Raw genomic sequence first — 144,179 nt, forward strand, 5'->3', positions numbered from 1 at the left:
AAAGGGACAAAAACTGTCATCAAATCGATGTGCCCTCCCGATCCCAGACCCCGCCAAAAAACGGCATACATTTATATAAACATATAGAAAACAAGAGTATGAATAGTACATCATAGAGACGATGAATAATTATAGTACAGAACACATATTGGTAGAAAAACAAATTCGCCAAAAAGAGGGAAACTATGAGTGTTAAAGACATTTACACCACATGTCGGGCTGAATTGGAAGTTATAGAGTTTTTGTCCGTAAAAGCCTAGTAATGAAATTGTTCAATTCGTTCAGGATGGATGTTCAAGCCAGCCAGGCGTTTTGCACCATTACATTCTTTCTCTCAATGAAATATTTGAAATTGTTGCGATTGATCCAGTGGACAATTCCCTTACATAACATTCTTCAGTTGAGTAATCTTTCTTGTCACAATGTTCCATAAGAAAACTGCTGAGCTGTGAAGACTTCATACTGAATTCAGTTTGACCATAGAGAGGTTAGACGATAGTAAGACACCGAACGGTTGAGGCTTGCTAGAGATTTTGGCTGAAGAAGGGGAATTTCGCTGCCCAGGAACGGTAAGATTTGACCCACAAACGTTCGCCACCTATTATCATCAGAGACATGCAACTCATCGGCTGATTTCCTCTTTTTCTTTTCAAAACAGCGCCATAAAACTGAAAAACACTGTTCAAAAGTTCATGGTTGATCGGCCATTTTCTCGTTTTTGCAATCAGAAAGTTCCATGTCTGCATTACTCTGCTCTATAGAAACCGTGGGTTCAAAATGTGTGTACATTTTCGCTGAGCTTGATATTGTTTTTGCCAACACATTGACGACATAAGAACTTGAGTCGTATAACTAACTACAGAGTTGTTTCTTTATTTTCCACTGGTGTTTTTGTGCGGATAGTCTTACAAATATACAGACGCACGTGTGCTTCAATTGTGAAGTAAACTTAACGTTTTCCTGCCTTAATCTCGGACTCCGTTTGTACACGTCATATCCAGTCGGTGATTAGGGCTACGTTACCTGTATTCCAATCAATTTCTTAACCACTCATTTTGCTCGATGCTGAAACTATACAGTAGACATTTCCGTGTCCTGTCACCACTTTTTCATTCGTTGATATCTAAAATGTTATATGGGAGTCTTTTCGCGAAAGGGCAATCGAACCAGTTATTGCAGGACCGGTCGTAAACCTCACTGTTCATCTAAAATTTGCGGTGTTTTTTGTTTGTTTTGTTTGTGTTTTGTTTTCATCTGACATTTTATGTCGTGTCTGTGCGGACTTGTATTTTTCATTTACACCCTGGAACGAAGGCAGATGATAATTATCTTATGTCAAATTCTTCGTCAGATAGTGTAATATTTATGACATTATGGTTAACTTCTTGAAAGTTGCCAAAATTGAACAATTATAAAAAATGACTTGGGCGCTCATAAGACATTCTTTATTAAAATTCTACAATGTTTTATTTGTCCATATCGCGTTACAGTCCGTGCACCCGTTTACAATGATGGGTTTGCTCCATAGCTTGATCTGCATCTCCCTCATGCTCACTCTACCATCCGTCAATGATGCTAACCTCCGATACCTTCGCACTGTGGCCTTCTCGGTAGCGAGAACGTCCCCCGTGCAAGTAACATCCGAGCAGATCATCGGCGGTTACGACACCGTCACCAGACCGGACGATAACCACTTCGACCCGGCTCTGGGCGTCTTCACGTCCCCGCTAAAAGGAGTCTACGCCATCGATTTTAGTTTTCACCAGGATAGAGTCTTCACAAAAAGTACAACTACCAAGACGTTTATCAAACTGACCATGGAGACGGCATCTGGCGGCAAGACAACATTTTTGGCACCAGAGGGACGCGCCGCTACGGTGAGCTCCCCTATATCGGTTCAAGGGGCCTCCGTTCTGCTGGAATTGGACAAGGGTGACAAGATCTACCTCCAGGCATCTCAGCCCGTTGGAGCAAATACACAACAACCAATTGCTTTCAGTGGATACTTGATCACTCGCATTTTGGATTAATAATTAGGCTAATGTGGTCACTTGAACGTGATGTACTAAAGACGAACCGTAGGCCTATATATCTGATGGGTCACATTTAAGCTAGGCTCAAGTATCAATTCATTCCGAGCTGGGAAAATGTTAAAAGTTTGTTAATTTTATCTGGATGCACTTGGCCTCTTAACAAAAGTATTCGTAGTCACGGTCAGATACTTAGACCATGAAGGTATCTCCATGCTGAGACAAAAACTAACTATTCATCAATTAGGCCTTTTTTAGCTACAGGGCAATCTCTGTGGTCTAGTTGGTATAACACTGCCCTAGAATTGTGTGAGGTCGTGGGTTCGAATCCCACCCGAGTAATATATGCCTGTGCACTTGGCCTCTTTTCAAAAGTATCGGTAGTCGTATACTCAGACAAATCTATTTATTATTTATTTTAGCTACCGGGAAATCACTGGTGTCTAGTTGGTATGGAACTGCTCTAGAAACGAAATGTCGTGGTTCGAATCACAGCCGAGTATTATGCCTGGCGTTTCCCCCCACAGAACTCAGGAGAGTAAACAATGCTAACACTCGGTGAACACTGTTATCCCCAATGCAAGTTCAACATAATATATTAATTATTTTAATCTTCGAGATTTTTGTTCCCACCCTTTTCATATAATCACAAACGGAGAACTTGCATATTGCATGTAGTCCACGCCAAGCCCATCCCAATCACCGACAAATCAAACTGGTATAATGGATGCAGTTGAACCACACAGAATAAGTGTTTGTCTAAAGATAAACATACATTAATGTGAACCCTGAACCAGCCATTTACGACAATTTTCTCTTTTAATGTTTAAAAAACAATAACTTAAAGGCAGAGTACACTATTGGAAATTGTCAAAGACTAGCCTTCACAGTTGGTGTTTCTCAACATATGCATAAAATAACGAACCTGTGAAAACTAGAGCTCAATCTGTCGTCGGACTTGCGAGATAAGAATGAAAGAAAAACACCCTTGTCATACGAAGTTGTGTGTGTTTAAACTTCAAAACTTGAGGTCTTGAAATCAATTTCGTGGAAAAATACTTCTTTCTCGAAAACTATGGCACTTCAGAGGGAGCCATTTCTCACAATGTTTTATACCATCAACCTCTCCCCATTACTCGTCACCAAGAAAGGTTTTATGCGAATAATTATTTTGAGTAATAACCATAGTGTCCACTGCCTTTAAATACAATCGGTGAGAAAACAGCAACGTTTGTTGGAACACGAAGTGATTACCATTCTTTATATTCTTTATCCAAAATGCTACCTTTTTTGAGAAAAAAAAATATATAAAACAAAAAGTAAGAACGATTTTTGCCTGTTCTACTTATCCCTACAAATTGTTCACTTTGTTTTATAAACATTACAACTATATGTGGTTACTAAGCTGAGAGTGACAATAAATCTTTATAACTTGGCTTATACATTGAACATTATTTGAGTTGGCTATGAGTCTACTTTTATTGTTTTCTTCCACAAATTTCCTTATAATATTGTAATCAATGATAACTAATTCAACACCTTGAAATGAAATGAATATCAGTCATTCAGACGAAAAAGTGTGGATTTATTAGTGGGCACTTTAAGAAGTCCCAAGTCACAAGTCCCATTACACGAACACGCAGGATTTAAGGTGACCCAAATTGTCCAGTGGTTCATGATTTCAGGACTTGCATTTCCAAGGTTGTGGGTTCGAATTCCATAAACTAAACCGCTGATATCTTTACTGATTTTATGCAACTCGTAATCTGAGAGAGATTGGCTGTTTTTACAGCTTGTTTGTATCCCTTTGTGGGAGTTTGCCAAGTTCCTTGACGGGAAGATGATTTTAGACATTATATTAAGGGGGAAAACAACACCACCCTGGACAAATTTTGACCCGTGTTAATACGAGCAACTAAAACTTTACCTGTAATGGCCAGAAATAGACGGTCATCTCGTTACGCACGCAGGTACGCATAGTGTTGAAAGGGTACCAGTCTGGTTGCTAGTGTAAACTACGCATGTTCAGAACAATCCATTATCGTTGATAAACATTTCGTGTTGTCTTAAAGTTCCGGGAACTTTCGATAAGAATGAGGACAAAATAACGGAGAGGTGAGTTTGATTGTATTTTAAATAAAACAATAAGCCTAGCGGTGTTCTTAATTTGTGTGCTGCAAGATAAGTAACATTAACAACGATGTCATGATCATGATGAGCCAAAAACTTCCAGGCGGTAGTCCACAGAACCGTTATATTCCGTAGGCCACTACAATCCCTACATGATTTACACTGCATCCAAATCGTGATAAACATGGAGTGCGATCTAGAAGTAGAAAGGTTGTTAAATAGTAGGTATAGTGGACCGACCATGGAGGAATAATTTATTCCTCCATGAGTGGACCAATGCAATTTCTTGTTAATATTGTTTGTGATGGCCTTTTTAACGATCATTGATGGTGATGGATTACATCAATCAACTTCAAAATAGGCTACAATACAAGGAAAAGGATGCGGTGAAAAAGTAATTTAAGAAAAGTGGGAACATTTTAGAAAGCAGGTCCACACTAGGGTTAGGGCTGTCTCTGAGTGTGGGGAATCCGAGTGTGGCCCTGTATTCTATAGTTACTCTAAAGTCTATTGAATTATAAAAAAATAAAATGGCAATGAAATGAGCAATCATTTCTATTTAGTATTTCTATGTTTTTTATCAAAGCCCAGGAAAAGTTTCCTGCTGGCGACCACTACTCATTTGTTATGAAACAAAACAAGCTATTCCTTTTGGTAAAACTAAATTATTTAAAATAAAATTGTTATATTGATCACTTTACATATAAATAGATACTTGTAAAAAGATTTCATGCTCTAAACCTTAACCCCCCCCCTGGTTAAACAAATGGTTTTTATTAAAAACAACTCTTTTATTGACAGAGGAGAACCATATTATATAGAGTTTTGATAATCTTGGGTAGCTGCCGTTGTCGCAATCACGATGTCTTCCATGGAGCTGTACCAAGTTGGAGGTACCGAAAAGATTCGTAACTTGGAGGATGAGCTCGCAAGGGAACTGACGGATCTACAGAATGATATTGAGGAGAATGAGATGATTGGTGGTCTACATAAAGTAGCCAGGTAAGTGGTCATATTTCAGTGTAGGCATGGGCGACTAGTTCGACTAGTGTCATATTCACTTTGATTACTTCTTAGTCAATTTTTTTTCAGTTACTCTATTAATCGTGCCGCCACGACTACTACAAAATAGTCGCGAAGACTACAAAAATAGTAGTAGAACAAACTAGTCGAACAAACTCTACCTGGCAAGAAGATACACACATGGTGTTACCGCAAACCAAATATATTGATACCTCACCATGCAATGCCTCATATCCTATATATGTACTACAAAAATAGTTGCAACCTGTTTGGTAACAACTATTCCGGATGACATAGTTTACCCATGAAGCACAATCAGACATCAGTGACACAATCCTTCAATCCTTTCAGCTGAGTTTTAATATATTGCACTTGCGGCCAACATTATGCAGAAATGCATCTTAAGAATTAAAAATTAGTTGCGACTAGTGTCTTAGTCACAACTAGTTGAGTGATGTACCCGTCTGTGCCTTTAAGGTAAATAATCCTAAACGATTGTTTTGTTTTTGTTTGTTTGCAGCTCTGGATCGTTACCTAAAAACATTGATCACTTTCGCAAGCAAAGAGAACTTGTCATCAAACGAGCTCTAGAGGTTTGTTAATATAAAGTATTTGAGAAGTTGGAAAGTAGGATATACCATCTGCATCATGGCTGAGTGGTTTAGAGCGTCGAGCTCAAGTTCTGCTGGTTATCAAAGTGTGGGTTCAAAACACAGTCAATGCAACTTTGTCCTTGAGCAAAGATGCTTACTGTAATTGCTTCTCTTCACCCAGGGGTATAAATGGGTAACTGTGAGGGTGGAAGTTGATATTGTGTATGAAAAAGCCTTTGTAGTGCCACAGTAGCTCAGGCTGTATACTCTCAGGGATCTGAGATTAGATTACAGGAATGTTAATGGCCAAGTGACCAGCCGTCGATTTCACCAAACTCTTTTTATTAGGATTAGGACTGAGGATGAGTTAAAATAACACGTTGCATTGGATCGGAAGAGTTGGTCTATAAAAAGCATTTGTAACCGTTTTTTTAATAAAATGCATATGGTTGGAAAGATGTTTTAAAAGTAGAGTACAATGATCCAAGTTTGCCTTGAAAATGTGTGGTTTTCCTTTTACTGTGCGAAGTAACACGGTCGGCCATTTATGGGAGTCAAAAATTTGACTTCCATAAATGGCCGACCGTGTTAGTCAACGAGTTAAAAGGAAAACTGTGCAATTTCCAGGCATGTTTGTGTGGACCATTGTATGCTACTTTTACATCATCTTTCTACCCATATGCATTTTATAAAAAAAATGTTTACAAACACTTTTCAAAGACTAACTCGAACAATCCAAGGCAACATGTTCCTTTTAGATCCATAGGCTTATGACGCATTGAACCCATCCTAAGTTTGGACTAGTTCCTTGTTCTAGCTCGAGAGACTGATAGGATTAATCCTATTGTTCTATGAAATCAGCTGCACTGCGCTATTGTAAAGTTAACGTTATTGTAAACCACGCTTCAGAAGTAGTTATTATTGTTGTTGTTATTGTTTAGGTATGTGAACCTCTACCCCTGGTCATCCAGGCTGATGTTATGAAAGAAGAGATGGAGATAAGTCTTCAAAGAGAATACACCGATGAAAGCCTTCCCCTCATTCTGCATCAGGTGGGTCTCAACATTCTCATCTTAAAAGAACATTACAGACTTGGGTTTTGCTAATAAAACAGTTGCTGGCAGTGGTAGCACTTTATGTGTTCCACCATGAACATCAAATGACAAACCTTTAGAAGTTCTAGATCAATCAGCCATCTGGGTCACGAAAAAATAGTGAAAAACTGATTACACATTTTACATGACCTCGATTTTACAAAAAATGAACAAAGTGCTCACTGAACGATAAACTCCAAACAAGAAATTGGTTTTATTTATTTCTCAAAAAAATATGACATTTCATACATTTAATTTAAGGGATGTTTTTTACTCTCATCATCATTTGACCACCTGGGCGTAATTACATAAAGCTCCTTTAACAGCTTCAAAGTAGAAAATACTACTTGCCAAAGGTCTTTGCTCTGCAAAAGTATAGTCGGCTACCAGTCACAACAATACAAACTGAATCTAATTTGGGCTGGTAACCTGTTTCTACTAAGCAACACTTTTCTGTGCTTAGTAAGTGAGTTTCTGTGCATACAGGCTTGAAATTTGGCTTGCGCTAATCCTGAGCCTCACTGATAATTGTCATGATATTCTCCTTGCAGCATTTCACTGATCGTATACAGCAGTTGGTTCAGTGCAAACACATGCATATGTTGAGATGGAAAAGGTTCTGTGAACACACCAGTGCTTTGGAAGCCCTCTACTCACCCTACCAGAAAAGACTTGCGTAAGTTAAAATGCTACACTGGTTCTTTATAAAAATGATTAATTAATTAATTAATTCTGGTCTCAGATGAGGTTGGCTGTAGCACCATGTGTAAATCTCTTTGAGCAGGTGTTGGTTCAGAAAAGAGTTGTCAACGTCGGTTCTTTTAGAACCGACATTACTCAAAAGAGATTTACACATGGTGCTACCGTCTCTTTTAAAAAGTGTTGGTTCTGAAAATAACCGTTGGAGTTGTAAACCACCACTTTGTTTCAGAGCAAATACTACTCAATGAGATATACACATGGTACATGTACTACCATAAACCCCACCCAACTGATACTCCCACCATGCAATGTTTCAAATCTGGCTTAATTCTGGCTTCTCGGAAAAGCAAACTTAATCCTAGCCACGAACCCCATTTAGTGTAGACATGGAAGGAAGTTTCAGTTTTAGATGTTGGAGGAAAATTCCCAGATAATTATTCCATGAAAAAAACACGCAGTCAGGTTCCTAGAGGTGGAAGGCAAGAAAAGGTGTGCATTAGAGAGGCCATCGAGATCCACAAGCATGACACCGTACCCCAAGACATCGGCTTCCACATCAGCGACATCTGGCTCCCCCTCTTCCCGACCAATGAATCTTCTATATCCACGGTCACCCCCAAGGCCCCCCCAACCATTATAGACTGCTTTGGGTCATCTATACCCTCAGTCACCTAAGCCCCACACCCTTACTATCCCCAGTGCTTGTTCCTACTGACACAGTTCAGTGAGCACACACCCCCACACACCACCCAAGGCTCCACAACAGGTTTCACCACGCATCATCGAGTTCAACTTCCCGCCTTCGTACATTACCAAGCTAATCCGCTGCTCAGTAATTAAGCAGAATGCAGCATCAGAGTCCAGCATTTTCCAGAAGACGATCAGAGTATACTGATCGAAACGTCGAGTTAAACCAACGGTTCTTTTCAGAACCACCCCAACTCATTTAGAGATCATTACATGTTGTTACTGCAAACTCTAATCTGTTCACACTTGCTGTCCCTTTCATATTTTGAGAGTTCCCTCTTTTCCATCTTGACCGCAGCCTTTGAATGGTTTTCTCTTAGATTACAGTGCACCTTAACAAATACTGTGTTATTATTGTTATTAATAATAATAATAATTTCATGATGTTCGAGGGCGTATAACAGTAATAATTTTATAAGAAAATTATACAGGGACAGTTAAGAAAGGTACATCAGTAAAAATACAAGCAAATCAGAAATCAAAGCTTTACAGACCTGTAGTTATTATTATTTTTATTATATTTACAATCTTAGAGAGATAATGGCGGAGTACTCTGACACTGTAGCGAGGGCTCGTCGTCTGTCTGTAGCCCATGAGGCCTACCTGATGGGCAAGACACCGGCACACAACCTGATAACTGAAGACGACCTCATGACCTACACTCGCTGGCTCACCTGTCATTTTCACTCAGTCAAGAAGATACACGCTTATCTCAAGGTAAGAATTTTGTTTATAAGAAAATAATAGAGTGGCGATGAGTTCTTAAATGACCGATTAAGAATGAGTCACTACTCTTTGATTCCCATTCATAAATGCCCTTTTGTTAAAAAGCAAAACAGTTTCAAAATTCTTGACAATCTGTCAAGATCTGTTCTTTCGTGGGTTTTCAAAGCTTGCAAATTATTAAAAACATTTGTAAAAATGTTTTGTGCACGTTGGGTTGTGTTTGTACGCGCGGGTACAAATAGATAACGTGCAGGTAATTAAAATTGGCAAACATGAGCTTGCATTCTCAACATGCGAGGCCAGCTGGTCTTAAACAGCTCCAGCTGTGTCATTGTCAATCCCACGTGACGCACTCTCCACAGATAGGAATGGCGAAACTGTCTGGGGTATTTATGAATATTCTTTATCCCTGCTACAAATTTCCGAATTTCCAGCTATTATGCTATAATATATAGGAACCAAACTGCCTTTAGCTACTGGGCAATCTTGGTGGTTTAGTTGATAAGACACTGCTCTAGAATTGCAAGGGTCGTGGGTTCTAATCCCACCTGAGTAATATGCCTGGGAAGTTTTTTAAAAGCGAGCGTGCAGAGCAGTCACTTTTGGTTAACCAATCAATCAATCGTTAAATATATAATGTGCTAATCCAACAGTTGTTGCTCATAGCGCCGTACAGTAGGCTTTTGAAAAAAGATGAGATTTAAGTAAAGTTTTGAAATTTGCTAATGAAGAAGATTGCCTGATGTTCTGAGGAAGATGATTCCACATTCTTGGTGCTGCAATAGAAAAGGCACGATCCCCCCAACTGTGTTTAGTTCTTTGAATGGGAAAGAGTGAAGTGTCGGAACAGGAACGCAGATTTCTGACAGGTTCTTTGATTGACAAACAGCATTGATTTTTCAGTGGTTCCCTTCCAGGAGTTAATGACGAGAGGTATCGATACGGAATCACTGCCCATGGTGGCAACGCTGTAAACATACATGTACCCAAAACTAAAGTGTAATGTCACCTTTTTGTTTAAATTGAATCTGACTGCTTTCTCTAGGTCTTAGAGTGGATTCCAGTTTCTCACAAGCACCAGTCCTTACCAGACCCCAAACAGCAGCAAACCCAAGACGCTCAGGAAGATGCTGATGACACGATGATGACAATGACAGCGCGGTCACAGCTCGACACCGCTCGCTCCTCCGTGTCCGACCAGGGCAAGGTCATCCAGAGCAAGGGTCGCTGGTCCATCTTCGACGGCCGGATGTCGCTGACGGACTCAACAGCTGGTAGGGTGTCCATGATCGACCATTTCCGACAGCAGTCGCCGCTGTTCGAGCAGTCTGAATCGGACATGGCTAGCGATTGTTCTTCCTCCATCATGTCATCTTCAGTTAACCTTGCAGGCACTAACACTGTTCCTCACACTGCACAGGGTATAGCAGCTGCTTCTGCTGGAGGTACATTATTAACACTCGGCTAGTTGCACAAATTTTATTCATCTACTGATATTTTTTTTTTACTTGGTTGAACAAAGATATTCAATTCAGTTCAATATGACGTTTATTCCATACTCTTTCTGCAAAATAGTTCAATGATAAATTTGGTAACAAAATCAAAAGCGCATATAAGAAAAACGCAACAATTGTTGACGTGGACGTGACTTGATCCTGCGACCTCCAGACTAACGTGTCAATGCTCCACACACTAAAGCTATCTATCTAGCTTTAATGTTGGTCTCTCCCTATTTTGTCAATATCTTTGTCCCAGGTTGTATTTTAAACTTGGGTGATCCCTGGTTGTATGGTAGTACAGGTTGAATGGCTTCTGACTGGCACCCCCCGAACAAAGTTATTGACAAAATAGGGAGATCAGCAACATTAGGGCTAAAGATAGCTCATTTGGTGGAGTGCCAGTACGTTAAGCCAGTGGTCGCATCATGTGCAAGTCCCACTTCAGTCAGTTTCGTTGCTTGGTGTTTTTCTAAACCAAAACAGGTGACTGTTTCACCAAGTTACACGTATAGAAATCATAGAATATGCACAGAAATAAACTTGTGAAGAGAGACGTAAAATTTATTTCAATGTCTGCTGTTTCCGTTGCCAAATAAGTCATGGTAGCAAAACGTGAACAATAGTATCACCGATAAAAAATGTGACTTTTGGTATGTTTTTATTACACCAAAATCATGATGAAAGTACCATGTGAAGTATTTCCATACAGTGAGTTTCAAGCTGTTACAATTAACAGTGGAATCAAGTTGGTTATTTGGATACTTTGTTGTTCAAGATTTGTTCAATTGCAAGAACTGGTTTATCTTTTTGATCACTGCTAATGAAATTTTGTGCAACTGGCTTCAACATACTCATTTTCACATTAAAAATATTAACAGCCATTTCTCAGGTTTTAATGACATGTAGGTATGATCCCTACATGGGATCCCTACATGGCCATACATGCCATTCAGCGCAGGATACGGATGTATGTCCTTTCACTGGTGTCCTGAACAAAGGTATTGGAGAGTTTTTGTTTTCGACGACGGATGGTTCTGTGTTGGTATTGATGACATTTTGGCGTCATCTGCACATGCATCTGCTTGGAGGACAGTCGTCCCTCAATTTCTACGACAGTACTCGGGAGGAATCTGCGCTGTGCTGAATACGACAACATTTGGCTGAAAACTACTAAAATCGTTGCAAAACCATCCGTCGTCAAAAACAAAAACTCTCTGCTGACTTGATAGGGAGACCACCATGGAAGGGCTTGATTGCTTAGTTGAGTTGGTAGAGCACTAGTACATAAACTTAGAGGTTGCAGGTTCAAATAATTACTACTATTTTATGCTCATAACTTAACTCTTAGCCATTCCATCGTAAGGCTCACTTTTCCTAATAGAGGGAAAGTATTGGATGATAGTAAAAAATTGCAATTTAATATTCACGTAACTATTAAACACTTAAACTTAGATACTACCAACTCATGTATTATGTCTGTTTTAACATGTGGCATAGTGGCAATTAGTTTTGGCATTACCATAGAAATTCATCTTGCAGACCAAGAAGCTTAATCCTTCGTGATTTCCAATCTGTGTATGCCCTCAAAGTTATGCGGGACAAAAACATTAATACCAGGTGACAAAAGTTCTGGCAAAGTGTAACCTGGGATGAATTTCACAAAGCATGGTGAGTCACCTGCCAACATGAAGATTGTTACACATTTTAAGATCAATCCTAGCTCTTTGTGAAGAGATACTATTTTATTTTAACCAGTGTTCTCTGGGTTAAGATTCTACTAGCAATCCACTTCATCTCTTCATGTAATCATTGTATAGATGACCCTTTGCATAACGCGGAACGCACCTCCTTAAGCAACTTTCTGTCTGCCATGGCAGGGGTCAAAGTAACACTTGTGGGGGTCTAACCACACGTATTTTGCATGACTGTGTAAACAACGAGTGACCTTTGGTAAAACTTTCTGATCAATTGGAAGCGCTGGTCATAGTGCCTCCAATTGATCAGAAAGTTTCACCAAAGGTCACTCGTTGTTTACACAGTCTTGCAAAATACATTTGTCAGCACCGCCACAAGGGTTACTTTGGCTCCTGTCATGACGGACGGAAAGTTGCTTTAGGAAGTGCGTTCGGCATTGTGCAAAGGGTCTAGTGGTGTAAGCTGGGTACTAATTTTCCTCATTGGTGTATATGGGTCGTGACTGCGAATCATTAATGCATACCATGTGGGTTTTCAGTTTCTTATTCATCACAAAACTTCCAAACATTGCTAATATTTTTAATTTTTTTAATCCAATTCTGTCAGTAAAGATGTCAAAAAAAAAAAATGAAATTGGGAAAGTGGGATACTTTGTTACAAACTACATTTGGAAATTTCATACCTGGACATGACCTTTACTTTGACCTCTTTATGTGAATGGAAGTAGGTCACACCTTGTGATACAAGTCGCATGTTGAATTTATGGTCTCTAAAGGGATAACTTTGATACATATTCTGAATGCTGAATAATTACAGTCTTTAAGGTCTTGGTCTCGGACTCATAGGCTTGAAGTTTAAAATCTGGATGTTAAACCAGGGCAAACTTTTATAAAGCTGCAAGCACAACAAAATTGTTTAGCCGGAAAAAGTTACCATCCAAAATACCATGTATTTTGTATTATTTGAGACTGGTACCCTACTAAAACAAATTTCACAGACAGATTTGTTAAGCCTTTTCTGAAAAGTGACATTCTTTGACTGTAATGAACTCGGGAGGTCAAATCGAGTCTTTTAACACAGCTCCTAACAATCAGAGTGTTTTTTATTCCAGGAGGTGGTCCAGCATCAAATGGAGAAACTCTAGGTGTACCCTGCCATATCACAGACTTTGAACAAATCACACCACTGCTGTCATTTCTGATGGGTTGCTATGGCATTCATACTGTAAGCATTAACAAATAGTTCTCCGTAGATGCCGTATTTATAATAATAATAATAATAAGCGATACAAAGCGCTAACGAAATGCAACAGCAACCAAACAAAAGATAAACTACATGGTTTACAGACAAAACAATGCAATTAACAATGATTCAATCTAGAGTAACTTACATGTAGGAAAGAGGTGGATTTTTAATTGGGATTTGAAGAAACTCTGGGAATTGGCTAAACAAACAGATTGAGGAAAACGGTTCCAGTATTTTGGCCCAGTTGCAGCAAAAGCTTTAGATCCTATTTATGGTCAACTTGGGTTATAGACTTTGGAAGTGTAGTGGCCGAGCGGTTAAGAGCACTGAATTCAAACTCTGGTGTTTTTGATCAGCAGAATGTGGGTGTCAATCCCCCAGCCGTGACACTTGTGTCCTTAAGCAAGGCACTTGTCATAAAGAGAAGGGGTTTGCCCTGGTCTGGCTGTGGCTGTGAACGCGCCGTAGGTTGAAGGATTGATGTCTGCAAAAATGAAGGAAAAATTGTTTGTTAAAATATGGGAGGTTGAACATTTATCAAAAACTAGCAAAAGCTTTTTATAATCGCATGTTTTATAATGTGTTCGTTGTTTTTCAACAGAACTTGGATAAAATAAATGGTCCATCAGATGAGATGGAATTATTGTCTCATGTCAACAGACGATTTAAGACAGTGTTCTCCAAGCAAGAGGAACAGAAGACATGGCCGACATATGACAAGCTAGAGGTAAGACCTTTTTCAAAATAATTCTATATTTTGATCAAAACTATCTTTGATGTCATGTTTGTATAGTTTTTATCATAGAATTTGTCTATGATTTTTGGGGTTGAACAAAGAGTTGATTAGAGTGGGATTCGAACCAACGACCTCCGGATTAACGTGCCGGCGCTCAACCAACTGAGCTATCTAGCTCTATGTTGGCGGTGTCCCTATTTTGTCAATATCTTTCTTATCGTGGGTGCCAGTCAGAAGCCATACAACCGTTAACTGCCGTGTGGCCAGGGATCACACCCAAATTACAATACAAGCTGGGAAGCGGCAGCCAAGGGATCACCTTAAGGGGATGCAACTTTTTGTTTCAGATATCAATATAAACCACAAGGGAAACAAAATATTGACAAAATAGGGACACTGCCAATATAGGGCTAGATAGCTTAGTTCATAGAGCGCCGGCACGTTAATCCGGAGGTCGTTGGTTCGAATCCCACTCTAGACAATTCTTTGTTCAACCCCAAAAATCATTTCAAAATTTACCCAGTCAGTTTCCCTTGTGGTTTATATTAATTTGTTTTTACTAAGTGATTTATTCTTTTAAAGACTCTTTAGGACCTCATGCTTTCAGACAGAGTGATGCTTGTTGTCTGTTTTAAACTGTCAGTAGATGATTAATTCTCTGCCTTTTTTCCAATATTAATTTTTGGCATGTAATTTTTGTATTAAATTGTTGCTGTTTTAATTTCTACGGTTCATGTATGTTTTTCTGCTACTTTTAATAACTGTATTTTAATGTGCAAACCGAGAAAGTAATTTTCATGCTGGGCGTTATGAGTAAAGAATTTAATTGAATTTAATTGAATTTTCATCTTGTGTTTAGATGGGTAACGAGTCCTGGGGAGCTGATACATCAAACCATGCCCTGATCAAGGAATCCAATTGGCTGCCGTACATCAAAATCAAGTAAGTTAAGGAGACTGGTCGAGAAAGTGTAGATTCCTGGAGTAGCAACGAGTCTACACTTTACAGTCTATTCTCTGTTTTAAACTAGTTCCCCCAACAATGTTAAACAAAGTTTGGTCGCTTTTATAACTATTTTACAAAAATAGTTGGCATATTTTATAGTGCTTTCTTGCAACATTATCGAGTGCAATGTTTTGATTTTTAGTTTACAATTAAGTTTTTTTACTAAAGAAATTTATTGAACTGGAAAATATTTTTGGAACTTGAAATAATATTTCAAATAACCTGCACATCATGTTATCTTTTAATTTAGAAAGACAGTCATTATCAATTTGAACTAATCACTTCAGTTTGTAACAAATCTACAGTTAAGTGTAGTAAAGAGCACTGAACATTAAAGTAACATGTTGCCTTGGATCGGTCGAGTTGGTCTTTGAAAAGCGTTTGTAACCGTTTGTTGTAAAATGCATATGATTAGAAAGATGATTTAAAAGTAGAATACAATGATCCACACAAATGTGCCTATAAATTGCATGGTTTTCCTTTTACTTTGCGAACTAACACAGTCGGCCATTTTTGTGGGAGTCAACAATTTTACTCCCATAAATGGCCGACCGCGTTAGTCGACAAGGTAAAAGGAAAACCACGCAATTTCGAGTGATACTTGTGTGGATCATTATATTCTACTTTTTAAATATCTTTCTGTCCATATGCATTTAAAAACAAACAGTTACAAACGCTTTTCAAAGACCAACTCGACCGATCCAAGGCAACGTGTTCCTTTAAGTGTAGATTGTTGATTTCCATACAAGAAGCCAGTGATATTATTAGTATTATGACATATTCAATGGGTTTTTTGTTTGCAGAGCTAAGAAAGATCCATTGCAAGAGAAGACAATGACGAGTCTGTATCACGCTAACAATGTAGATGAGCTTCTTAGAGCCCAGAGTAGGTTCTTCTCAGTCAGTGACATCAATGTAAGTCAGCTTCCTTCTAGTAGTCACCTCACCTAGACCCAATTTCATTGCTCTGCTAACGGCCAAATTCTGCACTTGCGATCACCATTCTCCGCTTGCAGGGCAAGTGCTGAATTTCTGCCCTAGATGTAATGTGGAGCACGTATGCGCATCAGCCAATTTTCCCGCTAACCTGTGAAATACCCTTGACGTACTGTAAGTGCGGAATTCCCTGCTTCCGCAAGTGCTGATTCTTCACCTAGACCCAATTTCATTGCTCTGCTTACCACCGAATTCTGCACTTAGAATTAGAACTAGAATTATTTATTCAGCCAATGTTAAAAAGTTAAAAACTTAAAACATCGGAAGTTATAGTGTACCTCGAGCTCTCTAGATTTAACAATCTCAAAATACGTTTAAAAACATTGCGAAGAAAATACAAAAAAATAAAAATATATGCAAATATAACATAGTGTACAAAAAGCAGAAAACAAACTATATATGAAATGCTTACTACCTTTAAAATGCTTAAGACGCAATTAGAAGAGAGGAATGTGAAATAATCAGCTGCTGGGTGAAATTCGTCCTGCATTTTGGACCATTACAGTCACCATTCTCCCCTGGCAGGGCAAGCGTTGAATTTCTGCCCTAGCTGTGTAGCAAAGAAAGTCTAGTAATGTGGAGTACGCATGCGCACCAGCCAATTTCACCACTAATCCGTGAAATATGCTTGACATAAGCGCGGAAATCCCTGCTTCTGCAAGTGCTGATTCTTTGCTAAAAGTAAGCAGAGTCATGAAATCTTCTTCATGCTGAGTGGCCTATAAGCAGAGGTGCCGACTTTCCCCAACTCTGCATGAACAAGTTTTAAAATATCCCTGATTATGGAAATTTTGTCTTATTATTTTGAATGGAATTCTAAATTTATCTCTGATTGTTGTCCAAAATTTCCTTTTTTTATGTCTACAAAGTGAGCTAGAGATATTCATGCATGATTTTTGGTTTTATTTTGAGCAGAAGGTTCAGGATGCGATGAAGGAGCATGCCATTGCTGTGCGTGACCCGCCCCCAGTTCAGTCAGTGTCAGTGACTTCACACAGGACCACACTGGACACCAAGAATATCTGGCGTCAGATATACTCCAGTCCAGATCTGTTCAATACGTGAGTTTCTTACCACGGGCTTTTTTCAAAACCCTGGCATGTACTCCAGCTCTGGGCGTTGTTTATGCTTATTTATGAATGCTTTGCTTTGTTTGTTTTCACAGTCCTTGTTTATATATTTTTCGTAAGGATTTCATATTATAAATGCTATGATGATGCCTCTTTTGGAATAGCGCTATATAAGCACTTACTATTATTATTACTCTGTTTGATTTTGGAAACACTGTGCAAAGTTTACACTGCTTCAAAATTGACATTGGAGCCCAAAACCAGAGCCAACCCAAGGTATATAAAACGGCCCCAAATGCTCATTCTAATTGGACATGCAGTTCCTGCCTGTTCCAAGATCAAGACGGGTCTCACCGAGAGACTTTTATGTAAATTGAGACCTTTACACAAGCTTGATGTGGAACATTCCTCTTCTTAAAAAAAATAATTATAAGGCTAGCTTTTCAGCTGAACAATTGCAGATACATTTTCCAGTCATGTTTTGATTTCTTTCCTCTAAGCAGTTCAAGCTCAGAAGACGACATTGCTGTCACTGACTTTGAGGAGAAAGATACCGACAATGTAACCCTGGGTACTGGCTCGAGGGCGAGCAGCGCCCTCGCTTCCTCAAGACGTCGTAAGAAAGATGATGAAGAGGAGTATACATACACCAACGCGATGCAGATGCTGGGTCTTGAAGATGATGACAGCAGTCAACAAGACCCTACGATGATCCAAGGAGGTTATCTTTCTTACCTTCATCTGAGACATCTTAGAATCAGAGACTTGCAGAGAACAGTGAGTACTTTGAAATTAGTTTTAAAGTTGTCAGTGATGAAATCTGTCATACACGTAGATGTATATTCCACAAAAGTTTTGTTCCCATCAAACTTTTTTCTTCTGCTGCCACGCAGAAATTTACTGTGACTGGTGTTAGTGTAATTCTACAGTGTGTTCCGACTTGACTTAAATTCCATGACATTTGCATAGCATTTTACAGCGTGGTCACTGTAGGCTTACAGCGCAGAGCTGTTCCCATTGGACTTTTTAACAGCCCTGTAAAGTTACCATGGCTACGGTAAAGCTACCTTTCTTTTAAATAACCTACATTACCATATCATTTATATCATGTCCGGCTCATGACAAGATCAACTTCTGAAACCAAGACGCTCCAGAGTCATTTAGAACAACCTAATCAGTTAATTTTTAGACTTTCAGCACGGCCAGTGGCTCCTAACTGTTTCATACATTGAAATTTCCATGTACTTATTTCAATAATTTTGTACTTATTTCAATAATTTTGTACTTATTTCAATAATTTTGTACTTATTTCAATAATTTTGTACTTATTTCAATAATTTTGTACTTATTTCAATAATTTTCTGGAGTGCCTATCTGACACGGGTGTTAGAATCAAAGACTTGAAGAGTACAGTTGTCAATCTAGCCAGGAGCATTAATCATAATTTTGCTTTAAAGGGGAGGTACACGTTTGGGAATTGTCAAAGACCAGTCTTCTCACTTGGTGTATCCCCTCATAAGCATAAAATAACAAGCCCGTGAAAATTTGGGCTCAATCGGTCATCGAAGTTGCGAGAAAATGATGAAAGAAAAAACACCCTTGTTGGACAATCTGTGTGCTTTCAGATAGGAATAAAAGACTTCTAGCTAGAAGTCTTTTATTATTTTAGTGAGAAATTACCTCTTTCTCAAAAACTACGTTACTACGTTTCCCACAATGTTTAACACTATCAACAGCTCTCCAATGCTCGTTACCAAGTCAGTTTTTAAGTTAATATTTGTTATGAGTAATTACCAAACGTGTACCTTCCCTTTAAATGCAAGTAATCTATAGTAGAGTTTAATCATTATGATCATTATCCATGTAAATTGTATTTTATTCTTTGAGTGAGACTTCTTCTTACTTCCCATCAGTGTCTGAGTGTCTTGAACTACTTCCGATCTGTGGAACGATCTCTGACAATCAATGACGGTGGACTGTCTCTAGAAGGAAAACAGCAGAAGCGTGTCAGGTAATGACCTCTCATTCCAATAGAGTAGACCCTATGCAATGTACAGCGTGAGTCAAAATGAAGTTGACAGAGATTTATAATTTCAAAACAAAACAATAACTGACACTCAAAACCCCAGTGAAGCACATATTTAAAACAATCATTCTTTCGTGGTTATCTTAAAAAAAAAATGAAACAAATTGACAGTTTCTTAGAGAAGTTTAGCTTGTTTTACAGAAAGCTTTCATGTTTGTAGCTGTCATGGAATGTTAATGCTAGACTGAATCTAAACATCTTAGTAAAAGTAGCAAAGGGCATAAAATGCTTACTTTTGTTTTGTCAAGTAACATATCTACTTAGAAACCATAGCTTTTGAACTTTGGTTGTCTTTACAGCAGAGTTCTTGCATCAGGTGTATGTGTCATCATTGACAGACGTGGCACACTAGAAGTATTCAATATTATTTTATTATTGTTACTCACCGTACTCATCATGTTTTTGTTTTTACATTGAAAGCAGTAAGCAGAATCATAAGCAGGGACTTAACGATGGTGGGCTTGGAGGAGGAGGCGGTCTTGGTAGCCATGGTTACCTTCACTATACACCAGCTGAATTCAAGTAAGTTTTTCTACTTAGATCATTTGGCTCAAATGCCTCCAGCAGGGCCAGTGCTGCTCAAGCAGGAAATATTGCTTAAAGACTTTCTGCTAAGCAGAAATGAGCAGGATACCAGTCACAAATTGTACATGTGTCATGGTGGTTTGGCTGGTAACCTTATTCTGTTAAGCAAAATTTTGTTCCGCTTGGTAACTTGTTCTGCTTAAAGACACTGGACACTATTGGTAATTGTCAAAGACTAGTCTTCACAGTTGGTGTATCGATCAACATATGCATAAAATAACAAACCTATGAAAATTTGAGCTCAATCGGTCATCGAACTTGCGAGATAATGAAAGAAAAAACACCCTTGTCACACGAAGTTGTGTGCCTTTAGATGGTTGATTTCGAGACCTCAAGTTCTAAACCTGAGGTCTCAAAATCCAATTCGTGGAAAATTACTTCTTTCTCGAAAACTATGGCACTTCAGAGGGAGCCATTTTTCACAGTGTTTTATACCACCAACCTCTCCCCATTTCTCGTCACCAAGAAAGGTTTTATGCCAATAAATTTTTTGAGTAATTACCAATAGTGTCCAGTCACCTTAAAAGGTGACTTATATTTTGTAAGGAAATTCTTAGTTTTTTTTTATTTACAAATACCTGCCTTTAAAATAAAATAACTTTTTTGTTTTCAGAATCAGTGAGTCTGATTTTATGGAGTTCTCTGAAGTTGAGAATCATGATGATTTCTACTCTGTTGATGAAGGGAGAGTTCACGTTCAGGATCAGCGTGGGTACTACGTCATCTATCAAGCAGCATTAGATGATTTCAAGTAAGTACTACCCTCGCCCCTCTTGAACCCACCCAATTGTGATTTTAAAAAAGGGACACAAAAAATGAATGGTTTGATATATCAAAATCCCCTTTAAATTATGTCTTTGGTCTCGCTCCCCCCCACCCCCCCAAAAGGAAATGTTTAGTTGCCAATGTACATTTTGATAAAATAGAATTAGCTTTAGCAAACAACTTACCAACCAAAAGGATCGATCTATGGTATAAAGTTGTGTTGTCACAACCTCATTCCCAGGGATGATCGATCTTACCGCGCCATTTTTTCCCCAGCATGCCTTGCCTGATCATAACCCCTGGAATTGGCAAATTTAAATGTGCTATATGCTAGCACATTAAAATGAGCCATAAATGAGTGTACATATTCATTTTTCAATCTTTTCTACGTGCGCACGCATGTCTTTCGTTTTAAAGAATGTTTTTGTTTTTGTTTTTTAAAAACATGTTCACGTCATAAAAAACGCGGGCGTGATCAACATTTTAAAAAACTACGCGCGCCTGACTTGACATCTTATGCATAACCAATTTCCTGAGCCAATCAGCGTTGTTTCCCAGTACATGCCTCCCAGGGGTTAGTGACGAGAGGTATCAATACGGCGCGCTGCCCATGGTAGCGAGGCTGTCCCAGGGGTTAGTGACGAGAGGTATCGATACGGCGCGCTGCCCATGGTAGCGAGGCTGTCCCAGGGGTTAGTGACGAGAGGTATCGATACGGCGCGCTGCCCATGGTAGCGAGGCTGTCCCAGGGGTTAGTGACGAGAGGTATCGATACGGCGCGCTGCCCATGGTAGCGAGGCTGTCCCTGGGGTTAGTGACGAGAGGTATCGATACGGCGCGCTGCCCATGGTAGCGAGGCTGGTGTTGTCATAATTAGCCTTGGAGAAAGACTTGAAACGTCAGGCCATTAACTATTTTTTGGCAATGTACATTATGATACATTCCTTCTTTGTATTCTATCCATTGGGTTTTAAATAGTATCGTTATTAAGTTAGCTTTTTTGAGAGTCCTTCACAACCAGAATAAATAAAATGAAAAATGAAAGTTGAATGTTTCATATGACCAAGTGATTACAATGTCAACAAAGGAAGGGACAAGTTGAGGTCAGATATTTCAGGTCATCACTAATTGGTGTTAATTCATTTCTTTCAGGAAATTGGAAAAGGACCTGTTATTGGTGGCCACCACTTACATTGAGAAAGACAGAGAAAATAGAAGCCGTAAAACAGGATTAGGGAAAAGTAGCTCACAAGGGCGTAAGAGACAGGTACTTCAGTTAATTATAGCATTAGAAACAGGTGCAACGGCCTAGAAGCCATTTTGGTGTTTGTTATTGTGCATTATTGACTATGTTGGAAATTATATAAATTTAGGGTACAATTGTGACCTGTATTTTTTGGGTTGCCATTGTTAAAACGAATAAACATCTAAAGGCAGTGGACACTATTGGTAATTACTCAAAATAATTATTAGCATAAAATCCTACTTTGTTACGAGTAATGGGTAGAGGTTGATAGTATAAAACATTGTGAGAAACGGCTCCCTCTGAAGTAACATAGTTTTCGAGAAAGAAGTAATTTTCCACGAATTGGATTTTGAGACCTCAGAATTAGATTTTGAGGTCTCAAAATCAACCATCTAAAAGCACACAACTTCGTGTGACAAGGGTGTTTTTTTTATTCATTATTATCTCGCAACTTCGACAACCAATTGAGCTCAAATTTTCACAGGTTTGTTATTTTATGCATATGTTGAGATACACCAAGTGAGAAGACTGGTGTCCAGAGTCTTTCATGTGTCCATGTGATCAATTTATCACAAAATAAATGGTACATGAAAGGATTAAGCCAGGGCCCAATTTCATAAAGCCTGTAAGTGCAAAAATTTGCTTAGCATGAAGTTTCTTCCTTGATAAAAACAGGATTACCAACCAAGTTGCCACATGACTTTCAGGATAAGCAAACAACAGCTGAATACCAGTATCAAGCAATATGCAACAAATGGAAATTGCATGCTGAGCAAATTTTTGTGCTTACAGGCTTTATGAAATTGGGCCCTGATCATTTCGTTTAATTTTTTTCAGAGCCAGGCAGCAGGAGATGTTGACTTACCTAGTTATGGTCATCAGCAGGTGGATCGATTTGCGGTCCTGTTAGACTTATGGGCCAATGAGACGGCATTCCTAGAGAGTAAACGACAGGTTTGTAGTAAATTTCCTGTTTTTTGCCGTTTGCTGTTTTTCTTTGAATATTGTTCTAAAAGAAGTTGGTTATACAAATAGTTTGTGTAGTTTTGTATATCAATGAGATTTGACTAAAATTCCTCCCCCATGAAAAAAAGGGAAAGAAAAAAGGTTTATAGTAATTCATTCATTTTTGCAGCATACAACACGAAATGTTTGGTCATAGATTGGTTGTTGCCTGGAACAAGCTGCTGTGTCATATCAGGGAAGTGGCGTCTACTGCCACCTTCAAGCGCCATCTGAAAACTTGCCTATTTTCAAGCTTATGATCTGTTTGTTTTAATTTATTTTCCTCTACATTTTTTTGGTTAAATTCTGCTGTTGAACGTGAGGTGCTGTGTTCCTTGTAGAGTGCTAAAAGGACCCATATTTAATGAAAATGATGTGTTTGATATCATCATGTTGTCCGCAGCCGGGATCCCTGGAGGTGTCTCCAATCTTCCTTGTTCTCTATGCAGGCAGCCAACTCTGTTGTGGTCTCTGCCCCAGCATCTCTCCTCAGGACACTGATATAGCTCAACCTCTGTCTTTCAGATATATACCTTAATCATGCTGTCACCATCTTGGTCATGTTCCCTGTTTCCATTAACAGTAATGAATACTAACATTTATTGTGTATGGCACCAGACTATTATTTCGTCCAGCCTCAGTTTGGTTACAATGAGTTGGAATGAGGTAAAATCAAGAAGACCACACCGTGATAAAGGTCTATAATATAAACTAACTGATGACATTATCTTTTATTATCTTTCAGTTGTTTGATGTCTACTTAGAGGCCTATCAACACGTTTTTGACATGCATGAGAAACGCTCCCTGGCTCAGGTCATTACTAACGTAGCTTATCAACGACCCCGGTTTGACCTGAAGGCAGATTACTTTGTGCGTACGTATCGCGCGGAGTGTCGCTGCCTACGTCTTCACTGCAGCTTGGTCAAGTCGGTGCTAGACCAACAGGTAAAGGAATAAATCTTTAAAATTCTGAGGTTTTGTAGGGCTAGGAGTTAATTTTTTGTCTGTCACCCCTTGAAAAAAAATCAACTGCCTACATTAGGGCTAAACAGCTCAGTTAGATCCAGAAGTTGTCAGATTCAAGTCCCGCTCTAGCATTGTATTTCATTTATTAGCAAGGGCAAATCGAGTCCAAACTGTTATGGGGTGGCTCAAATCTGTCCAAGATGGAGCTTGCTGGCCCCCGTTAAACAGCGGATACATGATAATTTCAATATTTTAACTTTTACCCTCTTTTGGCCAAACGGACATCGTAGATACGGATTTATAACCATTTAACGCTTAAAAGTTGCATTTGGTAATAAATAATTCAAGTCAAAAATGCACCTCTTTTTCAGCCGAGAGTCAAAAAACGGCTTATCTATTTTAATGACCCCTTAACGTCAGTGGCGATTTTCCCCTAATTGGGTTTGAACACAGTTCTCCAGCTTTGGCAAACTGAGGGCGCTATTTTCCACATCAAATAGCCGCCAATGACATCACGATTCCTTTGTCGCTCGGGTTTGTTTGACCTTGCGTTTTTCAGAATTTTGGCTTGGAGTGTTTCGGGGAAAAAACATTTTTACCATGTTTTCACGTGAGCTACGAGACTCGTTATATGTTTTTTTCTGTTTCCCGTGGACTGCATCTATTACAAAAATGTAACAACTATAACTTTCTGAGCATTCTGTTGACGCTGTTTAACATATCTACTAGAACATTGATCCTATGTTGCAGACCTTTTAGCCAGCAATGACTCTCACCCCTGATTATGTTTCCACACCTGTTGTTTTCTTTTTTTATAGATCAGTGATCAGAGAGAGTATATCCAGAAGGTCTGTCGAGATGGCAGTGACCATCAAGTTGGGAAGCCGTTTAAGATTATCCCTAAACAGCCAGTCTCCATCAACCTCAGCAGGTAATGCATCTTATAACATTGTGACCGCTGCTTTTTCTTTCTAATCAGAAATTGCACATAAAGTGTATTGAACACATTTTTACAACATTTTAACTTGGGTTTATAGACCTGAGTTTGTCCCCATTTTGAGAAGGAATCTATCTCTAGCCCCCTGGCACAACAAGCAGTGCACTCACATGCACGTATATTTTGTCCGCTTTTTTGGAAGTCAACATTTTGCACAAACATGCACAAAAGATTTGACTCCCAAATTGATGGAAATTGTAGATGCATTGTTGTTCGGAGGAGTGTTTCGTGTTGTGTACAGGGTCTATACAACTCGATAGAGAAAATCAATAAAAAGAAACGCTACAGGTACGCAGATGTCAGATGTCACGCACACATTTGTACCTGCAAAGAACAGCTATCGTCCAACGATCTTGCTCCGTTTGGTCTCCTTTTGAGAGTGTGAGGTCTAGTGGAAAATGAGTACATCACAAACTGACTTTGACACTGGAGCCCCTATGTAAAGCATTTTTTTTAAATGAGGCTCTGGTGGGTAAGAATGAAAGTTGATCAACGCTGACCAATTCAACTCTATATGTTGTTGTGTTGTAATTTGTAGGTCAGCTTTGCAGTATGTCTATCTGCTGGAGTTTCATCCCAGTCTAGCCCTGGCTAGTAGAATACCACAGGCTCTAACACATGTATTCAATGTAAGTAATGATAATGATAATAAAATTACAATTTATATAGCGTCCATCCATGAAATGTGCTCATGTAGCCACTTTCACGAAATGCTGAATTATTCCTATCTCGTATTAAGACGAGCAAAGTCCTGACTTAGGATGACTTCAATGCACCCTACGTCTATAGATACGGAACTTAACTCATCCTAAGTCTTAAGATTAATTTAAAGTTAGGAGTTTGGTGAAATCAATGGCTGGGTGCTTAGCAATTAAAAAAAAACAAAAAAAAACAATCCATACAGTTTTAAAATCTTAGAGAAAATACAGTAAAGAGTATATTGTAGTAGAGTTCCTTCTCTTTATGTAGCAGTGAGAGTATAAAACATGATTTAACCTTTAATTATTGTGTTTTAGTGTGTTTTCATATATACTTCATACAGTTTCGCTATTCCTATCGGTGGAGAGCGCGTCACATGGGTGTGTATAAACCTTTGTTTATGACCAGTAAAAAGTGTTAATTCATGGGCATGACACGCGATCTTGCGCCTGTTCTTATAAGGCAGTTTCTTCATTCCTATTGGTCAAGAGCAACGGCTGAAACAGTTGTGCCAGATCATGTGATGCACGCGAGGCGCACAGCATTCCCTTATAAGCTGTTGTTTACCCGAGGGCGGAGGAGGGCTCCACCATTTCATAGCTGGAGGGGTGTTGTTTCGAAAGAAATCATTTAACAATTATAATTTTTGCATTTGTTTTACTTTTTGACAAAAAAGTGATGATGTTTTTTACCAAAAAGGTTTTTATGAATGGGAATCAAAGTGTGTTGAATCGGTTTTCAACTAGTGGTTTAAACCCGCCGAGACGTGGTTCTTTATAATTTACCTCGACTTCGTCAAGGTTAAGGTCAGGTGTTCCTATGGTGCAATAAAGTTCTTTTTTTTATGATTTCAGGAATTAGTGCAGGTCCATCAGCCCCGCAATGTTACAGAGACTATTTTGATAGAGAAGAAGATCTTGGAGATAGCTCAGAGGCAATGGGATCATCTTCAACCGATTGGTAGCACTTTCTCCAATCAGATACAGAGAGATGTAAGTATATCTAAATTGCTTCAAAACGACAATTAAATCTATATTTGGTTTGCGGTAACACTATGTGTGTAGCTACTTGCCAGGTAGAGTTTGTTCTTGGAGAACTGTCTCCTGACGATGACTAGAGCAAGCTAGTCGCAACGTTGAGACCAATTAAATGTTTCCTCCGCAGTAGCGCAGATAATTTTTATCCCATAAGCTAAAGTAGTAGCCCCAGCCTATTTTCTATACCATCCGCCCGGGATAATAGTTAAAAAGCAGGAGTTCTTTTCATAACTGAGAAGTCTCCAGAACACCCGAACAATCTACTCCGCGGTACTAGAATAAAGAAAGACAGTCCTCCAAAGAACTTATATTCATTATATTCTACTTTTAAAATATCTTTCTAATCATATGCATTTTATAACAAATGGTTACAAACGCTTTTCAAAGACCAACCCGACTGATCCAAGGCAAGGTGTTCCTTGTAAGGCGTACACAGTGTACGCCTACTGTTTGTATAGGATTAAAACATGTCTGTTTCCTTTAAGAGTACAATACCCAGAGTCTGAATAATACACACATTGCTAGTAATCATTATTCTGTTACTTCAGTTGTTTGCAGATGTTTTTGCGGAGGATCCTTCCTTCATATGTGACATCGGTCAATCACAGATGACCTCTCTGGATGCTGCGGCTGGACGGAGAACACCTAAGGAGCGGAAAGCCGACTTACTCAAGATATGGTCAAGACTTCTTGAGGTAACTTTGAATGACGCTGCCATTCCGAGCGTGGACATATTGCTAATGCAAAGCTTTAAAGCCATTGGACCCTTTCGGTACAGAAAAAAAAAAAAAGTTCACAGATTTACAAATAATTTACAGGGTTTACAGAAGGTAATGGTGAAAGACTTCTCTTGAAATATTAGTCCATGAAATGCTTTACTTTTTGAGAAAACGGTAAAACAATATAAATTCTCGTTAACGAGAATTACGGATTTGTTATAAACACATGTCATGACACGGCGAAACGCGCGAAAACAGGAGTAAGTTTTCCCGTTATTTTCTCCCGACTCCGATGTCCGATTGAGCCTAGATTTCCACAGGTTTGTTATTTGATATAGAAGTTGTGATACACGAAGTGTGGGCCTTGGACAATACTGTTTACCGAAAGGGTCCAATGGCTTTAAAAACCCAGGATATGTTAATAACTATCATGTATAGAGTGCATTTCACAATCTCAATGCAATTTCAATGTCGCAATGCGCTTTACATTCGTGCCCTGATCATTTGGCCAATAACATTGCATAAATCTTTCTCAGCTCCCTGGGGAGTATACAGCTGCCTGGAGCTCCAAATACCTTTTGAGGTACCCATTTATACCCCTGGGCGAGTTGCTCAAGAACACAAGTATCACAAATCCTACTTAAAGGCAGTGGACACCTCAAAAAAATTATCAGCATAAAACCTCACTTGGTAACGAGTAATAGTGACGTAGTTTTCAAGAAAGAAGTAATTTTCCATGAATTTGACTTTGAGACCTTAGATTTAAAATTTGAGGTCTCGAAGTCAACATCTGAAATCACACAAGTTATCTCGCAACTCCGACGACCAATCAAGCTCAAATTTTCACAGGTTTGTTATTGTATGCATATGTTGAGATACACCAAGTGAGAAGACTGGTCTTTGATAATAAACAATAGTGTCCAGTGTCTTTAACTACACTGTCTTTTGATTTGATTATTTTGACCTGCAGACCGTAACTCTAAGACATCGGCTCGTTGAAACCGCTGGTGAAACAGAACTTCTCTCAAAGGTATGCTTATATGTGATAAATTAGCAATGTTAACTACACCATTTTACACAGATGTTGATGTTGTTCTGAATGTTGAATCCTAAATAATTAGATGGTATTGGACAAATAATTGAGCATCAAGGAGCAAGATTGAGTGATGACTTTTTATATAACTTGCAATTTAAATTACGCATGTATGGTCTGTTTTTCCTGCGAGGGTGTGGCGGGGACGGGGGCAGGGTGTGACAGGAATGCTTCCCCATTACAGTCTGAGGACAAGACGGCCACCGACGAAAGTCTATGCCGGTTCATGATGACAATGTAGTGAAAGCCACTAGCTTTAATTCAATGGTTATTTGTATTAATTCCTTCTTACAGCTGTACAGAGAGCAAGCGGGTGAGATGGGATTTGATGCGTGTCATCTATTCCTGAGATGCGTTCAATTTGAGTTTGCATCTCACAAGGAGAACGCTGACCAACCACCTCCTCTATTTATCACTGCGCTTCATGAGGATGACACCAATGTTGACCGGTAATAATAATAATAGTAATAAATAAGGGAATCAATGTGTGGTGAAGAAGTTTTCAACTAGTGGTTTAATCCCAATGAGGCCTGGTTCTGATAATTTTACCGAGACAAAGTCGAGGTAAACTATCCAGAACCAGATAAAGGCCCTCTGCCGCCCTTGGGTAAGGGAATACTTATAAGGGAATGCTGTGCGCGTCGAGTGATGTGGCACAACTGTCTAGGCCATTGCTCTCGACCAATAGGAATGAAGAAACTGTCTTATAATAACAGTCACAAGCTCGCGTGTCACGCCCTTGTTTCAACAATTTTTACCGGTCATTAACAAAGGTTTACACACACCCACGTGACGCCCTCTCCACCAATAGGAATAGCGAAACTGTCCGTGGTATTTATAAATAGAGATTTGTATTGCGCGATTCAACTGCGCACTACATCAAGAAGTGTTACAAACAAAAGATAAAAAGTACTGACAAATACTACTTAAGAAATTTACTCACAGGCACTATTCATTAAAAGCAAGATTTAAAAGAATAGTCTTTAATTTTCGCTTAAAAATATCAGTGGATTGAGAGTGTTGAATGGCAGATGGCAGTTCATTCCAGGTAGTCAATTTTACTGACAGAAATGTTTCTCCTATTCAAATTTGGGGGGATAAAAAATCTTTTTACACTTCAAAATGTGTTTCTATACAATAAAATTTACATGTGAAAGTTTCATGTCAAAAGGTGATAGTGTGTTTGAGATATCGGCAACAATCCTGAGCGAATATGTTGACACACAAAGAGTAATTCCTATTAGGAATACACACATTTTGTTTGCTAAGCAGGGATCCTTAAAGGAGTGATATTGTTTTGCTTATCTTGGTTCTAAGTTTAATGCTTTTAAAGAAAAGTTGTAGAAATCTTCGTGGTTTTGTATTTTAGATATGTGCCTTCAAGTTTATTTCTGTCTATTCATGAACTGGATGAGAAGCATGTTGGACAGTTCAGCTTCCGGAGTAAAGATGGTTTCCTTAAGGTAAGAGTGACTTGCTGACGTACCTAGCGGGTTTGTTGAGACGCTTACCGTGATCTTCAATTGATACTTGATTTGAAAGCACCCCCAAAAAAGTCATAACCAGTTCAAAGCTGAAGTTACAAAGTGATATAAAATATCAGTAGTTTAAGGTCAGAAAACAGTTTTAGCATTCCTCTTAAGTGTTCGTGACATTTAACCTTTGCAAGTCTCACAATTTCCAATTCCACCTTCCTTCAAATCCACTTTCTTTTTTTGTAGATTTTTCCTTTACCCATTTATGCGAATATTTTTATTTAGATTCCAGTAGCTGTACATTTAATTTGGTCCTCACATTTCTTTTGTGTAGTCCTTTGATTAGGTTTACCCATAGAGCAAACAACCTAGGTCTTCTTTTAAAGAATGGTTTGTTTTAAAAATTGTTTCATTCTTGCTTGTCAACTCAAGAGAAAACAATCAAGAATAGGTATGTTTTAGAACATTTATAAATCTGCTCAGCGCCCGAACGAAGAAAAATTGACCATATCGGTTTAACGTGCCAGCGCTCTACCATCACATTTACCATCATGTTAATTTCTTTGTTCAACCCAAAACCATTTACAATTTACCAAGTCAGTTTCACCTTGTTGATTGTTGTCACTCTAAGTGAATTGTTTGCAGTGTCATACCAGCTCTAGAATTGCAAAGGTTGTGGGTTTGAATCCCACCCGAGTAATATGCCTGGATTTTTGTTCACAGAACTCGGGGGAAAGTACTGAGTATACAGTGCTAACACACTCATTGGTGCATGGGTAAAACCTAAATGAATATTCTACAGTAAGAGAAATATTTGCATAATTAGTTATTGTTGTGTGTGTTTCTAGATGATGAAAGGAACTGCTCTAGATAACCTACAGGTAATTCTAATGGCCCAGGTCATCCATAAGAATGCCTTGCTTGCTGCTGTACAACAGAGTAGTGTGTGCTCCTTCTTTAAGGAAGATGGTCAAGACGACGGCCCAAAAGCAAGGTATGTAGAGAAGATGCTGGCTCAATAACAATTATAAAAATATAAAGTTCCTACGCTCAAATTTGACTCTATGTCCGGCTTGGGTGCCGCGCACTGCTTTTCACAGTGAAAAGGCTGCAAGTATGAACTGGCCTTTATCAGGCTTGCCCATTTTTGGAGCAGCATGAACAGTGAGTGCACGAGGTGGTGGTTCGAACATCAGAGGGCGCTTGGAGCTGGAGCCCAAGTCGAGGTTAACTGCTGACAGCTATGCCAGAAAAGACTGGATTGAACACTTTCTCTTAAAAGTGTACTTTTTTTTTACTTTACATAAGTAAAACTGTGGGCTGTGTTCATCATCTTCTGTACACAGGTATTTTCAGGCTTACAGGTCACTTATAAAAAAATTATTATCAAAACTGAGACAAAACTTTCCTTTTGTACTGGGCTAGCAATGACGGTTCTCCAAAAACTTACACTTGCAAGACTTTGTGAGCTTTACTAAAATTGATAGTAAGCTTTTTTTTTTAGGTATGGTGGATATTATAGGAGTGCACTGTTGGTTTTGGTGTATCAGACTAATTTACCCCAAACCAAATAGTGTCATAGTATTGTGCACATCCATCATACATGTATCTTAAAATGTCTTTATACTTTGTCTTATTTATTTTCAGTTTAAACTGTTCTGCCATCTTGTCGCTTCTATTACGAATTCGTTGTGTCGTGTATTAGGTTCATCTGTCCTTTTTGTCTCTCTGTCTGTCTGTCTGTCTGTCTGGTTGTCTCGTTTTCTTGTCTGTCTGGCTGTTTTTTTACAAGCTTATTCTCACCAAATTGGCCCCATACTCTATTTATTTATTCATGTTTACTCTTAAAGAAATGTTTTGCTTTACTCCGTAAAACATGTAACTGTTGTTATTCTTTTATGAGAGTATGAAAACAAATGTATTCTTGAATTGGAAAAATTGAATTGAATACCTTCTTTTATCTGGGATAGCATTGCCAGTTCTTCAAAGCACTATTGCAGGACTTTGTGAACTTTATACCATAATATCACTATCTTCCTTTATCAGCGGGAGGAAGTCCCCAACGACGGACTCTCGCAGCGAGAGGAGTTCTGTACTTACTACCCAGAGTGCTAATCCAATGGCAACCACTGCCTCCGTTATCTTTGCTGCTAAGCTCAAGTCATCCATGGAGAGCCACAAGAGATCACCAGAATCGTTTGTTTCTCTGCAGCTAGAAAAGGTACCTCATCATATGGTTTAAATCATTGGTACTAATTGGCAGCAAATTGCGCCACAGCATAACATGGTGCTATGTTAAAGTTGTAAGTCTCATAATTCAATGGGCCATATTATTGACTGTGTGAGGGCGCTCAAGTATATGTTCATCACTTCCGAGGTATACGCGATTTGTCGTGCACAGTTTCAATAGGCGTTCTGTCACTTTTGTTGCGCCGTAGTTTTTATTTGCTTTAAGAGTCTTATTGTCCATGATGGATTAGATGTCTATGTTAATATGCTCCAAGATTTAATAACTGTTTGGAGTATGAATGAATATACCCCCAGAAGTGATTGAGAGCGCCCACACCCGGCCAAAAATATGGCCCATTGTAGTCCCACATGCCTTGCAGGAAAATACTGTATGTTAAAGGTCCTTGAGCGTCATTGAGTGATGAATGTGCACGCTATATAAGAAGCCTCTATTAGTATTACCTCGCCATTTGTGTTTAAAAGGTTGGGTTACTTTTTTGTACAGGACAAAACACAAACGTCTAGCACTAAACTTACATAACTTAAAGATTATGATAGTAAAAAGCTTCTCTTAAAATATTAATTGCTGGGTGCAGAAATTTTAGAAATTAGTAAAACGATTTCATTAAAATAATTTGTGTCATGTATTTTAGCATGTACAACAGATACATGTATAGGCCACTCTCCTGAATACATTTCTCTGTGATTTTCACGAATTCATTTATAATTATAACAAATTCTTATATAGCGCATTTCACAATAAACCGTATCAATGCGCTTTACATTAGTCTCCTGGTCATTGGGCCAATAACATCCCTTTAATCTTTCTCAGTTCCCATTAGGGAGTATACAGCCCCAAGCTGCCGTGGCGCTCTGAAAGCTTTTCATTCATAATACCAACCTCGACCCTCGCAGGTACCCATTTATACCCCTGGGTGAATAGAAGCAATTATAGTAAAGTATCTTGCTCAAGGACACAAGTGTAACGACCGGGATTCCAACCCACACTCCGGTGACTTAGCACCAGAACTTGAATTCGATGCTCTTAACCACTCGGCCTTGACACTCTTTCATGGCAATAAGAGGGAGGAAGCACAAATTGTCCACAAAGCAGCTCTATTGGATTAGGCCCTGGTCATAGTTTGTCTAATGCGGTATTAATTTGTTTTCCCATTGTAGACGCCATCACGGGATGTGATGCTGAATGCTTACTTGACTAAGAAAGCTGGTCTAGGTACAATCATGAAGAATCCAGAAGAGGTCGAGAAACTCAAACGGTAAATAGCTCATTGTTAATGTTAGTGGTCTCTGGGAACCCATTGACGGAATTAGGAATAAGGGCAGGAGAAGAACTTCATTTGTAGACCAGCTGAATATGAGGACACAACACAACAGGAAAACATCTGAGCTTAGGACGCTGATGCTGGACCAGGATGCGTGGAAGACGACCATCAGAGTTTCCCGAGAAGGCATCGGCTGAAGACATCCTCTCGCTCAACTGGTTTTCATCAAATAAAGATCCATGTTGTGTTGCCATAAGTTATCAACCATTCTGGCGATGACTATAGTAGCAAGCTAGTCAAAACGTTGAGACCAAAAAAGAACTCACTCCATGTTTGTGAAGTTAATAAATACTTAGAGCTAAAGTAGTAGTCCTTGCTTATTTTCTATCTCCCATCCCCAGGTAGTAGAAAAAAAGCAGGAAATTTTTTTCAAACACTGAGAAGTCTCCCAAATTCTGCGGTAGTAGAGCATAAAGGCAAGACATTTATCTGAAGAAAATCTACCTGGCAGTTTTCAGTTTGGACATAACAACCGCTTGTTGCGTGATCGACCGTTTGTTGTGTGATCGACCGATCGCTGGGCGCGCGACCAATAGATCTTTCAATAGAGCAGCGCGAATCGCGCAGATTGACCGATCGCGTCCAACATATACATTTATATAGAACAAAGAATCAAATGGTTCTAAAGACCAGAGGTACGTGTATACTTTGTAAATTACTTACTAGTGTAAATTATATGGACTTTTGTATTGGACTTTGTAGCTTTAACACTCATATCCAAATTTGTATGGACTGTGTCCAGTCTGCGACTTTTTATGTAATTTGTATTGTTTGTAATTTGCTGTAACTGTTATGGAATTTTTGTGCCATCTCCATCTGAGGATGTCGAAGGCGCAAAAGAAATGCAAAAAATTATTATTATTATTATTATTATTAATATTATTGTTATTATTATTACTATTGTGTATTGTAAATCCATAGAAATCTTATCGCTGATTTCTGTCGTCGTTTTATGCGTCGGATGACCCAGTACTCTTTGCGAGGTCAGATCATCGCTTACTTGAACAATATGATGTCACTACTAGAGAACTTCCCTACTATACGCAACGGTAACTTTGTCATTGGCTTAGCCAACGAGAAGAAAACACCGATGGATGACAAGAAAGGATTAGAAACCAATCCAAGGTAAAAGAAATAAACAAAATTAGATCTGGCAATGACTTTTTTGTTGTTGATGTTATTTTAATGCTTTTTTGTGTTCATTTTTTTATGCAAAAGTTTTTTCTCGAACAAAACAAAAAACACAAGTTTGTGCAAGAAGGGTTTTTTCCTTCTTTAGTTATTCTCTCCCAACTTCGATGACTAATAAGTCCAAATTTTCACAGAGTTGTTATTTTATATGGTTATACCTCGTTAACTAACTGTGAAGTTTGATTGGTCGAGAACCAATCACGTGCTGTGCAACAAATATGCCTGTACCATGGCTGCTGCACAGCGCGGCGGGTAACATGAGTGATGTTAACCAGTGTACATCAACTCGATCGTTCCCCGGTTGGTCGATTTCCAGCGTTAAGTACGAAACGGCAGCGGGTTCGAGGGAACAGTGAAGAATAGTTTCTTATTTGAACAACTGTTCGTCTGCTACTAAACTATGCATACTTCGTTGTTATAATGTTTAAAGATAACAACATAACTTTGAGAAGAGGAATAATCATGTTACCAAGGTATAACAATACAATTGTTGCACGCTGTGATTTGGTGTCCATGGGTTTTGTACACCCTCGGGGGAAAATGGCACCCTCGGCTTTGCCTCGGGTGCCATCTTCCCCCTCGGGTGTACAAAACGCCATGGACCTTGTCATAGCGTGCAACAATTGTATAATGCTGGAAAACACCAAGTGTTACTGGTCTTTGACAATTACCAAAGGTGTCCAGTGCCTTCATGTCACATAATTAACAAGTCCTCTTCTAATCGCTATTCAATAAGTTGGTACAGTACTATAGCCAAATCAAACCTGCTGAGTTTGGTGTTTCCAATCTGAAAATTTCTTTAGGATTCCAGAAGATTCAGATCAGAGCGCGTATCCTGCCTGATTCTGCTTAGTTGACAATTGTTTGAAAGCAATATTTTCTGCTCAAGTAGCTCTAAGAAATTGGGCCCAGAGTAGTCACAGCGTGCATTGAGCCTCGGTGACAGGTTAACCATAAACCAACTTCTTATTTATGATCCTCAGAGAACTTAAGAAACGTCCAAGACGTCTTCTATCGCCGGACGGTACTACGTTCCTCAACCTGTGGTTCCTGCCCCATCACACCGAGGTACTCCACATGTTCAAGACCCTGGACGAAGACACCTGTGTGAGGGCGCTTACCCAGTGCTTGCGAATCATCGGATCACTTCATGATATGCTGCAGTATCTCTGTGCACACTCCAAGCTGGGCTGCTCGCATGCAAGGTCTGTTCAAAGTTTCTTTTTTTTATGAAGGATTTTCTGTCGGCTTTATCTCAAAAGTTACATCTCAAAAAGTTACTATTCTTAATTTCCGATAGACTGTGCCAGAGCTGTGCATTGAGAGCAAATGCGATATGTGGAAGTGTCGTGGCCGAGCGGTTAAGAGCACCAAATTCAAGCTCTGGTGTTTTTGATCAGAAGAGGGTGGGTTCGAATCCCCAGCTGTGACACTTGTGTCCTTAAGCAAGACACTTAGCCATTGCTTCGTCAGTTGGATGGGACATAAAGCTGTGGTCCCATGTGTTGTGTAATGCATGTAAGAGAACCCAACGCACTTTTCGAAAAGAGAAGGGTATCGCGTCTGTGTTCCTGGCTGTGGCTGCTGTATGCGCCGTAGAGCCTTGTAAACCCTTATAAGGTGCTAAATAATTGGGTCTCAAAATTCATCACTGCAATAACCTATCTTTCTGAAAGTTTGTATATACTCAGTGCCTTGAGTACCTTGTTTGATACGTGCGCTATATAAGACTTCGATATTATTATTATCATGTGATTGTCAGCCAATTTTTCCCCTTCTAAAAATGCATGTATACACATAGGATAACAGACTAGAATGCGCATTGGGCTGTGCTTCAGAGCAAAAATGGCTTCCAGCAAAGACTCGACCAAATGAAACTGGTTTTACCTTATCGCAACTCTCTCAATAGACAGGTCGGTATTATGCAAGTCTCAAAAATGAGAAAACAACTTATTGGATTTTGTTGTTTTCTTTGACTAGACTCGGGACTCGCAAAATGGAATATGTGACGGCAGACTGGGGAGGCACTGAAGGGATCACTGCTGAGCTTAGAGAGATTCAGAAGCAGATTAACCACTTGGATAATCCCACTAATCCTCAACAGGTAGGAGGAACAAACCTTAAAAACACTACCCTGCAAGGGCCCAATTTCATAGAGCTGCTTACACAGACAACAATGCTTAACATATTTCTGCTAAGCAGAAATGAGCAGGATACCAGACACACTACAAGTGACATATTATTTTGGCTGATAACCTTATTCTGGTAAGCATAATTTTGTTGTGCTTAGCTTACTTTTGAAATGTAATCAGCTGTATGAAATTGGACACTACTCTTTCATTCTCGGTACTGCAAAGGGTCAAAATTGCACTGACACTCACTGGCTGTACACACGTGCCCTGCTGATTGCTTTTAATGTTGAGTACCGATATGTATTGTTTATGTTATGCATAATTTAGTGCCATATGTAAGTTTAAACACTCGCCCAATCAGAATGGATAAACTGTCTCTGGTATTTATGAAACTAAATCAGGGTGTCATTTAATATATTATTGAAAATAAAAATGGGCATTTTATCATGCGCTGGTACCCATCTTAAGACGCTCATGGCGCAGTGACACATCAGAAGAAGGGAAAGTTGGGCAGTCCTCATTAGGTGAGTCTTGAGTGAAGTTTTGAACAGAGAAAAAAAATAAAAATGATCTGGCATATTGTTCAATAAAGAAGGGGCAGCAGAAGTAAATGATCTTTCACTCCACAAGGTTCATGGCCTGGGGTTTCTTTAAAAGATGTTGGTTATTACGGGCACAGACTGGCGAATGGAAAGATAAGGTTGGAGTCCTTCTGAAAGATAAGAGCCTTTCAAAAAATTATTCTTGTTTTGTTTGAATCTTCCTAAATCAGGTTGCTGACTTCCTGTGTCTGAGACGAGACGTCTTATTCTTAGAGTATGATTCAACCATGAGACACTCACTGAGAGAGACTTTCCTCTCCATGGGGAACCTAGCTGCCTATCAAAGCAGCTCAGATAGTATTATATTCTCCCTGACTGGGTTGAGTAACGTCCAGACCCCAAGCCTCTTCAATGCTTACCTGCCGGTACCGGAGCCTTTGCAGCCCAGAGATTGGAAGGCTAGTGAGATCTTCCCATGGAGGGCACATCTTGGGAGGTGAGTCCTAAGGGTCCAGCAGCCGAGTTCACGAAACACTCGGATTAATCCTAACTCGTGTTAGGACGAGTAACCCGTCCTAACTTAGGATGCGTCCTACGTATTTGGATACGGAACTGAACTCATCCTAAGTCCTAAGATTAATCCTAAGTTAGGAAGAGTTTGGTGAAATTGACGGCTGGGGGTGTCGTAGCCGAGCGGATAAGAGGACTGAACTCAAGCTCTGGTGATTCTGTTCAGCAGAGTGTGGGTTCGAATCCTGGTTGTGACACTTGTGTCCCTGAGCAAGACACCTTTAGTTGCTTCTCTCCACTCGGGGGTAAATGGGTACCTGTAAGGGCAGAGATTGTTTTGGCGAATGATTTAGCCTAGTACGCTACATATTGTCTGTGTGGATTGTATTGTCACTGAATGGTACTAGTAGATATGCCGGTAAATATACATTTGTTGACTACAGTGATGCACTTTTCATCTCTTATTTCAAGTCAAACTGATCCAGTATTCTTGTGTTTTTTTTATATCACACAGACGAGGGCCGTTTCCACATCGATTCTTGCGCTGGCAGCAGATTGAAGACAACATGCAGCTCAGCATGTCTGCACTGAGAGATGTAGACAGGTAAAGGACCAGAATTAAATTATCCTTACACCCAATCCAGTCCCCAGGAACCCTCAGACAAGTAGAAACTCTCTCCAACTTCAAAACCAAACTGTAAACTCACTTGTTCAGTCAAATATTTTACCAAAGTAATTTACCTGTGATTTTTCACAGAACTCAGGTAAGTACTGAGTAAACAGTGCTACACACTTTGGTGTCAAACCAAAATGAACAGTCAAATATAGCTAGAAGTACCATCATTAGGAGCTTCTGTCTGACAGATTTGGCACTTTAGACATGTTACAAATGTCCAATACTATTATTATTAATATTATTATAAAAGAGCTGATTAAGCGCAAGAAGTAGTTAGGCAAAACAAAAAATATGTTTACCAGAATAAGGTTAACAGCCAAAATGTCATTCACATAGTTGGCTGCAGGTTACGCCGCTGCACCTTGTAAAACCGTTTAAGGGTTAGATAAACGGGTCTCATATGTTAAAAAAATAGTAAACATTTATGTGTCTCAAAAACCCACCGTAAGTGCTTCGAGACGCCTATACAGCTGTAGATAAAGTGCTATATTAGAACTGATGCTGAAATAAAGGAATCAAACTGCCTCTAGCTATCGCGCAATCTCTTTATCCCCGCTACAAATTTCCATCTATTACAGGGATGTGATTTCTTCTTTTTTAAGAGGAATTCCAAGTGGGTTTTTTCCAGATCAAATTCTCAAAGAAATGGAGATATAACCGTACAATAATGCCCAGATTGCGGGGTAGGGCTTTTAAAACTAAAGATTAATGTTAATATTTGGCGTCATCGTGCTCGCAAGTTTTCAAGCTCAAATGTTTTCGCACTTAACACTTAGAGTTCAGTTTTTTTTTTCTCAGCAGCCAATCACATTCCTGCTATGAAAACTGGACTTGTTTTTCTCTCTTTAGACATGTTGCTCACGGTGAGATCTTAGGAGTCTCTTTACTCATGGAAGACGTCTTACAGAGCGGTCAGCAAGACATTAGTATGGTACCAGACGATAGCGATGACGAAGGGGAGAATCCTAAGGTGACTGGTCAAGTCAAGAGCCCCATGAGGTCACGACCTCGCAGTGCTGCTAGCGTCAAGTCAGTCTCGTCACGACCAGGCAGTGGTGTCGGAGGGAAGGAATCGGGGAAAGATGGTAGGTCTTCAGGTCCATTGTGATCTTGTAATAAACAGGGTCGAATTTCATAGAGCTGCAAAAAAGCCACAGTGAAACTTCCGACAGGCAAAACTTTAATGGAACTCACAAAAAGAAAACATAAAACCCCCACATTTTGTAGGAATATACCTTATGCATTGACGTCATCCAGCCGCCATCTTTGAGGTCAAACGGTGACGAAACAATAGAAAGGCACATAGATTGGCCAATGAACAACCTCCTTTTGACCTCAAGGCGAGGGCGCCGTACTGAAATGACGTCATGTGCATAAGGGCTATTGCAGGTGTGGACTAGGTCTAGGCCGATGCCAAAACTTGTTCCGCTAGTTTACAGGCCTAACAGTCCAACACAAAGTCTAGCCATACTGTGATTTACTAATTTCATAAATAATTGGACCCTGAAATCTTGTTTTGCATCAAACTGTTTTGCACATGCCAACGATGAGACAGGCAATGAAGAGATGTAAAGTTGCTTAAGCAGAAAATACTGCTTAAAAAATCATTGCCTAGCAATAATGAGCAGGATACCAGTCACAAATTGACATGGTATTTTGGGCTGCTAACCTGACTCTGGTTAACGTAGTTTTGTTTTGCTTACACGCAGCTTTTTTTGGTGCTTAAAGGCAATGGACACTATTGGTAATTACTCAAAATACTTATCATTAAAACACCTTTCTTGATTACGAGTAATGGGGAGAGTATAAAACATTGTGAGAAACAGCTCCCTCTGAAGTAACGTAGTTTTCGAGAAAGAAGTAATTTTTCACAAGTTTGATTTCGAGACCTCAAGTTTAGAATTTGAGGTCTTGAAATCAAACATCAGAAAGCACACAACTTCGTGTGACAAGGGTGTTTTTTCTTTCATTATTATCTCGCAACTTCGATGACCGATTGAGCTCAAATTTTCACAGGTTTGTTATTTTATGCATATGTTGAGATTGACCAAGTGAGAACACTGGTCTTTGACAAATAACTTCTTTCTCAAAAACTATGGCACTTCAGAGGGAGCCGTTTCTCACGATGTTTTATACCATCAACCTCTCCCCATTACTCGTCACCAAGAAAGGTTTTATGCTAACAATTATTTTGAGTAATTACCAATAGTGTCCACTGCCTTTAAACCCCAAATAATTGTGAAATTTCTCAATATTTTCAGCCATGGTGAAGAAGTCGCTGTCAAGGACGACAGAGTCAGTCAAAGCGTACTCATTGCTGAAAGATTTCCTGTTGCTATGGAAACGCCTTGAAGTTTTCAAAGCAGAATGGGGTCAACGCAAGCTTGGTGTAGAAGAAATAGCAACACCCACTCTCTACAAGAAGTTCTGGTAAGTCAAGTGTAGTTTTTGTCGCCATTTAATTTGTAAAAACTTTTGTTCTTTTTCTTATTAAGACATACTAGAATGTCCTTACCAATGTAAATTATGATGTGTATGTAATAATAATAGCAATAATAATAATCGGTTTTTATTTTCAGTGAATATTTGATAACCCGTAGGGCCATGTCACACGAGGCAATTTACGGGCAACCAGTTCCAGGCAATCTCCAAGAAGATAAGGCATTCCAATTTAAATGTTAAAATGTTTCTTTGTGGATCGTAAGACAATGTTTTAAAATTGACTCGTGTGCTACCAAAGTGGTCCTGTAGTATGCACTGCAGTTGGTTGCTTCCAAGTTGCCTGCAAAAGTTGCCTCGTGTGACAAGACCCTTACACCCCCAGTCGAAGTGTTTTGAAGTTTATACTTTTTTTGCCTTTTTTTTTTAGCAAACTTTACAAGACGGATATCCTGTACCCAGTCATCAAGATTATTGCCAAGAGATATGGAGAGGTAAGTTATTCTGGATTTAGGAAAATTATAAATAACCAGTGTCTGTTAAAGGAACACGTTGCCTTGGATCGGTCTAATTGGTCTTCAAAAAGCGCTTGTAACCGTTTTTTTTTTTAAATGCATATGGTTGGAAAGATGTTTAAAAAGTAGAATACAATGATCCACACAAAGCTGCCTTGAAATTGCGTGGTTTTCCTTTTACTGCGCGAACTGACACAGTCGGCCATTTATGGGAGTAAAAAATTTGACTCCCATAAATGGCCGACCGTGTTAGTCGACGAGTAAATAGGAAAACCGTGCAATTTCGAGGCATATTTGTGTGGATCATTGTATTCTACTTTTACAACATATGCATTTTATAACAAATGGTTACAAACGTTTTCAAAGACCAACTCGACCGATCCAAGGCAATGTGTTCCTTTAAAGGGACATTACAGAATTGTTTTTTGCTGACAAAACAGTTGCTGGCAGTGTAAGCACTTTATGTTAATCACCATATACATAACATGACAAACTACCTGTAAAAAGTTTAAGATCGATTGGCCATCTGGGTCACTTTGTCTGAAAAAAGACGATTACATATTTTGCATGACATCCATTCAAAACAAAAATGAATAAAACGCTCACTAAGTAATAAGCGAAGTTGGTTTTATTTATTTCTCATCAAATATGACATTTCAGACTGAAACATTTCAAGGGGATGTTTTCTACTATCATCATCATAAGACAATAAGTTTTATGTAAATCTGTTATCTTAAAAAAAAAAAAATCTTGCCAATTCTGTAATGTTCTTTTAACTCTTTGATTGTGTCATGACCAGGTTGATCGCTATGAAGGTATGGTATCGGACTCTGAGCCCATCATAGCCCCCAAGGGTGCCTCTGAGATGGAGATCAGAGCGAAGCAATTGGTCAAACTCCTAGACAGCCTAGAGAATTACATGATCTATGAGCTGAGACGCAAAGTAGCCAGGGAACACTCCTTGGTGCTAGCGGAGAGATCGAGGGAAGAAGGGAATCTTCCTACGGACCTATGGAAGAAACCGGTGAGTTTTATAGATCAACAGTTTCTATCCAAGTATGATTTATTTATTGAATAAATAAATGTCAGGGGTGAGAGTCATTCCTGACAAAAAAGGTTGAAACTAGGATACAAATTGTAGGGTATGTTGAAATGATGGCATGTCTACCTTTTTATAGCCTCAGCGGCCGATTTCACGAAACGCTAGGATTAATCCAATCTCGAGTTAGGACGAGTAACTCGTCCTAACTTAGGATGGGTTCAATTCGTCCTACGTACTTGGATACGGAACTGAACCCGTCCTAAGTCCTAAGATGATTCCTAAGTTATGAAGAGTTTGGTGAAATCGACGGCTATATGTGGACAAAATAACGTCTGAATGTCTTCACCAGGCAAACATAAAAAGTCTGAATTCAGACAAAAGCCTGAATAGATCGATTGCAGTACGTGTCAACGACCGCCATCTTTGATGTATTGACAAGGGAAAAGTGCAGGCATGTACAAGCTGCACATGCACTGTTCCCTTGTTAATTCATCAAGAATGGCTGTCGGAGGCGTATTGCAATCCATCTATAGTAATTTTCTTTGGGGACTGCTACTTTTCTGCAGTAGCTTTGTTATGTAGGCGCACCTAATCTCTATTGTTATTGTGTAGCCTACATGTGGTTTTAGTGCATATTTTAATTTTGTATTTTAAACATTTTTGACTCTGCACCAAAGCCAATCTTCCTCTTACAAACATTGGTTTAGCATCTATGATTGTGAATTGTCCAAATCAAGAAACTATGATTCAGTAACTAGTCAATAATTTCTTATTTTAGGTGTTGTGAAATCAGCGGTTGGATTGGTAGGATTCGAACCCACAACCTTACTCTCAACAAAAACAAAATTTTTTGTATTGGTTTAAAAAGATTATTTTTCCGATCACCACGTGATAACTAGCCGACAATGCTAACATTAGTCATTGTGAAATCAGCAGTTAGCTTGGTAGGATTCGAAAGCACAACCTTACTAACAAACAAACATAAACAATTTTAATAGATGGAATATTTTTTATTAATTTTTTATTGTCTTCCAAATACCAGGTGATCAATGAGCGATTCACAATTGCCAAGCCTCAGATCGCTGAGGATTTTGCCTGGTACCTGATGGAAGTTGGTGACCATCAGGATCAGGATAAGACGCTGACACTTACTTATGAGCAGCTGAACGTAGCTTTGTCCACGCTGGCCACTACAATTATGACAAGGGAGAGGAGCAACTATGAAAATTACTCCATGTTCTATGAGAACCTTCTGAGACAACATCATCAGTTATTGTACCAGAGAGAACAGGTTCGTACATCGACACCAAATATGAAGCGTAGGAAACAACTGTAAATAAATAGTAAACTTGTGGATACAGCTAGGTGTAGGTCTCCTTTTTAGAGAGTGTTGGCTCTGAAAAGAACCGGTGTGGTCTCAACGTATACTCTGCTCGTGTTTTGGAGAATGCTTAAAGCCATTCGACCCTTTCGGTACAGAAAAAAAATAAAGGTTCACAGATTTACAAATAATTTACAGGGTTTATAGAAGGTAATAGTGAAAGACTTCTCTTGAAGTATTATTCCATGAAATGCTGTACTTTTTGAGAAAACAGTAAAACAATATAAATTCTCGTTAGCAAGAATTACGGATTTATTTTAAACACATGTCATGACACGGCGAAACGTGCGGAAACAAGGGTGGGTTTTCCCGTTGTTTTCTCCCAACTCCGATGACCGATTGAGCCTAAATTTTCACAGGTTTGTTGTTTTATATATAAGTTGTGATACACGAAGTGTGGGCCTTGGACAATACTGTTTACCGAAAGGGTCCAATGGCTTTAACTACTGGTGGTAGTGGAGCTTAAAAATTACTTGTGATGCGATCAAGCAAAATGAGTAGTTTAACAACCTACATGTAGGTCATTTTTAATTTTTGGATATATTGGAAGAGAGTATAATCTATGGTTTAATGCTGTTAAGACCCCAATAATGTTACCTTCTTTGGTTCAAAAGGTGTGAAAGTAGAAACACAGAGAGATGAGAATGAAACTGAGAAAAGTTGAATTGTTTATTGAACATACATTGGTACATTTTGTTTCCAATATTGTTTTAAACCCATTTTATGTTTTCTTTATCAGGAAGGAAGTTGCCAATTAAAAAAAAAAAATGAAGACGATCAGAACATACTGATCTAAACGTTCAGTTGTCAACACTACTCGCAAGAGATTTACACATGACACTCTTGCAAACCTCACCCATTAATAATAATATTAATACTAAATATGACATGTTGATATTACAGGAAATCCAGCATCTAAAGAAGGCTTGTAAAGATGCAACTGCGTCAGCGTTAGTAGACGTCCAATGCCAACTAGCTGATAGAAGCCACGAGCTGATCCTAGGTAATGCTGTGACTTACTGTTTTCTTTTAATAATAATAATAATAATCGTTTTTTATATCGCGCTTTACACACCCGAAGGGTGCCACACTTCCAACAATACTACCCCTCGTCACCGGGCCATTAAACCAACTCAGCTCCCTGGGGAATTTCCAGCCTGTGCAACAAATATCCGCTACTCTGCTAAATCAATTACAAGAACCATCTCTACCCTCACAGGTACCTAGTTACCCCTGGGTGGAGACAAGCAATCATAGTTAAGCTTTTTGCTCATCGACACCAGTGTCACGACCAGCACTTGATCCCACACTCAGCTGAACAGAAGCACCAGAGATTTAGTTCGGTGCTTTTATCTGCTCAGCCACGACACCCCACTAAATCACAACTTTCTAGTATTATGTAGGATTAGCCACTGATTAAACATTTCTATTTCTTATTTCACATCAGAAATCACTGCTCTGCGAGCCAAAATTGCTGAAATGAGAGGGATGTCACTGACTCAAGAGAGAGACATCAGAGAGAGGTTGAAGGAGGGCTACGACTCCCTCGTCCAAAAACTCTTTGAGGGTGCATTTGCAATGAAGCTTAACTTTGATGAGTTTGGGTAAGTTTGAAAATGTTATCCTTTTAACGCTGAATCTGATTTGATGACTTCAGCTTTGACTATTGCTAAGGGCGTTACTAAGAATGTCTTATATTTTGATGTATGGTGATGTGGGGATCCAGCTTCAGCTGTACTGGTAGCCACCAAGTATCTCTAACAGTTAGTAAATATTCTGTTTAATTGATATGTACTTGGGGTTTGGAAGTTGGAAAACTTTATCAATATTTGTGCATTTATGCCTACAGCTTTTCTCACGTCTCCTTTTTAAGTCAGAAAACCTGCAGCTTTTCACACCTTCTCCTTTTTAAGTCAGTGTTTTGTTGCTTTTTGTAATTTTTAACAATAATGAATTTTAACTTCTGCCGTGTATTTTTGCGATATTATTAACAAACCTCATTGAATTGAATTGATTTGAATTGAATGGAATTGATATACTTTGAAGCAGAGGGATTGACGCAATTCATTGCGTTGCATTGATTGAGGCCGTGTGACTGGCAGCTACAGCTTACATGTTTGTAATATTTCTCTGCATTTTAAGCACTTTCTTTTGTGTGACTCTTTTGTTCTTGACAGGTTTTGCCTTTTGTCATTCCTAAAGGCAGTTGTATTTGCTGTACTTGCATAATATGTCAATTTGGGCTGTTGTTTCATTTTATGAACATTGTATTGCTTGTCTCAACCTTGTTTACTCAACTTTACTTTTGACAGGTTTTGCCCTTTTTGTCTTCATTTGTCATTCCTAAAGGCAGTTGTATTTGCTGTGTTTGCATAATGTATTAATTTGATGTCATTTCATTTTGTGAACATTGTATTGGTTGTCTCAACCTTGTTTACTCATCTTTGCTTTTGACAGGTTTTGCCCTTTTTGTCTTCATTTGTCATTCCTAAAGGCAGTTGTATTTGCTGTGTTTACATAATGTATTAATTTGATGTCATTTCATTTTGTGAACATTGTATTGCTTGTCTCAACCTTGTTTACTCATCTTTGCTTTTCGCAGGTTTTGCCCTTTTTGTCTTCATTTGTCATTCCTAAAGGCAGTTGTATTTGCTGTGTGTACATAATGTATTAATTTGATATGCTATTTCATTTTATGAACATTGTATTGCTTGTCTCAACCTTGTTTACTCATCTTTGCTTTTCGCAGGTTTTGCCCTTTTTGTCTTCATTTTTCATTCCTAAAGGCAGTTGTATTTGCTGTGTGTACATAATGTATTAATTTGATATGCTATTTCATTTTATGAACATTGTATTGCTTGTCTCAACCTTGTTTACTCATCTTTGCTTTTCGCAGGTTTTGCCTTTTTTGTCTTCATTTTTCATTCCTAAAGGCAGTTGTATTTGCTGTGTGTACATAATGTATTAATTTGATATGCTATTTCATTTTATGAACATTGTATTGCTTGTCTCAACCTTGTCTTCATCTTTACTTTTGACAGGTTTTGCCCTTTTTGTCTTCATTTGTCATTCCTAAAGGCAGTTGTATTTGCTGAGTTTACATAATGTATTAATTTGATGTCATTTCATTTTGTGAACATTGTATTGCTTGTCTCAACCTTGTTTACTCAACTTTGCTTTTCGCAGGTTTTGCCCTTTTTGTCTTCATTTGTCATTCCTAAAGGCAGTTGTATTTGCTGAGTTTACATAATGTATTAATTTTATGTCATTTCATTTTATGAACATTGTATTGCTTGTCTCAACCTTGTTTACTCATCTTTGCTTTTGACAGGTTTTGCCCTTTTTGTCTTCATTTGTCATTCCTAAAGGCAGTTGTATTTGCTGAGTTTACATAATGTATTAATTTTATGTCATTTCATTTTATGAACATTGTATTGCTTGTCTCAACCTTGTTTACTCATCTTTGCTTTTGACAGGTTTTGCCCTTTTTGTCTTCATTTGTCATTCCTAAAGGCAGTTGTATTTGCTGAGTTTACATAATGTATTTATTTGAAATGCTATTTCATTTTGTGAACATTGTATTGCTTGTCTCAACCTTGTCTTCATCTTTACTTTTGACAGGTTTTGCCCTTTTTGTCTTCATTTGTCATTCCTAAAGGCAGTTGTATTTGCTGTGTTTACATAATGTATTAATTTGATGTCATTTCATTTTGTGACCATTGTATTGCTTGTCTCAACCTAATTTAGTCACCTTTGTTTTGTTTAGGCCTACAGTATGCAGACTTTGTACAATATTTGTTCATATTTGTGCTTTTAATTAATCAAATTTAACAATATTTGTCTTTGTATCTCCTGACAGAAACATATTAAGATATGTTATCTTTTAAATACCTGTATGTCTCTATACAAGTCTTATTTTAAAAATAGTAGTACTTATTTCAATAACTTTCTTTTTTGCAATCTTTTTTAAAATTCATGTTTAATTTGTTAGGTGTCATTTAAATATATTTTAGGTGTTATTTAAATATTGTTTAACTGTACTGGGGTGGATTTCACAAAGAGTTAAGACTAGTCTTATCTCGAGTCAGGATGAGTTACATGTACTCGCCCTAACTTAGGAATAGGCTTAAGTTTTTAATATCTCTTAGGACTAGTCATACATGTAGATTAGGACTAGTCCTAGCTTGACCCCTGGGTCCTTAAAGATAGAAGATGTATTTTAATGATGGAACTTAGAATGTTCCTTCACTCATGGTGTGGTCTTCAATACAGTAGGCTTAGTCTTGTAGGGCCGAAGTTCCCAAAATGTGCAGTTATCTAAATGTGTTTATTTGTGGTCTTCCAAACCTTGTGGTTAGAGTTCCATAGTTTGGCAGTTGCTTTGATGTTTTTATTGGTTATTTTTCCAGAGTGCGTCTTTATGACGAAGCATTTGGCATCGTTGGTGAAGTCAGGCAGGAAGCTATGGAAGCCATGAAAAAATTCACCCCAAGAACGGCCGAAAAAGGTAAGTAAATAAAACAATATTGAGCTTATTAGATGTTATGTTTGCATGGGGGATGAACAACGATGTGTGTTAGCACTCTATACATGGTACTTTCCAAAGTTCTGTGAAAAAAACTTACTTACAATATTGAGCTGAATGTCAAAGCAAAAGTATATCCAGTTTGTGGTAAGACTTTACATGTATGTATCTATCTACTTAGCCGTGTAGATTTTTTTCTTTGAGAACTTGTCTTGCGACTAATACTTTATTGTCACTGAGTAGATTTAAGAATTTCGGAGATGACTTTAGCCATGTTCCCATTGGACTTTTTTTTGTTAGAGTACCGCAACTTTTCTGTAGAGTGACAAAATTAAATCCAATGGGGACACATGGTAGGCCTGGGCGAATAATTCGAATATCCGGTTAATGGCGAATAGGTTTTCCTATCCGTAACCGCGAATGCCTTTTTTTTCTTAACCGGATATCCGCATAGGGCGCGAATAGCTATTTATAAACCGGATAGTTCTGTAATTACAACCAAGTAACCGGATATTCTTTAATATCCGAATATCCGCGGACGTCGGGCGACAACTGACATGAATGTTTTGTCTGAATCCTAATGAAACTTCTATTAAGACAGCATAAAACAGCATAAATTAAGTATTTAACTATGCTCACCTCCGTGAAGAGTCAAAACAATGACATTTCTGACGTAATTTGTTCAAAGATTACAAAAGTTTTCCTTCACGTAGAGTCGTCCACGATCAAAAGAAAAAGCAAATCGCCATCTTTAAATTAGATCCGGTCATTTTTATGAATGAACCGAGTGACACTGTCTAAAACTAATATCAATCCGCCCAGAAGATCTCATTCACGAACGAACAGCGCCCTCTAGCGACAAAAATTTTTTTTTTTCTAAATATTTTTTTATTTTAATTTTTTTTATAGCGCCCTCTAGCGGCGAAAAAAACTATTCGAATATCCGGTTAATTTCGGATAGTTGGCCAGCGGTATCCGAATAACAAAATTTCACTATTCGCCCAGCACTAACACATGGTAAACTGTCCTCTGTAAAACTAACATGACGAAAGAGGTCAGGGAAGACTTGCAGGCAGCCAGGGTAACTTATCAGCCGTCGATTCCACCAAACTCTTCCCACACTGACTTATGACTAGTGAAGTTCTGTATCTATAGACGCTACGATGCATTGAACCCATTCTAAGTTAGGATGATTTCTCGTCCTTACTCGAGATAGGATCAATCCTAAGGTTTCGTGAAATCGGCTGCTTTGTCGCTAAAAAGTCCAACAGGAACAGCTCCGCTCTGTGTTAACCTACCGTGACCATTACCAAATTAACTAGCACCTGGGGATCTAGGAAATCGGTTGGGACTACCACTTTCAATTGAGGGGACAATTGCTGAGTGAGTCTCTAATAATTACTACTTTAATGAGATTTCCGTCTTGTCTTTTGTCCATCAGACGAGTCTGGTGTTACACTGAACCAGCGACGTGCTCTCGAGCTTCAAGATTTACGTCACACAAATAACAACATGAACAGACTCTTGCTGAAGATGAAGTCACTTACAAACTGGAGACTAACCAATATCAAAGAAACCTACCAAGGAACGGTAAGTCAGTTTGAACTTTTTATGGCAGAAAAATGTAGATAGACAATATTTAGCATTTTATAACAATTTGTTAACTCCATAGAAAACATCTGTTAATTTCAATCGAATTGGCAATTTTTGAAACAATGCCTCAGGCTTTTTGTTCTTAGGCTTCCCCTTTCCCAGTATGTACTTCTTAGCTTTGTAAGTTTTCTTTTAGGTATTATTTTGAACTATTTTTTATTTTACTCTTATGTACCATACTTTCGATTGTATGTAGCCAGGGCGCCCAGGGAGAACATACATACAACAGAGCATTTGTTAAGCTCAAAGATCAAAGTACTGAAAAAGCAAACCAATTAAACTAAACTACAACGTATTACATCTGATACAAACAAGTGTTAAGAAAGATTTGTTGAAAAATGGCAGAGAGTTACAATTTTTGATGGGTCGGCTGGGAGGTTGTTCCACATTCAGGGAGCAACAAATGAGAAAGTCCGGTTGTGAACAGATTAGAGGGTTCTGATGGTTGAGTGTTCGGGAGAACAGTTCATTAATAACTGATAGGGCTACCCTGGTTAAATAAAACCAAATAAATCAATAAAAATTGTTAAGGTAATATAAACTGCGTCAACCATGGTATTTGTGATAGTGTCAAAACAGTTTGGTTTCGTAACCAGATTCTTGAATGTGATGATCTTGATACTCTCGGTCGGCTACTCAGATCGTTCTGACAATCCTTTTGTTTCATACTTTTCCAATTTGGTCTAGGGATTGTCCGAGAGTGTCAGGGTTATCCTGTTTGTTTATTTGTATGTTTATGTCCCTTATACTGTATAAATGATGTAATTTTTATAAATCTTTTTATCTTATCCATTTTTGGAGGTTTTGAGGAAATAAATAAATTGTTGCACAGTTTCCTTGTACGTTGCTCTTTTTTTTAGATGGATGGCCTTCGTCATGAAGTCGATCGATGCAAGAGGGAGTATCTGACAATTAAGATGATGGCAGAAGAGGAAGTCATCCTACTGAGACAGCAACTTGTATCTCTACGTAAAGCGTTGGCGACGTCTGATAAGGAGCGTGAAACGGTACAGAAACAGCTTGATAAAGAGGTAAGTGAATTTTTTTCTATCTTTGAGAGGAAACAAAATTTTATGCGGTTGGTTCGAATCCCACCCGATTAATATGCCTGTGATTTTCTTGAAAAAGTACTGAGTATACAGTGCTAGCACACATAGGTGTGTATGGGTATAACAAATTTAATAATCTTTTTTCTGTTCAAATTTCCTCTATTAATTTTTATTTTATTTTCAAATCAGGCCATTATTTTGAGGATTTTATATTGTTATTGAACTAGACCCCTTACATTGTCCACCCTTGCTGAGGTCAAACGCGCAGCGCACAACTTTCAGCCAATGATATATCTCCATCGGCCTCAGTGAGGGTGCATTTTTGGGCTAGTGATGTCACATAGACCTTATTGCAAACACTTGGTTCAGGCGCTGTAGGCGTGGAATGAGGTGCATGCTGGTCTAGCTAGCACTCAAGTTTGATCCCTAGCTAGACCAGCATGCACCTCATTCAACAGTTTGCGCTTGTGCAAGGGGTATTTGCGAAAAGGTCTATACAAGGGGTCTATATACAAACCCACAAACTAGAAATCCGAAAGGCAATACTGGATGGTCTTGTTTGATGAGATTAAGCAAGTTACTTGATAACGGCTCATTGTTTTTGTAATTGTAGATGCGTATCAAGCAAGAGAGACAACACAAGATGGAGCAAGAAGCTCGCAGTGCTAGACAGCTAGAGGCAGCAAGGGTATCAAACCTAGAGAGAATGGTAAGCAGAAATCAAAGCTTATATGTATTTGTTTATTTATTTAAAAGAAATTATCCATTATTTATTAAAAATTTATTTATTTATATATTTGTTGATTGATTTATTTATTTATTTCGGATTAAAAATACAAAACATGGTCGGTAGTATCACAAATACCAAAATGACATGCTTACAAAATCAAACATTCAGTTTCACAATCAAAAACAGCAAACTAGGCTAGACATACATATTAACTACTATGATAACAATTCAAATCTAGAAACAGACGACGACCTCACAGTTCACTGTTGAGTAAAAAAGAATTCACAATAATAACAGGATTTTGTTTCAAACCCCTCGTTACCTCTAGATGGATGAGATAGATGACAAGGAGCTTCGTCTACGCATCCTAAGCGAAGAATACGACCGTACGATGCGCCTCTACCAGACCACGCAGGAAAAGGCGCGCAAAGACTCCCACCAGATAAAGAGTCGTCTAGATCATGAACGCTCTCTGAAGTTGGACGCCTTCCAGAGGGTTGATGAGTTACAGACTCAGGTTTATGACTATGAGGTCGCTGTGTCTAGTATGTCTCGACCTTACACTGCCACGAGTGAGTACACCTCAAAACACACATTCTTTACTTCTTTTGTCTGTCTTTTTTGTTATTGTTCATTTCAACGAAAATTAATTTGCATCAGGAATTAAGAATATGATTTCTTATATCATTTCACTGATAATCGAACTACTGGATTATTGATTTATTTTTAGTTGGGAATTGTAGGTCTCATTTAACCCAGTTGGATTATACAGATCTGGACTAAATTTACCGTAACTGAAAACATCGGGTCACAAACAAAAACAAACTAACGTTAATGATCAAAATTGCAAACCATATTTTGAGTTTTATTACCTTTGGCTGCGTTGATAACATATTTTTTTTTTTTTTTTTTTTCAAATGCCAAATAATGAAGTTGGGTTGAAGACTAAACAAAATATAAATGTACTCCATATGGTTTGTTTACTGTTCATCATCATCTTAATAATAATAATAATAATAACAATAGTAATAATAATAATAATAAGGATTTACAGTGTACATTTCTCCAGAAACCCATCAAGTTTTTCAAGGTTTTTTCCAAACTAGGCAGCAACCTTGCAGTAAAAATACCGGCATGGATAATTTGTCATTTTCAAAACTGTTTTTAACTTTTAGGCTAATTGAGTTAGGATAATGCTTAGCTCTTGTAACTTTGAGTGGGTTAGGTTCCCAATTTCGAAAGTTACTATCTCACACTTTATAGGCGTACTTAAAAACTGTATCCCACATTTATTTCTGTGAAAAGACTGACCTGTTTTCTAAAATTGTATTTCTTTTCTCTCTCGCATGATTTCAAATCTTTCTTTCGTTTTGTGTCATCTTTTCGCAATTGTACTCAATGGCCACCATCTTGTCTGCCATTCAACAGGTCTCTTTACACCACGTCAACTGCCTCGTGAGTAAAGCTGATGTATTTTATCACAGTGGACCAAGCATTGCTCCCTGTGGGACCACACTTACTTTCAGGGAGGGTGGAGGGGCAAAACCCATTTTGTAAACTCATTGGTGTAGGCGTCATGCATATTCATGTCTGCTATTTGCATAAGGGTGGGGTATTGCTTCAGTAAGGTTATGTGATCAGTTTATTTGGTGGAGCACCAACAAGAAAACCTGCTGGAGGTCAAAAGTTCAAATCCAACTCTTGCAACAAACTTTTCTTTTTAAAGGACTTTCAGGAGTATCTTACAGTTCCTTTTAGAAAGAAGTTACGGCTGTCCTTTTTATTCATTTATTCATAAGCAATGATGAAGTTATTTACACTTGTGAATTCCAACACTTCAATAAGATGGGCAGTACTGCTGCATTTGCCTATCAATATTTTCTCTAACCTGGAGAATCAATACATATCACTTGGACAAGAAAACAAACAAAAAAGTTGTTGATATTTACTTTAGAATCGATCAAAAATCAACTCAGCAGCAATTTGCATTCATACCTAAGAAAGTTGTGGGTCATTTTTTAATTTTTTTTTTTTTCCTTTGGTTGAAAGTTTACAATTCAAGCACAATTCAACACATTGTTTTTTAATTTATAAAATGATATTGCCTGTCCATTTTCTACTGTGGCTACAAGGGGGCAGTGTTGTGCTGGTTTCACTCAGCCTGATGTTCACGTTTGGCTACACTTTTTTGTACACAGTGCATTTGGGATCAAGTGCACAGTTTCCCGTCACAGTCGACACACTGATAGAAAACACACACACTCGTAGATCTAATCATTGTTTCACCTCAGGTCATCATTTTTAACACTAAAGAGAAGGTATATGTTTGGTAATCACCCTTAAAGGAACACGTTGCCTTGGATCGGGTGAGTTGGTCTTCGAAAATCGTTTGAAACCAATTGTTATAATATGCATATAGTTAGAAAGATGTTTTGAAAGTAGAATATAGTAAACCACACAAACATGCCTCGAAGTTGCACGGTTTTCCTATTCAACATGGCACGCCATTTTGTGGAGTCAAGTTTTTGACTCCATTAAATGGCCGACCGTGTTAGTTTGCAGAGTAAAAGGAAAGCCATGCACTTCCGAGGCATGTTTGTGTGGACTATTATATTCAACTTTTAAAACATTGATCTTTCTAACCATTATGCATTTTATAACAAACTGTTTCAAACGCTTTTTATAGACCAACTCGACCGATCCGAGGCAATGTTTCCCTTTAAAATTAATGGCATTCGAAACTTTTGTTTTCAATAAGCTTACAGCAGCTTTCAATAGTATAATGCATTTTGAGAAACATTTCACTTCAATGTGATGTGGTGATGTAAAAAAGATACCAGTTTTATATGCCCCAAAGTTTGAATCTGAGAAGTGTTATTCTCAGTAACCTTTCTCAGATTGTGTACTCCTAGTACAGATTATTCTTCCTGCGTGGATAATCCTCGCTCGATTTATTATCTTAAAAACGCCTTGTATTCTTTGTTTACAATTACATTTATATAGGATTAAACCAATCGAATAGTTCCAAAAACACAACGTATACTTTCTCTTAAACACGACTAATAATAATAATCATCATCATCATCATGATCATCATCACATTATTTAACTCATTAATGTACTTAATATTAATCTTTCACTCTGCAGATGGGACTCTCTTATATCTTACCGTTGTCTAAAGTATAAAAAACAATTGACATACATTTACTTTATGATCTTTTTATTTGAATACTCTTGGTACATTTCGATTATTTTTGCAATTTTATTTCCCGGGCGCGAGACCCAAAAAGATCATCCTCGTACATGTAACGTTCGCCTTGTACGAGCGTTTCAGATACACATATGCTCAACTGCTTGGGTTCGAGGTGGGTAAAAAAGACGTCTGGGTACTGCACGCCATGCCGTTTCTTGTAAAACTGGAATTCAAAGTTAAAATCCCACTCTGTTCATTTTTTTTTTTCAAGATACAGCCCTGGAATTTCATCTTTGAAAGGGCAAGGCCATTTTCATTTTGCTCGGGGCGCATCCTTTGGAAAACGTGAAGGTCAATGGGAAACTTTTCAAGACCAAGACCAGGGCAGTGGAGGCCTCCGTAGCCTGTCTGTAATTCCAGGCCTAAAGTTACACTTTTTCTTTCCCATGAAAGTGATATCCAAATTGCGTGATTACTGTAGAGCGGTCATGATCTTAGAGAGGAGTGCACGTAAACTTGATCTGATCTGACAGCCCTACTCATCATCTGGCCGATCATAAATGTGTTGGCCTTCAAATTAATTCAAAAAATTATGTGAGAACCTTGGTGCTGAATCATCCTCCATCAATCATATCTTTGTACCAGATAAAATGTTTTTATTTAGGTAATGGTTAATTGAACTGGATGGGAGGTCCACATGCAGCGGTCATACACTAACTTCAAATCACATTACTCTAATCATGACAAGCAGTTGTTGTTTAGAGATACACTCAGTCATGTTTTCAATCTAACTCCAACTTCCTCCTGTTGTTTAAAGGTCTGGACACTATTGGTAATTACCTAAAATAATTGTTAGCACATGAACTTTCTTGGTAACAAGCAATGGAGAGCTGTTAATAGTATAAAACAGTGTGAGAAACAACTCTCTCTGAAGTTTGAGAAAGTTAATTTCCCACTAAAATATCTGAATTGAATAAGAGACTTTAGCTGAGGTCTCTAATTCAAGGCATTTGAAAGCTCAGAACTTGTGCGACAAGGCCGGGTGGTTTTTTCTGTCATTAATCTCTTGCAACTTTGATAACCAATTGAGCCAAAATTTTCACAGGTTTGTTATTTTATGCATAAGTTGAGATACACCAAGTGAGAAGACTGGTCTTTGACAATTACCAATAGTGTCCAGTGTGTTTAAGTCTGTACATCAATCCTGTACCAAATTGTGACATGCTCAAAGGCAAATTTAACGGCACTTCTTACTGTAGAATTTGGCCCCCTGCAAAATGCGTGATTCTAAGGGACTTGTCACACTTGACAACTTTTACTGGCAACTTACAGGCAACCAACTGCATGCTACAGGATGACTTTGGTTAGCACACAAAAAAAAATGTGTGCCAGAAATTGTCATATTGAAGGACACACTCGGTCTACATTGATCAAAAATTTAAAAAGGGCAAGGGTAACTTTTTGAGATTCTTGATGTAAAAGTTGAAAGACAAACATATCTCAATGTAGAGCCAAACAATGCAAAGTGGGTTTCAGTAAGCTTGAGGAACTTTGTCTCACTTAAAGGGTTTGGGTACTTGTTGTAGTACACAAAACACAATGTCAACAGATTTACATTAAACTTACACAGTTTGAAGATAATGATGGTAAAAAGTTTCCCCTAAAAAATTTCTTCCTGAGCTGCTGTAGTTTTTGAGAAATTAGTAAAACAATGTCACGAAAAACTACAGCACCTCAGCAAGTAATATTTTAGGGGAAGCTTTTCTACCACCATTATCTTCAAACCATGTGTAAAGTTTAATGTAAATCTGTGGACATTGTGTTTTGTGTTACAAAAAGTACCCTACCAAAAACCCATTAAAAGCAGAATTTATGTACAGATTCTAGAATAACATATTAAAAACCCATGTAGATGATTTAGTATAACTTACCATCCATTGTACTAACTTAATACTCACTTTGTAGCATAGTTACTTCCCAGGTTTTTCGTTCACAGCAAAACTGATCAAATCGGCAGTTGAAAGTTGAAGTGGCACCAGCAAAACTAACGTTTTTATAACGGCATATATTTACATAGCTATGAAATAAATGTTTTTCTTCTTCTACAAGATGGAAAACATGGTGTTAATGACTGCAATTGACTGGTTCTTTGCAAATATTTATGGAGAGTTTAAACGTTTGGAGTAATATTAAAGATGGACTCTAAGGTCCTAGTGGTTAAGACATTTTTATTTTTATTTTATGGCAACATAGAGCAAGGGCATAGACTTGCTCTGTGCTTTATAGCTTTTGTGATAAGTTCATGTGCAAACTGGGAGAGTCCATTATTTTAAAGGTGATAATTCTGAAAGGTTTGAACTTTCATATCACGATCCCTCTGTGGGCTCGTCCACATTTTAAAAAGTTAACTTAACTATACCAGTCTAAATTTCAACTTATTTACCTTGAGTAGACCAATATGGTTCAACATTCGTCATTGGTATTTTACAATCAGCAATTTGATTGTACTTTTTTTTGTCTTAATGAGACTTCTTTCATCATGATATTAATTATTAGTTATTATCTGTACTGGTATACTGTCTTATCATAAAAAGGGTGGAAGAAACAGTGATGATAAGTTACTAGGGTATTGCGTGTATATGATAATAATAATAATAATTAAGCGCCTCACGCTAAACTAACCCTGAGGCGCTTGATCATTCCACCTACTGTGTTGTTTTTAGTTAATCTTTTTTGGTTTTAACTGGTTTCCCTTCAGCAATGAGATCAAAGTCAAGGTCAACTACCAGTGAGAAACGTCCAATGAGTCACAGAGTCACAAGTGCTAGTACAGGAATCTGGCCTCCTCATACGGGTATGCCGCCCAACTTCCAGCAGCGCTCTGTCACACCCGATCCCTGGCCACCGATGCCAAACTCGGACAGGTTGGATCGTATCACGCAAAGACCAAAGACAGTAAGTTATAAAAAGATTAATGGGTCGGCATTAAAAGAAAAATGATGAGATATTTCCAGACGATGTTTTGTCTATATGTTGGTTTATTTGTGTGTATGTTTGTTGATAGTCATGCATGGTTGTAGTGTCTGTCCATAGGTACAGGAACTAAAGCCCAGTTCATACCTCCTACGAATGCGAAGCGAATGTTGACGTCACAAATTTGCAAGGGATAATTCGCAGCAGTTGAACTCTGCTTGACTCACTTGCGAATATTGCTGCGAAAGGAGAGTTGTTACGCCAAATTCCCGTCAAATTCGCTTCGCATTCGCATCGCATGAAGTATGAACCGGGCTTCCGGCTTTTGAGTGGGATGGGAGGGGCGTGGCAAGGGTTCTAATAAAGAAGGGGGAGCATGGGTTCTGGTTAAGCCATGCCAATAATGGCCAAGTCAATCTGCTATTGTCAAGGTGGATACAAACATCATGGAAGTAAATTTTGTTTTATGAAGTCAAATTATTTTAATGCTTTAACAAAGTACCGATTCCCTCCAAAAGTTTCATGAGCTGAGATATTAACTAGGTCTTTGTTTTCTCTGTTAGGTTGGCACGCGACTACGCAACCGTATTGCTGAGCAGCTTCTAACGGATCTGCAGCCTAACCACCATGAGACTATAATGCAATTACAGGGTGATGAACAACACAAGTACAAACTCTGAGAATATCATCAGTCGCAGAAAAAAAAATCTTAACTGTGTTCTCCAGATGATTGACTTGGTTAAACTTTACTACCCTACAAGAATTGCACCCAATTTTTGTATATTCTCCTATTAAGATCACAATTCTGTTGGGCATAAAGATTGTCCCCAATAGACGCCATCTTTGCGGGCAAATTGCATTTTGGCTTGCAGAGGCTTTAAGCGCTCAACAATTTCATGCAGTCGCATTCACTAACCAATCAGGGGATGAGTTTTGTGAAATATTGGCGTGCTGCATGGTGTTCTCTCGCAAAATGCATAACTGTGTGTTACAAATTACCAGTAAAGATTCATGTCATGTTGCAATCTTTTGCTGTGTTAAACTGAAGTCGGAAGCTGCAAAATTGTACAGTGGATTTCAAAACAAGAGTCGTATTGTATTAGTGTAAATAATTGTTTGTAAAAAAAAGAGACCAACAAACTAAACAAAACCATGGAATCATGTTTGAGATATTTATAAGTTTAAAAAATCTGAACAAATGTTTAACAAATTGCACCGAATATGTCTAATGTGTGTTATACCTTGAGCTTTCATATCTTTACCCAGTGTATATATTTTTGAAAAAAATATGATTTAAACTTTGACTTGCATGTAACTTTGTACATTTAATGCACTTTCCAGTATTGTTTTCTTTTTGTTAGACATAGTTTACACAACACATGCATCAATTTGAAAAGAAGAAATTTGTAATGAACAAAGCATTATCCTTATGGTTAAGTAGATAGTTTTGTTCAGATCATCATGTTCCCATTGTGGGAGACAATTATGAAACAGTACAAAGGTCTTAAAGGCAGTGGACACTATTGGTAATTGTCAAAGACCAGTCTTCTCACTTGGTGTATCTCAACATATACATAAAATAACAAACCTGTTAAAATTTAAAGCTTACTCGGTCGTCGAAGTTGCGAGATTAATAATGAAAGAAAGAAAAAACACCCTTATCACACGAAGTTGTGTGCTTTCAGATGCTTGATTTTGAGACCTCAAATTCTAAACATGAGGTCTCGAAATCAAATTCGTGGAAAATTACTTCTTTCTCGAAAACTACGTCACTTCAGAGGGAGCCGTTTCTCACAAGGTTTTATACTACCAACAGCTCCCCATTACTCGTTACCAAGTAAGGTTTTATGCTAATAATAACCAATAGTGTCCACTGCCTTTAATAAATAAAGCATGACTTTTTTCACAATTGATTTTGAACCTTGGTTATGAATATAATGATAATCATGTTTTAACACATGTAAGGATTTTAAGCTAAAATATAATATGGAAACTTATATTTTTGTGAATATTCGAGTTAAATATTTTTGAGAACTCATGATCCGTCCACAGAAAAATGTGTATTAAATTTATTTACAAATAATAATTTTGTATTGCTTGATGTTATCAGCTGTCCTGGTAAAATATGGTGACTTAATTATTTGTGAATATTCGAAGTTATTTTTTTTTAGAATTCATGATCCGTCCAATTAAAAATGTTAATTAAAATTTATCTACACATATTTGTGATGTTTTATTACTTGAGCTTGTTAGCTGCCCTGGCTTAATAAAATAACTTGTAACTTGTAAGAATAATCGATCGAGAGAATTAGTTTACGAGAATCTTTGATCCGTTGAAATAATGGCTAAAGCTCCACTTAGTGTGTTTTTTTTTTAAGTTTGGATAAATATTTTCCTCCGTGGGGAAAAAAATAACAAAAATATAACTGCATTTTGCCAACGACTGCTTTTGACTTCAATGCTTGTATAGTGTGTGGGAGACCTGGGTGCAATTTTATAGAGCTGCTAAGCACACAAATTTGCTTAGCATGAAATTTCTTCCTTGATAAAAACAGGATTCCCAACCAAATTTCCATTTGTTGCATATTGCTTGTTACTGGTACTCAGCTGTTGTTTGCTTATCCTGAAAATCACGTGAACATTTGGTTGGTAATCCTAATTTTAATCTATGAAGAAATTTTGTGCTAAGCAAATTTTTATGCTAAGCAGCTCTATGAAATTGGGCCCTGTGTGCAATTAAAGCTAAATGTCTTGGCTAACCAGGCAATTTGGAAAAACAGAACTTTGGAGGAACACGAGTCTTCAACATGAATAGAGCTTTTGTTGCAGTTACGATGCAGGTTTACAATAACAAACAAGACTAGATTAATAAGATCCATTAAGATTATAATGTTGACCACTAAAGTATTATTTGCTTTAATATAAAACGACTTTGTGGCAATCTTAAATAACGAGACAAACACAGTTTATTTCTATTTCAGAAAATAATTATTTAATTCATTTAAACTTGATCTCAATGAAGAAAATGAAATAATCTTGACAGCAGGAAGGCAAAAACTAAATTATTGTAATGAACCCATAAAAACACAAAATGCTCTTATTATAGAATCGTTGTGTCCAAAATCACCAATTAAAAATGAAAACATAATTTTATAAAAGTTTTGTTCAAAACTCAAAAAGTGCATCACTGAAGAGTGCAAAACTTTAATCAAATGTTGTTGGTGACATGTATATAACACGAATAGATAAAACACAAAGATCACTGATTCCAATTGAATGAGCTAAAGCAATGAAAACCTTAAATTGTCATTACTTCAAACTTGTCAATGTCCCCACCCCTTTGACCATCAGTTGATCAAATGATATTGACTTTTCTGTCAGTCATTGGTTCTATCTGGTGATCGGCAGCTCGCCATGGCAGCTTCGCTGTTCTAGTTAATTTTGTATTACTAATTTATCTTTGAATATTACTAATGTAAAGCAACAAAACTTAAACAAGCATGCTCTTTAGTTATTCCCATTTCACCTTTTGAGTAAAGTTATTTAAAATCATAGAAGTCGCATGGTTGAAACTGAACTCGAACACCGGTTAAACTAACGGATATTATACAACTTTATAAGATCAAAAAATAGGATCTACTTTCTAAATAAAAAGTGGACAAATTTAGTCTGAAAATCGAGGTCAAGGGTCGAACCGGTTCAGCTTTTTTGTGCAAAGTAAGTGGCGGTGTATATGAAGCTACATGATTGACAGAGTGAGGCGTGGTTATTATCTTATGTTTAAAATATTGGGCGCTATTGGTTTTATTTGCCCTCAAGAAAACACTGTTGGTAATTTAAGTTCTGTAGGTAGCTTTGTCTGTAGAGAACTTATCCGATGTGACTGCATTAACTGTGGCGTTAAAATTGACACCTTGTGGTGTCTTATATGGCTACCCAGGAGAGAATCAAAATTAACATCATAGGGTGTTTAATAAACTATACTTATAATATGTAGGATTCAATGTTATAAAACCCTGTTAGGTAAATGTTATGGGGTTTTTTTTGGGTTTTTTTTGTTTGTTTTTTTGCGGGGGGTTGGGTTGGGGGGGGGGTTGACAACACCCAAGGTTTCAGTTTTAACACCTTAATTTTTGCAGTATTTTGTGTTGATGTAAAATGAGAGTTTGTGTGTAAACATCACAATTGGTGATTTAATTCCCTGGTAAAACTCATTGTTCTCGGTGCGTATGTTCAGAACTACGTAAACAATGGCAATTCACATTGTGAGTCTGCTGCCACCGAGCGTTCGAAAGTTGATGTGAGTGTTTCATTCATGTGATCAGTGGTAGACACCAATACTTTGCACATCTAGCACATATTGATACTTTTACCACAAAGGTCACTTGCTGTAGCCACCAAACAACAATCCTCGCTTGTTTGTGTTATATCGCTGACGGTGGCTTCGAAGGTTTTCCTTTCCTTCCACTGTACTCCGTTGCGTTCGAATGTGAACTCAATCGGGACAGATTGTTTCTTGGTGTTCTTGTAGAGGGATATGGTGATCTTCATCCCAGACGGGCAGTCCGAGGGCCACTGAATGCTAGTTTCAGTTTTCTTGGTTGATGTGGAACTAGACGCCTCTGTGCTTGAATGCCCAGCATGCAGGTTGACTTCAACAGAAGCAGCGACGAAACCAACTTCAAGTGACACACTCGATCCAACGTCAATGGAGAAATCAAATGTGGTTTCCATACTAGTAGAAGTCTCCAGGGTTATGCTTTCTGTTGAGCCTATTTTGGCAAAGCTATCGGAAGTCACCTTTGAGCCTAAATTCTCCAATGTCAATGAGCTTATGAGGTTCTTAGCAACAACATGCTCCTCCTTCTCGGCGTAGATGACGTCATTTTTTACCACCTTTGTCAGCGCTATGTACATTATCCACCAGGTCACTGAGTCCGTCGTCCACTTGTTGGTCCAGGTTCTGAATGTTGAGATAAATTGTTCTTTGCTTTTCAGATCTCTCTGGCCAATCTCAATCGTCTCCTCAGAGAATTTACTATTACCAGATTCTCTCCGTTCAACAAGGAAGGCATCTGCAGTGGACGGTCGAGTAGTTTTGTTGACGTAGAGACTAAGGTAGCCGTATCCCCACGTTTTGAGACTTCCACTCCAGATCTGCCCCTCTGCAACCATAATCTTCTGTACCCCATTATACTCCTGCTGTATGCCAAAACCAGCTTTATCTGTATCGTACGTCATGTCGTAATCCATAATGTCAATTTTGGCTCCTTTGATTTGGTAGTGCTCTTCATTTGGGACATTTCTGGCAGAGACAACCAACTTCAATTTGCAGTATCTGTCATACGTTTCAAAGCAGATGCCCTCCGTGCCGGCAATCACTTTCCTGTTGTTACCGTTGGCGCTGGATTCACCCCATTTATACTTGGTTGATACTAATTCGTCCCCCTTCCCGGTATGAGAACTGTAAGTGTACACCTCATAGTACCCACCGTGGATGTTAAAACCTCCATCGTTGCACGATACCATCGTGATAAGAATGGAGGTGATGCAACAAAATATGAAGAGAATTTGGACCTTCATGGTGGAACGGAACCTGATGATAAAATGGGGAAAGGGGGAAAGTGGCTGTAAAATACGTTGGGAAGTAAAGGTTTCGTGGGGCACACCGGGACAATGCAACAACTTTAATAAGCAAAGAGACAGCCCCTTATGTGGCAGGATAATCTGCCCCCCCCCCCTTATCCCCCATCGGCGAACTGTGTACAAACTCCCAAAATGAAAGCTAAAGATAAACGTCACGAGCAATGGGTACTGTATAGCCACCCAAATCATTTGCTCTTGAACAAACTCTGCAGCTAAAAAATAACCCAGAGCAAATATCGTTGCGAAGAGTTGGGGTGAAAGCCCATGTTGCTGTACAACCATGGTTCTTGTTTTTAAATACATGTTTCCTCAGACTTGCTTGCAAGTTAGCAGTGATTCATTTCACTGATGAGGCATTATTGGTTTGGGCAAGTATGTTTTCGGTGACGCCATATAAGAATTTCTTGTGTGAGTAGTGGTGGCAGAAGAACCGGTTTTCTGCTTGACGTGTTGATCAGTGTGCCCTACTGACACCCGTGTCCGAATTGGCGACTTCGGCTACAGCTACGGCTAGGGCGCGCGCGTCTGCTATTCTTCAACACTGACAGACGCGCTGATCTAGCCGTAGCTGTAGCCAAAGCCGCCAATTCGGACACGGCCTCATTCTCCAGAAGATGGTCGGAACGAGCAGAAAAACTTGTTCCTTTGCCACCACTACTCTCAAATAAGATTTGTACATGGTATCACCGAAAACCTTACAGTACTTTCCAACACGCATAGACTGAAGTCTAATCTCATCCCTTGTTTATATACAAAATCTGTAATACCACCTATAAATAAGCAAAACTCCACTTACCAGTAAAACGTTTCCTCAAATCAGCCAACGAGCATTCAGTTGAGAGAGAGAGGATAGCTTCTGAATGATGTGGCCAAGGTACACGCTTTATAAACCTACCATCAGCTACATCAAAATCTGCCTGCACAGGGACCAACTAATACTTGATTGGTTGAGTCGAAAAAATCAAATACATAAGAATGCCCACCGAGGTTTATGAAATAACCATATTTTGCATTTTGTTGGTTTACGATCCATGTAAAAACTTGGATCAAACTTTGTTCTAGTGTTTGTGTCATCATAAATTGTTATAACCATACCACACTGTTATGACGTCATGACAAAAACAACAACAACAACAACTGCTACCACATCAGCAACACTCTTTGGTACGTATTTTGTTCGTGTCCATTTTGTGAACAACATGCGGTACGTTTACAAGTCACTATCCAACTCCTTGAAGATCGGTCGCTTTATATGCTGCTCCCACAAGGCCAATATGCTTGCGAATATGCTAACGGAAGGACATATTTGACAATCGCTCAAACATTCGCCATGTCTTCGTGAGCGTTGGTAACAAATTCGTAACGTTCACAAATTATTGCCCACCTCCTTACAAAGATCAGTCAATTTAGAAATCGGTTTCTAAATTCCAGCGAATGTTGCGAAGACGTCGATGTTCGTAAGCGTTGGTAAAGCGTTCGTAAAGGTTGGCAACGTTCGTAAAAGCATTGGCAAGCGTTCGTAATCATTCGTAACAATTCGTAAGTTATTGGTAATGAAAGGGCCGACCCGAGGACGATCGAGAAGAAAATATTCACTATTCCACCGCCATTTTTGACGAATTCAACGCGAAATTAAAATATTCATCTTCGCAAGTACATTCGCCACTGAGGGGCAATACGAAGCACTTCATAAATTTCAGCGAATGTTGTGAAGACGGTAATTCGCCATCGATTTTCATAAGCCTGTGTAAGCCATTGGTACTGTTGGTAAAGCGTGCGTACTAAGCGTTAGATATTGGTAAAGAGAGGTTTAATGACGACCGAGAACATTATTCACCATCAAATCGCAACTTTTTGGGCGAATACATCGCTAGTTTCAAATATTCATATTCGCAAAGTGTGAGAGTAGCATTGAGCGGGGAATATGGCGATCGCCAACGCAGAATACGGCGGCGAGCAATCAGCATTAATCTCGATTGCAAAGCAAGATTGTCAAGAACTGAACAGCGGCATCATCCTTATATAAACCTTCCCAGCTTTAAAACTGGGTCTCAAACAGGCCGTCAAAGTTTATATTTATGTTTGTGACTTAAAGGAACACGTTGCCTTGGATCGGACGAGTTGGTCACTAAAAAGCGTTTGAAACCGTTTGTTATGAAAAATATATGGTTAGAAAGATGTTTTAAAAGTAGAATATAATGATCCACACAAGTATCACTAAAAATTGCACGGTTTTCTTTTTACGTCACGAACTATCACGGTCGGCCATTTATGGGAGTCAAAATTTTGACTCCCATAAATGGCCGACCGTGTTATTGGACGAGGTAAAAAGAAAACCACGCATTTTCGAGGCATATTTGTGTAGATCATTGTATTCTACTTTTACATCATCTTTCTAACCATATGCATTTTATAACAAACGGTCACAAAACGCTTTTCAAAGGCCAACTCGACCGATCCAAGGCAACGTGTTCAGGGAAGTGGTTTTCATCATTGGTTGGTTGTAAAAATTGAATAAACGCGCTCATCTTCTTTTACACATTCCTTATAAGAAGTAACATAGTTTTACATCACGTGTAAGCAAGATTTTATTATCTTGTTATTATCTTTCCGAGGGCTCGGAAACTTTGTCATTGGTTGACTGAAATAGTAATTGATTCCGAGTTCAAAACAATGACTCATCAAAATATGTCAAATTTGTCAGAAACTAAGTCAGACTTTTCCTTTTTTACCATTAATATGACCAATGATGCCACGCCTTCAACACCAGATTTCAAATAAGTAAACTCGAGCGCCATTTTAAAATAAAATCTGGTAACAAACCTATTTACCCAACTATTTGAGGGGTGCGGAATCGGAAAATGATGGATACCAAGGCGAATTTGTAGTCTCTGAAAATCACCTTTGTTTGCCCGGTCAATTCTTACTCTTTAGAGTTTGAATGGTGTGCTGCTATAATACCTGTTAACATGATTTGAGGCATTGCATGGTGAGGTAACAATATTTATTTGGATTGCGGTAACACTATGTGTGTGTATATACTTCTAGGTAGATTTTTTTCTTTAGAAAACTGTCTGTCCTCATTTAAAGACAGTGGACACTATTGGTAATTACTAAAAATAATTATTAGCAGTAAACCTTTCTTGATTAATGGGGAGAGGTTGATAGTATAAAACATTGTGAGAAACAGCTCCCTCTGAAGTGACGTAGTTTTCGAGAAAGAAATAATTTTCGACAAATTTGATTTCGAGACCTCAACTTTAGAATTTGAGGTCTCGAAATCAAGCATCAGAAAGCACACAACTTCGTATGACGAGGGTGTTGTTTCTTTCATTATTATCTCGCAACTTCGAAGACCGATTGAGCTAAAATTTCCACAGGTTTGTTATTTTATGCGTATGTTGAGATACACCAACTGTGAAGACTATAGTGTTTGACAATTACCAATAGTGTCCACTGTCTTTAAGCTGTCTTTGCTATATAATGATTAAACCGACTGAGATCTATTTCTTTGACTTTAATATTTGCTTGTTTTTTTTTGTAAACGTTTATAGCCAGATGGGTTCCTAATGACATGTCGGATCCTAAACACCTGTTATTTCAATGCTTTTCAGACACGCATTACCAAAATGAACTTCATAAAACAAACTACCAACAATAATATGGAAACATAAGGGTCAGTTCATTATCTTGTTGATATAGTTTTAATGGATTAATTGTGCAAAACATTATTGGGCTAACGACAGGTCTGCAGTTAGACTTTCTCATATAGAATGTGCTGGTTACATGTGCGCGTGCGTACCCTGCAAAAACCCGGGTGTTAAAATTAACACCGTGGGAGTGTCACCAGAGAGAGAGTTTAACGCTATCATCAAAGTGTATAAACATAACACCATATAATTGTTTTTTACATAAATGTGTGTTGTTTAAACACCCTAGGTTGTAATATTTGACACTCGGTTTTTGCAGACCGTACATAGGCCTACACTAGACTATTATGGTTGACAAACGCCATGACGTTGTACATATATAATAACCTTATAAATACGCAACGCGTAAGCGTCAATACATCCGCATGTTAACTCGGAACTTGACTTTAAAGGATTTGGGTACTTTTTGTAATACAAAACACAGTGTCCACAGATTTACACTAAACTTACACCGTTTGAAGATAATGAGCGTAAAAAGCCTACCTTAAAATATAAGTTGCTAGGGTGCTGTAGTTTTTGAAAAATGAGTAAAACAATGTCATGGAAATACGTTTTTACATGCTTCAATAATTTTCATCTCTTGATCACTGAGACGATGATTATTTTCATGACTTTGTTTTAAACATTTCTCAAAAACTACAGCACCTCAGCAAATAATATTTCAAGGGAAGCTTTCAACCATCATTATCATTAAACTGTATAAGTTTAATGTAAATCTGTGGACATTGTGGGGTTTTTTGGTCTACAAAAGTACCTGGACCCTTTAAAAGATGAGATTTTGACCCTGATTCTAAGACCAATCTTTGTCCGGCATGACCAGGACTTATGTGCCAAGGCATACACCGTAAATCCAAATTTGTTTTAGTGTTTAAATTAAAGCTTATTATCTAAAGACACAGTGAAGAAAAACAAATACATGCCCTCTACTTTTGCAAGTTTGAGATAAGAACTAAGACATCATGCCACGTTTTGTCCCGAAAGACTTCTCAAAATGATTGTGATGGTCTACTGAATATAGGTCAGTGAAATTAAAATATTTTTTGAAAGTTGTTTACAACAAGCAAATGTGATATATGCCTAAATTTGTATTGTAGGTTTTGCAAAAACACTCGTGTAAAAGTCACTAGACCGATTCTACAGAATACAAACAAAAACCACATGTTTACATAAACAACAACACTTATATTTATGCTACAACAAGAGACAGTAAAATATGTATTTAATTGTTGTGTTTACCAATAATATAATGACTTGTTTTATGTTTTATTTAATGTACTAAATTGTTATCTGTCATATTGCTAGCTACATGGAGACAAGTTCCATACGGTGGAGCATTTTGATAGCTCAATTTTACATTATTGTTTGCATGTACAACTTTATGGGCTTGGTATTTACTGATGGACGATATTGATATGATTGCACAGTTAAATGCACTGCACATTTTTTGAAATATTGTCGTACCAGTTTTCTCACTTGGTGGATCTGTAAAAGATTTGGCTGAATACGTCATAACATTTGCCAGAGATAATAAGTGAAAAAACACTCCTGTAACATTACTGTGTGTGCTTCCAAGTGTATATAAAAGACGTCAGCTGAGGTCTTTTATTATTCTAGCATTCACCCTTTTCTCAAAATGTATGTTCCTAATAGAGGGAGCCGTTTTCACAATGTTTTATAAGACCAACAGCTCTCCATTGCTCATTACCAAGTAGGTTTTGATGCTTACAGTTATTTCAAGTAATTACCAATATTGTGCTGTGCCTTTAAATGGACAAACACTACATTAACGCCTTCTCAACAAGTCTATACACTGCGCTATACATCACCAGTGTTACTAATGCGCACTGCCTACCAAGAAAATAATTGAAAGCAAAGTTACAAACAAATGACTTTTAGCTTATAGAAAGCGTGCTGCCAAATGATTGTAATTAACATAATCTGACACCATAACACAATAATTATGGTACTTGAGGGAAAAATTCATATCTAACAAATGTGAATACTGCGTAGCAACGCCGTACAATCTTTTCGAAACCGTCTGTTTGCAAGTCCGTAAATAATGGGGTTACAGAAATTGTTTATGTACAGCATGTAAAACGCATGACGCAGTACAATGAAAACCACTGGGTTTACACTGAAACCATTCATCATAGCAAAAACCATACATATGAAAACACAGTACGGCGTCCAGGTTAGCATTAACACCACACTGGTGATGAACAACATTCTCGTAGTCTTACGCTGTAGAGAATGTGGTCCAGTCGATCTCTCCTTACGCCCTCTGTCGTCGCGGTGCCCTTTATCTGGAACTTCGGATCCCGTAATTGGTAGGACGTGGTTCTCAGTGCTGCCCTCCGAGGCCGCCTCGTTGCCCTCACTAGTCGATGTTGATGCTCCCAGGGAGGTAGAAACAGATATTACTGATATCTTCTGAAGTGACATATTGCCCGACTTGTTAGAAACAGTTAGTAAAGCTGGTTCTAGTTTTAACGGTGCCTTGTGAGCAACTGTGTTTTGTTGTGGTTGGTCCAGCCTCGGAATGTTAAGTTTGGCCGTGTTGGCCGGTAAACCAATTTTGACATGCTTTCGGATGGCCATGAAGACCTTGGTGTAAGAAATGATGATGACCATAAATGAAAATAATAACACAAATAGTTGAAATCCCATCTTTAGTTGGTCCAGTGTAGGAGTGGAATAGTTAAAAAGTACCTCGATATTTTGTGGAGTCATTATACACAAAGCGACCAGAACCGAAACGACAGTTGCCATCTTCCCTCTTGTCTTAGTGAAGAATCGCCGTTGCGGACGGCAGACACAGTCATAACGATCCAACGCGATCGCAACGGTGACACCAATAGAAGTAATCAAGCAGGTTGTCTCAAACAATCCGAAAACGTCAAGCAAATGAATGTCTGGACGACCTGATACAACAAGGGCATCGGATGCAATATCCAAGACCTGAAATAAACAGGTCAGGAGATCCGTCAAAGCCAGCGACATGGTGAGAATGTGTGTGCTCGTCTTGACGGTCTTTGACCAGTATACGCGGAGGATGAGATAGTTACCTGGCACACCAAGTATCAGAGTAATAGCAGAGAAAATAATCCTGTACGCGTATAAACCCACGTCAACTTGAGCGTCGCTACCACCGGCGATGTCACTCGGGGTCGGCTGTATTTCAGAACAAGAGTAATTGCTTACTTGGATGTCCTCCATCTTTAATCGCAGTTAGTTCTCTTAGCTTTGAACTCTCTTTGGTAAAAGTTGAGGTTCGAATCCGCAAATTATTGGCGGTAGTTTTGACGACAAGCAAAGTTTCTTCCGAACTTGTTATAGACACAAACATGTAGTTTGGTTGCTCTTCAAGCACCCACATCCACCATACGCATGCACAGGGAGTTTTAAGAATGGTGAAAGACTCAAATTTCTCTGCAGTTTTTATACACTTCAGTGAAGGATACCATTAAATTATTAGATTGATTTCCAATTCTAATCAGCTTTGTCAGAGTCTTAACTCGTGAAATTGAAACCGTGACCCTTTATTAGTCCGCAGCTTGGAGACAAAAAAACACAAGAGGGAGAGGGGGATGTTGCACAATGACTTTTGTCTTCATGAACAAAAAAGGACAAAATCTGTTCGTACAGACATGACAGAGATGAATAGTAAGAGTGGTCCATAGAAAGGAATGTCCGTTTTATATTGAAACAATTTCAATTGCATGGCTGACCATGGGCTGATGAAAGGCTGATCGGCTTTGCCAAAGTATTCTCAGTAATAGAATTATTTGAATGTCGTGCATCTCCTTCGGAGCAAATTGCCCTAAACCTTAAATCTCTTGTGTATATAAGTAGAATTAATTACTCCCTCTTGGTTTGTTTTGAACAGAATAGGCTTTGTTGGATTCTAAAAAATAAATTGAAATTTTAAAAAGTCAAAGGTCTAGTGCATTTACTCCGACGATCAGTGCAGACAATGGAACCCAAAGTAATGGGATTTCTGTCTTATTCTATAAATTAATTATGGTCTCCCTAGAGGTTTGCCGAGGAAATCGTTTCAGAGCAAAATGAATAGAGGGCGCCCTTTTAGTCCCCGCCAGGTATACTGCAAACCTCACTTGGTTTTATTCCCGTTGTACAAAGTTTCAAACCCTAGTTATCCATGTATTACGGCAACCATTACTAGATTGGATATCCTTAACGTGAAACTCCTATAGATATGGTGTGACATAAAGGCAGTGGACACTTTTGGTAATTGTCAAAGACTAGTCTTCACAGTTGATGTATCTCAACATATATATAAAACAACAAACCTGTGAAAATTTGAGCTCAATCTGTCGTCGAAGTTGCGAGATAACAATGAAAGAAAAAAACTCCCTTGTCACACGAAGTTGTGTGCTTTCAGATGCTTGATTTCAGGTTCTTAAGCTCTAAATCTGAATTGTGATAGCCATACCACACTGTGGTTAATTATGGCGTCATGACAAAAACAACAACTGTTACCACATCAGCAACACTCTTTGGTACGTATTTTGTTCGTGTCCATTTTGTGAACATCATTCGGTACGTTCAAAAGTCATTCTCTATACATCCTTACGAAGATCGGTCGCTTTATGCTGTTCTCACAAGGCAAATATGCTCGCAATTTTAATATGCTAACAGAAGGACATTTTTGGCAATCGCTCAAACTTCGCAACATTCGCCATGCCTTCGTATAAGCGTTAACCAATTCGGAACGTTCACAAATTATTCCCCACCTCGCGAATTTCAAATATTGATATTCGCAAGAATGTTCGCCAAAGTGTGAGAGTAGCATGAAACGGGGCATTTGGTGACCGCCAACGCAGAATACGGCGGCGAGCAGTCAGCATCAATCTCATTTGCGAAGCAAGATTGTGGAGAACTGAGCAGCGGCATCATTCTTTTAAAAAACCTTCCTAACTTTTCATTATGCTTGTGACTTTTTAATACATGTTTTCAGGGAAGTGGTTTTCATTATTGGTTGGTTGTAAAAAAAAAAAAAGAATAAACACGCTCATCTTCTTTTACACATTCCTTAAGAAGTAACATATTTTTACATCACGTGTAAGCAAGATTTGATTATCTTTTTATTATCTTTCCGATGGCTCGGAAACGTTGTCATTGGTTGACTGAAATAGTGATTGATTTCGAGTTCAAAACAATGACTCGTCAAAATATGTCAAATTTGTCAGGAACTAAGTCAGACTTTTCCTTTTTACCATTAATATGACCAATGATGCCACGCCTTCAACACCAGATTTCAAATAAGTAAACTCGAGCGCCATTTTAAAACAAAATCTGGTAACATATCTATTTACCCAACTATTTGAGGGGTGCAGATTCCGAAAATGATGGATACCAACGCGAATTTTTAGTCTCTGAAAATCACCTTTGTTTGCCCGGTCAATTCTTACTTTTTAGAGTTTGAATGGTGTGCTACTATAATACCTGTTAACATGATTTGAGGCATTGCATGGTGAGGTAACAATATTTATTTGGATTGCGGTAACACTATGTGTGTGCATCTACTTGCCCGGTAGATTTTTGTTTTTTAGAAAACTGTCTGTCCTCATTTAAGTTGTCTTAGCTCTATAATAGGGACTTTTCGTTTTAGACGACGGATGGTTCTGCGACGGTAAAGATGACATTTGGCGTCATCTGCGCATGCGTCGGCTTTGAGGACGGTCGTCCCTCAATTTCTACGACAGTACTTGGGATGAATTTTCGTTGTGCTGAAAACGACAACGTTTAGCTAAACAACCGTCGCAGAACCATCCGTCGTCGAAAACGAAAAGTCCCTAATGATTCAACCAACGGGGACGCTAGGTGGCAGCAGACCTATTTCTTTGACTCTAATTTGCTCATTTTTGTAATGGGTTCCTAATGACATTTCGGATCCTAAACACCTGTTATTTTGATGAACTGCACTGGATCCGAAAATAAACAAACTACCAACAATATTATGGAAACACAAGGGTCAGTTCATTATAACTTGTTGGTATAGTTTTAATGTGTTAATTGTGCAAAACATAATTGGGCTTACGACAGGTCTGCAGTTAGACTTTATCATAGAATGTGCTGGTTACATGTGCGCGTGTGTACACTGCAAAAACCCGGGTGTTGTAATTAACACCGCGGGAGTGTCACCAGAGAGAGAGTTTAACGCTATCATCAAAGTGTATAAACATAACACCATATAATTGTTTTTTAAACACCCTAGGTTGTAAATTTTGACACTCGGTTTTTGAAGACCGTACATAGGCCCACACTGGACTAATGGTTGACAAACGCCATGAAGTTGTACAAAGTATAGTAACCTCATAAATACGCAACGCGTAAGCGTCAATACATCCGCATGTTAACTCGGAAATTGACTTCAAAGGATTTGGGTACTTTTTGTAACACAAAACAGAGTGTCCACAGATTTACATTAAACGTACACCGTTTGAAGATAATGAGCGTAAAAAGCCTACCTCAAAATATTAATTGCTAGGGTGCTGTAGTTTTTGAAAAATGAGTAAAAACAACCGCACCTCAGCAAATAATATTTAAGGGAAGCTTTCAACCATCATTATCATTAAACTGTATAAGTTTAATGTAAATATGTGAACATTGTGGGTTTTTTGGTCTACAAAAGTATCTGGACCATTTAAAAGATATGATATTCACCCTGCGATCTTTGCCCGGCATGATCGGGACTTATGTGGCAACGCATATAAAAGCAAAATTGTTGTTTTAGTGTTTTTAAAAATTCAACTTATTATCTAAAGACACAGTGAAGAAAAACAAATACATGCCCTCTACTTTTGCAAGTTTGAGATAAGAACTAAGACATTATGCCACATTTTGTCCCGACAGACTTCTCAAAATGATTGTGATTGTCTACTGAATATAGGTCAGTGAAATTAAAATATTTTTTGAAAGTTGTTTACAACAAGCAAATGTGATATATGCCTTAATATGTATTGTAGGTTTTGCAAAAACACTCGTGTAAAAGTCACTAGACCGATTCTACAGAATACAAAAAAAACAACAACATGTTTACATAAACAACAACACTTATATTTATGCTACAACAAGACACAGTAAAATATAAATTTAATAGTTGTGTTTACCAATAATAATGACTTGTTTTATATTTTATTTAATGTACTAAAATTTTTATCTGTCATATTGCTAGCTATATGGAGACAAGTCCCATACGGTGGAGCATTTACATAGCTCAATTTTACATTAATGTTTGCATGTACAACTTTATGGGCTTGGTATTTACTGATGTACGATTATGCACTGCACATTTTTGGAAACATTGTCGTACCAGTTTTCTCACTTGGTGGATCTGTCAAAAGTTTGGCTCAATACGTCATAAAATTGCCAGAGAATACTAAGTGAAAAAAAAACCTCCTGTAACATTACTTTGTGTGCTTCCAAGTGTATATAAAAAGCGTCATCTGAGGTCTTTTATTATTCTAGCATTCACCCTTTTCTCAAAATGTATGTTCCTATTAAAGGGAGCCGTTTTCACAATGTTTTATAAGACCAAAAGCTCTCCATTGCTCACTACCATGTAGGTTTTGATGCTTACAATTATTTCAAGTAATTACCAATATTGTGCTGTGCATTTAAATGGACAAACAATACATTAACGTCTTCCCAACAAGTCTATACACTGCGCTGCATAGCCCCAGTGTTACTAGGGTATATGCGCACCGTTTTTCAAGGAAACAATTGAAAGCAATGTTACAGAACAATTGACCTTTAACTCAACGAGAGCGTACTGCAAAATGAATGCAAATTACATAATCTGACACCATGACCAAATAAATTATGGTACTTTGGGGAAATTTTAACAAACGTGAATACTGCGTAGCAACGCCATACAGTCTTTTCGAAACCGTCTGTTTGCAAGTCCGTAAATGATGGGGTTACAGAAATTGTTTATGTACAAAATGTAATAAGCATGACGCAGTACAGAAAAAACTACTGGGTTAAAACTGAAACCATTCATCGCAGCAAAAACCATACATATGAAAACACAGTATGGCGTCCAGGTTATCATTAACACCATGCTGGTGATGAACAACATTCTGGTAGTCTTACGCTGTAAAGAAGGTGGTCCAGTCGATCTCTCTTTACGCCCCCTGTCGGGTTGGTGCCCTTTATCTGGAACTTCGGATCTCGTAATTGGTAGGGCGTGGTTCTCACTGCTGCCTTGGGAAGTCGCCTCGTAAGCTTCACTGGTCGATGTTGATGCTCCGAGGGAGGTAGAAACAGATATTACTGAGATACTCTGAAGTGACATATTGCCCGACGTGTTAGGAACAGTTAGTGAAGCTGGTTCTAGTTTTAACGGTGCCTTGTGAGCCACTGTGTTTTGTTGTGGTTGGTCCACCCTCGGAACGTTAAGTTTGGCCATGTTGGACGGTAAACCAATTTTGACATGCTTTCTGATGGCCATGAAGACCTTATAGTAAGAAATGGTGATGACCAAGAATGAAAATAATAACACAAACAGTTGACATCCCATTTGTAATTGGTCCAATGTAGGAGTGGAATAGTTAAAAAGTACCTCGATATTTCGTGGGGTCATCATACACAAAGCAAACAGAACCGAAACGACAGTTGCCATCTTACCTCTTGTCTTAGTGAAGAATCGCCGTTGCGGACGGCATATACAGTCGACACGATCCAACGCGATCGCAACGGTGATACCGATAGAAGTAATCAAGAGGGTAATCACAAACAATCCGAAAACGTCAAGCAAGTGAATGTCTGGACGACCTGCAATTTCGTTGGCATCGGATGTTATATCAAGGACTTGAAATAAACAGGTCAGGAGATCCGTCAGAGCCAGCGACATGGTGAGAATGTGTGTGCTCGTCTTGACGGTCTTTGACCAGTATACGCGGAGAATCAGAGAGTTACCGGGCACACCAAGCATCAGAGTAATAGCAGAGAAAACAATCTTGTACGCGTATAAAGCCACGTCAACTTGAGCGTCGCTACCACCACCGGCAACGTCACTCGGGGTTGGCTGTATTTCAGAAGAAGAGTAATTGCTAACTTGGATGTCCTCCATCTTTAAACGCAGTTAGTTCTCTTAGCTTTGAACCCCTCGGTAAAAGATGAGGTTCGAATCCGCAAATTATTGCCGGTAATTTTGACGACAAGCAAAGAGTTTCTTCCGAACTTGTTATAGACACAAACATGTAGTTTGGTTGCTCTTCAAGCGCCCACATCCACCATACGCATGCACAGGGAGTTTTAAGAATGGTGAAAGACTCAAATTTCTCTGCAGTTTTTATACACTTCAGTGAAGGATACCATTAAATTATTAGATTTATTTCTAATTCCAATCAGCTTTGTCAGAGTCTTAACTCGTGAAATTGAAACCGTGACCCTTTATTAGTCCGCAGCTTGGAGACAAAAAACACAAGAGGGAGAGGGGGATGTTATGGTGGCCCTGAAGGGACACAGCCAGTCGTAAATATTTTCGCGACGTCGTATATTTATTCACGACAAGTCGCGAATATTTTCGCGACGTCGTATATTTATTCACGACAAGTCGCGAATATTTTCGCGACGTCGCGAATATTTTCACGACTAGTCGCAAATATTTTCGCGACGTCGTATATTTATTCACGACAAGTCGCGAATATTTTCGCGACGTTGCGAATATTTTCACGACTTGTCGCGAATATTTTCACGACTAGTTGCAAATATTTTTTACGAGTCGTGAATAATTCTGCGACTAGTCGTGAATAAATTCGCGACTAGTCGTAAATATTTTTTCAGTAGCTTGAGTGTGTAATTCTTACACGGCACGCGTAGAGAGCCAAGCTATGAAGATTGTAGCCACTCAGCTATGTGTATGGGGCCCATGTTTTATCCAGTAGAATTGTTATCGAAGTTCGAAGAAACAGTGTCTGACTTTCATCAATATTTCGGGGGTTTTCAAGGTTGAATTACTCCAAACCCAAATAATTCTGAATGCCAAAGGATTAATCTTTCAGTTAAACTTGGTGGGGGATTACGTGATGCGTTGCACCCTGCCGTGACGGAACGAACTCGCGTTTCAAGTTGGAAATAACAACGCAAATTGCTCTAACATTTCAGGTAAAAATTGTCAAATTTATTTGCTGAAATTGTCAACACATTATAATTAAACTTATCATTGGGTTGTTTGTAAAATTTACCTCGGGTGACATATAACGTTATGTTTTATCTGAAGAGTGAAAGTGCCAACGTTTATTGCCTAGCATAGGATAGCCTACTCCTACTAAAGTACTAGTAAAACTATAACGTCAGGCCTCGTAGGCCTACCGTAAGGGCCATACGTCAACGTTAGTTTTGTTTAAATAACCCACCATCGATTTGCAAGAGTCGGAACTCTCCTCCGGATCCATCATCGTACGGGACAGCTTTCAGCTTAGTCTTACTAAGCCGTCAACGTGAATACAGTAATTACACACTCAAGCTACTGAAAAAATATTCGCGACTAGTCGCAGAAATATTCACGACGTCATGAAAATGTTCGCGACTAGTCGTGAAAAAATTCGCGACTAGTCGTAAAAAAATTCGCGACTTGTCGTGAAAAAATTCGCGACTAGTCGTGAAAAAATTCACGACGTCGCAAAAATATTCACGACGTTGCAAAAGGAAAACCACGCAATTTCGAGGCATGTTTGTGTGGATCATTGTATTCTACTTTTACAACATCTTTCTACCCATATGCATTTTATAAAAAACGGTTACAAACGTTTTTCAAAGACCAACTCGACCGATCCAAGGCAACATGTTATACACTTTCGGTAAACAGTATTGTCCAAGTCCCACACTTCGTGTATCACAACTTATATATAAAATAACAATCCTGTGGAAATTTAGGCTCAATCGGACATCGGAGTCGGGAGAAAATAACTGGAAAACCCACTCCTGTTTTCGCGCGTTTCGCCGTGTCATGACATGTGTTTATAACAAATCCGTAATTCTCGTTAACGAGAATTTATATTGTTTTACCGTTTTCTCAAAAAGTAAAGCATTTCATGGACTAATATTTCAAGAGAAGTCTTTCACCATTACCTTTTGTAAACCCTGTAAATTATTTGTAAATCTGTGAACTTTTTTTTTTCTGTACCGAAAGGGTCCAATGGCTTTAAATCTCTTGTGTATATAAGTAGAGTTAATTACTCCCTCTTGGTTTGTTTCGAACAGAATAGGCTTTGTTGGATTCTAAAAAATAAATTGAAATTTTAAAAAGTCAAAGGTCTAGTGCATTTACTCCGACGATCAGTGCAGACAATGGAACCCAAAGTAATGGGATTTCTGTCTTATTCTATAAATTAATTATGGTCTCCCTAGAGGTTTGCCGAGGAAATCGTTTCAGAGCAAAATGAATAGAGGGCGCCCTTTTAGTCCCCGCCAGGTATACTGCAAACCTCACTTGGTTTTATTCCCGTTGTACAAAGTTTCAAACCCTAGTTATCCATGTATTACGGCAACCATTACTAGATTGGATATCCTTAACGTGAAACTCCTATAGATATGGTGTGACATAAAGGCAGTGGACACTATTGGTAATTGTCAAAGACTAGTCTTCACAGTTGATGTATCTCAACATATATATAAAACAACAAACCTGTGAAAATTTGAGCTCAATCTGTCGTCGAAGTTGCGAGATAACAATGAAAGAAAAAAACTCCCTTGTCACACGAAGTTGTGTGCTTTCAGATGCTTGATTTCAGGACCTTTAAGCTCTAAATTTGAGGTCTCGAAATAAAATCCGTGGAAAATTCATTCGTTCTCGAAAACAACGTTACTTTGGAGGGAGCCGTTTCTCACAATGTTTTATACTATCAACCTCTCCCCATTACTCGTAATCAAGAAAGGTTAATCATTATTTTGAGTAGTTGCCAATAGTGTCCACTGCCTTTAAATAATACAATACAAAACAATACAATACAATACAGTAACAATACAATATAATACAATACAATACAATACAATAAAACTGTCCCTCCATGGGAAGTTACTCTGGCCTTTTTTGCTCACATTACAACACACCAATACAAAATACCAACGTTAAAAGGGGGTCAGGAGATTCCCGTTTAATATCCAATACTTAATGTATGTGTCCTAAATGCGGCTGAAAAAGCCGCGCGGCCGGGAGCATTTTTGACTCGAGATTTTTATTACTAAATGCAAATTTATGCGATGTCTATTTGGCCATAAAAAGGTAATAGTTGACATAATGAGATCATCCTTTATTGGCTCTTTAATAATTACACTATGCTAATAAATATCACTTAGTTTTCCCAGGCACATCATACAGACCCTTTACTGAAACGGAGCACCATACTACCCCCCTCCCCTCTCGTCCCCTGGTGATACGCCGGTTTCGCTTGGCTACTTAAATCTCTAATGGCTAATTTGAGGGCCTTGGGTTTATGTTGTTTACATGATAATGGACTATGATATCTAGATAGCCCCCATAATTTTATTGACTTCATAAGATCTGCTTTAAAGCCATTATACACTTTCGGTAAACAGTATTGTCCAAGTCCCACACTTCTGTATCACAATTTATATATAAAATAACAAACCTGTGAAAATTTAGGCTCAATTGGACATCGGAGTCGGGAGAAAATAACGGAAAAACCCACTCTTGTTTCCGCCCGTTTCGCCGTGTAATGACATGTGTTTTCAATAAATCCGTTATTCTCGCTATCGAGAATGGATATTGTTTTAATGTTTTCTCAAAAAGTAGAGCATTTCATGGAATAATATTTCAAGAGAAGTCTTTCACCATTACCTTCTGTAAACGGTGTAAATTATTTGTAAATCTGTGAACTTTTTTCTGGCTTCAAAGCCATTATACACTTTCGGTAAACAGTATTGTCCAAGTCCCACACTTCGTGTATCACAATTTATATATAAAATAACAAACCTGTGAAAATTTAGGCTCAATTGGACATCGGAGTCGGGAGAAAATAACGGAAAAACCCACTCTTGTTTCCGCCCGTTTCGCCGTGTAATGACATGTGTTTTCAATAAATCCGTTATTCTCGCTATCGAGAATTGATATTGTTTTAATGTTTTCTCAAAAAGTAGAGCATTTCATGGAATAATATTTCAAGAGAAGTCTTTCACCATTACCTTCTGTAAACGGTGTAAATTATTTGTAAATCTGTGAACTCTTTTCTGGCTTCAAAGCCATTATACACTTTCGGTAAACAGTATTGTCCAAGTCCCACACTTCGTGTATCACAACTAATATATAAAATAACAAACCTGTGAGAATTTAGGTTCAATCGGTCATCGGAGTCGGGAGAAAATAACGGAAAAACCCACTCTTATTTCCGCCCGTTTCGCCGTGTAATGACATGTGTTTTCAATAAATCCGTTATTCTCGCTATCGAGAATTGATATTGCCTTAATGTTTTCTCAAAAAGTAAAGCATTTCATGGACTAATATTAAGAGAAGTCTTTCACCATTACCTTCTGTAAACCGTGTAAATTATTTGTAAATCTGTGAACTTTTTTCCTGGCTTTAAAGGCACTGTACACTATTGGTAACTACTGAAGATAATCGTAGTATATAAACTTACTTGGTAATGGGCAACGGAGAGCTGTTGGTAGCATACAACATTGAAGAAATACCCCCTCCCCTCTGAAGTAACCTTGTTTTTGAGAAAGAAGTGATTTTTCACTAAAATATGTTAATTTAATTCTGGACATCAGCTAAGGTCTCGAATTCAAACAACTGGAAGCACACAACTTGTGCGATAGGGTGTTTTTTATTCCATTATCCTCTCGCAACTTCGACGATCATACTTTAATTCAAGTTTTTAAAGGTTTGTTAGTTTATGCATATGTTGAGATACATCAAGTGACTCACTGGTCTTTGACAAGTACTCAAGGTATCCAGTGCCTTATTATTGGTAATACTTATAATTAATTGTTAGCATACTAACTTACCTGGTAACGAGCAATTAAGAGTGTTGATAGCATAACATTGTTAGACACAAATTTGTTAAATTATTATATTCTTACTTGTTTTAATATTGTTCCCTCGAAATTGAACATTTATCACTTTTTTTAAAGGACCAACAGAATTGACTCTCTTCATTTAAAAAAGTTCGCAAAATTAAAGGAACACGTTGCCTTGGATCGGACGACTTGGTCTATAACAAAGCGTTTTTAACCGTTTGTTATAAAATGCATATGGTTGGAAAGATGTTTTAAAAGTAGAAGACAATGATCCACACAAGTTTGCCTCGAAATTGCGTGGTTTTCCTTGTACTGTGCGAACTAACACGGTCGGCCATTTATGGGAGTCAACAATTTGACTCCCATAAATGGCCGACTGTGTTAGTCGACGAGGTAAAAGGAAAACCGTACAATTTCGAGGCATGTTTGTGTGGATCATTGTATTCTACTTTTACAGCATCTTTCTACCTATATACATATTATAACAAATGCTTTTCAAAGACCAACTCGACCGATCCAAGGCAACGTGTTCCTTTAAAGAGAAGATATTCTTTTTGTAATTACTCCAAACACATTACCATTAACAAAACCTTGGTAAATAGCACTCCAAAGCTGATGATATATAATCAAAGTAAAGAACTTAAAGTCATTGGACACTATTGGTAATTGTCTAAGACCAGTCTTCTTACTTTGTGGATCTCAACATATGCATCAAATAACAAACCTGTGAAAATTTGAGCTCAATCGGTCGTCGAAGTTGCGAGATAATAATGAAAGAAAAAACACCCTTGTCACACGAAGTTGTGTGCTTTCAGATGCTTGATTTCGAGACCTCAAATTCTAAATATGAGGTTTCGAAATCAAATTCGTTACCAATTAAGGTTTTTTGCTAATAATAAATATTTTGAGAAATTACCAAGAGTGTCCACTGCCTTAAATTAAAAACAGGAAAAAAATAAAACAATAAAAAGGCATTAACTACAACCGATTATGTGTACACAGAGATCGCCTACGAAATCATACATCGAATACATCTTTCTTGGAAATGTATTATTGACGGTAACTCACAATCCCAATGGCGTCATAAAACACTGCTGATACAAGGCACGCCCTCAATGTTAATAATTATTTTATTGATACATTACACATATCAAGTCACGATTCATTCCAAACAAACACAGTTGTAAAATAGTTTTTATTCTGAATGTAAACCAGATTGCCTCTGTCCTAAGAGTAAAGAGAATTATAGGCCTATATATACATTCCATCCATTCTAAAAGTACCAAATCGCTGGATTTAATGACACCGGACTTGTCAATGACCAGTCTTCTGCACAACATTATGCACAACAAAAACATGTGAAAATTTGAACTCAATTGATCAGTGCCTTTAATTGAAATTTCATTTGTTGTTTGACATGACATGCCCTTCACGACCCACGTCCTGGTTGCAAAGTTCTCAGAGGTGTTATTCTTATGAAAGAGTAGACAGACTGCCAAATATCAGAGACAGTGACTCATAAAGCAGTCAATATTTTGTCACCAGAAAAGGCAATCCTGATATTAAACTCATTGGTAAAAAAATGACGTTATGTGAATTATAATATATAGGTCTTGCACTGGAGAGGTCTATTATTGCAAATGTTGCTTTGAATCTGGTGTTGCCGGTTGTTGCCTCTGGATATGATAATCAATATAATACTTCTATCTCTTAGTCTTAATAATGTAATTCCATGTAAAATGGCAGATCTATATTTTTAGTTTGCAGGAGTAAATAGGTCAATGCTCGATCCCCTATTTTGTCGATTGTAGGCCTATGGTTTTTTTATTCGTTCGAATCTTGTATCTTATGTACATGTACATGTAGGCCTATACCTAAGCAATACAACCAAAACGTGTGAATATTTCATTTAAAAAAGGGGTCACGTTTGTTTTTATTTTATAGATATCGCCCAAAAATCCGGCTCGAATATATTCACACAGGAAGACAAATCCCTAATATGAATATACAGTCTGAGAAGCATTACTGCGGTAATGCTTCTCCAACCTAGACATAACCAATAGGTCCTGGGTTGATTTTGTTCTTCGGTTACCATACAGGGACTTCAAAATGCATAGAGGGCAAACTAGTTAGAACTCAGTCTCTGAGTGTTCTTTTCTCTTAGATATTCACAATTTTTTTAACGGAGCGCCAATAAAACCAGTGCCTAATAAATGTCAGTGAAGATCTTTGTGAGATTATAGTACCTTATAATAAGTGTTTGGTCTTTATTCCCACCGGACTTTGTAAGGGAGATTTTTTTATGAGCTACCCCCTTAGTAGTAGAAAAACCATAGCCATACTGCTTCTATTAACAGTTTAATGAATGGTTCTCAATATAGCTATATTCAGTAGGGACTACTCAAGTACTATAGGTTTGTGTATGGTCAACATTAAGAGTTGTTAATATGTGCAAATGCTCACAAACGAAGAGCCGCCCCCGTATCACAAAAAAAAAAAGCAGTGAGTGGTAATAATATGGCAGCTATCATATTTGTTCTCCAATAAAGAAGCATCCCTTCGGGGAGAGTAAGGTCTGACCGATTGCTAGTCCAATCTCCCCCGTCACCTTCCATTCAGTCGTAGGGTGATGGATAATTGTTACACCGTGTATAGCCGCGTAGATTCTGGCATACCGCCCAATGATATCTTTCTTTTTCTCTTTTTTTGTTGAATGGCACACGGGGGACAGGAGGAAACTGACAGTTCCTATTTGGGGGGAAAGCCCCGCCCCCATCTGTAATTTTTGCTGCCTTTATTTGTTCCTTGGTTTTCTTTCTGCTGTGTTTGATGGCGATATCAAATAAAAAATGATGTATCACATCAGGGTGGATTCATAATGCGATGATGTTAGAATAGTGTGACAGTGATTAATTCTTTTTGTCTGTGTGAATTGTGTTGCTATTGGCAGTTCTTGTCTTGAGAGATTGCAGAGTCTTTAGAACTACATTTAAAAAGGTTACGAAGTCAGACAAGATGTAGAGGTACATAACAAAAACAATGACCGATTGCTAGTAATATATATTAAAAACAAAGAACTTTATTAACTGTTTCGTCTAGATTATTACTTTTCTGCTGTGTAAATAATTGTATCATAGCATGTCAGGCCACAGCGGGTTGAGAGCACCAGTCGTCCTTAAGCGAGGCACTTACCCCCGATGTTTCGTCCTTCGGATGGGACGTGAAGCCGTTGGTCCCGTGTGTTGTGTAACGCACGTAAAGAGAAGGGGTTCGCCTGGTGTTCCTGGTTTGATTGACCGCATATTGCGCCACGGCACATTGTCAAACAAAACACGATGTCATATCATGTAAAAGGATTGGGTCTCATAATTCAAACATTCTACATACCTTGCAGGAAATACTGTATGCTAAAGCGCCCTGAGCGTCACTGATAGAATGCCACTATTATTATTATTATTATTATTATTATGAATCGGCAAATATTATGATAATCAAACACACACTATCGTTGAAAGGTACTAAGGTTTATTGGTATAAAGGATCGATGGCCCGGGGACGAATGCACTATTTCAGTTTTTTATTTCAATTAGCGTTGTCGACTTGTGTCCCCTTTTTGCAATGAAGCAGAAGCCTTTCAGTTAACGTTTCCGACAGCCAAAAAACTATAAATGTCTTTAAAGGCAGTGTAGCTTAAATAATACGTCTGCTTTTGGTAATTGTAAAAGACCAGTATCTTTACTTGGTGTATCCCAATATGTTATGCGTAAACATAGCAAACTTGTGAACATTTGGACTCAATTATTATAGAGGTTGCCAGAAAATAAAGACAGACAAAACACCCTTGTTGTAACAGAATCGTTTGCTATGAGATGCCTGAGAAAGGCTGCATGCCTGACGCCCTCTCTCGGATTCAAATTGGTGCGTAAGAAAATTAATCTTTCTTTAAAACTACATTACTTTCAAGAGTTTCGTTTCTCACAATGTTTATCAACAGCACTCCGGTGCTCTTTTACCAAGTAAGTTTTTATGGTGATTAATTTGTTCAGTATTTACCAAAAGTGTACCCTCCCTTTAAGGTCACGTGATAGGCCTGTCTGACGTGCTTGAAGACTAAAACGGCACATGAAATTTTGAAAGGACTAGCTATAGACTTATTAAATATAATAATGAACCACTGCTGGTTTTACAGTGCATTTAATAATATGACGTATTCCTCACTTAATAAAACGTGGCCTCTTGAATGATAAGATCAACTTGGGAAAATCATAAACTTCCAGCAAGTCTCTCGATTACTAATAATTCCATTAACGAAGATGGATTAGAACAGGAATGTGTAGCAGCGAGGGGAAATATGAACTGACATTTATAAGATGATGCCAGCTTTCATTAGGATATCATTGAATCAAATACTTTAGACCCTAGAACGTGAAGCCGACTAAACTGAACCAAATATCACAAACTTTGTTAAATTATAATAACTATACGTATAGTCGTTGTGAGTTTAGCCAGATGGGATCTGGGTGTGTTCTGCCGTCGGTTTAAGCAAACTATTCCTAACTAAGGATTAATCCTAGGACTTAGGTCTATGAAAATGAAATGCTCAATTCAATAATTTGTGATTCAGTTCGTTTAGCTTCCCTGGGTCGACCCCGCCGTGCTCACTTGGGTGAGCCCCTGACAAGAGCTAAACGAATTATCACACTCGCCCTCTCGTGGTGACGGCATGCACCCCAGGTCACCCCCCAAGTGACCCACTCCACAAGCAGGGCACTGGGGCTGACCCGGGTGAGCCCCGTCAAAGCTATTAGAAGGTACCGGGGCAGACCGGGGTCGACCCAGGGAAGATAAACGAACGCACCCAGTATAGACGACAATACTTGTTCTAGTCATTGTCGTCATTGTGTTAGCTTGGGGGATTCGAACCCACGACCATGGTTCTGTAAAAAAACACCCTTGTTGCACAAATTTGTGTGTTTTCAGATGCCTAATATGTCCCTTTCTCAGAAAACTACCTTACTGTAGAGGGAGCCTTTTCTTCAGGGAGCCGTGTCCTAGCAGACGTAAAGGCGTTTTCCCTAATATCAGCAAATTTCTTCCAGATGGTAGCGGGATGGCAACGGTGACCGCAACGGTCGAAATATGACGGGTAGTTACAATAATCATTAAATGTATTTCAAATGAAAATGTTGAAGGATAAAACGGTCCTATGTTTTTCGTGGAAACTGAACTGCATTAATTAGGGGGAGCTAAACGCAACCAACGCGGTATAGCCTTGGAAGTACTAAATTATAGGCGTGTACAGTCTCAGCAATTAAAATATCAACAAAATAATAATTCTTTGGAGCACACGGCACACTTGCACAAGTCTATTGGTCCATATTGTGAGTTGATACCATTAACGTTTACGCGAATAAAAGGCCCCCAAGCTGCAGTCCACTGTGTTTGATGTTCACGATAGACGGTGCATCTCTCGTATACTATGCTACTCATCCACTGTGTGGCTACTCGGAAGAAAAGAAATCGCCAAAACGGATGCGGTTTGAGGTTTTAGGGTTTTGGAAAGCGCAGCTGGAAGAAGAAACATTGATGCGTTATTTGAGTGGATCCATTGCACATTGATGACACCATTTTCGGTTAAGGGAAAGAAGACACTTCGATCTGCCACTGCGGCAGACCACAGCATGTGCAAATCGCCGTAGGACATTTATATTTGGAGTTCTACGAAGGAGGGGGACAGAGGGCGTTTTATGAAAATCGGACACCGAAACAAACTCCTTTTAGTTGTTGCTGTTTTGTCTTTTATCCAACGCCTCACTCAATAACCCAAGGACAACTCATCACCAGTGTATGGTTGTAATTTCAGCACTCGGCTGCATCACTTTGACACCGTCTGAATCGCACAGAATTCCCATACATCAGTAACTTTCACGCAGTTGGGTGTGAAAGAATAATAATATCTCCAAAAAACATCTTTAAAAGTTATTAATCCCGGTGTGTGTGTGGGACGTAATGGAAGAGAAGCGTCAAGCCATGAAGAACGGGAAGGGAGATGGAAACGGCGGTACCGAAGAGAGATGCTCTGTGCCCCGCATCTACACGATGGCTCAGGGTGTGTTCGTGAGGGTTTTATTCTCCGTGTCGTCTATTCTGGCTGTCTGGAGGGTAGCAACGGTCAAGAATGATCCGACGTGGTGGTTGATGGTCTCCGTTAATGGCTTTCTGTACTTCGAGGCTTACTTGACATTCCGCTACCGTAGATCTGGAGAATGGAAATGGTAATCTTTGAAACTTTTTAAAACAATTTAATCGGTAGTAAAATAAGTTATGTCTATTAAGTTGACAACATTTCAAAGCGCGTGTATAGGGGTTAAGTTAGCACTATGGTTGTAAAATATATACGTGTCATGGTATAGCTTAAAGGGTCTGTTTACGTTTGGACTTTAGAACCCTTCGAATGTTTTAGTCCTGTACAAAAATGTAGATATACACACAAATAGTACCCATGAAAGTTGCATTCCTTAAGGTGGGCGCGGTTTTTTTGCAGGAAGTGTCAGCGCAGGAAGAATACTCCGCAATAGGATATTCGTAACGCTTCTTGTTTTCAAATTTTGGGGGATAAAAAAAGCTATAGAATGCTTCCATAACCGCAGTACTTCGAAGTCAAGTGTTTCTCAAAATGCAATATAGGCCTACTGTTAAAAAATGCTGCATGCACTTCTTACCGCGTAAGTTTTAATTGACACTAATTTTCAGAGTCATCACTATTAAACGTCTCGCCACGCTTGTAGCTCTGCCAATATAATTATGAGTGAGTTTTTCACACTGGAGAAACTGGGGTGTTAAAATTGAGACCACGGGTGTTAAAACAACACACAAATTGTGTTGGCAGAAATGAATTAGAAACACCACCCTAGTGTTGTAAATGTTTATGATTTTGAGGGGGTATCTATCTATATATGACAACACCCAAATGGTGTCAATGATTTTAACACCCAAGTTTCTGCAGTGTACAATGTTCGAGATTGTTAGGCCATAAGAATGTTGTTTTCTGTATGAAATACGACAATATGCGACCGTGGGTGAGGCTGTCTATGATCATCATACGGTACAATAATCACCCCATTGATGGCATCTCGAATTTATCACCGAATACGGTCCTTGGAATCTAAACATTCCAAAAGAAAATTGGAGCAGACGGGGGGAAATATTTTGTGAAATGCTCCTTTGATGATAAACACAAGCATGGAATTTGGCGCACATACAGAGCATGTCACGAGAAAGATATTTGGCTACAGGACATTATAGTCATCAGAGATTTTTACATTGAACAAAAACAAAAATTGTAGAACAGCAAGCAACTGTTCAAAATGGCTGCCATTGCTTGTTATACTATACTTGTTGAAAGCACTGGACACACTATTGGTAATTATTCAAATTAGCATACAAACGTGCTTGGTCCTGAGCAACGGATAGCTTTTGGAAGTATAAAACATAGTATCAACAAGCAATGCAGTTGTTGAGAAAGAAATAATTTCTCACTCAAATATTTGAATTGATTTTGAGACCTCAGCTGAGGTCTCGATTTCAAGCATCTAAAGGCACACTCGCGCAACTTGTGCGACAAGGATGTTTTTTCTTCCATTATTTTCTCGCAACTTCGACGACCAATTGAGTTGAAATTTTCACAGGATTGTTATTTGGTGCATACGTTGAGATACACCAGGTGAGAAGACTGGTACCAAAGGTATCCAGTGCCTTTAAGGCCAGTTAGTACGATGGCCCTATAGCCAAATATATTTCTCATGACACACTCTGTCTGTGTGCCAAATTCCATACTTGATTCAAAGGTATGATTTCATCACCTACCATCACCTAGTGCAGATCGCTAATAAATTTATTAAAGACAGCATGAACATTCTTTAGAAAAGGGTGAGTCCTTTTTTCGCAGGAACCTTAATCAAAATATTTTTCATTCGCAGTTATGGAAATAATGATAATGATAATTACAGTTGTGATAATTACTTCACGTTTCATCCTTACAAAAGCGTGTACTTTGATGAGCCTTTTCGACCCAAAATTGTGCTTAAAAATACATGCCGTCATTACAACAAAAAAGATACATTATCGTATGTATTACTCAGTTAACACTATAGTTGTGTCATTCTTTAAAATACACCAATCAACCAATACTAAAGGCATTAATACAGGGTTGATAAGGGTAAAAAACGTCACTGCTTTTAGTTTAAAGGCAGAGTACACTATAGGTAATTACTCAAAATAATTATTAGCATAAAACCCCTCTTGGTGCCGAGTAATTGGGAGAGGTTGATGGTATAAAACAATGTGAAAAACGGCTCCCTCTGAAATAACATAGTTAAACGCTCACAACTTCGTGTGACAAGGGTGTTTTTTCTTTAATTATTATCTCGCAACTTCGATGACCGATTGAGCTCAAATTTTCACAGGTTTGTTATTTTATGCTTATGTTGAGACACACCAACTGTGAAGGCTAGTCTTTGACAATCACCAATGGTGTCCACTGCCTTTAATCTGAAAGCTTATTGATTATAAGTTCATGTACTAGAGCCATTTCTGTGTTGTGAAATATTTCCCTCTGAAATGAAGTCATATCAAATAAAACCCAATGAAAGCATAAAAATAAACCGCAACAGCCGATTTCGGCTGTTACAACCAAATCTAAGGACAATGTGTTTACATGCTGAAGACTGTGCATAATTTTCCAGCTTTTTTTCTCCCGACTCTTACAACTTGTTGAGACCAGTCTTTCACAGGTTTGCTGTTTCTAGATCACACAAAAAAATGAGCACTGCCTGCGACTATTTTCTCAGCTCAACCATAGCACATAGGCCTACCTCGAAACCCAGATAAATTTATCACACGTTTTCTGTGTATGTCTACACAGCAGGAAACCTAACCGTTTATAAAGGCAATGGACACTATTGGTAATTCCTCAAAATAATTATTAGCATAAAACCTTTCTTCGTGACGAGTAATGGGGAGTGGTTGATGGTATAAAACATTGTGAGAAACGGCTCCCTCTGAAGTGCCATAGTATTTAAGTAAGAAGTAATTTTCCACGAATGTGATTTCGAGACCTCAGATTTAGAACTTGAGGTCTCGAAATCAACCATCTAAACGCACACATCTTCGTGTGACATGGGTGTTTTTTTCCTTTCATTATTATCTCGCAAGTTCGACGACCAATTGAGCTCAAATTTTCACAGGTTGGTAATTTTATGCATATGTTGAGATACACCAACTCTGAAGGCTAGTCTTTGACAATTACCAATAGTGTCCACCGCCTTTAAGATCCTTGCAGTTTCCAGTGGTTTTGTATTGAAAAGTGCACAGCATGAAAACGTACCCCTATAAACAATATATTATTAAAGAGAGAGATAACTTACACACTAATGTTGCTGAATTTATTTCTACTCTGTTTTAAATTACAGATATGATGGTTTTGACAGATTTCTGTTAATCTATGAAACGGAAGCGCGGGGGTATTATTCCTATGTAATGTAGAACCCGGTAGCCTTGACGTACAAAACATCAGCAAATACAAAATGTGTCATAATGATCTTATACCTGTCTTAACCTATGGATTATAAACATTTTATTAGTAGTCGCATTACATTACAAAGTGTCTGATGTAGACCGTCTGTGTACGCACCATTCGGCAGATAATGCTTGTGTCCAAACAAGAAGGTGGCAATGCATGGCGCTCATTGTAATGGAACAAAATCTGCAGGACCAGGATGGTTTTAAAGGGGCACCTCGGCCTGTAAGATCTCAGTTTTGAAGGACACTCCACCGGCCTGTATAAAAGCCCGATTTCAGAGGGGTGTCGCATGCAATTATGTCCTCCATGCAATACTATCTGGAGGACATTATTGCATATGCAATATTGTCCGCCGGACGGTTTGCATATGCAGTTGTGTCCGCCTCCGTGCAAAACCGTCCTTGCAGTAAATGAAACGCTATTGGTCGACGGAACACTTTTGTCATTTTTTTTACAAGCTAGGTGCATGTCATGCATGTCATGCATGTGCATGTCATATATGACATGGGAAATTTTCGGCCGTTGGGTTTCCGCTGCAATCATAAAATACGTGAATATTCATGCTGCATACGTAGGTTCAGTACATGCACTCTCGTTTACTCGCGCATGTACACTCATGTACATGTCCACCGGACAGTTTTTACATAGCCCCGGACACGATTGCACATGCAAAAGTGTCCGGAGCGGCTGACAGGAGCACTCCGGCCTGTTAGACTGTAGGACTTGCAATCACAAGGTTGTGGGTTCGAATCCCCCAGCTTACCGCTGATTTCACAATGACAAGATTAATTATTGTCGTCTAGTTACTGAGTCACAATTTCTTGATTTGTGCAACTCAAAATCATAGACGTTAAACCAATGTTTGTGAGAGAGATTAGATTGGCTGTTACCAGCTTGGTGTTTTAGCCCCTAGTGGAAGTTTGCCGAGTTCCCTTGATGGGAAGATCATCTAAACAATCAAAAAAAAAAAAAAAAAAAGACCCCAATTTTAAAGGGGCACTCCAGCCTGTAAGATCCCAATTTTAAAGGGGCACTCCAGCCTGTAAGATCCCAATTTTAAAGGGGGCACTCCAGCATGTGAGATCTCAATTTTAAAGGGGAACTCCAGGCTGAGCCTGTAAAGATCCAAATTTGTTTCATGACACACCTAGCGATGATTATTTGGGGAGAGAAAATGTACATCCTTTACGTCACAGTTCCTGTTTCTACTGAGGGATTAGACATGTACTTTTTCCATTAGGATTGTTGTGTCACTTGCAAGCAGTGGGGTAACCATCCCTTAGGGGGAGGGGGCACCTAAGCTCAGTACTCTCTTGCCCCCTGCCCAAAGATGGGATTGAAAGAAAATGCACAAAATGGTATCCATATCCAACAGCCTCTCCCATATTACGCTTGTCCCTTGGTTGCCCAACCCTAATCACAACGCCACCACTGCGTGAAAGACTTAAATCTTGCAAAAATGTCTAGCTTTTTTGTTTCTTTATTGCCTTAGTCTGCGACTGAAGCAGAGCTGTCACAGAAGGTGTGCGGCCTATCCCCAAGAGAGTGTTCATGCCGCTATAACTGTAATAGCTTAAAGCACGATCGTAAACGTTCTCTTACACCTTTATCGTTCAACCTCAAGCCCTCGACCCGTTGAAACATTGCTGCTACTCGAAATTGAATCACAAGGCGGGATTGCGTTTAATATTGGGCCCTTTTCGAATCCACGGCTTCGGCTTAGTGTTTCAGCTTCAGGATGCGTTCGCTCGTCTGAAGCCCTGAGCGCGCACGCAAAGCACACGCATTATTGTCAAAACAACCGCGGGGCCAAGCTAGCCCAAGCCGAATCTGGAGCCGAAGCCGTGGTTTCGCTAACAGATTCACGGCGTTTCTGGTCCCTCAAAAAAAGGAAACAAATATACATTTTATACTCAGAAGATTATTTCTCATAGTTCTATATGCTCCAAGTCTTTGGCCTGAGGTCATCGAACATCACTGGATATGACACTGAGTAAAAGAAAATGACAACAAATCAGTAAAGTGGTTTTGTATAAAACATTTGTTTGTTTTATTATTAATAAGTATATCTGAAGGCGGGATGTATGAAGGCGGGATGGCGGAATGATCTAGTGGTAAAGTGGATTTGTTACAGCTAAGCCTTTATGTATAGCTTTGTTTACAGCATAGATTTGATGTATAGCAACAATTTGTGAAACTTGTAAATGCACATATGCTTGGTTGAAACCACAGCGTGCGTTCAACATTCGAGATCCCGTTAGGCAAAACTAATACCTGATATGAACTAAAAAGTGGGTTAATTCGTTGATCTTGTTCTAATTCAGAGATTATGGTCCCTGATTACAAGATACGCCTATAAGATCTAGTTGATTAAGACGCGTTGCAAATGTCCTCTTCTTCAAAACAGGAAGTGATTTCATCAGATCTCCTTCCACTGTAGTAGCTTGGTAAGGTCATGTCACAAAGGGCAGACCAGGCACGCAGTGAGGCAACTGCACATGCCAAAATTTCATAGACCTGCTTATACAGAACATGTTGCTTTACATTTTGTCGCTTAGCAGAAATGAGCAGGATACCAAACACAAATTGCACATATGACATGATAGTTTGGCTGGTAAACCTTACTCTGCTAAGCATCATTTTGTTGTGCTTAGCATTTTTGTGCGTAAGCAGCTCTATGAAGTTGGGCCATGGATGCACAAAGAACACTTTGGTAGCACAATATGCATTCCTCTATCTCACGATCCCAGTACTAAAATGCGAACGTGTGGTTTTTTGTTTAGACTGCTTTAGCCGGTTGCATGTGTGACCATCATAGGCACAATTCCACAAAGCTGCTTTTAAGCAGCTTAGCTACAAAAGCACACAAAGTAGCTATCACAACAAAATAATGCTTAACAGAATAAAGGATACTAGCCAAAATACCATGTCAAATTTATGACTGGTATCCTGCTCATTTCTGCTAAGCAGAGTTCAGCAATATGTTTTGCCTCGGCAGCTCAATGGAATTGGGTCAGGGTATTATTGCCTTCTGTTTGAAGCAACTTGGGCCAAAACACACGTTTTTCTCCACTCAGTTCACGTACTACCTTCAAATCACTCGCGCAGATTTTCATGAATATTGTTATTGGTTCTGTAATGCAAATTGAAATCAGCCAGTCCGCAAATGCTTATGGAGAACTGTATGGCACCAAACCAGACCGGTATATTTTAACTGTTCAGCATATTATCATAGTGAGGGCATGAAATGGCTATACCACTGTGCACTTTACTTAGGATGACACTTTATACTGTGTCCTCCTTGTGCGTTGTTTCGTGTACTATTTTTGTATCTACCTGTTAATACTTTTTTTTTTTTGCTTTTTAAACTTTTGTGAGCATTGTAATTTCTTCTTTTGGGATATTATTGTTTTATGCCAATTGATAATTATTTTACGGCCACATGTCGCCGTTACTCGATTACGTCATATATTACTCTGATTCGCCGTTTATTGAGGTATAACGCAATAGTCCGGCAATAGAACGAATTACAATACGGCGTTATAACGCATCGATATCATAACGCTTACTTCGCAATTTTACGTTGATAACGCCGTAGTGGGTTTTTTTAAACAGCAATCACGAGCCTCCGTGCTAATTCTTACCGGTTCACTTCAGTGCCCAGTTTCATAGGGCTGCTTAAGCAGAAAATGTTGCTTAACGATTGTCTGCTAAGTAAAAGTAAGCAGAATACCAGTCACAAATTGTACATGTGACATGGTAGTATAGCTGGTAGCCTTACTCTGGTAAGCATAATTTTGTGCTTATCGCCTTTTTGTGCTTATGAATTTGGCCTAAGGCCCAATTTTTTAGAGCTGCTTAAGCAGAAAATGTTGTTTGACAAATTGTTTGCTAAGCACAAGTGAGAAGGATACCAGTCACAAAATTGTACATGTGGCATGGTAGTTTGGCTGATAGCCTTATTCTGGTAAGCACAAATCTGGCTTAGCTACGTTTTGTGCTTAAGCACACAGCACTATGAAATTGGGTCCTGAAGGGATTGACCACTTCAGTTGTGCCGTTTAATAAACGCATGACCCGGCTCGTACATCCAGAACAAAACTCACACCGCTCCGTTGAAGCGGCTCCGTATAAGTTGATCAAACACGCCTCCTAGTTTACACCCTTGAGACAAAAGTAACGCGGGGGAAACGTTCCATCCCCAAGAACACTGCAGGCACTTTACATCCAAATTATTATTACGTCGGTGAAAACTTCCTCCACAAGGTCAAATAGATACAGGACAAGATGACCAATTTTCATTCTCCCAGAGTAGTTTGTCGAGGAAACTTTGTCGCTTGCAAGGTTGGGTCACATATATTTTTTAGTGAGGGCGAAGTGATGCATGGGGAGCCACTTGTGTAACCGTTTGATCCGCCATTATATCTGACCATGTTTTGACTCAAAATAATACCGGAAAATTGTCTTTGTCTGTACTCTTTTTAGTTATTCATAGCTCAACTGTCCCTATAGGCCTATAATTTATGCGCTTACTCCCATCAATATTCGTAGATCAGACTTGTACTATTCTTATTCTCTTTGCCATGTTGTTTATTTGTTGTTTGGAGAAGGAAACTCCATGCAGTTACGCTCCCAATGGTATACTTCTCGATCTTCAAGTCTTCTGTGTTCCAATTTGTTAACGTCCAGAGTGAAGAGGGTTTTATACACGCCTCGGCAAACTTAAAAACACTAATTTTATAATGAAATTATAATGCAAATTCTAGTCCCATAATGATTTATGTTTGTTGTCTACACACGTGCGTCTCAGAAGAAGGAGAAATGACACAAATGTCAGTGCGTTGCCCTTTTGGTATCAGCCATGGCTAAAGACCTGCTGAAGATTCTCTACTGAGGCCTATCAATTGTTCATATTGTTGCGCAATCCTCAACTAATGTATTTATCAATAAGGACCTGGGAAAACAAGTTCAGACTGTCCTAGTTACACAACTAAGCAACTATATAGGGTTTGAGGCACTGCATGGTGAGGCATCAATATATATTTGGTTTATGGTAATCCCATGTGTGTATCTACTTGCCAGGTAGAGTTTGTTCTCAGAGAACTGTCTTGCTTTATTCAAGTAACTATACTTATGATATTTCGTATATGAGTTGTTTCTTTCGGGTGTTTGGAAGACGGGTGTATCTTGAATTTATCATGGGTTTATCCATGTCTTGAAACTGCACTAGATATAGAACAGCTTTCGTTGTTACGGGCCAACATGTTTTATGTATAGTTCACGCATGGTTTACACGTTGGATTTGAAACTGTCAACGCCATCTCCTAGCTTCCGTTGAGATGAAGGTGATGAAAACGACTCGGCATGACCATGTTAGGGGCCACTTGCGTTACACTACGGGTCATTGACTAATTGAAACGCTGATGACACCTCGATCATGTAGCTTACAACCACGAGTTAGAAAATGATCTTCAGTTTCATTACGGGAGGTTTATTTGAATAGAAAACAAACTGAATGAAAAACTATACATTGGGAGTCAAGTTTGTGAGGCAGCTCCTGCGAGTGGCGATGGACATAATATGCATTTTCATTACGGGACAAGCGGGGCCAAAGACAAAGATCATTATACTGAGCTTATTTTGAATACAATTTGTTGGGGGTAAGAGAGGGTGGTCCTATCCCTGCCCCCTCCCCCTTTCCCCCCGGTAACGGACCAAGGCAATTCCTTAATTATACTCATTATTTTGACCATGACGTTGTGTATATTCAAGAAAACATTTGCCTTAGCCTTCTAATCGAATTAAAGGGGGAAACCATTTGTCTTTCACCCTTTTTAAACGCACATGAGATACAGCTCCTTGGACCTTGGTAGTGTCCCTGTTTTCATTGCCAGAAAGTGTGCGTTATTATACCTTTTTATTTAACAGTTATAAACTAATGGTGAAAATTTGCGCAGGGGATATATAATATTAGTGTATGATCATTGCAGAAGTAAACAGTAACTTGAGTACACACCAAGCCTTTGTTATAAAGCTACTTGGCGCGCAATTCACTCACCAGATGGCTTATTTTGTCAGAAATAATGTTACCGCCAATGAGCATTCCATTAACATTATTCGATTGTAATTGAATCTCTTCATGCGTTTTTTTTTTACTAAGAAATTTAAACATTTAAACACATTGCCAATAAAACGAGTTTAGCGTAGGTTGAATTTAATTCTGGACGAGCGGCCTTTAAAGCAAGTTGAAACAGTCAGGGCCCACTTTCAAAGAGCTGCTTCTGCACAAACAGTGCCCATTTACTTGATCTGCCTGTGCCTACAAGCAAAACATAACTGCTTAAAGGCATGTACACCTTTGGTAATTTTCAAAGACCAGTATTCTCCATTGGTGTATCCCAACATATGCATAAAATAACAAACTGTGAAAATTAATTTGGACTCCAGTGGTCACGGAAGTTGCAAGAGCATAATGAACTGAAAGAAAACATACCATCTTGCACATATTTGTGTGCTTTAAGATTCATAAGAACAAAAGGCTTTTGGCCTGAATTCTTTTAATATTTTGAGTGAGAAGTCACACCTTTTTCAAAAACTACGTTACTTCAGGGGAAGCCGTTTCTCAGAAAGGTTTATACTTTCAACAGCTTTCCATATTGCTCGTTACTAAGTAAGATTTAAATCCAACAATTATTTTAAGTAATTTTCAATAGTGTCCAGTGCCGAGAACATAAGATAAATGCAGTGACGGCGGGAGCACGCGGGCAATACTTCAATGCACTTTACACCCTGCGGAGACAGGGGGGGAGTGTAAGAGGAAAAGGTTAACCAGTGATAGTGCATTTTAAGACGGCTCCTTAATCGTGTTAGTCCGGTGTGCAAGCATCTGTAACGAGTCGATGTTCTCGTTCACATAATGTCTTGACTCCTTATAGACCTCCCCTCCTCTTCCTTGGTGAGACCGACGGAGTCAAAATATATTGCTTCATATCACACGGTCAAAATTCTAAATCAATAACTTGTGTATAGAGGAGAAAATATGCACGTGGGAGGGAAAACAGCTGGAGTTTTTTTTTTTTCCAGCTCAGGATGACTTAGTGATAGGTTTGGTGAACCAGCGATACTCAATAAGCACTGGGCCCACTTTTCAATTTAATCTGTTAAGCAGAAATAAGCAGGACACCAACCACAAATGATACATGTGACATGGTAGTTTGGCTGGTAACCTTATTCTGGTAAGCACATTTTTGTAGGCTTATTAAGCAGCTCTACGAAGTTGAGCCCTGGTCAGAAATGTGTTTCATTGGCTCTCTTCCCTTGATGATCAAAGGCACTGGACACTATTAATAGTTACTCATAAAAACTTACTCGGTAACGAGCAATGGATGGAGAGCTGTTGATAGTTTAAAACATTGTGAGAAATGGTTCCCTCTGAAGTAACGTAGTTTTTGAGAAAGAGGTAATTTCTGACTCAAAGAAGGCCTGAATCAGCCCTTTTAAAGCATCTGAAAGCACACACATTTGTGCAAAAACTGTTTTTCTTGTTCTTGCATTATTCTCTTGCAACTTCGATGACCAATTGAGTCAAAAGTTTCACAGGTTTGTTATTTTATGCATTATGTTGGGATACGCCAAGTGGGTAAGCTGGTCTTTGACAATTACCAAAGGTGTCAAGTGTCTTAAATGAGCGGAAATACACCAACAGATAATGGGAGAGGTAGATTTCCCTCATGCTTATAATTATGGTACCCCAATGGAATGTTAAGAAAGGTCGCAATTTTAGAACAAAGTGCAAAAATAGTCGGGTTCATTCCGATTTTTACCGGCAAGCAATTCATTTACACGATCTATTTTATATCGGGCGTCCAGATTCCAGAGACCTATATGAGTTAATAGCAAACTTTCCAGTCATTGCTCTTAATTTTCCAAATTAGACAGAAAAGCTTTTCTACACTGAGCTAGCCACACTCTAAAAACTCCAGGCTGACCGATAAATTTGTTTAATATAAGCATTTAACTCTGATTTTGCGTCAGTTCGACCCCCTTTTCGGTTAAAAAGAAGAAGAAGAAAGAAAACAAATCGAGTTCACACTGACCTTGAAATGGGCTCCACGTGTGTTTTTCTTTCATTTACTCTCGCGACTTCTATGACCAATAATCGAATCCCAATTGTCACAGATTTGTAGTATTTTATTCATATTTTGGGCTACACCAAGTGAGAATAGTGGTCTTATTACAAGGTATACATCGCCTTCAACATGTTTGGTAATTACTCAAAACAAATGTTAACTTAAAAACTGACTTGGTAACGAGCATTGGAGAGCTGTTAATAGTATAACACAGTGTGGGAAAAGACTCCCTCCGAAGTCGTAGTTTTTGAGAAGTCTTTTATTCGTATCTGAAAGCACACAAATTCGTCCAATAAGGGTGTTTTTTCTTTCATAATTTTCTCGCTACTTCGACGACCAATCGAGCCAAATTTTTCACAGGTTTGTTATTTTATGCTTATGATGGGATACACCAAGTGAGAACACTGGTCTTTGACAATTACCGAACGTGTACCTTCCCTTTAAAGGAACGTTACAGACTGGTAAAAAAACATAATCGTGAAGATCACAGATTTACATCAAACTTACACGGTCTAATGACGATGATAGTAGAAAACATCCCTTGAAATATTTCTGCCTGAAATGTCATATTTGATGAGAAACAAAATAATTTAACTTTGCGTGTGTAGTTTATCGCTTTTTGAGCGTTTTATTCATTTTTTGTGCATAATGTCCAGTACAATGTGGAATCGGTTTTCACTATTTTCTTGTGATCCAGATGGCCGATTGATCTCAAACTTCTACAGGTTTGTCAGTTTATGTTTATGGTGGAACTACATGGAGTGCTTACACCCCCAGCAACATTTTTTTGTTAAAAAGACCAGTTATTTTGTTCCTTCAAAGGGAGAACGGCGGATGTGGAGATAAGAATACTGTCATCTTCCGTTGTTTTTGTCAATTCGTCTCTTATCGAGAGTTGTGAACATTGATCCAAATCTTATAGGTAGTGGACACTATTGGTAATAACTCAAAATAGTTATTAGCATAAAACCTTACTTGGTAACGATTATTGTGGAGCTGTTGATAATATAAAACATTGTGAGAAACGGCTCCCTCTGAAGGGACGTGGTTTTCGAGAGAGAAGTAATTTTCCACGAATTTGATTTCGAGACCTCAGATTTAGAATTTGAGGTCTCGAAATCAAGCATCTGAAAGCATACAGCTTCGTGTGACAGTACAGTGGAATTTTTTCTTTCATAGTTATCTCACAACTTCGATGACCAATATTGAGCTCAAATTTTCACAGGTTTTTATTTTATGCATATGTTGAGACACACAAAGTGTGAAGACTAGTCTTTGACGATTACCAATAGTGTCCACTGTCTTGAAATCCAGTTCTTCCAGGAGAAGGTTCTATATCTGAGAGATTTTTCTCCCGCTGCATCCAGATCATGATAAAACGACCTATACAGTACTGTAGATTTTTGTTGTGATTCTTCAGCTGAACGTTTCTAAGAGTTAAACCGGAAATTGCTATACAGATTCACCTGCTATAAAGGTGGTGTGACTTGACGTTTTCAGTTGGGAAAGGGTGGGGGGTGGAAGCAAGGAAAAAACACATAATGGTGGGGGGGGGGGGGTGATGCAGGCGAACCGATTTCTTTTTTCTTTTCGATCTCATTCGTCGTGGCTCCTTCAACCATAGTCGCTAAACTTTGCAGAAAGCAGGTAGTCAAACCGAAAATTTACGCTTTGGCATTTTGCTTTGGCTCTTGGTTTCTGCATAGCGAATCATTTTGTGCTAAAGATAATTCAATATTCCTTAACCTCAATACTTGATTGTTTTTTGGTTTTATTTATAATCATTTTTTATTGTCAATTTAATTCTACCTGGAACGTTACTTGTTTGATGAATAAAAATCGAAATGAAATGCAATGACATGGATATAATATATCAAGCAATTTTAAATGCAGTGATATTTTCCAAAAAGTTTCACTTTAATATAAAACAGCTGTTACAAGATGGTGGCTGTTCACCGTGTCAATCTTCAAATATATATATAATAACAAATATTAATATCAGGCCTACTTCTTGTGAAATATAATTCTGATACTTCAAAGTAAGGGAACCCGAAAGAAAACCGTAACATTTCAAAACAGTCATCAATAAATATCTCACTTAAATCAATTTGCTAAGCAGTATGCCGTCTTCCACAGTCAGAGTCAGACGCCTTAAAGGCAGTAGACACTATTGGTAATTACTCAAATAATTATGGGCATAACACCTTACTTGGTAATAAGTAATGGGGAGAGGTTGAAAGTATAAAACATTGTGAGAAACGGCTCCCTCTGAAGTGACGTTAATTTCGAGTAAGAAGTAATTTTCCACGAATTTGATTTCGAGACCTCAAGTTTAGAATTTGAGGTCTCCAAATCAAGCATTTGAAAGCACACAACTTCGTGTGACAAGGGTGTTTTTTCTTTAATTATTATCTCGCAACTTCGATGACCGATTGAGCTCAAATTTTCACAGGATTGTTAGTTTATGCATATGGTGAGATACACCAAGTGAGAAGACTGGTCTTTGACAATTACCAATAGCGTCCAGTGTCTTTAAATAGGGAAACCTAACGGAAATACCGCACACGACTTTCATGGATGCCTTAATTTGCATCAAATTATGCGAACATGGAGAGTTTTTCTCCTCGCTTATTAAATCTTTGTGAGTTTACGCAAAATATGCACATGAAAAGTAGACGCGCAGTGCTAAGTTTACAAGTAAACACATCAGATGTATATGCTAAATCAATTCATTGGATGGTCGGATTTGAAGAATGCACAAAACTTGCCCATGAATCTGGTAAAGTGACGTAGTCAGTGGTTATACAATTTTTATTTTCAATTCATTTAATATTTCGACTGGTAGCACAAAGCTGGATTATAGCCCTATGGAATTTACACATTGTATAATTTAAAAAATAAAAAATAAAAACGGAGACAATCAATAGGAATACAAGATGGCGACACATGAAATTAACTAGAATATCCTGAGTTCGAAGCAAACTTGTATTTTTTTAACCGTTCGATTGATTTTGTTCTAATATAAAAGCAGATGTATAATCACACAAAAACAAACTTTGCGTTTTCTAGATATCGCCGAAAATCCGATAATCCCTAAAAGGAATACACTATCTGAGAAGCGTTACGCAGAAATGTTTCTCAGATTCAAATTTGTGGGCAACTTAACTATTATCTTTTTACATAACCGCATTGTGTCTCTCAATATTTGTTTATTATAATTTAAGAGTAATATCAAACGTATACCTCCCCTTTAAAAGACCCTGGGGAAACTTTTTGTCCTTTTCCGTCCGAGGTGGACGATTATCAATATATCACTCACCCTGTTATAATCTTCCCCAAAAGTACTTTTCTCTGATGGATTGATATTTTCTTAAGCCACATTATTAATAATAACAGGTGGCACTATTTGGTTGCGTTACTATGTGCAATAAATCATGATAGGCCTAATTAATAAACTTGTCCATCCACTTGTGATTTGGGGTTCTGTGACACGACTTGGTGAAGGCAGACATCTGGTGCTATAAAAAGAGGAGCAAGCCAACATTAGGCTGAGCTATTTTTTTCATTTGAAGGCACTGGACAATATTGTCACTTGGTGTAGCCTAATATATTTACGTAGCTCAATTGGTCATCGAAGTTGCAAAATATTAAAAGAAAGAACATCATTGTTGCCTAAAATGTGTGTGTTTTCAGATGCGTGTGAAAGCTCCAGGCCTGATCAAGTCTTAGTCAGATTCAAACATTTTAGTGGGAAATTAAATCTTGCTCAAAAACTACGTTAAGAGAGAGCCGTTTCTCGATTTTTTTTTATACCATCAACAGCTCTCCTTAGCTCGTTACCGAGTCAGGTTTTTATGCCATTATATGCTTTGGGTAATAGGCCTATTAACCAAACGTCTCCAGTGCCTTTAAATTAATTTTTCAGACTTTTTATTTGTGTTTGTAGCATTAATGCTCAAGTACCTTATGGATTTTCCACGACATGTAGTGTAACTAATTTTTGAAATGCCCTTTTACACTGCATGCTATCCGATTATGACCCTTTTCGAATCAGTGACTTCGGCTGCATATTCGACTGGGTCTATAGCTTGGCCCCGCGGTTGCTTTGACAATAGTGCGCGTGTTTTGCGTTACACGTGCTCGGGGCTTAAAGACGAGAGGATGGAGCCTAAAGCCGATTCCCAAGCCGAAGCCGTGGTTTCGAAAAGGGCATTTTGATACATAGTGGAATTGCTTATTTCGGAACATACGTAACATTGTGGCTTCAATTACCACTTGTCACTTGCGTCTTTCCACATGATCAATCGGTAGTTAGTGCACAATCTGGAAATGTGCTGCACCAAGCCAAGTGAAACCTCACGCAATAACACCACCGTAAAATTAATGAACCTTCAACAACTCAAGAGTGCTTTTGCAACTGGCAGGAAAACCAGTTACGTCATCGTATAAAGGGAGATCGCCGCCTCTATTGCTTAATTGTCCATTCGTTTTTATCCACATGGGTGTCATTCATAACTATTTTAACATGCTGTACTGAAGTCAGATAACATGGCTCGTAACTGATGTAACCCTGATGACGATTTGATAGGTTTGCAAGGCTTGTTTTTTTCATTCACATGTTAATGATACTTGGTTCTTTGTAGTCACAATGATACATATTGTATATACTGTGTGGGTGACAGTAGTTTCTCTGATCTTTGTGCAATTTGCTTCTGTTTGTTTTTAAGTCTGTTTGTAATTGTTTGTTGTATGATCCTTACTGATTTCTTAACTTTTTAATGGATTTTTGATTAATTACGCATTTTATTGTTTTTGTATGGATTTTTTTTTCTTCTTTGTTTTCATAATTTTAATTTTTTACTGGAATTGTGTTAAATTGTTTTGCGCTCTCGAACAGGCTGGTCCTGGAGAGAGCGCAAGAATAAGTTCAATAAGTTATTATTATTACTACATATTGATTGATTTTGTATGGAACTATAACATAACTAAACACTTGCTAATTGATTTTATACAAAATATACACTAGAGCAGACCTTTTAACGACTATCTAGTTGTTTTTCCCACTAAAAATCAGGACGTTTGTTTATTAGGGGGGTTGTTTTGGGGATGAGTGTTTGCTTGGCTTCTTTTCTGTCCAATCATTGAGTTTAAGTGATTCACATTGGTTTGTATATGTCCAAAGCTGCTCTGCTCCTTACCACGGAAGTTTTTATTGCCCTTAATTTTCAGAGTCATTACCGAATAAAGGACCCTTTAAAATGCCTAATGTAACAAGTCGGACCTAATCTGTTTTAAATACAAGCCGCCATGAGTCTGCCTTGGTATATGAGAGCAAGCAAATGGTTAAGATAAAGACAACTAATTAAAACAATTTGTACAGACTGGCCTATGATTGAATTAAATTAGCCATTTAATGAATTGAATTGAATTGATAGATTGGGTTTAGATTGCATGGAATTGCATCTCATCAAAAACGAATTGGACGTTTATCGTGACGTTTGTGCCTCCATACAGTTTAAATAATGTTTCCCAGAAATGTGAATACTTGCTTTTGGAACATTTTTGTTTAATGTTTTCATCTTAAAGGGAATGTATATACGTTTCGTAATCACTCTTTAAACTAACGGCAATTAACACTTTTGGTTGGAAGCCCACAACATGTTTTGATTTGTTTTCGAGAATCTTTTCGATTTGAAGTAAAATGTGTTTTTGTAATAATCAGTTGTTGTATGCCCAACTATTTGAATTTGAGAAGCGTTACTGTCAGTAACGTTCCTCAGAATGTTTGATCCTATAGACCATGTGAACTTTGTTTACAATAAGTGTGACCTTGTACATTCTTTGAGTATTCTGGCAGGCACAATACTGCACAGGTCATATTATGGGAAAGTTGACATTTTGTGTCACAATTTCCACATAAATCCAAGAATTATGAAAGTAAAAGCTGGACACGTTTTGAGGTGTGCCCCCTTTCAGTGAAATCTTCCAAAAAAAAAAAGATTTCATGATTTATGCCATTAGGCTGTGTACATATCGTGCCTGCAGGAAGTCCAGGCTCTGTGGCTCTTTTGTAAACATGTGATGTCACAGGTCACACCGTCTGTTACGGATTATTCTTCCTGCATGCACATTGATTCGTTCCGGATTTTTAAATATATTTCAAAAACGCGACCATTGCTTTTGATTAGTTTAAATACAAATTAAAACATAGATCAAACGGTGCAAAAAACCCAAAGGCATCTTTGCCTTTGAGGAGACACATGGTCAGAAACATAGATGTTACTACATGTTATAAATACCACATCATGACTCATGAGTTACTAGATGGCGGGGAATTCTAGCCTCGAGGCAGATAAAAGTGAATCACTGTGCAGGAGATATTGAAAGGAGACTCTAAAACTTACAAACTGTGAGACCCAAACCGTATGGTCCGATTCTAATTGTCTGCTTAAAGGCACTGGACACTATCGGTAATTAATTGTAAAATTAGTTGTTAGCCTAAAAACTGAATGATTTATTGTGAGAAACGGCTCCCTTTGAAGTAACATAGTTTTTGAGAAAGAGGTAATTTCTCACTCAAATAACAAAACTTGAACTGGAGCCTTTTTATATTAGGCATCTGACAGCGCACAAAAATGTGGAACAATGGTGTTTTCTGTCATAATTCTCTTGCAACTTCAATGACCAATATTGAGTCCAAACTTTCACAGAGTTGTTATTTTATGCGTATGTTGGGATACACCCAGTGAGAAAACTGGTCTTTGACATTTACAAAATGTGTCCGGTGCCTTTAATTTGTACGACTGAATGAAGAAACAGATATCTAAAAAAGATTGATGAAACTGAGATGAGTTTTCGTTTCTGTGGATCTAATTGAGGTTAACCAGATTTCCAATGAAGAAAACCCCCATCTTAAGTCAGCCTAAAATGTCTTGATGCATCACTGTCAACCTTCATAGTAATTGGTCTTTGCATACTTGTTGCATGTGGTGGTTTATTTTAGCCCGAGGTGGGTTTATCCGAAGATATCAACGTTCGTCATTTTATTCATCTATTTCATTCCTGTGGTATTATTTTATAATAGAAAAAAATAACTACACATGAATATCATCATAACACACGCTGACAGATAGATTAAGTAGGACACAAAGGGAAGTTAGGAAAGAAAATGAATCATTTTAAAACGACAGTTTATGTTTAGTTTTATGTAAAAAAGATCAATGCTATTATTTTCAGAGTTTGCAAGTGCTCTGCGGTTGAACGCTGTTTTTATTACCTCGTTTTCTAATAGGCTTAAGGTAGATTCCTTGCGAAAGTGGGATGAAAATATAAAACTTTATCGATATACAGTGTAAAGATTTCATAATAACTAACACCCTTCCATAAGCAATTTTCGTGTTTTTCACCACCCTGAAACATCAAAATGAATTACATTTCAGGTATAATGTCAATCTGTACTTTGTGTACGGGACATGAGCTCTTTCCTAAATAATAATGATATTCAATCAAAATGGCATTGCCTTTGACTTATGTTTGGCACTTAACTTAAAAGTTCTTCTTTGGAATTTATAGACACTTTGTTGCTGATATCCAATGACGTCACGTTTCGCTCTAATTGAGTATAAAACAAAATCACATTTACACCTTTCAACGTGAGAATAGAGACTTGCAATTTCGTCACCACTCATACAGACTTTGAGTTAAGGCCGAATCATAAAAATGAATTCATTAAACAGTTATTGTTATTGCAATAGTCAGTCATGTTTAACGGCTCAACATGCCGAAAGGCATGTGGCATCATTGTATTTGCGACTACTTCAATGCGTCCTCATACAGTCCAACACTTTGTTTGCCCCAAATACGGCGTCTGTTTATTGCATCACTGTAAAGAAAAAATTATTAAATAATCACAACGCGCAGCGGCGACGCAACATTTTAGGCCCACTACTTTAATTTATAAAGGTTAGTGTAAATTTGAGTACATTCGCCAGCCAAGGGAACGAGCCTATATCTGACTGGATCGCTAATTGAAAGATAGAAGCTACTATGGCTTGGGTTTTGTTTGGACTGTACCAGCTTTTCATCAATTCGAGACCTTGCGAGGGACAATTCAGTTCTAATTATTACATGCGTGGCTTGATACACACATGGTAAAATCGTCCCAGGGGATCACTGTGGGATACGTGGGTCAAATCTGACGTTTTGAGACAAAATATATAAAAAAATAATGATGATAAAGTCAATTTAAAAAAATATTATGGAGGACTGTGATGAGCGAATAAAACAATTAAAACGTGTATTCAAATCAGCAATAATTATTACAATGCCTATAGCGTGGTCAGGTTTTCTTCTAATTTGGAAATAATTGTTCCCCTTTGAAATGCCGCCAGAAAATAATTCAAGGTTGTCATTATGTCGGATAATTAAACAAAATTAAGATCAAATATTTGTGCAGATTAAAATAAACATTATTAGAACCATCCCCGACAAGGTCATACCAATAACTAATGCAAATATGTTTACTGCAGGCTTCGTATCTTTATATCAAGTCCATTTTCCCTAATTAATGGTCATGATTTTGATCAAACATAAAAGGAATGAAAAGTTCCAAATTTAGTTTGAATTGGGACGAAGATGCTGATTTTTAAGAGCATTTGCTAATCATGCCCGTGTTTGTACGACCGAACGTGAAAATTACAGTTGGCCATCATTTTTTTTTTTTTTTTTTTTTTTTTTATTTAGCGCAAAACCTGCACTGTCTAATTGTGAACCCATGACATCTGACACATAATCATAATGCGCCCACTAGTTGATTCAATCCTGCTTATAGTTTTATCAGTTCTTTTAAGCTAAATTATCCATTGGTCCCCACCTCGCCCGGATTTTGTTTCAAGCACATAGATCAGGTTTAGTCAAGAATCTTCAATTCAATTAAAAATTAATTTCCGAGAGAACCCCAAAAGGCTATATAGTCATTAGAGCAGTTATGGTATCCCAACGCAAAAGTGCAGCCCACCTCTATGCGGTATTAAAGAATTAGGTTACTATATGATCAAAAATAGTATTATGTAAAGGGAGATCATGTATTGATGGATATTGTTCACGCTGAATTCCTTGCAGTGTTTAAGGCGTGACGCGAAAGCTATAATAAATATTTAATTCTTTTGAATCGTAGTTGAGGCATGCTGTTGGGGCACAATCGTGCTCGATGAATCGTTTACTATTTGACTGCTACAGTTAAACAGGTGTCACACTCACATGATTTCATTCTTAGAAACCAATTAAATTCCTAGCTCTCCACCCGAATGGACTATTAATCGCGGTGTTGATTTTCTTAAACCAACTAAACATCAGTGGCATAATGGGAGATTTTGGGACGCTAGGTGGCAGTATAGACTTACCAGGTAAGTTTCCATTATTAAAGTAGTTCTGAGCGTGCGCACATGACCGAGAACAATGGATTTTACCTGGTAAGTCTGCTGCCACCAAACGCCCCAAAAGTCTCACATTTTGTTAGTTTTGAAATAGCACACATTCGCCCCGTTTTTAAACAACCACAATAATTTCAGTAACAATCACTTTGTTAACGATTACAGCTTTTTGTCAGTGGCTTCTCAGATTCAAATTTTGGGGGAGAAGTGATATTTTTCATAACCGCTTTAGGCCTACTTGGAAGAGAATAGTTTCTCAAAATGTATTATACTTTCCGAAGCTGCTTTCAGAGTCATTATGAAAAGTAGCAGACCCTCTAAAAAAGCCTATGTTATATCAATGAGAAACGCACAATTCTTCGCGGCGATGAACATGGGTTTGCGTGCTTAAGGTGACAGGGTGGGGGGGGGGGGTCGACAGGGACGGACTGTACAGCCCACAAACACCTTCTCCCTGCATCGAAAGCCACCGCTGTGCAAATGAACGAGTTTAAAAGCTCGTGAGAAGTATTTTGGGTAGCTTCTGAATCCTGCTTTGTCCGTGTACGTACAAGATATTTATCATGTACGTACAAGATATTTATCATGTACGTACAAGATATTTATCATGTACGTACACGATATATATGAGTGATATATTTTAATGAAAATAGAAACTTACTCAAAATAGAACAGCAGCTTTGGATAGCAGGCAAAGTATCGTTTCATCAAGCACTTTCACGATAATTATCTCGTACGTGCCTTATAGTTTAGGCATGTGCTGTACGTCGTTTTATCATGGAGGTAGATGGTTTAATGTACGCTATAAAATCGTGCAAATAAATTCTTGCACAGCATGGGGCTCCCCCTGGAGACGGCAGTGCTTGTCTCCTGTAAATGGGCGAACGTTTGGCGACCAATTTTCATCAGTAAAGAGTGTGTCTCTCTTCATTAAGTTTAATTTGCTACTCATCCCCTTGAAAATCAGTTAATGATGAAGTCCACGGTGTGGCGTCTGTTTTGTAGGCCTCCAGGGTTTTTGAACCACCGTGATATTTCAACTTCAATTATTTATTTTTATTCCGTCAATACACCAATAAAGGACCAAAGATGAGGGATTTGTGTACAACTCGAGCTGTCCGTTGTGGACCAGTTGAATTCTCCTGACCTTGCCTTGGTGGTATAGTGGGTGACGTTAATGGGGAACCCAAGTGCGCCATCAGTGTTCAACTGTCGGATTCATTGTAAAAAGTTTTAACTTTGAAGATGGGGTCGCGACCTTAGCTTGAGCTTTCCGCTCTAGAGAGCACATTTATTATCGCTACGTATTTCTCTACATTTAGGAGGGATTATGGCTGTGGCCATGCTCCAAACATTATTTATAATGGAGGGACAAGCTCTTAGAGTAGTCTGTGAGTATTATCTTGTATGTAAACCCTCATTTTATCCCCGAAATATTGTGATTTGTAGGGCTGCTATAATTTAAAACTTGTGTATGTTATTATCAAGTGACTGTTGTGTCGTTGTGCAATGTATTGTTGTATCCTGGTGTCATGTGTTTTCAGTAGGATAACAGGAAAATTGTTCACAATCAAAAACTGAATGTTTTTTTTTAAATCATCTATCCAATTTTTAAACAATAACACTTACACTTCATGGTGTGTTGAAATTTTTAAAGTTTTAGTTTTACGTTGCGAGAGACAGTCTGCAATTAACAGTGCTTTATGCATGCACGACATTGGAGCAGCGTCATATGTTTTCACACCTTTCATTGGTTGGTATTTTATTGAATAATCAGAAGCTAGTATGGCGTGCAAAATAAATCAAAAATATAATTCAATTAGGCCCTACTACTTAACAAATTTAATTACATTTTTGTCCTAAGGCATTATGGCTACTATATTAGAATATAGAATCCAGAGATATCATAAGGCATGAAAGTAAAACACCCCACCCCCCTTAAAGCACACACACTTCATAACAATCCGTTTTCGCCCATTTCAGACCAGTAATGTTTGGTTTCAGGAGATAAGAAACCAATCTATGATATTTTCTCTTTAAAGTAGACTTAATATTTATTACGCTTATCGGAATTTATTACAGTATGCAGTTAATCAAAACATTTTGTTGTTGTCATTTTCACTTAAAATATTTTAATTTTTCCCCCATGGTGGCACACCATAGAATCCCAAATAGTAACCACCTCACGTGATCCATCTAGTGACTAAAGCAGAATGAAACTCAATCTAGCAGATAGTAATTTTGTTTTGAACTTTCGAGGTTGGATGATGTTTCTTTGACTCATTTGAATGTTGGCATAATAATGCACTAGTGATTTGTACCAAAATACAATCATTTTATAAATGTTTGAGCATAACCAACGACAGGAAACTTTATTCTCAGCATGATTAAGCCTGATGAAAAAACAGACCGTGAGTAAACTGCATAGCTTCTGTCACCGGTGCAGCTTGCACAATTTCACGGTAAACGGGAATCAAAGTTGGGGTTCGAAAACATATGAGGGTCGATAACGTATGACGCTACGATATATTGTATGCTTTGGTATTGGAGTATTTAAACCAGTAGGCTACAGGCGAGTAGTTTATATTGCATTTAATGACGACGTTTTGGTGAATGCTTGTCATTTTTAATCGGAGTAGAGGGCCAGCCTCCTTCCTGTCTTAGACTCGGACTCTCTATACATGATAAGATACAGCATGTATTTTTAAACCATTGTAAATTGACAATCTATTTATTTTTTGATCGTATTTAAAAGTCTAGTGTCTTTTTGTTTATTCCAGGATAAATTGGATAGGGAAGGGGATTTTGGACAGGTATTCTGGTTATGTTGACCCTTTTCTGTGTCCTTTTGACACAATTTCCGCATCTTCTGACCCAGAAATGTATCAGGCTCCATGGGACCCAGTCTTTAGAGTGTAGGCCAGCCTTAAGTGTTGCGGTACCCGCTGGTACTTGTTAGTTACAGGTTTCGAACCAGCCTCTTCTTGTCCTCTCGTTGTATGGTCAGTTAGGACATGCTCTGAATGTGTGGATCGTTGGTTCGAATGCCACCGACCATGTAGTAGATTTATTGCTGTGCTCGGCAAAAAAACAATTAACAATGCTTATCACACAAAGGTGTGGCGTGCTGTGGCGTTAAAAGCTCTGGTGTTTCTGATCAGCTGAGTGTGGGTTCGAGTCCTTTCATGGTATTAGTGTCATAGAACAAGATTCATACCATATTATTTTGTTCTTTGGATAGGACATTGACCCCAGCGTTTCTGGTTCATAGCACGCACCCTTTGTTGACAGGTTTCCATGGGCTTGCAGTCTACAGTGAATAAACTCATATCAGAGGCATCCTTGTTTATCATTGCCGGTGTCTAATAGGGAAATCTGTCCCCCACAGATTCTGTCCGCTCTTTAGGAACTTACATGGGCTAAAGTTGTCAAAAGAGGGCGCTAGTACTAGTAGAAGAAGTTTGTTTGCAGGTTGCAGTATAAGACTACTTGGAATTGCAGCTGGGTACTGTCAAAAGGTCACGGGAGATAGACAAATTGCGTTGTCAGCAGTAACGGACATGCGCAGCTACAATTCCGAATATAGGCTTATTGCATGGCTCGAAATAAACACTGGACCGCAGGCAGAGGCCAGTTATAGCCTTGGGACAGTAAACTCAAAATTTGACTTGAAGTAAAAGTACGGTGGTCTTGTGTTTTTAAATTTTTGAAAATCATAGGGGCCTGCAATGAGATAGGCCTAGTTTCTGATAGTGCTTGTATTAGGGTGTCAGGGCCGAGCGGATAAGAGCACTAGTGCAAGCTCTGGTGCTTCTTTTCAGCAGAGTGTGGGTTTGAATCCCGGTCGTGACACTTGTGTTCCTGAGCAAGACACCTAACTATGATTGCTTCTCTCCACCCAGGGGTAAATGGGTACCTGTCAGGGCAGAGATGGTTATTATTATTATTATTATTATTATCATAGCACTAGTAGAAGTTTGTATATGCCTACAGGTCATAGTATTGCAGGGCTTGAAATTAACACTGAACCACAGGCCTGGAAGCTAGTGATTTTAGCCTCGGGCCAGTAAACTCAGGATCGGACAAGCCCGGTGGTCTTGTGTTTTTAATTGTTGATCCATAAATACCCAAGACAGTTTCGCTACTCCTATTGGTGGAGAGCGCGTCACGTGGGGCCGTGTAAACTGTTGATAATGACCAGCTGGAGCTGTTTATAACCAGCTGGTTTCCGCGAAGCTAACGCGCGCGAATATTATCATGCGGAACGTAATTCATAGCTAATAGTAACATCGCATATTCTAAGCGCGTGCGCGTACACACAACCCACGCTAATCAAACAGATTCTTCACAAAGTGTATGTTTACCTTGGCGGAATGTAAAGAAAATTGCCTGGGACCACTACTTTAGCTCAGAGACTCTTTAATAACTACACTACCGCGCAGTGAGTTCTTAAATAGTATAGTTAAGGGTTGACGCCATAAATAATGACCTTTTTACTTGTCCTCATTTTGTTGCAGGTTTTGCCCAAGTGTGTTGATGTACCTGATATCGACAGTGCCTGCCATTTGGATACTTGAGCTGCAACTTATGAAGGAGCGTGTGACCGAATCCCAAGCTCTTGGTGATAAGGTGTGTTTGGAATCAGACAACATCAACATGAACACTTCATCACTTGCGGCTTTTCCAGGGGTGAGTTTTTTTCAATTTCTTACCATCAATCATCATTAATGTCTTGATAAACGCCACTTAAGCCGCATTCGCATTGGACTAAAAATTGTTAACTTACGGCCGCAAACTGTTAACTTGCCGATATTAAGTCCATGTGCGAACAGCGGGTAACCTATTCACTTGAAGGTTACTGCCACAGCGCTGTAACTTTAACAGTTCGCTATGAGTTGCGATGTCTTCACGATTTAGTTACGTGACTTCCGTTATCAGGCTTAGGTTCTATGTACATGCAGCGGAAACACAGCTCTGTTTTAAACTTTTTTTAAGCTTTTTTGGAATAGCGCATATTGCACGCGGTGGTTCAAACATCAGCCTATGGACCCAAGCCTATATTTTAAAAGCTCTGACCTAATTTGTCAAACTATGCCTCACCCTGGAAAGTTACCGGACAAAAATTAATCGAAGTGGGAACAGCTGTTTTACCGGGCTGGTAATTGTAAGTTACCAGACCAAAAAGTCCAATGTGAACGCGGCTTTAGAAGTACATGTATAATTGTTATGACTCGGTAACAAATTGTGAAGTTTGATTGGGCGAGAACCAATCACATGACATAACACAAAGACGCATGTTACATGGCTCGGGGATCAGGTAACATGAAAAGTGATGTACATCGGTGTACATCACCTTGATCGTTCCCACCGTTTGTGGATTTCCAGCGCTGTGTACGAAACACCCGCGGGTTTGAGGCTAAGAGTGAATAATTGTTTCTTATTTGAACTGTTGGTCTGCTTATTAAAACTATGCATTCTCCGTCGTAATAACATTTGAAGATGACAACATAACTTTGAGAAGTGGAAATAACAATGTTACCAAGGTATAAAAAAACAATTGTTGCACCCTGTGACTGGGGTCCATGGGTTTTGTACACCCTCAGTGGCAAATGGCACCCTTGGCTTCGCCTCAGGTGCCATTTTCCCCCTCGGGTGTACAAAACTCCATGGATCACAGCGTTCAACATTTGTATAGTGGTTAACTTTTGGGAGGAGTGTTGGCTCTCCAAAAGAGATGTATAGGCCTACCAAATAAATGGTCACTTCCAAGAAAGAAACTTGTTTTTAAGCTTTCTTTGTAAAATAGAAACTGTGATGAACTGGTGTACGGTCAGTGAATTAGTACACGGTTGATAATAACTGTCCTCTTTAATGAGTCGGTTACATTGTACATCATTTTGTTAGAAACATACAAGGGTTACTGCTGTAAGTGTTGGTAAATTTTTTCAAGACCTTTGTGTAGCTTAATATTTTTTCAAATGTGTATCGGCATGAAGAACATTACTTGGTTTTACCCTTAAGCCAATGTGTGTAAAGCAACTGTATACTCAGTACTGGGACAGTACAGAGTAAAATAGTGCTTGCACACATCCATGTATGGGTAAAACCAAGAAACAGTCTTGATGTACCTTTTTTTTCCTGAAGCATCTCTTTAAGTTGATGTTTCGTGTAATGTGTTCGATTTTCTGTTAAGGAAACATAACAATTTGGGGACAGGGGTAATTTCTCACAAATTTTTTTAATCTGAGAAGACTTCAGACCTGAAACTTTCTCAGGCATCTGAAAACACAATTTCTAAGTGCAACAGATGTGTCTTTCGTATTTTCTTACAATTTTGATGACCAACTGTGACCAAATTTTCACAGATTTGTTATTTGTATGCATAAATGTTGAGAATACTGGTCTTTTTGACAATTATCAACCTTGTCCAGAGCCTTTAATGTGCAGATCCATCACTGGTTGCCTGAAACCAATAGATCTAGACAACCTCCATGTTCATGCTGGCATTGCCCCTCCTGATATACATAGGTCAGTAGCCAGCAGTACTGAGCGCCTCAGAAAAACCCAAGACACCTGCCATCCATGTTGTACCTACCAACCAGCTTCCAGCATCTACAGTCTTGGATAATCGTTTTTTCACTCAGTTGAACCACAACAGTGTCTTCCGAGGTGGCCAGACTTCACTGTGGGAGAAGAGTGTGCATTGACAGTCGGCATCACGAGAAGCTGCCCCTCCCAACTAATGAACAGTTACCCCCTGGACATAGGCAGGACTGGAGAACATGGAGGTCCCTAAATAGACTTCGTATGGAGGTGGGGCAATGCAAGACAAACATGAAGAAATGGGGGTATACCGACGATGATGACACGAAATGCGATAGTGGCACAACACCCCAATCTACATGTATGTCACACTTCTACACTGCCCAGGCTGCCCAGCCTTTATAGAGTAGTGCTGCCTTAAACATGGCAGCAAACAAGAAAGCTGTGAGATGCACCCAATCATGTCCATAAATTTGAAGAGTAGATGAAAAATGAAGATGTGCCTTTAACTCCTAAAGACATCATGCTCAACTAAAGTACTATCGTATTGTGTATTGATTTAGCCCCCTCATGTTCTTGTTTTTCCCTAGATAACGATACCACTGTATTTGCCATCGCATCACTGGTCTCTGGCTCTACAGCAGACCCTGCTCTTTGTGCTCATCGTGGGTAGATGGCTTTTACCAAAGGGCTCCCTCTCTCGCGATCAACTGTCTCAACTTCTCCTAGTGTACATCGGCATCGCCGCGGACATATTGGAATTTTCCACAGAGGGTTTGAAGATGGAAGAGGTCCGTTGTGATTACGTCATGGTGTACTGGATCCTGTCCATCTGGACTTGGAGCCTTCTTCAATTCACACTGGGGCTGACAGCCACCAAAGCTAGGAAGCCTCGAATGGCTGGGATAGATGACAATGACAAGCCGAAGGTCACCTTGATGTGCTGTGAGACAGAGGTCTGGGGCTTGATGACCACAATCATCATGCAAGATGGACCGTACCTTGCCATGAGGCTCTACATCCTGATCAAGATGAGGGCCATCAATCAGATGATGATCTTCTTCACCTGCAAAAACATGCTGGTCATGCTGCTCCAGTTCTATCGCCTCTTTGTCATCTACATCGAGAAACCTGGTTACCACCCTCAGGTATTGGTGCAGACTATTGTTAGGTATACCTCTCGTCGGGGCGGGAGCATGTCCCCAACCCATCGACCGAGAAAACCTCTCGGCAGACACCTTGATATACCGGACTTGCACGAGACAGCCCCAGGGCAGAGTTTACCCCTGTTGCCAACTCTACGAGAAAAACGACCCACTTCACCATCTGACATCATGGACGTGGAAGCTGGATACTACACCCTGACTGTCCCAGATCCTCCGGTGTCCGCTAAAAATAAGAAAAGCAAAGCGAGACATCGGAAGGAACCACGCCACAAAGAGGACGAGCCTGTCAGTCCGCTTTTTGACTCTGCTGCTAATAGCAGTAGCACCGAGCCACTTGTTCGTACATATCCACCTTCGCCTGCTAAGATTGTCACCTTTGATGACATGTGACATGTTCTGTTGATGTTTCGTGTGAATCACAAGTGCACTGACAATGTACATATTACAATTATTATTCAAACGTGTGTGTTGATTTAGAACTATTTGTTTAAAATAGCAATATGATACCAGAATAATTTGTAGCTTTCAGCAAAAATAGTGGCACCTGAAGTTCTGGTCTGAGTTTTCAGCTGTCCGAAAAAAGAAAAAAATACTCAAGATTCAAGTATGCAGCATGTTTCATAGTCTACAAGAGGGCAATTGTTTGTTTGTTTGTTGCAATTGATAGATGTTTTTTTGACAAATTACTATGTGGACATTAATCAATGGCACAAAAATGGCCAGCATGGTGGTTGTGGTATTAGGTTGGTTTGGTTGTCTTTCATCAGACAAGGACTAGGACTGACAGGTTTGGAGAAAGATCAAAGTCGTTTTTTGACGAACAATGTCCGTAAACAAACTAGTCTTAGTCCAAGGCCGACGTCACTTTCTCATAGGCTAGTCGTAACGGAACATGGCCTAATCATTTTATTGATTTCGTTTTGGTTGACAAGATTCTGGAAATCGCACCAAGTGTAGACTTGCGCAAAGCTAGGGGTGATACGGCCCGAGCCCATGGTAGCAAGAATAGACTTGCACAACGCTAGCAGGTGACGTGATGCACTGCCCATGGTAGCAAGAAAAGCCTTGCACAAAGCAAGCGAGCGAAACGGTGCGCTGCCCAAGGTAGCGCGATTAGACTTCACAAAGCTTACTGAACATACGCTCGCTGCTGCCCATGCATGGTAGCGAGACCAGGAAATAGTAAATATGTGGGTTGGAACTAAGACTAGCAAAAAAACGATTCGACAAAACAGAGAAATCCTATACAACAACAAAACTGACTATTGATCTTAATATTATACTTTAATGTGCAACTTCAATAATATAAATGTAAAAATGTTTGTGGTAGGTTGTAAAGTAAAGATGAATTTTTTTTGTTTTCTTTCTGTTTGATGGAAACCAATTTAACTGTAAGATAACTTTAAATTAGCAATAAACCGTTCACATGATATGTACAGAAATAGAAAGACTTGCCTCAATATTTGATTTTTGTATTTGATACGATTTGATGTTCATGAAAATCTCAAATTATATATTTTGATGGAAAAATAGTGCGAAATCTTTACACAAGGCTATCGGTACACAAGGCTATATATATATAGCCTTGTTGCTTTTTAGCGTAAAATTTGTTTTCTTTTAGGGCAAATATTGATGCTTTCAAGTGCAAAATTTTAAAGGCCCTTGTTGCTTTTTAGTGCAAATTTTGTTGCTTTATAGGGCAAACTTTGATGCTTTTTAGTGCAACATTTGAAAGGCACACAAGGCTATATATATAGCCTAAGACTATATATATAGCCTAAGGCTATATATATAGCCTAAGGCTATATATATAGCCTAAGGCTATATATATAGTCTTGTAGCTTTTTAGGGCAAACTTTGTTGCTTTCTTGTGCAAAATTTGATAGATAGTCAGGGCTATAGCATTGTCGCTTTTTAGGGCAAATGTTGTTGCTTTTTAGTGCAAAATTTGATAGGCTGACAAGGCCTTGTTGCTTTTTAGGGCAAATTTTGTAAATTTTTAGTGAAAATTTGATAGGTACACGAGGCTTATATAAAGCCTTGATGCTTTTAAGGGCAAATTTTGTCGCTTTTTAAGGCAAATTTTGTTGTTTTTTAGTCCAAAATTTGATAGGTTCACAAGGCTGTAGCCGTGTTGCGTTTAAGAGCAAATTTTGTTGCTCTTAAGTGTGAAATTTGATGGGGTACACAAGCCTTGTTTTTTTTTTAGGGCAATTTTTGTTGCTTGTTAGGGAAGTTTTTGTTACTTTTTAGTGCATTGTTTTTGCTTTTTAGTGCACAATTTGATAGGCTCATGAGGCTAATTAAAGCCTTGTTACTTTTTAGGGCAAATTTTGTAGTTTTTTAGTGCAAAATTTGATAGGCACACAAGGCTATAGACTTGTTGCTTTTTAGTGCACAATTTGATAGGTACACAATGTTGCTTTTTAGGGTAAATTTAGCTGGATTTTAGGGCAGTTTTTTTGTAGGCACACAATGCTATAGCCTTAATGCTTTTTAGGGCAAATTTTGATGCTTTTTAGTACAAATTTCGATAGGTACACAATGCTATAGCCTTGTGGCTTTTTAGGGGAAATTTTGTTGATTTTTTGTTGCTTTTTAGGGAAAATTTTGTTGGTTTTTAGTGCAACATCTGATAGGTATACAAGGCTATAGCCTTGTTGCTTTTTAGTGCAAATTTTGTTGCTTTTTAGTGCAAAATTAGATAGGCACACAAGGCTATAGTCTTGTTGCTTTTTAGGGCAAATTTTGTTGCTTTTTAGTGCAAAATTTGATAGGTTTACTAGGCTATAGCCTTGTGGCTTTGTAGGGCAAATTTTATGGCAAATTTTGTTGCTTTTTAGTGCAAAATTTGATAGGTATACAAGGCTATAGGCTTGTTGCTTTTTAGGGCATATTTTGTTGCTTTTTAGTGCAAAATTTGTTGCTTTTTAGTGCAAAATTTGATAGGTTTACTAGGCTATAGCCTTGTGGCTTCGCAGGGCAAATTTTATGGCAATTTTTGTTGCTTTTTAGTGCAAAATTTGATAGGTATACAAGGCTATAGCCTTGTTACTTTTTAGGGAAAATTTTGTTGCTTTTTAGTGCAAAATTGGATAGGTTTACAAGCCTATAGCCTTGTTACTTTTTAGGGCAAATTTTGTTGCTTTTTAGTGCAAAATTGGATAGGTTTACAAGCCTATAGCCTTGTTACTTTTTAGGGCAAATTTTGTTGCTTTTTAGTGCAAAATTTGATAGGCATACAAGGCTATAGCCTTGTTGCTTTTTAGGGCAAATTTTGTTGCTTTTTAGTGCAAAATTGGATAGGTTTACAAGCCTATAGCCTTGTTACTTTTTAGGGCAAATTTTGTTGCTTTTTAGTGCAAAATTTGATAGGCATACAAGGCTATAGCCTTGTTGCTTTTTAGGGCAAATTTTGTTGCTTTTTAGTGCAAAATTTGATAGGTTCACTAGGCTATAGCCTTGTGGCTTTGTAGGGCAAATTTTATGGCAAATTTTGTTGCTTTTTAGTGCAAAAATTGATAGATTTACTAGGCTATAGGCTTGTTGTTTTTTAGGACAAATTTTGTTGCTTTTTAGGGCAAATTTTGTTGCTTTTTAGTGCAAAATTTGTTGCTTTTTAGTGCAAAATTTGATAGGTTTACTAGGCTATAGCCTTGTGGCTTTGTAGGACAAATTTTATGGCAAATTTTGTTGCTTTTTAGTGCAAAATTTGATAGGTATACAAGGCTATAGGCTTGTTGCTTTTTAGGGCATATTTTGTTGCTTTTTAGGGCAAAATTTGTTGCTTTTTAGTGCAAAATTTGTTAGGTTTACAAGGCTATAGCCTTGTTACTTTTTAGGGCAAATTTTGTTGCTTTTTAGTGCAAAATTTGATAGGTATACAAGGCTATAGCTTTGTTACTTTTAGGACAAATTTTGTTGCGTTTTAGTGCAAAATTTGATAGGTATACAAGGCTATAGCCTTGTTGCTTTTTAAGGCAAATTTTGTTGCTTTTTAGGGCAAATTTTGTTGCTTTTTAGGGCAAATTTTGATAGGTATACAAGGCTATAGCCTTGTTACTTTTAGGACAAATTTTGTTGCTTTTTAGTGCAAAATTTGATAGGTATACAAGGCTATAGCCTTGTTATTTTTTAGGGCTAATTTTGTTGCTTTTTAGTGCAAAATTTGATAGGTATACAAGGCTATAGCCTTGTTGCTTTTTAGGGCAAATTTTGTTGCTTTTGGGGGCAAAATTTGATAGGCATACAAGGCTATGAGCCTTGTTACTTTTTAGGGCAAATTTTGTTGCTTTTTAGTGCAAAATTGGATAGGTTTACAAGGCTATAGCCTTGTTACTTTTTAGGGCAAATTTTGTTGCTTTTTAGTGCAAATTTTGTTGCTTTTTAGTGCAAAATTTGATAGGTTCACTAGGCTATAGCCTTGTGGCTGTGTAGGGCAAATTTTATGGCAAATTTTGTTGCTTTTTAGTGCAAAAATTGATAGGTTTACTAGGCTATAGGCTTGTTGCTTTTTAGGGCAAATTTTGTTGCTTTTTAGGGCAAATTTTGTTGCTTTTTAGTGCAAAATTTGTTGCTTTTTAGTGCAAAATTTGATAGGTTTACTAGGCTATAGCCTTGTGGCTTTGTAGGGCAAATTTTATGGCAATTTTTGTTGCTTTTTAGTGCAAAAATTGATAGGTTTACTAGGCTATAGGCTTGTTGCTTTTTAGGGCAAATTTTGTTGCTTTTTAGGGCAAATTTTGTTGCTTTTTAGTGCAAAATTTGTTGCTTTTTAGTGCAAAATTTGATAGGTTTACTAGGCTATAGCCTTGTGGCTTTGTAGGGCAAATTTTATGGCAATTTTTGTTGCTTTTTAGTGCAAAATTTGATAGGTATACAAGGCTATAGGCTTGTTGCTTTTTAGGGCATATTTTGTTGCTTTTTAGGGCAAATTTTGTTGCTTTTTAGTGCAAAATTTGATAGGTTTACAAGGCTATAGCCTTGTTACTTTTTAGGGCAAATTTTGTTGCTTTTTAGTGCAAAATTTGATAGGTATACTAGGCTATAGGCTTGTTGTTTTTTAGGACAAATTTTGTTGCTTTTTAGGGCAAATTTTGTTGCTTTTTAGTGCAAAATTTGATAGGTATACAAGGCTATAGCCTTGTAACTTTTTAGGGCAAATTTTGTTGCTTTTTAGTGCAAAATTTGATAGGCACACAAGGCTATAGCCTTGTTACTTTTTAGGGCAAATTTTGTTGCTTTTTAGTGCAAAATTTGATAGGCACACAAGGCTATAGCCTTGTTACTTTTTAGGGCAAATTTTGTTACTTTTTAGTGCAAAATTGGATAGGTTTACAAGGCTATAGCCTTGTTACTTTTTAGGGCAAATTTTGTTGCTTTTTAGTGCAAAATTTGATAGGCACACAAGGCTATAGCCTTGTTGCTCTTTAGGGCAAATTTTGTTGTTTTTTGATGCAAATTTTGTTGCTTTTTAGTGCAACATTTGATAGGTTTACTAGGCTATAGCCTTATTGTTTTTTAGGGCAAATTTTGTTGCTTTTTAGTGCACAATTTGATAAGTATACAAGGCTATAGCCTTGTAACTTTTTAGGGCAAATTTTGTTGTTTTGTGATGCAAATGTTGTTGCTTTTTAGTGCAACATTTGATAGGTTTACTAGGCTATAGCCTTATTGTTTTTTAGGGCAAATTTTGTTGCTTTTTAGTGCACAATTTGATAGGTATACAAGGCTATAGCCTTGTAACTTTTTAGGGCAAATTTTGTTGCTTTTTAGTGCAAAATTTGATAGGTTTACAAGGCTATAGCCTTGTAACTTTTTAGGGCAAATTTTGTTGCATTTTAGTGCACAATTTGATAGGTATACAAGGCTATAGCCTTGTAACTTTTTAGGGCAAATTTTGTTGCTTTTTAGTGCAAAATTTGATAGGTTTACAAGGCTATAGCCTTGTAACTTTTTAGGGCAAATTTTGTTGCATTTTAGTGCACAATTTGATAGGTATACAAGGCTATAGCCTTGTACTTTTTTAGGGCAAATGTTGTTACTTTTTAGTGCAAAATTTGATAGGTATACAAGGCTATAGGCTTGTAACTTTTTAGGGAAAATTTTGTTGCTTTTTAGTGCAAAATTTGATAGGTTTACAAGGCTATAGCCTTGTTGCTTTTTAGGGCAAATTTTGTTACTTTTTAGTGCAAAATTTGATAGGCACACAAGGCTATAGCCTTGTTGCTTTTTAGGGCAAATTTTGTTGCTTTTTAGTGCAACATTTGATAGGTTTACTAGGCTATAGCCTTATTGTTTTTTAGGGCAAATTTTGTTGCTTTTTAGTGCAAAATTTGATAGGTTTACTAGGCTATAGCCTTGTGGCTTTGTAGGGCAAATTTTATGGAAAATTTTGTTGCTTTTTAGTGCAAAATTTGATAGGTATACAAGGCTATAGGCTTGTTGCTTTTTAGGGCATATTTTGTTGCTTCTTAGGGCAAAATTTGTTGCTTTTTAGTGCAAAATTTGTTAGGTTTACAAGGCTATAGCCTTGTTACTTTTTAGGGCAAATTTTTTTGCTTTTTAGTGCAAAATTTGATAGGTATACAAGGCTATAGCTTTGTTACTTTTATGACAAATTTTGTTGCGTTTTAGTGCAAAATTTGATAGGTATACAAGGCTATAGCCTTGTTGCTTTTTAAGGCAAATTTTGTTGCTTTTTAGGGCAAATTTTGTTGCTTTTTAGGGCAAATTTTGATAGGTATACTTTTAGGACAAATTTTGTTGCTTTTTAGTGCAAAATTTGATAGGTATACAAGGCTATAGCCTTGTTATTTTTTAGGGCTAATTTTGTTGCTATTTAGTGCAAAATTTGATAGGTATACAAGGCTATAGCCTTGTTGCTTTTTAGGGCAAATTTTGTTGCTTTTGGGGGCAAAATTTGATAGGCATACAAGGCTGTAAGCCTTGTTACTTTTTAGGGAAAAGTTTGTTGCTTTTTAGTGCAAAATTGGATAGGTTTACAAGGCTATAGCCTTGTTACTTTTTAGGGCAAATTTTGTTGCTTTTTAGTGCAAATTTTGTTGCTTTTTAGTGCAAAATTTGATAGGTTCACTAGGCTATAGCCTTGTGGCTGTGTAGGGCAAATTTTATGGCAAATTTTGTTGTTTTTTAGTGCAAAAATTGATAGGTTTACTAGGCTATAGGCTTGTTGCTTTTTAGGGCAAATTTTGTTGCTTTTTAGGGCAAATTTTGTTGCTTTTTAGTGCAAAATTTGTTGCTTTTTAGTGCAAAATTTGATAGGTTTACTAGGCTATAGCCTTGTGGCTTTGTAGGGTAAATTTTATGGAAATTTTTGTTGCTTTTTAGTGCAAAATTTGATAGGTATACAAGGCTATAGGCTTGTTGCTTTTTAGGGCATATTTTGTTGCTTTTTAGGGCAAATTTTGTTGCTTTTTAGTGCAAAATTTGATAGGTTTACAAGGCTATAGCCTTGTTACTTTTTAGGGCAAATTTTGTTGCTTTTTAGTGCAAAATTTGATAGGTATACAAGGCTATAGCCTTGTTACTTTTAGGACAAATTGTGTTGCTTTTTAGTGCAAAATTTGATAGGTATACAAGGCTATAGCCTTGTTGCTTTTTAAGGCAAATTTTGGTGCTTTTTAGGGCAAATTTTGTTGCTTTTTAGGGCAAATTTTGATAGGTATACAAGGCTATAGCCTTGTTACTTTTAGGACAAATTTTGTTGCTTTTTAGTGCAAAATTTGATAGGTATACAAGGCTATAGCCTTGTTATTTTTTAGGGCTAATTTTGTTGCTTTTTAGTGCACAATTTGATAGGTATACAAGGCTATAGCCTTGTTACTTTTTAGGGAAAATTTTGTTGCTTTTTAGTGCAAAATTTGATAGGTATACAAGGCTATAGCCTTGTTACTTTTAGGACAAATTGTGTTGCTTTTTAGTGCAAAATTTGATAGGTATACAAGGCTATAGCCTTGTTGCTTTTTAAGGCAAATTTTGGTGCTTTTTAGGGCAAATTTTGTTGCTTTTTAGGGCAAATTTTGATAGGTATACAAGGCTATAGCCTTGTTACTTTTAGGACAAATTTTGTTGCTTTTTAGTGCAAAATTTGATAGGTATACAAGGCTATAGCCTTGTTATTTTTTAGGACAAATTTTGTTGCTTTTTAGTGCAAAATTTGATAGGCATACAAGGCTATAGCCTTGTTACTTTTTAGGGAAAATTTTGTTGCTTTTTAGTGCAAAATTTGATAGGTTTACAAGGCTATAGCCTTGTTACTTTTTAGGGCAAATTTTGTTGCTTTTTAGTGCAAAATTTGATAGGTATACAAGGCTATAGCCTTGTTATTTTTTAGGGCTAATTTTGTTGCTTTTTAGTGCAAAATTGGATAGGTTTACAAGGCTATAGCCTTGTTACTTTTTAGGGCATATTTTGTTGCTTTTTAGTGCAAAATTTGATAGGTTTACAAGGCTATAGCCTTGTTACTTTTTAGGGCAAATTTTGTTGCTTTTTAGTGCAAATTTTGATAGGTATACAAGGCTGTAGCCTTGTTACTTTTAGGACAAATTTTGTTGCTTTTTAGTGCAAAATTTGATAGGTATACAAGGCTATAGCCTTGTTGCTTTTTAAGGCAAATTTTGGTGCTTTTTAGGGCAAATTTTGTTGCTTTTTAGGGCAAATTTTGATAGGTATACAAGGCTATAGCCTTGTTATTTTTAGGACAAATTTTGTTGCTTTTTAGTGCAAAATTTGTTGCTTTTTAGTGCAAAATTTGATAGGTATACAAGGCTATAGCCTTGTTATTTTTTAGGGCTAATTTTGTTGCTTTTTAGTGCAAAATTTGATAGGTATACAAGGCTATAGCCTTGTTGCTTTTTAGTGCAAATGTTGTTGCTTTTTAGTGCAAAATTTGATAGGTATACAAGGCTATAGCCTTGTTATTTTTTAGGGCTAATTTTGTTGCTTTTTAGTGCAAAATTTGATAGGTATACAAGGCTATAGCCTTGTTGCTTTTTAGGGCAAATTTTGTTGCTTTTTAGTGCAAAATTGGATAGGTTTACAAGGCTATAGCCTTGTAACTTTTTTGGGCAAATTTTGTTGCCTTTTAGTGCACAATTTGATAGGTATACAAGGCTATAGCCTTGTAACTTTTTAGGGCAAATTTTGTTGCTTTTTAGTGCAAAAGTTGATAGGTTTACAAGGCTATAGCCTTGTTGCTTTTTAGGGCAAATTTTGTTACTTTTTAGTGCAAAATTTGATAGGTATACAAGGCTATAGCCTTGTAACTTTTTAGGGCAAATTTTGTTGCGTTTTAGTGCAAAATTTGATAGGCACACAAGGCTATAGCCTTGTTACTTTTTAGGGCAAATTTTGTTGCTTTTTAGTGCAAAATTTGATAGGCACACAAGGCTATAGCCTTGTTGCTTTTTAGGGCAAATTTTGTTGTTTTTTGATGCAAATTTTGTTGCTTTTTAGTGCAACATTTGATAGGTTTACTAGGCTATAGCCTTATTGTTTTTTAGGGCAAATTTTGTTGCTTTTTAGTGCAAAATTTGATAGGTATACAAGGCTATAGCCTTGTAACTTTTTAGGGCAAATTTTGTTGTTTTTTGATGCAAATTTTGTTGCTTTTTAGTGCAACATTTGATAGGTATACAAGGCTATAGCCTTGTAACTTTTTAGGGCAAATTTTGTTGCTTTTTAGTGCAAAATTTGATAGGTTTACAAGGCTATAGCCTTGTAACTTTTTAGGGCAAATTTTGTTGCATTTTAGTGCACAATTTGATAGGTATACAAGGCTATAGCCTTGTAACTTTTTAGGGCAAATTTTGTTGCTTTTTAGTGCAAAATTTGATAGGTTTACTAGGCTATAGCCTTGTGGCTTTGTAGGGCAAATTTTATGGCAAATTTTGTTGCTTTTTAGTGCAAAATTTGATAGGTATACAAGGCTATAGGCTTGTTGCTTTTTAGGGCATATTTTGTTGCTTTTTAGGGCAAATTTTGTTGCTTTTTAGTGCAAAATTTGATAGGTTTACTAGGCTATAGCCTTGTGGCTTTGTAGGGCAAATTTTATGGCAAATTTTGTTGCTTTTTAGTGCAAAATTTGATAGGTATACAAGGCTATAGGCTTGTTGCTTTTTAGGGCATATTTTGTTGCTTCTTAGGGCAAAATTTGTTGCTTTTTAGTGCAAAATTTGTTAGGTTTACAAGGCTATAGCCTTGTTACTTTTTAGGGCAAATTTTTTTGCTTTTTAGTGCAAAATTTGATAGGTATACAAGGCTATAGCTTTGTTACTTTTATGACAAATTTTGTTGCGTTTTAGTGCAAAATTTGATAGGTATACAAGGCTATAGCCTTGTTGCTTTTTAAGGCAAATTTTGTTGCTTTTTAGGGCAAATTTTGTTGCTTTTTAGGGCAAATTTTGATAGGTATACTTTTAGGACAAATTTTGTTGCTTTTTAGTGCAAAATTTGATAGGTATACAAGGCTATAGCCTTGTTATTTTTTAGGGCTAATTTTGTTGCTATTTAGTGCAAAATTTGATAGGTATACAAGGCTATAGCCTTGTTGCTTTTTAGGGCAAATTTTGTTGCTTTTGGGGGCAAAATTTGATAGGCATACAAGGCTGTAAGCCTTGTTACTTTTTAGGGAAAAGTTTGTTGCTTTTTAGTGCAAAATTGGATAGGTTTACAAGGCTATAGCCTTGTTACTTTTTAGGGCAAATTTTGTTGCTTTTTAGTGCAAATTTTGTTGCTTTTTAGTGCAAAATTTGATAGGTTCACTAGGCTATAGCCTTGTGGCTGTGTAGGGCAAATTTTATGGCAAATTTTGTTGTTTTTTAGTGCAAAAATTGATAGGTTTACTAGGCTATAGGCTTGTTGCTTTTTAGGGCAAATTTTGTTGCTTTTTAGGGCAAATTTTGTTGCTTTTTAGTGCAAAATTTGTTGCTTTTTAGTGCAAAATTTGATAGGTTTACTAGGCTATAGCCTTGTGGCTTTGTAGGGTAAATTTTATGGAAATTTTTGTTGCTTTTTAGTGCAAAATTTGATAGGTATACAAGGCTATAGGCTTGTTGCTTTTTAGGGCATATTTTGTTGCTTTTTAGGGCAAATTTTGTTGCTTTTTAGTGCAAAATTTGATAGGTTTACAAGGCTATAGCCTTGTTACTTTTTAGGGCAAATTTTGTTGCTTTTTAGTGCAAAATTTGATAGGTATACAAGGCTATAGCCTTGTTGCTTTTTAAGGCAAATTTTGTTGCTTTTTAGTGCAAAATTTGATAGGTATACAAGGCTATAGCCTTGTTACTTTTTAAGGCAAATTTTGGTGCTTTTTAGGGCAAATTTTGTTGCTTTTTAGGGCAAATTTTGATAGGTATACAAGGCTATAGCCTTGTTATTTTTAGGACAAATTTTGTTGCTTTTTAGTGCAAAATTTGTTGCTTTTTAGTGCAAAATTTGATAGGTATACAAGGCTATAGCCTTGTTATTTTTTAGGGCTAATTTTGTTGCTTTTTAGTGCAAAATTTGATAGGTATACAAGGCTATAGCCTTGTTGCTTTTTAGTGCAAATGTTGTTGCTTTTTAGTGCAAAATTTGATAGGTATACAAGGCTATAGCCTTGTTATTTTTTAGGGCTAATTTTGTTGCTTTTTAGTGCAAAATTTGATAGGTATACAAGGCTATAGCCTTGTTGCTTTTTAGGGCAAATTTTGTTGCTTTTTAGTGCAAAATTGGATAGGTTTACAAGGCTATAGCCTTGTAACTTTTTTGGGCAAATTTTGTTGCCTTTTAGTGCACAATTTGATAGGTATACAAGGCTATAGCCTTGTAACTTTTTAGGGCAAATTTTGTTGCTTTTTAGTGCAAAAGTTGATAGGTTTACAAGGCTATAGCCTTGTTGCTTTTTAGGGCAAATTTTGTTACTTTTTAGTGCAAAATTTGATAGGTATACAAGGCTATAGCCTTGTAACTTTTTAGGGCAAATTTTGTTGCGTTTTAGTGCAAAATTTGATAGGCACACAAGGCTATAGCCTTGTTACTTTTTAGGGCAAATTTTGTTGCTTTTTAGTGCAAAATTTGATAGGCACACAAGGCTATAGCCTTGTTGCTTTTTAGGGCAAATTTTGTTGTTTTTTGATGCAAATTTTGTTGCTTTTTAGTGCAACATTTGATAGGTTTACTAGGCTATAGCCTTATTGTTTTTTAGGGCAAATTTTGTTGCTTTTTAGTGCAAAATTTGATAGGTATACAAGGCTATAGCCTTGTAACTTTTTAGGGCAAATTTTGTTGTTTTTTGATGCAAATTTTGTTGCTTTTTAGTGCAACATTTGATAGGTATACAAGGCTATAGCCTTGTAACTTTTTAGGGCAAATTTTGTTGCTTTTTAGTGCAAAATTTGATAGGTTTACAAGGCTATAGCCTTGTAACTTTTTAGGGCAAATTTTGTTGCATTTTAGTGCACAATTTGATAGGTATACAAGGCTATAGCCTTGTAACTTTTTAGGGCAAATTTTGTTGCTTTTTAGTGCAAAATTTGATAGGTTTACTAGGCTATAGCCTTGTGGCTTTGTAGGGCAAATTTTATGGCAAATTTTGTTGCTTTTTAGTGCAAAATTTGATAGGTATACAAGGCTATAGGCTTGTTGCTTTTTAGGGCATATTTTGTTGCTTTTTAGGGCAAATTTTGTTGCTTTTTAGTGCAAAATTTGATAGGTTTACTAGGCTATAGCCTTGTGGCTTTGTAGGGCAAATTTTATGGCAAATTTTGTTGCTTTTTAGTGCAAAATTTGATAGGTATACAAGGCTATAGGCTTGTTGCTTTTTAGGGCATATTTTGTTGCTTTTTAGGGCAAATTTTGTTGCTTTTTAGTGCAAAATTTGATAGGTTTACAAGGCTATAGCCTTGTTACTTTTTAGGGCAAATTTTGTTGCTTTTTAGTGCAAAATTTGATAAGTATACAAGGCTATAGCCTTGTTGGTTTTTAAGGCAAATTTTGGTGCTTTTTAGGGCAAATTTTGTTGCTTTTTAGGGCAAATTGTGATAGGTATACAAGGCTATAGCCTTGTTACTTTTAGGACAAATTTTGTTGCTTTTTAGTACAAAATTTGATAGGTATACAAGGCCTTGTTATTTTTTAGGGCTAATTTTTGTTGCTTTTTAGTGGAAAATTTGATAGGTATACAAGGCTATAGCCTTGTTACTTTTTAGGGAAAATTTTGTTGCTTTTTAGTGCAAAATTGGATAGGTTTACAAGGCTATAGCCTTGTTGCTTTTTAGGGCAAATTTTGTTGTTTTTTGATGCAAATTTTGTTGCTTTTTAGTGCAACATTTGATAGGTTTACTAGGCTATAGCCTTATTGTTTTTTGATGCAAATTTTGTTGCTTTTTAGTGCAACATTTGATAGGTTTATTAGGCTATAGCCTTATTGTTTTTTAGGGCAAATTTTGTTGCTTTTTAGTGCACAATTTGATAGGTATACAAGGCTATAGCCTTGTAACTTTTTAGGGCAAATTTTGTTGCTTTTTAGTGCAAAATTTGATAGGTTTACAAGGCTATAGCCTTGTTGCTTTTTAGGGCAAATTTTGTTACTTTTTAGTGCAAAATTTGATAGGTATACAAGGCTTTAGCCTTGTAACTTTTTAGGGCAAATTTTGTTGCTTTTTAGTGCAAAATTTGATAGGTTTACAAGGCCTTGTAACTTTTTAGGGCAAATTTTGTTGTTTTTTGATGCAAATTTTGTTGCTTTTTAGTGCAACATTTGATAGGTTTACTAGGCTATAGCCTTATTGTTTTTTAGGGCAAATTTTGTTGCTTTTTAGTGCACAATTTGATAGGTATACAAGGCTATAGCCTTGTAACTTTTTAGGGCAAATTTTGTTGCTTTTTAGTGCACAATTTGATAGGTATACAAGGCTATAGCCTTGTAACTTTTTAGGGTAAATTTTGTTGCTTTTTAGTGCAAAATTTGATAGGCACACAAGGCTATAGCCTTGTTGCTTTTTAGGGCAAATTTTGTTGCTTTTTAGTGCAACATTTGATAGGTTTACTAGGCTATAGCCTTATTGTTTTTTAGGGCAAATTTTGTTGCTTTTTAGTGCAAAATTTGATAGGTTTACAAGGCTATAGCCTTGTTGCTTTTTAGGGCAAATTTTGTTGTTTTTTGATGCAAATTTTGTTGCTTTTTAGTGCAAAATTTGATAGGTTTACAAGGCTATAGCCTTGTTGCTTTTTAGGGCAAATTTTGTTGTTTTTTGATGCAAATTTTGTTGCTTTTTAGTGCAACATTTGATAGGTATACAAGGCTATAGCCTTGTAACTTTTTAGGGCAAATTTTGTTGCTTTTTAGTGCAAAATTTGATAGGTTTACAAGGCTATAGCCTTGTTGCTTTTTAGGGCAAATTTTGTTACTTTTTAGTGCAACATTTGATAGGTTTACAAGGCTATAGCCTTGTTGCTTTTTAAGGCAAATTTTGTTGCTTTTTAGTGCAACATTTGATAGGTTTATTAGGCTATAGCCTTATTGTTTTTTAGGGCAAATTTTGTTGCTTTTTAGTGCAAAATTTGATAGGTTTACAAGGCTATAGCCTTGTAACTTTTTAGGGCAAATTTTGTTGCTTTTTAGGGCAACATTTGAAAGGTATACAAGGCTATAGGCTTGTAGCTTTTTAGGGCAAATTTTGTTGCTTTTTAGTGCAAAATTTGATAGGTATACAAGGCTATAGCCTTGTTACTTTTTAGGGAAAATTTTGTTGCTTTTTAGTGCAAAATTTGATAGGTATACAAGGCTATAGCCTTGTTGCTTTTTAGGGCAAATTTTGTTGCTTTTTAGTGCAAAATTTGATAGGTTTACTAGGCTATAGCCTTATTGCTTTTGTAGGGCAAATTTTGATGCTTTTTAGTGCAACATTTGATAGGTTTACTAGGTTATAGCCTAGTAAACCTATCAAAATTTGCATCAAAAAACAACAAAATTTGCCCTAAGAAGCAACAAGGCCTTGTGTGCCTATCAAATTTTGCACTAAAAAGCAATAAAATTTGCCCTAAAAAACAATAAGGCTATAGCCTAGTAAACCTATCAAATGTTGCACTAAAAAGCAATAAAATTTGCATCAAAAAACAACAAAATTTGCCCTAAAAAGCAACAAGGCTATAGCCTTGTGTGCCTATCAAATTTTGCACTAAAAAGCAACAAAATTTGCCCTAAAAAACAATAAGGCTATAGCCTAGTAAACCTATCAAATGTTGCACTAAAAAGCAACAAAATTTGCATCAAAAACAACAAAATTTCCCCTAAAAAGTTACAAGGCTATAGCCTTGTATACCTATCAAATTGTGCACTAAAAAGCAACAAAATTTGCCCTAAAAAACAATAAGGCTATAGCCTAGTAAACCTATCAAATGTTGCACTAAAAAGCAACAAAATTTGCATCAAAAAACAACAAAATTTGCCCTAAAAAGCAACAAGGCTATAGCCTTGTGTGCCTATCAAATTTTGCACTAAAAAGCAACAAAATTTGCCCTAAAAAACAACAAGGCTATAATAGCCTTGTACACCTATCAATTTTGCACTAAAAAGCAACAAAATTTGCCCTAAAAAGTTACAAGGCTATAGCCTTGTATACCTATCAAATTGTGCGCTAAAAAGCAACAAAATTTGCCCTAAAAAACAACAAGGCTATAATAGCCTTGTATACCTATCAAATTGTGCACTAAAAGGCAACAAAATTTGCCCTAAAAAGTTACAAGGCTATAGCCTTGTATACCTATCAAATTGTGCGCTAAAAAGCAACAAAATTTGCCCTAAAAAGTTACAAGGCTATAGCCTTGTATACCTATCAAATTTTGCACTAAAAAGTAACAAAATTTGCCCTAAAAAGCAACAAGGCTATAGCCTTGTAAACCTATCAAATTTTGCACTAAAAAGCAACAAAATTTGCCCTAAAAAGTTACAAGGCTATAGCCTTGTATACCTATCTAATGTTGCACTAAAAAGCAACAAAATTTGCATCAAAAAACAACAAAATTTGCCCTAAAAAGCAACAAGGCTATAGCCTTGTAAACCTATCAAATTTTGCACTAAAAAGCAACAAAATTTGCATCAAAAAACAACAAAATTTGCCCTAAAAAGCAACAAGGCTATAGCCTTGTAAACCTATCAAATTTTGCACTAAAAAGCAACAAAATTTGCCCTAAAAAACAATAAGGCTATAGCCTAATAAACCTATCAAATGTTGCACTAAAAAGCAACAAAATTTGCCTTAAAAAGCAACAAGGCTATAGCCTTGTAAACCTATCAAATTTTGCACTAAAAAGCAACAAAATTTGCCCTAAAAAACAATAAGGCTATAGCCTAGTAAACCTATCAAATGTTGCACTAAAAAGCAACAAAATTTGCCCTAAAAAGCAACAAGGCTATAGCCTTGTGTGCCTATCAAATTTTGCACTAAAAAGTAACAAAATTTGCCCTAAAAAGCAACAAGGCTATAGCCTTGTAAACCTATAAAATTTTGCACTAATAAGCAACAAAATTTTCCCTAAAAAGTTACAAGCCTATAGCCTTGTATACCTATCAAATTTTGCACTAAAAAGTAACAAAACTTGCCCTAAAAAAGTACAAGGCTATAGCCTTGTATACCTATCAAATTGTGCACTAAAAAGCAACAAAATTTGCCCTAAAATTTGCCCTAAAAAGCTATCAAATGTTGCACTAAAAAGCAACAAAATTTGCATCAAAAAACAACAAAATTTGCCCTAAAAAGCAACAAGGCTATAGCCTTGTGTGCCTATCAAATTTTGCACTAAAAAGTAACAAAATTTGCCCTAAAAAGCAACAAGGCTATAGCCTTGTAAACCTATAAAATTTTGCACTAATAAGCAACAAAATTTTCCCTAAAAAGTTACAAGGCTATAGCCTTGTAAACCTATAAAATTTTGCACTAAAAAGCAACAAAATTTTCCCTAAAAAGTTACAAGCCTATAGCCTTGTATACCTATCAAATTGTGCACTAAAAACCAACAAAATTTGCCCTAAAATTTGCCCTAAAAAGCTATCAAATGTTGCACTAAAAAGCAACAAAATTTGCCCTAAAAAGCAACAAGGCTATAGCCTTGTGTGCCTATCAAATTTTGCATTAAAAAGTAACAAAATTTGCCCTAAAAAACTAACAAGACTATATAGCCTTGTAAACCTATCAAAATTTGCATCAAAAAACAACAAAATTTGCCCTAAAAAGCAACAAGGCTATAGCCTTGTGTGCCTATCAAATTTTGCACTAAAAAGCAACAAAATTTGCCCTAAAAAGTTACAAGGCTATAGCCTTGTATACCTGTCAAATTTTGCACTAAAAAGTAACAAAATTTGCCCTAAAAAGCAACAAGGCTATAGCCTTGTGTGCCTATCAAATTTTGCACTAAAAAATGATAAAATTTGCCCTAAAAAGCAACAAGGCTATAGCCTTGTAAACCTATAAAATTTTGCACTAAAAAGCAACAAAATTTTCCCTAAAAAGTTACAAGCCTATAGCCTTGTATACCTATCAAATTTTGCACTAAAAAGCAACAAGGCTATAGCCTTGTGTGCCTATCAAATTTTGCACTAAAAAGTAACAAAATTTGCCCTAAAAAGCAACAAGGCTATAGCCTTGTAAATCTATAAAATTTTGCACTAAAAAGCAACAAAATTTGCCCTAAAAAGTTACAAGGCTATAGCCTTGTATACCTGTCAAATTTTGCACTAAAAAGCAACAAAATTTGCCCTAAAAAGTTACAAGGCTATAGCCTTGTAAACCTATCAAATTTTGCACTAAAAAGTAACAAAATTTGCCCTAAAAAGCAACAAGGCTATAGCCTTGTAAACCTATAAAATTTTGCACTAAAAAGCAACAAAATTGTCCCTAAAAAGTTACAAGCCTATAGCCTTGTATACCTATCAAATTTTGCACTAAAAAGTAACAAAATTTGCCTTAAAAAAGTACAAGGCTATAGCCTTGTATACCTATCAAATTGTGCACTAAAAAGCAACAAAATTTGCCCTAAAATTTGCCCTAAAAAGCAATAAGGCTATAGCCTAGTAAACCTATCAAATGTTGCACTAAAAAGCAACAAAATTTGCCCTAAAAAGCAACAAGGCTATAGCCTTGTGTGCCTATCAAATTTTGCATTAAAAAGTAACAAAATTTGCCCTAAAAAACTAACAAGACTATATAGCCTTGTAAACCTATCAAAATTTGCATCAAAAAACAACAAAATTTGCCCTAAAAAGCAACAAGGCTAAAGCCTTGTGTGCCTATCAAATTTTGCACTAAAAAGCAACAAAATTTGCCCTAAAAAGTTACAAGGCTATAGCCTTGTATACCTATCAAATTTTGCACTAAAAAGTAACAAAATTTGCCCTAAAAAGCAACAAGGCTATAGCCTTGTAAACCTATCAAATTTTGCACTAAAAAGCAACAAAATTTGCCCTAAAAAGTTACAAGGCTATAGCCTTGTATACCTATCAAATTGTGCACTAAAAGGCAACAAAATTTGCCCAAAAAAGTTACAAGGCTATAGCCTTGTAAACCTATCAAATTTTGCACTAAAAAGCAACAAAATTTGCCCTAAAAAACAATAAGGCTATAGCCTAGTAAACCTATCAAATGTTGCACTAAAAAGCAACAAAATTTGCATCAAAAAACAACAAAATTTGCCCTAAAAAGCAACAAGGCTATAGCCTTGTGTGCCTATCAAATGTTGCACTAAAAAGCAACAAAATTTCCCCTAAAAAGTTACAAGGCTATAGCCTTGTATACCTATCAAATTGTGCACTAAAAAGCAACAAAATTTGCCCTAAAAAACAATAAGGCTATAGCCTAGTAAACCTATCAAATGTTTGCACTAAAAAGCAACAAAATTTGCATCAAAAAACAACAAAATTTGCCCTAAAAAGCAACAAGGCTATAGCCTTGTGTGCCTATCAAATTTTGCACTAAAAAGCAACAAAATTTGCCCTAAAAAACAACAAGGCTATAATAGCCTTGTACACCTATCAATTTTGCACTAAAAAGCAACAAAATTTGCCCTAAAAAGCAACAAGGCTATAGCCTTGTGTGCCTATCAAATTTTGCACTAAAAAGTAACAAAATTTGCCCTAAAAAGCAACAAGGCTATAGCCTTGTAAACCTATAAAATTTTGCACTAAAAAGCAACAAAATTTTCCCTAAAAAGTTACAAGCCTATAGCCTTGTATACCTATCAAATTTTGCACTAAAAAGTAACAAAATTTGCCCTAAAAAGGTACAAGGCTATAGCCTTGTATACCTATCAAATTGTGCACTAAAAAGCAACAAAATTTGCCCTAAAATTTGCCCTAAAAAGCTATCAAATGTTGCACTAAAAAGCAACAAAATTTGCCCTAAAAAGCAACAAGGCTATAGCCTTGTGTGCCTATCAAATTTTGCATTAAAAAGTAACAAAATTTGCCCTAAAAAACTAACAAGACTATATAGCCTTGTAAACCTATCAAAATTTGCATCAAAAAACAACAAAATTTGCCCTAAAAAGCAACAAGGCTATAGCCTTGAGTGCCTATCAAATTTTGCACTAAAAAGCAACAAAATTTGCCCTAAAAAGTTACAAGGCTATAGCCTTGTATACCTGTCAAATTTTGCACTAAAAAGTAACAAAATTTGCCCTAAAAAGCAACAAGGCTATAGCCTTGTAAACCTATCAAATGTTGCACTAAAAAGCAACAAAATTTGCCCTAAAAAGCAACAAGGCTATAGCCTTGTGTGCCTATCAAATTTTGCACTAAAAAGTAACAAAATTTGCCCTAAAAAGCAACAAGGCTATAGCCTTGTAAACCTATAAAATTTTGCACTAAAAAGCAACAAAATTTTCCCTAAAAAGTTACAAGCCTATAGCCTTGTATACCTATCAAATTTTGCACTAAAAAGCAACAAAATTTGCCCTAAAAAGCAACAAGGCTATAGCCTTGTGTGCCTATCAAATTTTGCACTAAAAAGTAACAAAATTTGCCCTAAAAAGCAACAAGGCTATAGCCTTGTAAACCTATAAAATTTTGCACTAAAAAGCAACAAAATTTTCCCTAAAAAGTTACAAGCCTATAGCCTTGTATACCTATCAAATTGTGCACTAAAAAGCAACAAAATTTGCCCTAAAATTTGCCCTAAAAAGCAATAAGGCTATAGCCTAGTAAACCTATCAAATGTTGCACTAAAAAGCAACAAAATTTGCCCTAAAAAGCAACAAGGCTATAGCCTTGTGTGCCTATCAAATTTTGCATTAAAAAGTAACAAAATTTGCCCTAAAAAACTAACAAGACTATATAGCCTTGTAAACCTATCAAAATTTGCATCAAAAAACAACAAAATTTGCCCTAAAAAGCAACAAGGCTTTAGCCTTGTATACCTATCAAATTTTGCACTAAAAAGTAACAAAATTTGCCCTAAAAAGCAACAAGGCTATAGCCTTGTATACCTATCAAATTGTGCACTAAAAGGCAACAAAATTTGCCCAAAAAAGTTACAAGGCTATAGCCTTGTAAACCTATCAAATTTTGCACTAAAAAGCAACAAAATTTGCCCTAAAAAACAATAAGGCTATAGCCTAGTAAACCTATCAAATGTTGCACTAAAAAGCAACAAAATTTGCATCAAAAAACAACAAAATTTGCCCTAAAAAGCAACAAGGCTATAGCCTTGTGTGCCTATCAAATTTTGCACTAAAAAGTAACAAAATTTGCCCTAAAAAGCAACAAGGCTATAGCCTTGTAAACCTATAAAATTTTGCACTAAAAAGCAACAAAATTTGCCCTAAAAAGTTACAAGCCTATAGCCTTGTATACCTATCAAATTTTGCACTAAAAAGTAACAAAATTTGCACTAAAAAGCAACAAAATTTGCCCTAAAAAAGTACAAGGCTATAGCCTTGTATACCTATCAAATTGGGCACTAAAAAGCAACAAAATTTGCCCTAAAATTTGCCCTAAAAAGCAATAAGGCTATAGCCTAGTAAACCTATCAAATGTTGCACTAAAAAGCAACAAACTTTGCCCTAAAAAGCAACAAGGCTATAGCCTTGTGTGCCTATCAAATTTTGCACTAAAAAGTAACAAAATTTGCCCTAAAAAACCAACAAGACTATATAGCCTTGTAAACCTATCAAAATTTGCATCAAAAAACAACAAAATTTGCCCTAAAAAGCAACAAGGCTATAGCCTTGTGTGCCTATCAAATTTTGCACTAAAAAGCAACAAAATTTGCCCTAAAAAGTTACAAGGCTATAGCCTTGTATACCTATCAAATTTTGCACTAAAAAGTAACAAAATTTGCCCTAAAAAGCAACAAGGCTATAGCCTTGTAAACCTATCAAATTTTGCACTAAAAAGCAACAAAATTTGCCCTAAAAAGTTACAAGGCTATAGCCTTGTAAACCTATCAAATTTTGCACTAAAAAGCAACAAAATTTGCCCTAAAAAACAATAAGGCTATAGCCTAGTAAACCTATCAAATGTTGCACTAAAAAGCAACAAAATTTGCATCAAAAAACAACAAAATTTGCCCTAAAAAGCAACAAGGCTATAGCCTTGTGTGCCTATCAAATTTTGCACTAAAAAGCAACAAAATTTGCCCTAAAAAGTTACAAGGCTATAGCCTTGTATACCTATCAAATTTTGCACTAAAAAGTAACAAAATTTGCCCTAAAAAGCAACAAGGCTATAGCCTTGTAAACCTATCAAATTTTGCACTAAAAAGCAACAAAATTTGCCCTAAAAAGTTACAAGGCTATAGCCTTGTATACCTATCAAATTGTGCACTAAAAAGCAACAAAATTTGCCCTAAAAAACAATAAGGCTATAGCCTAGTAAACCTATCAAATGTTGCACTAAAAAGCAACAAAATTTGCATCAAAAAACAACAAAATTTGCCCTAAAAAGCAACAAGGCTATAGCCTTGTGTGCCTATAAAATTTTGCACTAAAAAGCAACAAAATTTCCCCTAAAAAACAACAAGGCTATAATAGCCTTGTACACCTATCAATTTTGCACTAAAAAGCATCAAAATTTGCCCTACAAAAGCAACAAGGCTAGCCTTGTATACCTATCAAAGTTTGCACTCAAAAGCAACACAATTTGCCCTAAAAGGCAACAAAATTTGCCCTAAAAAGCAACAAGGCTACAGCCTTGTATACCTATCAAATTTTGCACTAAAAAGTAACAAAATTTGCACTAAAAAGCAACAAAATTTGCCCTAAAAAGCAACAAGGCTATAGCCTAGTACCCATTTTGCACTAAAAAGCAACAAATTTTGCACTTAAAAGCAACAAAATTTGCCCTCAAAAGCAACAAGGCTATAGCCTTGTAAACCTATCAATTTTGCACTAAAAAGCATCAAAATTTGCCCTACAAAAGCAACAAGGCTATAGCCTTGTATACCTATCAAAGTTTGCACTAAAAAGCAACAAAATTTGCCCTAAAAAGCAACAAGGCTATAGCCTTGTATACATATCAAATGTTGCACTAAAAAGCAACAAATTTTGTACTAAAAAGCAACAAAATTTGCCCTAAAAAGCTACAAGGCTACAGCCTTGTATACCTATCAAATTTTGCACTAAAAAATAACAAAATTTGCCCTAAAAAGTTACAAGGCTATAGCCTTGTATACCTATCAAATGTTGCACTAAAAAGCAACAAAATTTGCCTTAAAAAGCAACAAGGCTATAGCCTTGTGTGCCTATCAAATTTTGCACTAAAAAGTAACAAAATTTGCCCTAAAAAACCAACAAGACTATATAGCCTTGTAAACCTATCAAAATTTGCATAAAAAACAACAAAATTTGCCCTAAAAAGCAACAAGGCCTTGTGTGCCTATCAAATTTTGCACTAAAAAGCAATAAAATTTGCCCTAAAAAGTTACAAGGCTATAGCCTTGTATACCTATCAAATTGTGCACTAAAAGGCAACAAAATTTGCCCTAAAAAGTTACAAGGCTATAGCCTTGTAAACCTATCAAATTGTGCACTAAAAAGCAACAAAATTTGCCCTAAAAAACAATAAAGCTATAGCCTAGTAAACCTATCAAATGTTGCACTAAAAAGCAACAAAATTTGCATCAAAAAACAACAAAATTTGCCCTAAAAAGCAACAAGGCTATAGCCTTGTGTGCCTATCAAATTTTGCACTAAAAAGTAACAAAATTTGCCCTAAAAAGCAACAAGGCTATAGCCTTGTAAACCTATCAAATTTTGCACTAAAAAGCAACAAAATTTGCCCTAAAAAGTTACAAGCCTATAGCCTTGTATACCTATCAAATTTTGCACTAAAAAGTAACAAAATTTGCACTAAAAAGCAACAAAATTTGCCCTAAAAAGTTACAAGGCTATAGCCTTGTGTGCCTATCAAATTTTGCACTAAAAAGCAACAAAATTTGCCCTAAAAAGTTACAAGGCTATAGCCTTGTAAACCTATCAAATTTTGCACTAAAAAGCAACAAAATTTGCCCTAAAAAGTTACAAGGCTATAGCCTTGTATACCTATCAAATTTTGCACTAAAAAGTAACAAAATTTGCCCTAAAAAGCAACAAGGCTATAGCCTTGTAAACCTATCAAATTTTGCACTAAAAAGCAACAAAATTTGCCCTAAAAAGTTACAAGGCTATAGCCTTGTATACCTATCAAAGTGTGCACTAAAAGGCAACAAAATTTGCCCTAAAAAGTTACAAGGCTATAGCCTTGTAAACCTATCAAATTGTGCACTAAAAAGCAACAAAATTTGCCCTAAAAAACAATAAGGCTATAGCCTAGTAAACCTATCAAATGTTGCACTAAAAAGCAACAAAATTTGCATCAAAAAACAACAAAATTTCCCCTAAAAAGTTACAAGGCTATAGCCTTGTATACCTATCAAATTGTGCACTAAAAAGCAACAAAATTTGCCCTAAAAAACAATAAGGCTATAGCCTAGTAAACCTATCAAATGTTGCACTAAAAAGCAACAAAATTTGCATCAAAAAACAACAAAATTTGCCCTAAAAAGCAACAAGGCTATAGCCTTGTGTGCCTATCAAATTTTGCACTAAAAAGCAACAAAATTTGCCCTAAAAAACAACAAGGCTATAATAGCCTTGTACACCTATCAATTTTGCACTAAAAAGCAACAAAATTTGCCCTAAAAAGTTACAAGGCTATAGCCTTGTATACCTATCAAATGTTGCACTAAAAAGCAACAAAATTTGCCTTAAAAAGCAACAAGGCTATAGCCTTGTGTGCCTATCAAATTTTGCACTAAAAAGTAACAAAATTTGCCCTAAAAAACCAACAAGACTATATAGCCTTGTAAACCTATCAAAATTTGCATAAAAAACAACAAAATTTGCCCTAAAAAGCAACAAGGCCTTGTGTGCCTATCAAATTTTGCACTAAAAAGCAATAAAATTTGCCCTAAAAAGTTACAAGGCTATAGCCTTGTATACCTATCAAATTGTGCACTAAAAGGCAACAAAATTTGCCCTAAAAAGTTACAAGGCTATAGCCTTGTAAACCTATCAAATTGTGCACTAAAAAGCAACAAAATTTGCCCTAAAAAACAATAAAGCTATAGCCTAGTAAACCTATCAAATGTTGCACTAAAAAGCAACAAAATTTGCATCAAAAAACAACAAAATTTGCCCTAAAAAGCAACAAGGCTATAGCCTTGTGTGCCTATCAAATTTTGCACTAAAAAGTAACAAAATTTGCCCTAAAAAGCAACAAGGCTATAGCCTTGTAAACCTATCAAATTTTGCACTAAAAAGCAACAAAATTTGCCCTAAAAAGTTACAAGCCTATAGCCTTGTATACCTATCAAATTTTGCACTAAAAAGTAACAAAATTTGCACTAAAAAGCAACAAAATTTGCCCTAAAAAGTTACAAGGCTATAGCCTTGTGTGCCTATCAAATTTTGCACTAAAAAGCAACAAAATTTGCCCTAAAAAGTTACAAGGCTATAGCCTTGTAAACCTATCAAATTTTGCACTAAAAAGCAACAAAATTTGCCCTAAAAAGTTACAAGGCTATAGCCTTGTATACCTATCAAATTTTGCACTAAAAAGTAACAAAATTTGCCCTAAAAAGCAACAAGGCTATAGCCTTGTAAACCTATCAAATTTTGCACTAAAAAGCAACAAAATTTGCCCTAAAAAGTTACAAGGCTATAGCCTTGTATACCTATCAAAGTGTGCACTAAAAGGCAACAAAATTTGCCCTAAAAAGTTACAAGGCTATAGCCTTGTAAACCTATCAAATTGTGCACTAAAAAGCAACAAAATTTGCCCTAAAAAACAATAAGGCTATAGCCTAGTAAACCTATCAAATGTTGCACTAAAAAGCAACAAAATTTGCATCAAAAAACAACAAAATTTCCCCTAAAAAGTTACAAGGCTATAGCCTTGTATACCTATCAAATTGTGCACTAAAAAGCAACAAAATTTGCCCTAAAAAACAATAAGGCTATAGCCTAGTAAACCTATCAAATGTTGCACTAAAAAGCAACAAAATTTGCATCAAAAAACAACAAAATTTGCCCTAAAAAGCAACAAGGCTATAGCCTTGTGTGCCTATCAAATTTTGCACTAAAAAGCAACAAAATTTGCCCTAAAAAACAACAAGGCTATAATAGCCTTGTACACCTATCAATTTTGCACTAAAAAGCAACAAAATTTGCCCTAAAAAGCAACAAGGCTATAGCCTTGTAAACCTATCAAATTTTGCACTAAAAAGCAACAAAATTTGCCCTAAAAAGTTACAAGGCTATAGCCTTGTATACCTATCAAATTGTGCACTAAAAAGCAACAAAATTTGCCCTAAAAAACAATAAGGCTATAGCCTAGTAAACCTATCAAATGTTGCACTAAAAAGCAACAAAATTTGCATCAAAAAACAACAAAATTTGCCCTAAAAAGCAACAAGGCTATAGCCTTGTGTGCCTATAAAATTTTGCACTAAAAAGCAACAAAATTTCCCCTAAAAAACAACAAGGCTATAATAGCCTTGTACACCTATCAATTTTGCACTAAAAAGCATCAAAATTTGCCCTACAAAAGCAACAAGGCTAGCCTTGTATACCTATCAAAGTTTGCACTCAAAAGCAACACAATTTGCCCTAAAAGGCAACAAAATTTGCCCTAAAAAGCAACAAGGCTACAGCCTTGTATACCTATCAAATTTTGCACTAAAAAGTAACAAAATTTGCACTAAAAAGCAACAAAATTTGCCCTAAAAAGCAACAAGGCTATAGCCTAGTACCCATTTTGCACTAAAAAGCAACAAATTTTGCACTTAAAAGCAACAAAATTTGCCCTCAAAAGCAACAAGGCTATAGCCTTGTAAACCTATCAATTTTGCACTAAAAAGCATCAAAATTTGCCCTACAAAAGCAACAAGGCTATAGCCTTGTATACCTATCAAAGTTTGCACTAAAAAGCAACAAAATTTGCCCTAAAAAGCAACAAGGCTATAGCCTTGTATACATATCAAATGTTGCACTAAAAAGCAACAAATTTTGTACTAAAAAGCAACAAAATTTGCCCTAAAAAGCTACAAGGCTACAGCCTTGTATACCTATCAAATTTTGCACTAAAAAATAACAAAATTTGCCCTAAAAAGTTACAAGGCTATAGCCTTGTATACCTATCAAATGTTGCACTAAAAAGCAACAAAATTTGCCTTAAAAAGCAACAAGGCTATAGCCTTGTGTGCCTATCAAATTTTGCACTAAAAAGTAACAAAATTTGCCCTAAAAAACCAACAAGACTATATAGCCTTGTAAACCTATCAAAATTTGCATAAAAAACAACAAAATTTGCCCTAAAAAGCAACAAGGCCTTGTGTGCCTATCAAATTTTGCACTAAAAAGCAATAAAATTTGCCCTAAAAAGTTACAAGGCTATAGCCTTGTATACCTATCAAATTGTGCACTAAAAGGCAACAAAATTTGCCCTAAAAAGTTACAAGGCTATAGCCTTGTAAACCTATCAAATTGTGCACTAAAAAGCAACAAAATTTGCCCTAAAAAACAATAAAGCTATAGCCTAGTAAACCTATCAAATGTTGCACTAAAAAGCAACAAAATTTGCATCAAAAAACAACAAAATTTGCCCTAAAAAGCAACAAGGCTATAGCCTTGTGTGCCTATCAAATTTTGCACTAAAAAGTAACAAAATTTGCCCTAAAAAGCAACAAGGCTATAGCCTTGTAAACCTATCAAATTTTGCACTAAAAAGCAACAAAATTTGCCCTAAAAAGTTACAAGCCTATAGCCTTGTATACCTATCAAATTTTGCACTAAAAAGTAACAAAATTTGCACTAAAAAGCAACAAAATTTGCCCTAAAAAGTTACAAGGCTATAGCCTTGTGTGCCTATCAAATTTTGCACTAAAAAGCAACAAAATTTGCCCTAAAAAGTTACAAGGCTATAGCCTTGTAAACCTATCAAATTTTGCACTAAAAAGCAACAAAATTTGCCCTAAAAAGTTACAAGGCTATAGCCTTGTATACCTATCAAATTTTGCACTAAAAAGTAACAAAATTTGCCCTAAAAAGCAACAAGGCTATAGCCTTGTAAACCTATCAAATTTTGCACTAAAAAGCAACAAAATTTGCCCTAAAAAGTTACAAGGCTATAGCCTTGTATACCTATCAAAGTGTGCACTAAAAGGCAACAAAATTTGCCCTAAAAAGTTACAAGGCTATAGCCTTGTAAACCTATCAAATTGTGCACTAAAAAGCAACAAAATTTGCCCTAAAAAACAATAAGGCTATAGCCTAGTAAACCTATCAAATGTTGCACTAAAAAGCAACAAAATTTGCATCAAAAAACAACAAAATTTCCCCTAAAAA

General features: G+C 37.4%; 5 protein-coding genes across 7 annotated transcripts; 3 read left to right on the forward strand and 2 right to left on the reverse strand.

Annotated features, from left to right (window-relative positions):
• Positions 1-481: 481 nt before the first annotated feature.
• On the forward strand, positions 482-3,484 carry LOC139954366 (uncharacterized). The gene is made up of 2 exons (XM_071954129.1): positions 482-569; positions 1,491-3,484. Exon 2 carries the CDS (start codon positions 1,509-1,511, stop codon positions 2,028-2,030), a length of 522 nt encoding a protein of 173 aa, XP_071810230.1. The 5' UTR covers positions 482-569; positions 1,491-1,508; the 3' UTR covers positions 2,031-3,484.
• A 588-nt stretch (positions 3,485-4,072) lies between these two features.
• On the forward strand, positions 4,073-60,310 carry LOC139954108 (uncharacterized). 3 transcript variants are annotated; one of them, XM_071953766.1, is made up of 49 exons: positions 4,073-4,145; positions 4,962-5,162; positions 5,704-5,776; positions 6,718-6,828; positions 7,422-7,546; positions 8,853-9,036; positions 10,091-10,490; positions 13,351-13,463; positions 14,086-14,211; positions 15,080-15,162; positions 16,029-16,140; positions 17,137-17,282; positions 17,795-18,068; positions 19,205-19,302; positions 19,801-19,899; positions 20,576-20,713; positions 21,880-21,994; positions 22,811-22,927; positions 23,724-23,924; positions 24,764-24,876; positions 25,481-25,571; positions 26,496-26,633; positions 27,227-27,373; positions 28,368-28,427; positions 28,785-28,939; positions 29,860-29,953; positions 30,814-30,959; positions 32,012-32,186; positions 33,374-33,471; positions 34,459-34,662; positions 35,712-35,933; positions 36,709-36,832; positions 37,633-37,898; positions 38,427-38,516; positions 39,438-39,673; positions 40,850-41,018; positions 41,458-41,521; positions 42,342-42,566; positions 43,627-43,875; positions 44,869-44,968; positions 45,413-45,569; positions 48,375-48,472; positions 49,932-50,080; positions 51,004-51,174; positions 51,806-51,901; positions 52,251-52,494; positions 53,351-53,377; positions 57,874-58,070; positions 58,652-60,310. In XM_071953766.1, exons 2-49 carry the CDS (start codon positions 5,023-5,025, stop codon positions 58,766-58,768), a joined length of 7,077 nt encoding a protein of 2,358 aa, XP_071809867.1. In that variant the 5' UTR covers positions 4,073-4,145; positions 4,962-5,022; the 3' UTR covers positions 58,769-60,310. The 3 variants fall into 3 exon arrangements, with proteins under 3 accessions (XP_071809867.1, XP_071809870.1, XP_071809868.1); XM_071953769.1 differs by having other exon boundaries at positions 10,091-10,319; XM_071953767.1 differs by lacking the exon at positions 53,351-53,377.
• An 828-nt stretch (positions 60,311-61,138) lies between these two features.
• LOC139954492 (uncharacterized) lies at positions 61,139-64,583 on the reverse strand. Its single transcript, XM_071954308.1, has 2 exons — positions 64,531-64,583; positions 61,139-63,684 (listed from the first exon to the last, which is right to left on the reverse strand). The coding sequence occupies exon 2, from the start codon at positions 63,669-63,671 to the stop codon at positions 62,439-62,441; it is 1,233 nt and encodes a 410-aa protein (XP_071810409.1). The 5' UTR covers positions 63,672-63,684; positions 64,531-64,583; the 3' UTR covers positions 61,139-62,438.
• Positions 64,584-69,430: 4,847 nt separating this feature from the next.
• Positions 69,431-70,660, reverse strand: LOC139949940 (uncharacterized). The gene has a single exon (XM_071948529.1). It carries the CDS (start codon positions 70,658-70,660, stop codon positions 69,431-69,433), a length of 1,230 nt encoding a protein of 409 aa, XP_071804630.1.
• Positions 70,661-87,115: 16,455 nt separating this feature from the next.
• LOC139934022 (transmembrane protein 26-like) lies at positions 87,116-119,149 on the forward strand. The gene is made up of 3 exons (XM_071928294.1): positions 87,116-87,726; positions 113,109-113,280; positions 115,725-119,149. The coding sequence occupies exons 1-3, from the start codon at positions 87,461-87,463 to the stop codon at positions 116,688-116,690; spliced, it is 1,404 nt and encodes a 467-aa protein (XP_071784395.1). The 5' UTR covers positions 87,116-87,460; the 3' UTR covers positions 116,691-119,149.
• The last annotated feature ends 25,030 nt before the right edge of the window (positions 119,150-144,179 follow it).

Source organism: Asterias amurensis, chromosome 2 (genome assembly GCF_032118995.1).
Source record: "Asterias amurensis chromosome 2, ASM3211899v1".
Taxonomy (NCBI): domain Eukaryota; kingdom Metazoa; phylum Echinodermata; class Asteroidea; order Forcipulatida; family Asteriidae; genus Asterias; species Asterias amurensis.

Bases quoted from the DNA above. Each gene is read 5' to 3' on its own strand.
- LOC139954366 (XM_071954129.1), top strand. From the start codon at position 1,509: ATGATGGGTTTGCTCCATAGCTTGATCTGCATCTCCCTCATGCTCACT.
- LOC139954108 (XM_071953766.1), top strand. From the start codon at position 5,023: ATGTCTTCCATGGAGCTGTACCAAGTTGGAGGTACCGAAAAGATTCGT. The intron at 9,037-10,090 runs GTAAGAATTTTG...TGCTTTCTCTAG, and splicing joins AGATACACGCTTATCTCAAG to GTCTTAGAGTGGATTCCAGT. The intron at 32,187-33,373 runs GTACCTCATCAT...TTCCCATTGTAG, and splicing joins TTTCTCTGCAGCTAGAAAAG to ACGCCATCACGGGATGTGAT.
- LOC139954492 (XM_071954308.1), bottom strand. From the start codon at position 63,671: ATGAAGGTCCAAATTCTCTTCATATTTTGTTGCATCACCTCCATTCTT.
- LOC139934022 (XM_071928294.1), top strand. From the start codon at position 87,461: ATGGAAGAGAAGCGTCAAGCCATGAAGAACGGGAAGGGAGATGGAAAC. The intron at 87,727-113,108 runs GTAATCTTTGAA...ATTTTGTTGCAG, and splicing joins AGATCTGGAGAATGGAAATG to GTTTTGCCCAAGTGTGTTGA. The intron at 113,281-115,724 runs GTGAGTTTTTTT...GTTTTTCCCTAG, and splicing joins CACTTGCGGCTTTTCCAGGG to ATAACGATACCACTGTATTT.
- LOC139949940 (XM_071948529.1), bottom strand. From the start codon at position 70,660: ATGGAGGACATCCAAGTAAGCAATTACTCTTGTTCTGAAATACAGCCG.